The 144,179-nt window shown below is 43.4% G+C and overlaps 3 protein-coding genes across 13 annotated transcripts in view; 1 reads left to right on the top strand and 2 right to left on the bottom strand.

The window, feature by feature from the left end:
* LOC118231892 (collagen alpha-1(XXV) chain) overlaps nt 1–49,615 on the top strand; it is a 196,528-nt gene extending 146,913 nt beyond the window's left edge. The window contains exons 10-37 of one of the 7 annotated variants that reach the window (XM_035426241.1): nt 2,745–2,771; nt 5,212–5,247; nt 9,181–9,207; nt 10,355–10,399; nt 20,649–20,681; nt 21,012–21,047; nt 25,050–25,094; nt 27,086–27,148; nt 27,797–27,865; nt 29,841–29,885; nt 30,677–30,721; nt 31,069–31,146; nt 32,055–32,078; nt 33,157–33,201; nt 33,287–33,331; nt 33,529–33,609; nt 34,162–34,224; nt 34,772–34,822; nt 35,649–35,675; nt 36,473–36,553; nt 36,989–37,024; nt 37,761–37,814; nt 38,548–38,601; nt 38,989–39,015; nt 41,840–41,893; nt 45,079–45,165; nt 48,039–48,077; nt 48,694–49,241. In XM_035426241.1, the coding sequence (XP_035282132.1) occupies nt 2,745–2,771; nt 5,212–5,247; nt 9,181–9,207; nt 10,355–10,399; nt 20,649–20,681; nt 21,012–21,047; nt 25,050–25,094; nt 27,086–27,148; nt 27,797–27,865; nt 29,841–29,885; nt 30,677–30,721; nt 31,069–31,146; nt 32,055–32,078; nt 33,157–33,201; nt 33,287–33,331; nt 33,529–33,609; nt 34,162–34,224; nt 34,772–34,822; nt 35,649–35,675; nt 36,473–36,553; nt 36,989–37,024; nt 37,761–37,814; nt 38,548–38,601; nt 38,989–39,015; nt 41,840–41,893; nt 45,079–45,165; nt 48,039–48,077; nt 48,694–48,696 (1,320 nt within the window). In that variant the 3' untranslated portion in view covers nt 48,697–49,241. Of the gene's footprint in view, nt 1–2,744; nt 2,772–5,211; nt 5,248–9,180; nt 9,208–10,354; nt 10,400–20,648; nt 20,682–21,011; nt 21,048–25,049; nt 25,095–27,085; nt 27,149–27,796; nt 27,866–29,840; nt 29,886–30,676; nt 30,722–31,068; nt 31,147–32,054; nt 32,079–33,156; nt 33,202–33,286; nt 33,332–33,528; nt 33,610–34,161; nt 34,225–34,771; nt 34,823–35,648; nt 35,676–36,472; nt 36,554–36,988; nt 37,025–37,760; nt 37,815–38,547; nt 38,602–38,988; nt 39,016–41,839; nt 41,894–42,433; nt 44,419–45,078; nt 45,166–45,733; nt 45,812–48,038; nt 48,078–48,693; nt 49,242–49,415 lie in introns of those variants that run through there. The other 6 variants (XM_035426242.1, XM_035426243.1, XM_035426244.1 and 3 more) reach the window with 6 other exon arrangements.
* A 7,089-nt stretch (nt 49,616–56,704) lies between these two features.
* On the bottom strand, nt 56,705–60,743 carry rpl34 (ribosomal protein L34). Its single transcript, XM_035426249.1, has 5 exons — nt 60,688–60,743; nt 59,998–60,070; nt 59,579–59,678; nt 57,894–57,997; nt 56,705–56,929 (listed from the first exon to the last, which is right to left on the bottom strand). The coding sequence occupies exons 2-5, from the start codon at nt 60,060–60,062 to the stop codon at nt 56,845–56,847; spliced, it is 354 nt and encodes a 117-aa protein (XP_035282140.1). The 5' UTR covers nt 60,063–60,070; nt 60,688–60,743; the 3' UTR covers nt 56,705–56,844.
* Nucleotides 60,744–68,433: 7,690 nt separating this feature from the next.
* LOC118232403 (sodium/potassium/calcium exchanger 2-like) lies at nt 68,434–138,174 on the bottom strand. Of its 5 annotated transcripts, XM_035427366.1 has the most exons (12): nt 137,796–138,173; nt 134,610–135,713; nt 106,051–106,089; nt 103,876–103,984; nt 96,359–96,373; nt 90,856–90,906; nt 84,490–84,588; nt 82,337–82,419; nt 77,644–77,778; nt 75,945–76,034; nt 73,228–73,394; nt 68,434–72,482 (listed from the first exon to the last, which is right to left on the bottom strand). In XM_035427366.1, exons 2-12 carry the CDS (start codon nt 135,534–135,536, stop codon nt 72,233–72,235), a joined length of 1,965 nt encoding a protein of 654 aa, XP_035283257.1. In that variant the 5' UTR covers nt 135,537–135,713; nt 137,796–138,173; the 3' UTR covers nt 68,434–72,232. The 5 variants fall into 5 exon arrangements, with proteins under 5 accessions (XP_035283257.1, XP_035283259.1, XP_035283258.1 ...); XM_035427368.1 differs by lacking the exon at nt 90,856–90,906 and having other exon boundaries at nt 137,796–138,174; XM_035427367.1 differs by lacking the exon at nt 106,051–106,089.
* Between the last annotated feature and the right edge of the window lie 6,005 nt (nt 138,175–144,179).

Genomic DNA, 144,179 nt, shown 5'->3' with positions numbered 1-144,179 from the left:
TAATAACATTAGTGTATCAAAAGAACGTTAAGTGACTTCTTGCCCCTGATGTCCCGCTCAGTGTGAGGTTTTGCAGTTAAGGCCGTCCCTCAGTGAAGGAGCTGAGCTGCTGTAGGTGGGCCACTCAGGGTAAACAGGGACGGAGTGTAGCACAGTGGGTAAGGAACTAGACTTGTAACCGAAAGGTCGCAGGTTCGATTCCCGGGTAAGGACACTGCCGTTGTACCCTTGAGCAAGGTACTTAACCTGCATTGCTTCAGCATATATCCAGCTGTATAAATGGATACAATGTAAAAATGCTTTGTAAAAAGTTGTGTAAGTCGCTCTGGATAAGAGCGTCTGCTAAATGCCTGTAATGTAATGTAATGTAAACAGAGCCTGTTTGTCCTTGCGCCTGCTCTTCAGATAATTAATCACTGCACGCAAACACAGAAGCACTCGATCACTTAAACTGAGCAAGCGAAGACCCGGTGATCTAAGAGGACGGGTTCTGCTCTGTTTCAGTCAGGCTGACGTGTCAGCTCCATCCGCATCAACTGGTGCAGGAGGGGTGGGGGATAGAGAGAGTTGGAGAGACAGAGAGAGTGGAGGCTGTACCAAGAATTTCAGCAGATAAACAGCAAGCATGTGAAGAAGTGCTGCCCCCGCCATCCTGGCATCCCATCCCACGCTGGTTTCTTACAGGGGTAATGGAGGCTGGGATTGGTTTGGAGGGCCCCACTCAGCCCACTAATGGATTTGTCTATAGATGAGTGGCCCTCGGTTTGCAGGGGGTGGAGTGGGGGGGGGGGCGTTGCCTGAGATTTTCCTGTGCTACACATTCCAAAGCAGGTTCAAACTGGTTTTATCCTTGGTGCAGATTTCTGGGCCGATCTAGTTCCCCGTTACCGCATGCCCCAGTGCATGATGGGATTGACCGCCACAGCTGTAACGGGGGATTGGTGCGGATCTTCACCTAGCCTTTCAGCACATATAGGGCCCTGGCTCACACGCTAGGCCTGGCTGAGCCACAGGGGCTTGGGATGGATACAGCACAGTCTGTTCTTTCAGCACAGCAGGCAGTGGTAGAGCTTTGGTTGTCTTGGTTTCTTTGGACTCTTAAGCCTTATTCCACCCTCTCCCAATTCATTACATTACACTGCAGTCATTCCACAGACACTCTTACCCCGAGTAAAATACAGCAGTGGAGACTGACACTCTTACCCAGAGTTACATACAGTCTTGAAGATTGACACTCTTAACCAGAGTTTTGTACAGTAGTGGAGACTGACACTGTTATCCAGAGTAATGTACGGTAGTGGAGACTGACACTCTTACCTAGAGGAATGTACAGTAGTGGAGACTGACACTCTTACCCAGAGTAACGTACAGTAGTGGAGACTGACACTCTTACCTAGAGTAATGTACAGTAGTGGAGACTGACACTCTTACCCAGAGTAACGTACAGTAGTGGAGACTGACACTCTTACCCAGAGTAAAATACAGCAGTGGAGACTGACACTCTTACCTAGAGTAATGTACAGCAGTGGAGACTGACACTCTTACCCAGAGTAAAATACAGCAGTGGAGACTGACACTCTTACCCAGAGTAAAATATAGCAGTGGAGACTGACACTCTTACCTAGAGTAAAATACAGCAGTGGAGACTGACACTCTTACCTAGAGTAAAATACAGCAGTGGAGACTGACACTCTTACCTAGAGTAAAATACAGTAGTGGAGACTGACACTCATACCTAGAGTAAAATACAGCAGTGGAGACTGACACTCTTACCCAGAGTAAAATACAGCAGTGGAGACTGACACTCTTACCCAGAGTAAAATACAGCAGTGGAGACTGACACTCTTACCCAGAGTAAAATACAGCAGTGGAGACTGACACTCTTACCCAGAGTAAAATACAGCAGTGGAGACTGACACTCTTACCCAGAGTAAAATACAGCAGTGGAGACTGACACTCTTACCCAGAGTAAAATACAGCAGTGGAGACTGACACTCTTACCCAGAGTAAAATACAGCAGTGGAGACTGACACTGTTATCCAGAGTAACGTACAGCAGTGGAGACTGACACTCTTACCCAGAGTAAAATACAGCAGTGGAGACTGACACTCTTACCCAGAGTAAAATACAGCAGTGGAGACTGACACTCTTACCCAGAGTAAAATACAGCAGTGGAGACTGACACTCTTACCCAGAGTAAAATACAGCAGTGGAGACTGACACTCTTACCCAGAGTAAAATACAGCAGTGGAGACTGACACTCTTACCCAGAGTAACGTACAGCAGCGGAGAACATCAGTGTTGATCTCAGGAATGTGGTTCAGCACGTGTCCTGCTACAGTACAACAGCATGATGCCAGGTACGGAAAAACCAGGGAGCTGAACATTTAAAATATTTTAGCGCAAATCCTCCCTCCTCTCTTCTGACCTCATCAAAGCGTCTATTCGAGATTTGGCTGATGGGGCAGGAACCGTACTGTGTAAAATGATGAATCTGGGCTCAATGTATTTTTTTTTGCCCTTGTATCCCAAAAGTTCCTTTCTTTATGTTTCTTTTTCTCCACATAAAACAAAGAAAGCATTATGACTCTGCTTCCAGCCCAAACATCTTTACAGGGATTGCGTTTTGCTACATGAAGCCGAGACTGTTGGGCAGAGCAAGTCATTCTCTTATTAATGAACTGGCTGAAGAAATAGACTAAAATAATGTACTAATATTACATTTCTCTGTGTCTCTTTTTCAGGGACCAGAGGGACCTCCAGGACCCAAGGTAATGTTATAAGGACCTTTTTCTGTGTCTGTGTGTGCTGCCGCATAATAAGAATAATTCTGTCGTATTTCTTAGTGAAAATCATCAAAGCTGTACGGCTGTGTTCCTCCTCAGTGGTACTGCCACTGGCAAAGGAGAGTTCTTGATTAAGTCCTGTGTTCAATCAACGTTTGTCCTTTTCAGTGACTTTTGAGTAAAAGCGTTATACACTTTTTCGTTGCAAACTCTGTTTGGCGAGTTAGTTCTGCTGATTGCAGAACTGATTGTGAAGAAAAAATTTTCATTTAATTGTCAAAGTTAAGGACAAACGTTGATTGAATCAAGGCCGAAGTGTAGGAGGAATTTCGCATTGACAGAGTTACATCACAGAGACATACTGTCGTCTCATTTATTGTGCTTCTGTCTTTCTTCAAATAATAGAGTTTTCTTTCATGGAATAAGTAGTAGGAGTAGATCATGTTAAAATCCTTGTGAAATTACTTTTTCTTGAATCTGAAGTGTTCATTAAGCCACAGGATCATAATATATGCTTATTTCTTTCAAAGTTTTGAGAGGAAAATAATCTAATTTCCTTTTGATGTGAAGTATGTCATTTCTTAACACGAGAGCCACAGGTCTGACATACTGTGTGTGGATATGCACTTCGTTCACTTTTGATTGGCTGCCAAAAAAAAACTCACACTGCTGATTGGTTTGAAGGCCACATTATTTACATCATAAGAATGATCTTCAAATGACTAATACTAAATTAGTATTTGGTACTGTATTTGTCAGCTTTGTTTCTTTGTAATATAAATATAAAAAATGATGCTTTTGATGACACGAAACATTTCAAGTTTTAAATGGTAAACACTCTTGAGAGGTCTCACTGTTGTAGCCCAGATTTTGGCTGGACCGCAACAGCGGGGCCAGCCCTACACACGCGAATATCTGTGACTGAGTGACTGAGTGAGTTATGAAGTCACACCATTGGTTGGCCGGTCCAGCCATATACTAGGTTTTGACCTGGTCTTGTTTCATAAGGCTTGTTTGTCATCAGCACTGAAGTAAGCTAGAGCCAGATTAGTGCTGCAGTGCCCAAACTCTGGGGCAAGACCCACTAAAGGGCCTTGAGTGGCATTAAAGTGGGTTCCAGAATACCCGAGTATGCCAATGTTATACCCACCGACAATCAGGCTAGTCGAGCTGAACACTGCACTGGTTAGTACGCGTTTACTCTCCATGTTTCACCGTGATGTTAGACTGCACATTCACAAGGGACAGCTCACAGAAAACATACTCAGTCATTAAAAGGGTTTCTTGAGTGATTTATTTGCCCCTGTATCACTCAACACGCGTGCCTGGATTCAATCAACGCTGTTCCTTAATATCGACGGTCGCATAAGTATGAGAGAGAAAGAAGCTTTGTGCTTTCATGAACACAGTTTGGAGAGTTAAGTTTGGCGTTGGCCAAACTTGCCAAACTGGACGCGGTTTGGCAATTGAGGATAAGGCCAAACTGTTTGTTTGATTGAATGCAGGCCAGAGACTTTCAACAGCACACATGAGATCTGGCCCCAGCTATCGAAGTGTACGCAATGTGTACAGATGCTGCTCTATCACCACCTCACACACGCGACTGAGCTCTGGCAGTCTGAGTTCTATCATCACCTTCACTGTATGCCTTGGACTGGATGTGTTGGACACAGAATTGGACATATTGGTCATACCCCTTACTTCAAGCTATGATGAATTCTGGGACTCTCTCTCTCCCCCTCTCTCTTCTGACCCCTATCTCATCTCTCTTGCCCCTATTCTCTCTCTCTCTTTATCTCGTCTACAGTATCATCAATTTCCCCCCTTTATCTGTCTTCCACTTGTCTCTATTTCTTTGCATCTCTATGTCTCCATCCCCCCTCCATCACACACACACACACACACACACCAGTGAGTATGCAGTCTGAGTTCAGTAGCCAGCAGATGTGGGCTTGGTGGTCACGTGACTACCAGTGTTTTATGAAGAAACCCAATCAGACACTTCCTGTCTGTGCTGTCATCTGTCGACAGGGCTCAGGCCTCCCATGGGACACCCCCCCCCCCCCCTCTTTTTTGCTTTATTGTGAAAGCCGAGAGGGTTACCGATAGCAATGGGATAGGCCAAACACCAGTGTCCAAAATGTCCAAAATGCTGTGTATTGACTAACATTGGCATGTAGAGCAGCCCCAAATCTACACAACCCCTCCCACCTCGATTAGAGCCCCAAAACTCCAAGTCATGATAATGCTGCACAAGTAGTTCCTCCCTAATTATGACATCATAAAGCTGCATCAGTACCTGCTCCAAAATTAATGCCTTGAACATTCCCATAAAACAATGCATATTACAATAAGACTATGACTATGTGACTAAGACATTGTGCACCTGACACATTCTTCTCCCAAAACCTTTTCTTTTTTTCAGGGTCCACCTGGGATTCCAGGTGCTGATGGACTGAAGGTAAGAGTCAAGATGGCGGAGGACGCTGTGAACTGAATTCACTCACACACGCTCAAAACGGTGACCATATGTGGAGTGACCAGGTTTAGTCCCTGCATTTAACAGACATTGTAGTATTATTGTGCATTTAAGATATGCCTCACCTTCTTGGCTTTATTAAGCTTTATTTCGAAGTCGATCTTATAGGTGTAACTAAATTTGAAATTGTGGACATATTAGGGATTATGCATGTTTTTGTTGAGGATTATACACCTGATACCCACCTGCTATAGATATAGATAATTAAAACTAGATATGTTCTTTCATGACTCCCTGTCTGTTACTGAGACTGACTATTTTCAGGAACTCCCCTTCTTAGTAACTCTTCAGATCAGTAACAGAGTTGGGAAGGGGGGTGGGGGTGGGCAGTGTTATTTGCACTGTTGTTCAGGGGCTGGATTTCATCAGATTGTACCCGCAGACAGATGGATCGCACGGTGCCATGATCCATCTGTCTGATTAGCCCCACTTCAGGCGCCCCCACGCCCCAGGAGAAGTGGCCTGTCATTTCCTATTTGAAATCTAACTCCCCTTATCGTTTTTCTAATCATTTTTATAAGAAAAGCTCCACGGTCCTATTCTAATGCATTAACCATGTGTGCCCAAGTTAGACTCAGCCTGCCACCTTTCCAGTTAGTCACACACTCATGCCAGGTGAAACTCTAAACATTTTTTTTTTTACATGAATATATCTATTAATTCAAGTAGTAAATAGGTCAGATAAAAGAAACGGGTATGTTAAAAAGTTATCTCACTGTCAGCATCAACCGAGTATGAAAATAACGGTGGTAGAAGCTCATTCTCTCTCGCTGCTATCTTTAAATTCAGAAAGAGATGGCGGTACACAAGAGAAAGGCTTTTTTTGGTTGATGAAAAACAGAGACTGGTCTTTAGTCAAGAGCCATTTCCTCACTTTTGGAAATACCAAAAAAACAAAAAAAAATAGCCACCCCCCACCCAGCCCCGGTCTGTGCTTGTGTCGGGACGGATAGGTGCCAGCTCTTTGTGAAACTTAACCGGGATGCAGCGCGTTCCTGCTATAAAACAGATCGGTTATGGTATTTAGACCTCATTCACGTGGAACGTGCAGCCCTGGAAGCTGCTCGTTTGGTTGCAGAGGACTCTTCTGTGAAGTGGGTGCGTGTCTCCCGCCAGAAGCTCAGTTGTGTAACGTGCCGTTCCCTTAATTTCACGCGACTGGCCACTGGCCAACTCTATGCTATACAGTAACTTCAGCTCTTCTGAACTGCCTGCCACTATCGGCCATTTGCTTTCTTTTTTATATGCTGTTTCAAATTTTTTAAAAACTGTAAATAATAATCTGATCCATTATATTTTACAGCTGCTCAAATAATGACCACTTAACCAGGGTGACTGACAGTGGACAGAGATGCAATTTGCACATTGAATTATTATTTTTTATGGCTATAGCTTTCCAAGAGCCTCTGTGGTAAAGCACTGGGCTCCTTTGTCCTTCACCAGGTTGGATGGGCACTGCGCTTGTGCTAAAAGGGGGAAAAGCCATAGCGCATCACATGCGGCCGCATTACCTGCATTCATGTTACCTGCAGCCGCATTTCATGATGCTGTATTACCTGCGGGGCGGCATGGTGGTGCAGTAGGTAGCACTGTTGCCTCACAGCAAGGAAGTCCTGGGTTGAATCCGGTCTGGGCCTTTCTGGGTGGAGTTTGAATGTTCTCCCTGTGTCTGCGTGGGTTTCCTCCGGGTACTCCTTCCCACAGTCCAAAGACATACAGGTAGGCCCTGCCAGATAGATTGGCGGCCTGTCCAGCATGTATTCCTGCCTGTCGCCCAATGCACGCTGGGATAGGCTCCAGCTTCTCCATTGACCCTGCTCAGGATAAGGATAATGTATTACCTGCTGTTGCATTACTTGCAGCTGCATTACATCATGCTATATTACCTGTCGTTACTTTATGTGCAGCTGCATTACAATATGCTATATTACCTGCTGTTGCATTACTTGCAGCTGCATTACATTATGCTATATTACCTGTCGTTGCATTACTTGCAGCTGCATTACACCATGCTATATTACCTGCTGTTGCATTACTTGCAGCTGCATTACATCATGCTATATTACCTGCTGTTGCATTACTTGCAGCTGCATTACATCGTGCTATATTACCTGCTGTTGCATTACTTGCAGCTGCATTACACCATGCTATATTACCTGCTGTTGCATTATTGCAGCTGCATTACATCGTGCTATATTACCTGCTGTTGCATTACTTGCAGCTGCATTACATCATGCTATATTACCTGCTGTTGCATTACTTGCAGCTGCATTACATCATGCGATATTACCTGCTGTTGCATTACTTGCAGCTGCATTACATCATGCGATATTACCTGCTGTTGCATTACTTGCAGCTGTATTACATCATGCTATATTACCTGCTGTTGCATTACTTGCAGCTCCATTACATCATGCTATGCTGTTTCGTGACCTGCTACTTAAGATTACGCCATCTGGGAACGTTTCCTCTCTGGAATATTGATACACACATTTATGAGCCATACAGGCTGTCTGGAGATCAGGGCAAATTTGCTGAAGGATGAACCTTCATGTGGAATATCTGCAGATTATGAGCTAGCCTTGCTTCTCATTTTTTGTGCCGATGTTTGTGCATCATGGCTGGGGTGGTGCAGGCTTTTTAGAGGCAGTTCTGACAGGCACGTGCCTTTGTGGTGTTGTGAGGATTGCCTTGGTGTTACTGGGAGTTCAAGCAGCAGGAGACCAAGGCTTCACAAACCTGCAGAAATGACGATGGCTTTTGCACTAAATGCAAATGTTAAGGATTTTTTGGTCCTTTGCAAAAAATATATATATAACAATTTAGCAAGATTACCAAGTGGAGGCTTTCCACTTAGAAAGGTGATCACAGGTGATACTTAGTACTTTTGAGATCCCATATATATATATATATATATATATATATATATAAATATTTTTATGGAGACTGCTGATTGGCCACCGTTTGCCAGGAGTAGATGGCCTCCCTGGCTCCAAGGTTTGTGCCACGTTGTCATGGCCAAATGAGTTTTTTCACCTCTCAAAAACCCCATGACATTCCATTTCTGACTCACTTGCTTTTTTATTTTTTCATCTCTTGAATCGGCTTTTACATTTTACTGTTCTTATTGCATTTTTCGTCGAGCCATCAAAGACATTCGATTGTTTGATTGTCAGTCGTGAACATCTGTGACCCCGTTCGTGGTTTTTTTCCTCAGGAATTCAGCTCCACCCTTACAAAGAGAGTGTAACCCCCCCAAAAAAGAACAAACGCACACAATCCATCTGTCAGTTATGAGGCGATTTTTTGCCAACAATTCCAATGCGAGACATCGTATGCTGACAGGCAAATGTCTCACTCTGGCACGGTTTTCAGAAGGGAAATGAATTCATTTCCGAGCCGTGGTGTGGATATTATGTGCATTAAAACATGCGCAGCCATGCGTTGTTTTCCATTAAGAGGCAGCACTGTGAACCTGACGTGTTTCCCAGTGTTTAATGATGCTCTGGTGCCATGTTCCGGCCTTGTTTAATAACAGCGTAATCGGCCTCTAACCCCGCCATGACTTTCCCCGCGCATCGCCTGGGCCGGAGTAAAACACGCTGTCCGGATTTCTGAAGAGCTTCTTTTTTTAAATAAAAACAAAACTAATTTTCTAAAAATGGTGTTTAAGAACAGCTTAGGAGTAGAATCCCAAGGGGTCGTCTAAGGGGGGAGAAAGAGAACCCAAAACGCCCGACACCCGTTTTCGCTTAATGTGATTTTTTCACCAACAGATAGGATCAAGCCCCCCCCCCCCCCGCCCTTTCTGCAGCAGCTTGCTGTGTAACTCACCTTTGCTTTCTTTCTCAACAGGGCGAAATTGGAGAGCGAGGTGAAAAGGTAAGGTCCCCCCCCCCCCGCTTAAGAAGATCAAACTTCTGCTTTGCTACTTCTGGTTGCTAGATCAACCCCTGCACAACCTTCCCGAACCATTTGGAGCCACCCTCCCTCCCTCGCCGCCTCTCATCCAGCTTAATGCTGTTTCTCTCAGCTGGGAAATCAGCTGTGTAACAGAGGCAATCTCCTCAAAGCAATAAGCTTAGAGTTCAGACAGCACAGGAGGAGAAATAAAGGTTATCTGATATTATATTATTTTTATATTTTAACTTTATTTATCCAGCCAGGGCAACTGAGAACCCAGTTCTCTGTCACGGTGACGACCTGGGGAATCAAAATGGGTAGGAATGCAAGGCACCGTGAATTCCAGACCCAGTTTTCAATGGGGAGGTGTCTAGTTTGCTAAATGGTGAGAGATGGTTTTTTGTGGGATTTTGGTCTGGACACCAGGGTTAACACCCCTGCTTCTTTTGAAAAGTGCCATGGGATCTTGAATGACCACAGTGAGTCAGGACCTGACTTTACAGACAACACCTTCTACATCCCTGTCTCCTTGTTATGGCCATTTGGCCCCCAAAAGGATGAGTGTCCTTCACTGGCCCACACTCACCTCTTCCATCAGAAACGTAGTTTTCCCATGAGGTCTCCTGTCGAAATACTAACCCAGCACACGCCTGCCTTACTTTTATTTTCTTAAAATGAGAAGTAGGCTTTTGGAAAGCCGTGATAAACCTACTTTAGAACTCATACCTGTTGCCAGGCAACCAAAAGCAGTAAGCTTTTTGACCGGGTTGACACACACGAAAAAAAGAACAGTTGTAACTGTCTGAAGTGCTTATACTATGTCTGGCATATAATAATTCACTCAATGTACTTTGTTTTATAAGTACCTGTGGATGAAATAGTCTGCTAAATAATCAATGTTTCAATGGATCAGATATAATGGTAAAAAAATTATATAACACTTTTTGGACAAGTAGGGGACATCCTATTTGGTCTGGAGGCCATCTTGGTGTCGTTTGTGTGGGGTTTGTTTAAACTACACATTCCACACTTGGTGAAGGGCATATAGGGGTGTTGAGTGCTTCACTCTGTTTGACGAGGTGATCAGACTTATGGAATGTTAAAATGAAAATATTCTCTCTCACAGGGTGACATGGGAGATGATGGCCAGAAGGGTGAAGTTGGTCAGAAGGTAAGGCGTTTTGTTCATAGTGACCAATTGCGAATTAAAAGTAATTATTTTACTCCTCTTCTGGATCCTGAAACCGTGTTGTACGGGTAACCAGGCAATTGGTCCGGGAGTGGCTTTGCTTAATCTTGGCCACCTGGGCAAATGCAAACGTGAACCTGGTGAAAAAACCTGCCATGAACCTACGGTTAAACCGAGTTCAAGCGGCAGCAGAGCTCGTCTGGCGCACCGCACCGGTTTTGATTGGTTATCTGCTCTCTTTCCCCAGCCGGGCTCCACCTCGTTAGGTTAATAATAGGAGACAGAGGGTTTATCGTGGGGACATCTTGGGCTCTACCTGTGTTTTCACAAGGGGAAGGGCTGGCTGTTTCTCCGGTTACTGGGACAGAAGGCCTGGGTTTAGCCCAACCTCCTGTGCAAGGTTTCTTGCTCTTGGTCCATCCAGATCAACTAAATTTCAGTCTCCACAAAGAGGTTACATGAGACCCGGAGACCTCCGTCTCCTCTGAACATTACCGCGTAATATGGTACCTTGGCGACCTTTCAGTTTGGCCTGGTGGGCCATTTGTAAATCCAAGCTTGTGGATCACACCTGGATCAAATACGAATTTGAAACAATTTAACTGTCCAAGGTGCTGGTGACATTTGAAAACCTACTGACCTGATCCCTGAGAATTTTCAAGGAAACCGGTTACTGACCAAAACATGCAATGTACAGTATGAAAAAATTTTGTCCTGTGAATGTTGGTGAAAACTGATGTTCCTTTTAAATAGACACTTGTAACAGAAGCAGGGTGGAGACAGCAGGATTAGCGGGGTAAAATAAGATACAAATAATGTTTTGCCATTCTGATCAAAATGAATTTTTGAATACAAACGAATATTGAAAACCCTAGGAGCAATGCTTCCAACTGCTGTGTAGCCGAACATTATGATCAAGAAACACACAGACGCCGAAAGACAGTTGGCTCAAATAAGTATGATTATTTTGTTGTGGTTCAGGTCTGGGACATTGCCTATTTTAACCTTAAACAAATATCTGCATTTACAGATCGCAGTGCATTTTTTACTGCGTTTTGTCTCTTTTTTTGCGTAAATAACACAGAATTTCATGTTAACACGACCACTGTCAACTTTGCAGATGTGGCCCATAGAATAGCCATTTTGTTTCAGAAAGAGAGGTCGCAAGGTGAATGGGCTACTATTATCATCTGATCATTATTGGCCACTAAAAAATATAATTCACTGGAGTGTCACGTGGCATAGCCTGTAGAGCGCTGTCCACATGCTCATTACAAGCCACGACGTCAGCGGTTTGAGTCATACGTCTCTCCCTCTCTCTCTTCCCCCATTCTTCCTGTGTCTCTGTACTATCCTGTCCAATAAAGCTGAAAAGCCCACAAAAATATTAATACATATGTATATTATTTACATTACTAACAAGATGTGGTAAATTTGATCACGTGATCACGATTGGAGTACCACATCTGCCTCATTTCGAGCCAGCAAAAGCCTTATTGAGGTATTTCAAAATAAAAGCGTGCTGAAGGTGAGGAGAGGAATATTATTTTCCGGATATAGCCCTAAAATCGAAGTGAGAGCAACCTGAGATAGATTTTGTATTATCTCTGGGAGCGGAGGAGCCGAGTCATAAATTTTGGAGACTCTCAGAACTCCCAGGAGACCCCTGAGATAGGAGCCCAGTTTCCTAACCACTACGCTAGCGGTGATACGAGACACGGAACCGCCAAGGAGAAAAGCGTAATCTGTGGCGCTCCCGGCAAAGGAGCGCGTCCAGTGCGTCTTCGGCAATTAACTGCAGGTCTGCAGGGAGTGGCTTTGATGTGTTTTCACTGCACAGATTACCTTGTTCAGAGCGCTGCCAGAAAATGGCCGCCAGAACAGCCGCGGTAATGCAGGAAACAGATGTAAGATCTATTTCCGTTAATGGAAACCTGACAAAAGGAGAAAGGTAATACTTATTTTACTACTCCATTACTTTATTGTAAGGACCATTTGCGTGTTCTTTTTCCTCACCGTTATACATCTCAGGAGCTGACGTAGATTAATTTAAAAATGTTGAATCGTGGGAAGTGAAAAGCCTTTTTGGTGATTGGGATTTTGTGACTTCCTGTACAATGGCAAAAAATGCTCTCACTCAAAGAATAATAAAAGTGCAGGGAGAACACTGTCATAAAAAGTAATAATTAAACATATTGCAATCAAGTGAGTCATCATTTACAACAATTTATTATCCTTTAAAAAAATAATATATGATGAAACCTATTAAAAAAAAAACTTTTTTCCCCATGTGCAATAATGATTGGGTTTAAGTGCTTTTAAATTATTGTGTTCTTAATTCACTATATATTTGTGTTCCCTATATATTTAAAAATACTTCATTTTTAAAAATCGGATGTATAAGACTGACTGACAGGAAGAGAAGAATGTCTTAAGACGAGAACGAGCCATTTGGCCATTTTACATACGCCTACAGTCTAGAGCACATCTAGCACTGTGTCAAGCCTGGCCATAAAAGCCAAGCGTCTTTGTTTCTTTAAAAACATTTTCCCTGTATTAATAGTGCATGTGGCAACAATTTAGTATAATGGTTATGGAATAGGGGTTGGAACTCAAAGGTTGTGGGTTTGTTTCCCAGGTGTGGTGCAGCTGTTAAGTAAGGTGCTTAACCTGAATTGGTTCTGTAAAAAACATACAGCTGTATAAAGATTTTTGGTTAAAAAAAATTGTCACTGTGGGTATGGGTGTCTGGTAAATGCCATGGTGTAGTATTAATACTGTATCATTGGACATTCAGCTACATCTGCCATTAACAATATGTGATAAAAGTAGTCTGATTAAAGTAGTCATGATTAAAGTATTGTTATTCCAATAACTATTCGATAATGTGGATGTAATTAAGGAGTAAGATTGCCACACAATAAAACAAACTTAACATTCTTTTCAGATGGTAAGATGAAAAAACAGAGGGCCAAGTTACATTAAATAGTTTAGGAAACACTGGGTTGGATTGGTTTGGAATCGTGCTTGTTTAATTTGTATGAGTGAAGATAGCCAATATTGTTTATTATAACTTGGCTTCATTTTGATATCATTACTTCTGACTGCAGTTTTATAGGTTGAGAGTGTTTTTTTGTTGAGGTATTAGTATGCATAAAAGATCATGCAGATTACACATGTAGCTAAATCAAAGTTGTGGTAGTGTCGTTTTGGGATTGAGCAAATCAGTAGGGTATCCCCTGCCTCAACAGCACCCTCTCTGGTGGATGAGGCATCTACAGGTCAGCTGTGGCTGCTGCCCTGTCCTCTAGCACAGTAACTGCAGCTCGGATGGTGAATGGGAAAGAGTATACAAGCAGATGTTGGAAGGGTACAAAATTTACTGTGTCCTAGAATGCCCGTAGGATGTCTCTATGATCACAATTTGGCATTCTGAATGTGGAATAGACCTGTTCCAAAAAAGCAATTTAGGATTTTAGCTTTTTCTACCATTTGCTCGTTTTCAACCCTGACATGCCGTTTGTCAGCGTGGGACTGTGGATACCGTGTGTCGTCGAAGGTTAGCGATTTACTGATTGAAAGAGACATTTGTGTGTGATCCAGCGATACACAGGTCCAGCATAGCATGGAATTGTAGACACCGCTGTGTAATTGAAGTAATGATTTAGATAAATGTCTGGTCTCAGGGCTTTTACAAATTTTTTACGAAGGAGTATTTAAAATGTACGGGAGCTTGGCCGCCTCACGTGGGACACCCTGGCAGAATCCGTGTGAGAACCATGGAAGAGCAGGCTTCAGGGTAGGGCAAGGTTTGCAGAGTGAGAAAGCGTGAAGGGGAAAAAAAGGCAAAGGTCTGTGGACATGTGCCCCGGGTTGGGCGAATTTGAAGGGAAATCATTTGACAAACTGTCTGGAAAGCAAAGCGGGGTGTTGTCCCCTCTGCTCCCCAGTTAGGTGTCAATTGCATCCAGAGATCTTGTCAAAGCCTTTGGCCGGTTTTCCAGCCGCCTGATCTTATCGTGTGGCGTGCTTCTGCAGTAGCCAGTTCAAAATTAAGTCATGGTACCATCTCTCTCTCTCTCTCTCTCTTTCGCTCTCTCTCTCTCTCTCTCTGTCTGTCTCTCTCTGTGTCTCTCTGTCTCTCCCCTTCTGTCACAATGCATAAAATTGTTAGATTGGAAAGACAGTCTGCCCTGAATTACTGCAGTTTGAGACACAACACAGGAGATCGCTGAAAATTACTGCATTGTTGAACCCCAAAATGTGCTCGTTTTATTAATAAAAGGATTTTGCATTTAGAGTGAGAAATTTATTGCACAAGCATGCCCATAGCCAAAGCCGGAGGTAAACCGAATCCAATAAAACTTCAGATATCTCTCCTGAGTCTCCTGATGCTGGCTCTCGTTTCTTTCTTTAACCAGGCTTGTGTTCCCATGGCATCTTTAGAGCAATTACTTTCCTCTGATGTGTAAATATTTAGCAGGGTGTGAAATCTGCTGTGATGTTAATAATCAGTTGATAATCCGGCTGTGCTTACATTTCTAATTTAGAGGTGGAAAGATGTATTTATGGGGTCAGAATGTACCGAAAATGAAGGCTTTAATGGAATACTGAGTCATCCGAGGTTCTGAGACCTTGGTCTTGCTTGGCTCATTCTTTTTTTACATTGCTCTCTCATGATGCTGAAGTCACAGTCTCGCCTGAGTCATCTGGCTACAGATCAACAACCAGCATTGCCCCTGTGTAGTCTAAATGGCGTTACAACTATGGTCTCTCCGAACGTTAAATTTACCAGCGTTTGCTAGTGTAATGCTGATGGTGAGGAGAACCTGCAAGAACGGTTCTGGAACACCATATGGCTGCACCTTCGCTGACATTGGTACGGTGAAAATTCACTTCCCGAACATCCATCCAGCTTAGTGTTCTTTGTCCATGTCATTTGTAGGAAAGAAAACAGGGTAGAGGGAGGAGAGTAGGGGGTAACAGGTAGAGCAAGGATCACAGCTCAGAAGGTGCCATGGCGGGGAATTCGAACCTTCAGCCACACTGGGGCACTCGCATGTGGCTTGAGAGTCAGCCTCTAAGAGACTGCAGTGCAAGATTCCCCCTTTGCCCCGTGGTTTTAATGCCTCCCAGGCTGGTCCTCTCTGGCCTGGCATGTCTTCTGAGAGATGTCCTCCATCTTTTGGATGTCCTGCCTGAACCATCTGAAGGTTCTCCCCCTTTTCTGTAACCCTCCTAAAACCAGGTCCTGTGATTGGGTGGCGCTATGACAACAGTCCCGTTCCCATCGAGATCTGGCGGTGACATCATATGCATTACGGTGTCCAGCCTGTTTCTGTCGTGGGACAGATCTCATCTCTCAGTCTGTTCTCGGTGTCAGATTTGTTTTTTAAAATTTAAAAAGTTGAATTAGTCAGTCTGCACTGTCTGGATTGATTTAGCATGTGTTGAAGCTTGGTGGCTGTTAATGTCAGCAGTCTTTAATCCACTGGCTCAGTTTAAGTGTGGTTAGCTGTGTAACTTACACTAATGTGAGTTTTCATTCAGTTCTCAGTCAAGGTTTGCAATGCCTTGGGGGTCATAAGACATCAGCTACGACAGAGAAGCAAAATCAGTACGGGACGATCTAAATCCCCTACCACTCTTTCAGGCTGCATGACACTATACATCAGTGGGCTTCTGTCATTTTGAAAGTTTGTTTATTTTGGCAAGACTTGTTAGCGGGTAGTGCAGCCTTGTGTGTAGCTTGAGGCAGAAAATTGATGTCCAGATGTGATGAGCTGGTAAACCGTGGTGTCTCTACCAAAGGTTCTGTGACCTGCTTGCAGAATCCAGCAGGGGAACACCTTTGCTTTCAAGTCTTGAGTATCAAAAATTTACAACGTTCCGCATAAAACTTTGGGGGCTTGTGATTAATAAGCCCACTGGTTTTTATATGATTGCTACACATTGCAGTCTATTAAGATTACTGATTACCACTTAAAGTATATGATCTGTCTAGGAAGACTGGGCTTGGTTTTACTGAAACACTGAAAGCATTACTTATTTTATGGATCGATTACTTGAGAGGATATTTTACGCTCCAGTTGAGGAAGATTGGATTTTAAAAATGTTTCTCAAAAAAAAAAAAAGCTGGAAGCATTAAAGTTGACCACTTGAAACTTTCAAAATCTGCTCATCTCTAGAGTTCCCATGGTAAATCATCTGCCAGTACCTCCTGCAGTTAAAAGTACCTGAAGACAAAGATCTGACGTCAGGAAAAACCGAAGTATGTATTCCTCTTGTGTGTAAATTCCCACGGGGTGAGAAATCCGAGCGAGAAAGCACTTATTAATCACGAAACAAGCTAGCGACAAGTTGTGAAAACATCTGTATAAAAATGTAAACGACAGGGGAAAAAGAAAGTGGGGTCCACCGAATCCCAGCTGTGACCGTTAAGGCAGTTTATTGGCGTCAGAAATGAAAGGTGCAATTAAACATGGCTTGTGTCTGTGCATGCTAATGACTCCCATTAAAGCCGGGGAGCACATTCCTCCACAGCTTCTGAGCATGGGGCACATGTGAGGTGCAACCGCAAAATCAGAAGCAGGCGTGCAAGCTGCTTCTGACCGCCCCCCCCCCTTAATATGGCTCTGTTACCCCCCAACACCCCCTGCGGCACACCATGCCCCAAATTTCCAGCTGTAATAGACCTAACCACCCTGTCCATCCTGACTCTCACATGGTTGTGGTACTGTCCAATACCACCTTATGCCCTCAAACCCAATAACCTCCTGCTGAACGTTACAACACCACCCTGATGGGAAGGCACTTACTGCCATGACTGAAAGCAGCAATGCAGCAATAATTTTGTATGTTTGCACGTTTGCGAAGTTCTGCATTGTCTTACTTGATCAGGACAATGCATTTTATTTCAGTTTATTCCATTTGTTTAAGGTCCTGCCCACCACAACCCAAACTTTCAGCTGAATGTTATAGGCCTAAACCCCCCCCCCCCCCAATATCTCTGTGGTGGGCATTATGGTTCCTTTCAGGGACACAAATCACTTGATTCAGTTCCGTAAAAGGACTTGTCACAGATTCATTGACTGGTTCCTTCATGGCTCTCCTTCAGACTCCCGCAACCGAGAACAAGAGTCATGTGACTTGTTAAGATGTTTTTGCAACATTTAACCTGCATTTAAAAATAAATTTATCTGGGCCTGTTTTTGTGCAATTCACTAATGTAGGATTTACTCACAAATAGTTGCCGCAAGTTACAAAATCATTTGCAAAAGAACAAAGGGTTCATTATGGCAATATAATCTAATAGACTATTTTATGAGAAGAGCACATTATTTTGCAGTGTCTGGCAATTTATATTAAATATTTTGCTTTAATGGTACAGAATCTGTTTAGAAATGTGTACTGAAAATATACCCTTTCGTTCATGTTTTATTTAGGCTACCTTATTTCACACATTATATCACAGAGCTGGGCTATGCTGTGAACCAATTGCTTTAAATTTCACTCAAGCTGTGTCTGTCACTGTAATATGGAGACATTAGGAAGAGGGAGCGTAGGAGCTTTATTGGTACAGAATCCATTGGGTAATGCATTCTGAAAACATACTCTCATTCACATTTTATTTAGACTGCTGTAAGCCAATTGCTTTTAGTTTGACTCTGGCAAGTGTTTGTCATTGCAATGCGAAGACATTAGGCGGAGGGAGAGTGGTAGAGCGGCAACAAGTGCAGAACTCATTGTGGACCCACTTCCTTCCCGGACCCAGTTCCTTCCTGGAGTCGTTCCACCTCCGCTTTCAGTTCAGGAACTGTTGCGTTTGGTCACAATGACGGAAGAGGCTCGGAGGGCACGTCCTGCTCATGCGGATCAGTGCTGTCGTTGGCTAATGGCTTCTGCAGAGCCCAATGGTGGAAGCTGTTCAATAGGAGTAGCTACAGCTTCAGCGAATGGCAAGTTCACAACTTACTGAGAGCTGAATCAAAGGAACAAATCCTTACATGGAGGTGAGTCAGTTCCTTTCATTCACTAAAAAGATCAAATCATTCATGAACGACACGCCACTATTATTGATGACTCAGATATGGCCCCCACAACCCACCCCCATAGCACCAAACGTCTGCCTAAAAGGCACTTTTACAGCTGATTCACCCTCCTGCCTAAAGCGTCTGTGGTTTGGGCAGTTTTTACTAGCGGGGATAAAGTTGTACCACAGTATAACTTTCCATAGAAAGCTACAGTTTTTCTTGATCATGATGAGCCTTTTTTATTTTAGTACTGCAGTATGGGCCCCCCACCTCAAACCAAACTTTGGGCTGAGTGTTATAGCCTTGACCCCCCTCCCCCCCACAAGCCCCTCTTTTTAGGTATGACCTCTACCCCATTCACCCATATTACTAAACCTCTAGCTGAATATCACAGGCTCTTTTACATCCCTCCTATCTAAGGCTGCTGTGGTTTTGGCAGTTTTTTTCTCAGCTGGGGGTGAAGTGGTACCACAGTATTACTTTCCACAGAAAGCTTTGGAACCCGCTGACTGCGTGCCCAAGGCATTTCCACATCATGGTGATGCACAGACAATGAGACAGATGGATCAGTATAAAAAGGCCCCTAGAGCCTCACTTTAACTGCTTGAGGTTTAAAACTTATAGGTGTTAAATGGTTTCATCTGCGGTGCTATTTGACTGTATTTATTTGTTATTGCTGCGTAATGTCCTTTTAGGAGTCTGCTTCGAGCTCTTTCATTCTTCTTGAGCGTTTATGCTTTTATGCCTCCTTCTGGTGTTGTTAGAAGAAAGTCCAAATGAATTTTCCCTTTTGTATAGAGTAACGTCAAATTCAATCGAATCCAGTCACATCGAATTGAACTAAATCTAAGGGAATCAAATGAAATCAAACTGAGTCGAATCAAATCGAATTGAAATTAATTGAATTTGCATCCTCACGAAACCCGGTCTCTGCCAGGCTGTCCGTCTGAAAGCTGTCTGCGTGCAGCGTACAGGGGGGAGTGCTCGGGGCATGTGAGGTACATTGTGCTCGATGACAGGGGTCTGCTGAACGGAGGCCCGTTTTCGGTGCCGGCTGACCGAACTGTCACGGATCTGACATGTTCCAGAGCATTCCGGAATGGAGCGCCTTCGCCATAGCAACGGGGCGACTCCGAGTGTGTCTCGCGCGGCCTTCTCGCGGCTCGGGCGAGCTTGTTCAGCGTCAGCGCGCTCGCCGCCGGCTCTTTGGCCGGGACAACGCGGTTTCAGAGTCTGCTTTGTGTTGCACACAGAATATTTACCGAGCTCCACGTTTGGCGTCCATGATTGTGTGTTTTTGGCTTGCCTTATATTCTTTCATTATGAAAGATGGCTTCAGTTTAGTTTCTTAACAGCTTGTATTTTCATGCGTTACAGGCCTACTTTTCATTGAGTGACAGTTATCAGTTCCTTAGACTGTATGGATGTGTACAAATTACTTTTCTCTGTCTTGATTTATTACTGGTTTAAATGCTCTGCATATATGCATGACCTTAAAATTTATTGGGGTCTACCATCTTTAAGGACATTCCAATCTGTTAAATGCTTCTTGGAGGAGCGAAGGTGCTCCCTGAGGATGCTTCAGCAAGCATACGCAGGTGCAGCCTTTGTGGAAGTCTTTTTTTGGAACATGTAACGTATAAATGATTCACATGTAGATCCACGTCTGCACACCTGTCTGTAACGGATGTGGCTTCAAACTGACTCGTGTCTGAGCAAGGACCATTTCCATTTGCCTAATGCACATTTCCTTGATTCCCCCATCCTCGTATCTCGCATTGGAACCTTTCCTTGTGTCCTCTGCTGGGTGGAGTTTCAGTAAGGAGCAAAGAAAGGACGAGAGGACGAGATGCAAGGTGTGAAAATATGTGATTGGGGTGAACCCCAGTTAATCCAGAGCACCTGTATGGAGCCTATTTAAGAAGTTCTGGTTGGCTTCTTTGTGGCTCTCCCTCACACCTGGACAGGTGCACTCACATCTATCATTTGACCTGACAGAGAAGTCAATAGATGTGGGCTTAAATTTCTGTTCACGCCACGTTTGCTATGAAATCACTGTGCAGGTGTTTCCTTTTATTCGCTTAGTTATTGATTTTGTGTAATCTGGCTCTGGGAGAGAAATGGGTATTGGTGCAGTGTGTGTTCTGTGCTGTTCTGCTGAGGAGATGCCCTAAAGATGTTATTTCTTTATTGGACAGGGAGATGCAGGATCATCTGCAGCTGGCATCAAGGTAGGTTACCCAGGACGTTTCTGGAAAGTTCTCATTTCTAGAAGTTTTTATATCTTCACAGACCACGTTGCTGAAATCATGAAACGGAGTTTGTGAAGACAAAATAACACCTGAACAAATGTATATACAGTACAATTGCATATAAGTGTTGAGTAAAAATGTTTAGGTTAAACAAATTCTTTGAACGCTGGACAACATTTTGATTCTTCCCTTTGGCACTATTTGTTGTGCTTTCTTTCTGTCATTCTCTCTCACGGCATTGCTCTCTCCCTTACTCTCTTGCTCTATCTCTTTCACTCTCTCACTCTCTCACTTCCCCCCCCCCAACAGGGTGAGCCGGGCGAGCCAGGAAGAGGAGGCCATAAGGTAAAGCTACAGTCCTGGACCAGAACTTCAGTTGCACCCCCTGCTAGCTGCTCAGTGGAGCTTTACTGTAGCTCAGCATTTTGAGCCTGACGGCGTTCACAGTGACAGTATCTGTCTGCAGCCAGAGACAGATATCAGCTTTTAGATCTCTCTAAAATAGGTGCAACTGGGGCTACTGGGATATGGTAAAAGCATACAGACGGGCCCCTCAGTATGGTGTGAAATCATTGCTAGGGCCAGCAGCGTATTTGGCGGACGTGGCTTGCAGGCCGGGAGACACGGAGTCAGCCATGTAGGACCATGTCTCATCGCTCAACAGCAAACCCCAGGTGTCATTCAGGCACCTGCGGTCTGCTTCCTAATGCTGCACATGAAGTGTCCTCCTCTAGCTCATGTCTGCGCCACCTCGACTTGGCGACTGCGCTCTGTAAAGCAGCAGAGGCTTCACGCCACGCGTTTCAGAGGAGATTGAATGTTTGTCTCTACGCTCTCTTAAATTGGTAAGCGTTTGCAATGATGAGCGCACCTGGTGAATATGACTGGGGATTCCAAACTGGAAGAGAAAGCTATGATGATATGAAAACTTAAAGCTTATTGGCTGTATTTACTCAGTGCAGACCAATCAGATGGACCTTACAGGAGTGTCTGAGAAAAAACTTGGCATGTCCAGCCAGATACTTTCCTTCAACTTAAGTTTTTTCAGAACTAGTCAAGGTCATATGTAACCAATTATGTAGGTTCCAAAAGCCAAAGAAGTGCTCAGTGATAGATCCTCTTATGGAAATGGAAAATATTATATATTATATATTGCAATATATTCAATTTTCATAAGGGTTCTTTGAGTGACTGTGGGGAGTGGTGACACCTTCACAGCAGAAGCGTGGAAAGCTTACTAACATGATTTTTTATTTCCAGACTGTCTGGTTTTGCTTAACCTTGCTTGAATTGTCTCCAAAAAAAAAAGTTATTTTTATATACCCAAGCCCCAGTGATGAGATTAGTCATATGCAGTGTTCGTCACTGGGCCCTATTAAGTCACAGGCTGCGTAAGAATTCACATACTACATACTACATACTATATATGTATACTATCATGTATGATGGCTTTTTGGACATACTACGTCATCATCGAAATGTGCCACTTTCTTTCAGCTCTTGTGCTCTTGATGATGGCCATAGACCTGTTGATGTCATGCGAGGGGCACCTACAAGCATCATGCCATGTCCTGAAATTAGCGTTATATAAATGAATATGTTCGTGAAACCCTTTCTCATTCAACTAAGATACCAGTGTTATCAACAGATTTAATCTGGCAGCTAGTTAGCTGACAAAGTAGGCTACATCACATAACAGTAATTCTGCTTACATTGCAATAAAAACTAGCTAGTTGATGTGACTTTGTGTTAGGTAAACCAAAAAAGATCTTGAACGTGCATATAACCATTGGTTTTAACTAATCTCTGCTAAGCATAGTGAAAGGTAATACATTTTTCATTTTGCCGCTTTGTCTTGAACCACCATTATTAGTTGATGTCTGGTTGCTTGGGTTGGGAACTATCTTAGTGCATTTTGGGATATTTATGTCAGCATAGTTTCCAATGTTTGCATACTACCATATTTCACAGAATTTACTATGATTATTTGATGCATGCTATATTGTTTTGGACATACTAAAAACGTTCACATGGATAGGCTTTCTGGAAGCAGTTCTAAGAGTGAGTGTTCAAGGTTGGTTGGCTAGTGATGCGTTCTCACAGTGTTATTGGTTTTTTCTGGCATCTAGGGAAGGGCTACTGTCCAAAGCCAAGCTCCTGTAATCACATTTTATACCAGAGAGCCACACACCATTAAAAATCATTTTCTCCCTTTTATATAGGGGGAGCACAACTCCAGTCCTGCAGGGACCGGCGTATATGCTCGCTTTAGTTCTAACCAATTATTCTTGCTTCATTTACTGAACAGTGCTGGTTCACTCCAATATCAGCCTACCAGACATGTGTGCAGTTTCCAGCTATAACTCATGGCTTTAACCAAAATGCTAGAACAAAATGGATCCATATCATAATTGAGAGCAGAATTTGGCATTAATACCTACTCTTTAAATGGTTAAAGGATAAGGGTATTGCACCACTGGTCTGTCGTTCCATATTTTGTCTCATACTATTTTCTTTTTTGTTTGTTGGTTTTTCCTGAATCCCATTAAAGAGCTATCATCCTCCAAGTTATTTGTTAATTTAGCGTACGGTTTCAGCCAGCTTTGCTTTCCAGAAGCCAATCTTTTTGATTTCTGCGATAGGCTTAGTTCATTGCAGTTCAGAGTTTGACTCTGTGCTCTCTAAAATGCTGGTAGAATCTCAGGAATATCAAATGCACTCAGAAATGGCTGTTTAGCTCCATTTATTTATTTATATTTAATCTTTTATAGTAATTTTGTTTTTTTCTCCCCCTAACTCTCAGATAATGATGTAAGAGTCATTCACCCATTCCTTTTTAAGAGATTCCATTGTGTGTGGTATTACTTTGTCTTCTCTTGTCTTTGTCAGTTTAATTTTTTTTTTATTTTAAAAAATTAAATAAAAGTACTCGGGTTTTAGAGTTCACATGTTCTCATTCTGAAAACTGAAATCCAATTCAGTTTCCTCCAGACTGTGGAGTCAGAAGGTCATTTGTCTGTGCTAAAATAGAGTCTTATTGTTAGTACATTAAGTACAGCACCTCGGCAGAGGCCACAGCTGTAAAAGCATTATTATTATGATGTTCTGAAATACCAAATCATTCTTCATGCTTCATAATGCATACTGCACTCACCCTACTGCTACTTAGTTTTTTTTATTAATGACTGCCTAACCTTTTTTAAAATGCTTATTAAAAAAACATGCAAACACCATCACTGCTTATAACAGCTTCACAGCATCTTGGTCATTATTTAATGAATGTTTGTGTTTGTTTTTCATCATCGTTATCACGATTACCGTCACCATCGCAGCTGCACAACTAAACTTCATCCTAGAACAATAGCAAGGGAAGGTACCTCCAGTTCAGTGAATATTCCAATGAAACACATTCCATGTAAGCTCTGGGTACAGACCCTAACGTCGTTCTGCTGGTTTCCATTTTAGGAGGTGCTGAGTCCCCCTGTTTATATTTGGGGAGTGCGTGTCACCCTTTGGTTAGGGCACCTTCCCCCTGTCCGGTTCTGATGATGAGCGAGTGTAGCTTCGTGCGCCAGCTTGGATCTTGAGAAGAAGGCATGTGGATACTTTCACATAGAAACCAGAGAAGACATCCACCTATCACAGGGTACATTAGTGACTGGTGAATACTTTATTGGAGCCCTATAATGTTTAATGGAGCATAGGAAAAGTAATCCACCAAAAACCACTGACTTTGCTCTGTTTGCTGTAACAAAGTGATTGGTGGAGAGCTCCTTTCTGGTTTCTATGGGAAAAGGGACACCAATGTGCTATCCCTATTTTAGTATCCCTGAAAATGGAGGGACTAATTATCCAGGACTAGAGTTTGAGATCCCTGCTCTAAAACTCCCTGCAATTTGACCTCTCCAGGACTGGAGTTTGAGATCCCTGCTCTAAAACTCCCTGCAATTTGACCTCTCCAGGACTGGAGTTTGAGATCCCTGCTCTAAAACTCCCTGCAATTTGACCTCTCCAGGACTGGAGTTTGAGATCCCTGCTCTAAAAGTCCCTGCAATTTGACCTCTCCAGGACTGGAGTTTGAGATCCCTGCTCTAAACTCCCTGCAATTTGACCTCTCCAGGACTGGAGTTTGAGATCCCTGCTCTAAACTCCCTGCAATTTGACCTCTCCAGGACTGGAGTTTGAGATCCCTGCTCTAAACTCCCTGCAATTTGACCTCTCCAGGACTGGAGTTTGAGATCCCTGCTCTAAACTCCCTGCAATTTGACCTCTCCAGGACTGGAGTTTGAGATCCCTGCTCTAGAGCATCCTGGTAATATGTCCCTCTGTGGTGCTTTTCTTGTGTAGGGAGAGCCAGGACTTCCAGGGCTGCCTGGACTTCCCGGGATAAAGGTAAACATGACTGTGTCTTTACCCCCTTCCCCTCTCCATTACCCCCCCCCCCCCCCCCCCATGCTCAGCCTCCCTCTATCTCTTCTGTCTCTCACTTCTCCATTTCTTCTCTGTCTCTCGACATCTGTTCTTGCCTGTCTCTCCCCCCCCCCCCCTTCCTCTAATCTCTCTCTTCCCTTCCCTCCGTCCATCTTTCCCCCTTTCCCCATCTTTCCTTCTCTCCATCTCTCCCATCCTCTCTCTCTCCATCTCTGCTCTCTCCCTGATATCTCCATCTTGCTCTCCCTCCATCTCTCCTTCTCCCTTGCCTTTCTTCCTCTCCTGCCCCCACGTTACTCCTTCCCCAGAGCAGGCACAGCTCCCCAGAGCTTCTCTGAGGCAGTGCATCAGCTGGTCGTTAGATGTGACAGGTCCAGGTGCTGTTAGCTGTGATGGGAATGGGCGCCATAACTGACCCTTACCTGAGCCAGTGTTGCAAAGGGCTCATGGGTAGAGGGAGAGGACATGGTGGCTCGATGGCCTGCGTTTTGGGAGAGAGCGGGGTCTCTCTTTTCTGCTGGTTGGTGTCAAATGGCTCAAGTCTGGATGTGAACAGTATTACAGATCCATGTATCTTTTGAAAGAATAGGACTTTCTGGATAAATGTGGAAAATCCAATAGGATTTAGGAACAGCTGTTGTGTGCATTTTCCCGCTCATTAAACAACATGGAGGTTAACACTTTGCTAAACAGAAAATGAAGCTCTGAAAACTCATAAACTCCGTAATACGTGCCCCTATTGAGTGAAACGGGCAGCATTTTGATCCCTTAGGCTCTTTATCAGTTTTATCGCTTGGCTAAACACATTCACGCAAGTGTGCGATGCTGTGTTCACGAGGTGCTCACCTGCGCTGCTGTTTCTAACAGGCATGAGATAGCGCTGCTGCCGTTTGGTTTGTTTCTCTGCTCCTTCTGCTCGCTTGCAACCTGTTGGCCTTGTAAAAAAAATAATAATAATAAAAGAATGCTTTGTGTTTCATAACCCTGGTTTTTATTTTAAAGACCACAATGCATTTGGACTCCCATAATACTGAACTAATCTGGCGCTCACATGGTATCACTCAACTGAAGTCTGGTGCAAATTCCTTGCGGTCACCAGCACTTGAGAGGCAGCGTCTCTCTCCTCCTTCTGTGTGTGTGTGTGTGTGTGCGCATGCGTGCGTGCGTGCGTGTGTGCGTGCGTGTGTGCGTGCGTGTTCGTGTGTGTGTGCGTGCATGCATGTTTGCGTGTGTGTGTATGTGCGTCTTGATTTCACCGTTGTGCCTAGGAATTTAATCTTTTATAGTGTGGATACAGTCTGGTCAAGTTGCAAGTGTTCAGCCAGTTAGTTAGCTTTTTTAAGTAACACTGTGAAAGTACAAGTCTGGCCAATGAGATCTTTTCTAATGACAGTAACATTGTTGGGCATCTGCTGGTCCTACATGTCAGTTCTTGGATGTGAAAAAGCACTTTTTCTACGATGTGTCCCTGCAGTTAAACCACAAGCCCACAACGTTCAGTCAGCTGAAATCATAAAGTCGCTGCTTCACAGACCAAGAACATAGCAGACCTCACCAAACACAATTAAGCAAGCATTCAGAAGGCCACCATAAGCTCCTGTTAGAGTCTTCAGTTTTGAGACCAGCTATGCGATGAGCGGTGATTAAAGCGTGCCTTACTGACACAAATCTGTCCTGCTCAGTCCGAGAACACTAGGATCCCTTTGTGGCTTAAAGGAGTTTCCTTTCCCGTTCTTCTAAAAGTATTGCCACCTTAGAAACTGGAATCATCTGAGAGACTGGAAAAAGAATGAAACAATGAAAATGTCAGTGCAATACTCAAAAATGGCCACAAGGGGAGTAGGTTGGGACATTTAGTCCAGATTGGGTTAGTGCTGTGACAGAGGTGTGAGAGAGGAGAGTGGGTTCTTTTGTGTCTCTTGATTCAAGTTGGACTAAACGTCTCGTTTTAGGGTGAACCTGGATTTCTAGGCCCCCAGGGAGAGCCAGGATTGCCAGGGCTCCCAGGAACCAAGGTAGGGCTTCTTCCATGGGATTTTTGCGTTTCTGTCTGAGGTTCCCTGTCCTGTCTGTGCTGTGGGTCTCTTTCCAGGCTATCTGTGCTACACTCTCACTGTGATCTGTGACAAAGCAACAGGGCCGCTGGAGTCACAGAGACTCCAGTTCGCCCCTCATAACATTCACACACACACACACACACACACACACACTTATGCACACTTATGCCTACACAAATAAAACATGCAATTACACACCCACAGATGCTTATGTATACCCACACACACACACACACACACACACACAAACACAACAAACATGCATACAAAAACACATTGCAGGGCTTGCTGATTGATCTTGGTGGAAGCGTAATGGTTTGCTTGCTCTGTCGAGCTGGTATCACACTAGTCTGGATATGGGGGGTGGGAGGGGTCAACATTTGGGAGGAGCCTGGGTGTGAAAGGGGCCAAAATGTAGGAGGTGCCAAGGTATAAGAGGACTCTGGGTATGGGAGGGGCCAAGATGTAGGAGGAGGAACCTGGGTGCATGAGGGGCCAGGATGGGGGAGGGGCTTGTGTATGGGAGGGGCCATTATGTTTGAAGGTGGGGGAGCGGCCTGCAACTTGTTCGTCATCATTCCTCTGACCTCCTGTCTCTTTCGGCAGGGCGAGCGCGGGGAGATGGGGCCGCCAGGGAAAGGAGAGCGAGGGCTGATGGGGCCTGTGGGACAGAAGGTCAGATCCTCCTGCCGCTTAGCGCCTTCTGCCTTGGGAGCCACGGGCGATAGACACCCAAGCAGGGAGAGATCCGTAATCAAACACTGCAACGCTTTGCAAGGGGGTGGTTTCCTCTCAAAAAAGCATCTAACAAAAACGTAAAAAACAGATATTATCTTTCTCAACCACTCCTGGGATCTTCCGTGTACAGCACCTCTGAACATTCAACAGCTCCTTCTGTCACATGTTCTCCATCAGAGAGTAATGCTGCCCCCTAGTGGCATTTAGATTTATAGCACATACCAAACTGACATAATTTCTGTGAAGCGCAAGTGCTAAAAAATAGGAATTATTAGTTGTGGCAGTTTGGACAGCTTTTAGTTTCCCACACATCAGACTAACACAGTACTGCTGAAGCAGCTCAGTTTTAAGAAACTTTGTAAGTAGAACAGCAGCTCCCAACCTGGGACTGAAACCTGCAACCATCTGGTATTTTCCTTGGTTACACAGCAGGGATGACCTCATCATGTTTGGCATGTATTGCTTTCAGTTGGGTCTGATATTTGGGCGAAACAGAAAAGGTAGCAGGTCCTAGTCCCTGGTTTAGGAACTGCCCCTCACTGCTACTGTTTGTGGATCACTGTGTCCTCTGTATGTGGAGTTTAAACCTACTTTGTGTGCACAATGAGCTCCCATTGCAGTGTTACTCCATTGTGTAATGTATTGAGGTTGAAAGACTGTACTCTGCAGAAAATCGCATAATGCCAGAAAGGGCGGTGATTGATTTGGCACCTCATCAGTAATGATGGAGCCAGTGGGGGATCTCAAGGCTTCTACTTTCCCTGCTGTAGTCTCTCTCTCAGCCTGCTACTCTCCCCATCAGCAGCCTTCTCAACCAACTCACAAGCTGTGTGTGAAAGCACACCACGAAAGCAAAAGTATTCATTAAGTGTGAATTTCACTGCCTTTCAGAGAGCGATTGTGATGCCAGCATTCCAGAACAATAGCTGAACTGTCCAGAACTATATTATATCATTCAGCATTCCAGAACAATAACATACTAGAACAATGTGATGTCATTCTGCATCAGGGAACACAAAAGAATACTGTACAATTTTCAATAATAATAATAATAATAATAATAATAATAATAATATAGTTTAATACTATGCTCTGTGCATCTCTAGTAGCCAGAGAGTGTTTTTGTCTTGCTGTAAAGACAGCCTGGCATTTGTGAAGCAGACCTTTATACGGCTGTCTTTGTTTATGCAGGGGGATTGATTTTACAGGTGGCTTGTGTCCCAGTCTAAACATAGACAGGACCCCACAGAGCCCAGGGCTCCTTTCACATCCTATCAGGGAGCCCCAGGGAGTCTCTCCCCTCCAATTAAAATGACAGACACACCAAAGGAGGCGGAGTTAAAATAAACAGCTGTTCATAACTTCTCAATGATTCAACCAGGAGTATGCTGTTGGCTCTAGCCACTGTTCTCATAAAATGAATGCTATGACATCGCTGTCACAGCACTGTAAATATTTACTTCACAAATGAGCTGTTGGATAGCTGAGGCAATTTAAAAAGAAAGGCACGCTAAAACATCTCAGAGAATGAACGCCAACAGGCTTTGTCTCATTGGGGTGTGAGCCATAATGCTACTCTGTTCTCTCTCTGTTATACGGTGATGTGACACATCATGGAATGGCACAGAACTGAACGGAACATTAGTGTAGCCTGGAGGCTAAACACTGCCTACTGCAGACATATTCTCTGTCCTTTGATCTTTCATAGCAAAAAAAGAATAAATTAGCATCATTCAGATAAATCAGAAATAGCGACTACATGCAGGTCTACATCTCCACATTGTCAGCATACCACCCACTAGTCACAAGTAATAATAAATTACAAGCTCTTGTGCTTTTCTCATTTCTTCTCTTCCCCTTCTCGTCTTTTCCTCTCTCTTGTTCTGTGGCTACCCCTTCTCGCCGTTGCCAGGGAACACAAGGGGAGCCTGGAACCCCTGGTTACAAAGGAGTAAAGGTCAGTGTCTGATGCCCTGCAGTTACCAGGGGTTACTGGGTTCACCAGGGTAATGCAAACTGCACCTTTTCTGGAAGCACTGCATTAAGAGTGCCCATTTCCTGGTTAATTTTCCCAAACATGAGCTTCTTAAATGTGTGCGCAGGATTAGATTTTTTTTTATTCGTAAGCTTGGATACAGGATTGATTTCGCTTTTTAAATTTGTGGGCAGGATTAATTGCTGTCTTATATTAAGCGTAAAATGACATGGATAACACAGAAATTCACTCTGCCGGTAAGTGTTTTAAAGCGGTGCAGGAGCAATGAAAGCTGCAAAGAACTATAAGGCGATGACTGGTGTCATAATTTGTACAGGAAGTGACCTCCCATGTCAGGAGAGGCAAATATGATCTCCTGACTGATCTTGTGGGTCCCCAGTGTTTATAGGGCTGTTATATAGATATGGCTGTCTGCCGTGCACAGGTCTTCAGCACGACCTTGACCAAACTGAAAGGAGAGATGCTCATATCTCTCTCTCTCTCTCTCTCACTCACTCACTCACTCTCTCTCTTTCTCTTTCTCTTTCTCTTTCTCTCTCTCTCTCTCCCTCTCCCTCTCCCTCCCTTTCTCTCTCTCTCTCTCTCTCTCTCTCTGTAGATATTTTTAGGCTCATTAGATATTATTTGTGTGTGGCTGTCTTGGCATTCCCCACAGCTCCCTGCTGGAGACTGTAGAAAAAACACCTGGAGACTGATGTGTGTCTGCCTGATGCATCGGGGTGCCTTGTGATGATGTCACTCATGTGTTTCAGGGCGAAACGGGGGAGAAAGGGGAACGAGGATTCTTGGGGCTGAGAGTAAGTGTTCACTGCATTGTGACATCACTGTATTATTGCATCAGTGCATTATTGCAGTATATTATTTTTCCAAACCCACCTCACATTGTGCTCGTGTGCTGTAAATGTGCTTCTAAATATGTGACTGAATTGCAATGTGAATAGGCCCAAACCCAATGTGAACCGGATAATTCTGAACTTTAACCCTAATTACATTTGCACTGTACATGTTTCCAGCTCATTAGTTCATTGGTGACATCACCATTGATCTATTTTCTGTCTGTCAGCAGTAGCTTTGATCTTTGTGCTCTGTTCACACAAGCTCTCCTCCAGTCATCTCCCCTCACAGCGGTGTGCCTTCCCTGCAGGGCCCCCCCGGACTGAAGGGTGACCAGGGGGCGACCGAGATCATCGACTACAACGGAAACATCCAGGAGGCCCTGCAGGTCAGAGGTCACACAACTCCTGGGGACGTGACTCAGAAACAGCCTCCGGCACTGCTGCTCACTTCCTGAGTCGAGCCTTCAGGCACTGCTGTCCCTTCACATGGGCCAGGTCTTGGTAGCACAGCTGATCTAGGATCAGTTTTCCCCTTTCTGTGTCCCCACCTTATCCATTATGAGGACATAGGCAATTACAAAATTGGGAATATGGATGGACAATAAACCAAACAAATCACACTCTCCCAAGTCAATTTCCCAGGCTTCATTTACAGATACATACCTGTGCTATATAAATATTTCCATTTTTAATTCTTACCCTTTATCACTGACTTACAGTACCCAATTATGATAATTAAGTAATAATTATTACAGATCATTTAACTGTACGGTATAATCTTACAAGACATGTTTTAATTATTTAAAAGATGTTCAGTGTTATGTAATGTAATCAGTACATTTTCATAGTGTGTCGCATTAGCGTAGTGTTTTAGCATAATGCATAATGTATTTATACTGTCTGCTAATGTGTACTTTCTGTCAGTTAAACGTGGCATTATGAGCAAAGAGCTGTTTGTTCTGAACTGAGGTTTCTCTCATCACGACACAGTGAAGTACAGGAAGACAGAGAAGCTTATAAGTGGTATACATGTTTTTATTTGGACATCTGATGACAACTGAGTCACAGCTTTCCCGCATTTGGCTGTTGGCTGAGAACCAATGAGAACTGCTGTTAGTCAGTCTGGTAACAGAGGTCAAAGGTCAACAGACAGAGGTCCCGTCAGCAGTTTAATAGAGGTCATTTTGCCTTAGCGAGTTCAGAGGTGAGCGGTGTTGATGCACGCAGCATGCTGCCGCGCAGATTTCCTCCGTGTGTAACCGTTGATCTCTTTTACTCTTTCGGCTGCCAACAGAAGATTACCACATTTACAGTGACGGTAATTCGCCCCCAAACCTGTTTGTTTTTTTTTTTTACGAGTTCTGCCCCTTTGACCAGCATGGATCCCAGCGCTTTTCCCCACCTAACATGTAATGTTCTCCCCTTTAAATAGAAAAAGCATCGCATCGATTTCATGAAATCTCAGCCTCGTGGAAGTAATGTTACGTTCTAGCTCAGTTCTGATGTGTGTGTCTCTGTGACTTGCTGCTAATGACAGGGGTCCCAGACTCAATCTGATATGTTGTTTTTCTCCATCAAGGAAATGTATCTCGGTGATACATTGTGTTACATATGGTATCATGCATTTCATTGGTTGGGGTGATTGCAGTGGCAAGCATTTTTGAAAGTAAAATTAGCCTGCCCTTTAATAACTGTGAAGGGGTCCATTGATTATTGAAGATCTTTGGTAATGAGCTAGAGGTGTGTGTCATTCTTATGGCGTAGACACACACCTGTCCACATTTACATTTTAGAGCTTGGACCAGATGGAAGAATCGCTGATGTGCATTCACATCAGAAATACTCCTTCCAAACAATGACAGGAGCAGTTTTGGTACTGAAACTGAATTTGAGATGTCAGCCTATAATGACAAAGGGCACTGTAGTCTGGGCACAGAGGACAAGGATCAGTCCCAAGGTGACATTGTTATTGTGACTCTGAACCTTGTTCTTTTCAAATCCTGCTATTGATATGTCGCATCCTCCCCAGCTTTTCCATAACACCTGCGTGTGTGTGCGAGTGTGTGTGTGTCTATGCACACACACGTCTGCTTGTTTGCGTGTACCTGTTTGTGCATGCATGCATGTTTGTGTACATGCGTGTATGTTTGTTTATCGTTGTGTGTGTGTTTGTGAGAGAAAGAGGGACAGAGTTTGTATGAGCTTCTGGTGTGTGTGTGTATGTGCACGTTTTTGTGCATGTGCGGTTGCATGTTTATGTATGTGTGTGTGTGTGTGTGTGTGTGTGTGTAAACGTGTGTGTGTGATTCTGTGTGTATCTGTATGTGTGTGGGAGATTTTTGGAAACAGGTTTATGAGGAATTCCATCAGCAGGATGTTTCTCTCACTGTTTACAGGGTCCTCCAGGGCCACCCGGACCTCTTGGACCACCAGGACTGAAGGTGAGTCACCTTTACCTTCTGAGAGAGCTGGCTGGTCAGCTGCTGTTCTCAAGCGATGCTCTCAAAACCGTGCCTCTTGTTTCAGGGGGAGCGCGGGGCACCTGGTCTCCCAGGCCTGGACGGGGAGAGGGTGAGTAGCAGAGATTTGGTCAATTCCATTTCATCTGGCTTCGCTTGATTCAAGAAATTCATTGAAATTCTATCATTTCCTTGAAAAGGCCTCATTGAACATTATGGGTGTTTTAATGGAATTGATCCCCCATGCTGGCGCGTGGACTGAAGCAGTGGTATACAACCCACTTGACCTTGACCTTGTCCTCTGCGCAGGGTCTGAAGGGCTCTAAAGGAGATGCAGGGGTCCCTGGTTTTTCCGGAGAGAAGGGGAGTCTGGGATTGCCTGGTCTGCCTGTAAGCTGCTCTACTCAAATCTGCCCTGGAGTTCCATTTACATTCTGTCCTGATTAACCCATGTGTTGAATATCTTCCTGCTAGTCCCGTTCCTCTCATTATTTATTTGTTGGAGCTGTCCAGGAGAGGTAATACCCAAACTCGAAAGGTTTACAAATAAATTGGAAAAATCAGGCGGTAGCTTGTGTAGACTTTGATGTTCTCCGCATGTCCATGTAGGTATCGTGATGGTCCAAAGACATGGTTAGGTTAATTGGAGACTCTAAATTGCCTTTTGGCATGAGTCTGTGAGTGAATGCTGTGTATGCCCTGTGGTGGATTGGTGACCTATCCAGTGTCAAGAATGCCAAGAGTGTATTCTTGCCTTTGGCCACAATGCATGCTGGGATAGGCTGCAGCCCCCCCTCGTTACCCTGACCAGGAATAAGTATGTTAGATAAATGGCTGAGAGAAAAAAGGGGACAACACTGTTACAGTAATTTCTGATGTTGATTATATTATTTATTATGTTGTCTAAGTGTGGTGCTCAGTACCAGTACTGCTGCTTTTCAGGGCGTTAACGGGCTGAAGGGCGATAAAGGGGACACAGGACTGCCTGGGTCTCAGGGACCTTCGGTGAGTACAGCCAAAACTCCCCTCTGCGATGGGGGGAGCCCTATGTTACCCCCCCCCCCCCCCATGGCACCTCATACAGTAATACCAATAGCTTGTCCACACCTGTTTTTTTGAGTCCAATATCATGGAATGTTCCTGTGGGTTCAGAGACACAGTTGAGTATCTGATAGTTAAGTTCACATCTCGCACACATGCATGCACACACACACAGACACACACACACAGTGTGCATTCCCCACTCAAATTTCAACCACAGTGAAGTAAATTTCCTGCGGTTGGCTGACTGACTTACACCTGCAGCAGACTTACCCAGCATTCGCCCTACCACCATCCAGTGCCTCAAACCACAGAAACCTACCGCGTTGAGCAAACACAGTAGTGACACTGCTCATCCTGATGAGGACTGCCCCCTGTGTACGGAGGTCAGAGGCGCATTGCAGCACTGCCGTGATCTCCCTATGCCATGCAGTAGGGTACACCAGCTCCAGGTGATCATGATTCTGGTGATCATAGGGGTCATGTGACTCACTGTTTTTCACCCATGCAGATCATCGGCCCCCCTGGATCTCCCGGCCCCCACGGCCCCCCAGGGCCCATGGTGAGTACTTCAGCGCTGGCCTGTCCTCTGCTCCAGCCTGATATTTTACCTTGTTTTCTTCTTTTCCCAATTGGGAGCAAACTTGTTGAAAACTCCCAGTTATTCGAGACTTAATTTGCCCAGAATTCCCTTGGTCTAGTTAAGCTCGAGGGAATTCTGTCAAATTGAGTGTCTAAAAATAACAGGTAGCTTTCAACAACACCTCTAGAGTTACTGCTGCACCACCTGCATTCAGACAAAATGTGTGCACTCCTACTGTACACTATTATGCAAGCCCAGTTTTTATGTTACAGTAAAACTATGATCAGAATTTATGAAATTACTGCTATGTGATTTATTTATGAATCATTTTTTGGGGATCAACCAGTAACCAGATACAGCTTTGTATCTATGACACAGCAGTGATTTAGGAAAAAATATTCTCAATTAAGGGGAATAAAAGAACAGTAGATTAGTTTTGTATTTGTTGCATATTTGCTATTTTTCCCTGTTGTTCAAAGAGTCTCATTGAGCAGGAGCATGCTGATTGTTGGTGTTATTTTATGGAGAATCTTGCGTAACCAGATGGTGGAGGTATGCAAGTGTTCACAGAGCTGTAAATCAGCCTTAAATTTTCCCAGCCAGTTTCATAGCGGGTGTGACCTTGAGTGTTGCTCAGAGAAAGGGGCCACCAGGTTTCTTAATCACCCTGTTTTCTTGCATGCCCTATCCCCTTATGAAACCCATTTACTTCTTGTCCTTTGGCTGTTTGCGTCGGGGGGGGAGGTTGGAGAAGTAATTTTTTTAACCAGAAGAAACAATTTTTTTTTCTGTATGTGTTTTGCAGGGACCCCATGGTTTTCCAGGTCCTAAGGTAAGCCTCTCTCCATGATAATGTGATTTAAGAGTTATTCACTTTTACACCACCGCTGTGAATAATCATGCATGCATATGTCCACATGTCCATAAACTGTTGGCCCAGCAGCATAGCTGTACATTTTTAATGATAGACAGACTTATATTCCATAATCCATAATAAGTGTGTACTCTGATGAAGTATACACCACAAATGAAGTGTGCTCTGGCTTCCAGTGGTCTTGAGGCTATCTGGAGATTATTGATCTAATCTGGACAGCTGCAGTTGTTATGGAACTGGGTTTGCAACTCCGATTTTGTACGTTCGATTCCTATTCAGAGGCACGGTCATTGAATTCTTGAGCAAGGTGTTTAACCAAAATTATTTAATTACAGGCATTTAGCAGACACTCTTATCCAGAGCGACTTACACAATTTTTTACATTGTATCCATTTATACAGCTGGATATATACTGAAGCAATTTCGGTTAAGTACCTTGCTCAAGGGTACAACGGCAGTGTCCTTACCCGGGAATCGAACCTGCGACCTTTCGGGCCCAGTTCCTTACCTACACTCCGTCCTATATCCTATTTCAATAATATCTGGCAATATAAATGGATTTAAAAATTTTTTAAGTGGCTCTAAAGTCCTACCTATTTTCATGGAAAGGTTTTAGGTAATTGAGACTGAAGTCCCGCAGCTCACCGTATATTGACATTGTGTTCACATTGGTCTTTTACCCAACTGCTTGTGTAGCTGGCCCTGATGCATCTCTCTCTCTCTCGTGCTCTCTCTCTGTCTCTCTCTCTCTATAGGGAGAATCAGGGCTGAATGGTCTAAAAGGGGTTCGAGGGGAGCCTGGCCACAAGGGCGATCGAGGGCCCCTGGGCCTCCCTGTAAGTACAGCAGGGCATCCTGGGTAATCCACCACCCAAGACAAGTCATCTCTCTCTTGCTTTCTCTCTGTCTCCATCTCCCTTTCTGTCATCCTCCCTATGTCTCTCCTCTCTCTTTTTCTCTCTCTATGCCTCCCTCCCTTTCATTCCCTGTCTGTTTCTCCCCCATCTCCCCATCTCTATTCACCTCTCTTTCTGTCCAACTCTCTTTTTTTTAATCTCCCCCCCTTACCAGTCAGCCATACCAGTGCATGTGCGTGTGTGTACATGTGCGTGTCTGCGTGTGTCCTTTACAGTAGTGGGTCAGCCGGTTCTTCCCTGTGTGTGGTTGCTCTGTCAGTAACTTTGTCAGTAGTGTCAGTAGCGACTGTTTCAGTGTGTTCCACCATGAACTAATCCCCTGTACATCTAACCCATACCTCCGTAACCATGCAGGGGGCGTCTGGCTTGGACGGCAAGCCTGGAATTAGGGTGAGTTTCACACCCCCCCTAGCCTTACTGCACATGCCCCACCCCCAACCTCACCGTGCACTTTCTGCTTCCTGTTGGTGCATATCTGCTCCACCCTCCCACCCCGCCCCACTCTCTTTGGGGGGGGCGTGTAAACTCATCCTCAGAACTTATTCCAGAAGGAGTTGCAAAGATGCACTTGACGATTTAACTAGTTCTTTTCTTTTTTTCGTAAAAGTTTAATAATTCAGAGGGGGAAAATAAATTAATTCATTCATAAATGCAATCATGATATCCCAGGCACTGCCTCTGGACCCTGGTCTCTTGTTTGTTTACCGGTGTGAAATTAATTAACACAGTATTAACCCTCACTCATACATTAACTGTGAATTGTGTGTTAAAGTGTGTTACGTTTGTGTACGTGTCTGTACATTCCATTGAGAGTCTTGTGGGACTGCCATAGTCTGTTTACAGTGCTACCTTCAGCTGCACAGAGAAATCTAAATCTGTTCAGAGAATCCAAGTTAGAGCATCTTTTGAGCATCTCCAGAGAAGTGAATGCAACTTGGATCTCCCGCATCAGTGGAGCAGAGTGCCTCTGCTTCCTCCCTCTGTAACCGGGTTAGCGGAAGGGGGAGTGGCCTGTCTTCGTGGGGCAGGCCGAGGTTCTGGCTGCTTAGTTTCGCTGTAATGTCTGCACTCCTGTGTGTGGTGTAGAGTTCTGTTGTGCTAACCCAACGTGTCCCCCCCTCTGCAGGGAATGGATGGACCTGCAGGTCCAGCTGGCCCAGCCGGACCCAAAGGTGACATAGTAAGTCCATCGTAGCCGTCCTGCTACACCTATGCGTTTGTACTGAGGGCAGCTTTCCATACCTGTGTGTGTGTAATAACTGCAGCATTCCACATCTGTGTGTCTGTACTAATTTTAGCATTCCACACCTGTTTGTCTGTACTAACTTTAGCATTCCACACCTGTGTGTCTGTACTAACTGCAGCATTCCACACTTGTGTGTCTGTACTACCTGCAGCTTTCCATGCCTGTGTGCGTACTAAGAACTCCATACCTCTGTGCCTGTACTAACTGCTGCTTTCCATACCTCTGTGCCTGTACTAACTGCTGCTTTCCACACCAGTGTCTGTACTAACTGCTGCTTTCCATACCTCTGTGCCTGTACTAACTGCTGCTTTCCATACCTCTGTGCCTGTACTAACTGCTGCTTTCCATACCTCTGTCCCTGTACTAACTGCTGCTTTCCATACCTCTGTGCCTGTACTAACTGCTGCTTTCCATACCTCTGTGCCTGTACTAACTGCTGCTTTCCACACCAGTGTCTGTACTAACTGCAGCTTTCGACACCAGTGTCTGTACTAATCATTTCACATCTGTGTGTCAATACTGACTACTTTTGTTGTCAGTGAAAAAAATTTTCATACACATTTTTTAGAGGATTAAATTAAATCACTCTTATCACCTGAGGAAAGGGCACACCCTGCTATGGACTAAATTAGTACAGGCTGAGCTGATCAAAGTTTGTCTGTCTCAGGGTGAGCGAGGATCAGCTGGTGAACCTGGGCCAAGAGGACCGTACGGATTACCTGTGAGCGTTGCTACCTGTTCCCTAAAACATTCCAAACGCAAACAGAACGCTCTGATTTGAATACTTGCACTAGTTCTAATTGCATGCCCCACAATTACCATGATCAGCTCTTTCCTTTTTTGAAATGTAACTTAGTTAATTATATTTAATTCTTTATATTTAATTAGGTAATAGATGTTTTTCTTCAAAATGTGTTATTTTAGTAGTTCCTCACTGTAAAGAGGGCTACGTGTATGCTGCTATTTCAGTATGACTGCTAGTTTTAGTTTTCTTGGTCACTTAGATTTACATACACTGTTTACATTTGGACATGGTTAAAAATGGATGTGCATCCCCCCTCCCTCTCAGTTTAATAAAATTTTACTTTAATGTATTTTGTTTTTCCAGGGAGCAGTGGGGACACCCGGATTGGATGTGAGTACTCAGCGTGTGCAGTTGTCGTGTTCAGGTCACATGTAGCGGTACACCAGTCTCAGGTTCTGGAGTGTGTGGAGCAGAAAGGTTTTCTCTCTCGTAAATGTTTTAGACTCTGTATTCTAGACAAGCATCAGAGGGGGCAGCAGGCACAGTCTGTCAGCCATTCCTCATTCACTCACCTTTTACATCCAAACTTCATTTCCAGATTTTTCTTTTTTATTTATTTTAAAGTCTTGGCAGTTGACTTTTTGCAGCATGCAACGGATCAAAGATTATGAGTTTAGAAAAGTGTATTGCTGCCATTCAAAAAAAATAATAATCCAGAAAATTATATCATTATTAACTGATAAAATAATCACACACTTTTGCAAATGATTGCCTTATCATGTGATAAAAGATGATGGTGTAGTTACATGATTAAGCAATGACTAAGCAAAATGTTAGATTTGTATTTTGTATGATGTGATAATTATTACCTTTTTATAATGATGTGATGACTGCCAGTCACAAAAAACTTGATCACTTAATCATTTAATGATTTGTTAATTTTCTGTCATGTCACTACCTGATAATTTTTCTTCACATAATAATGTCAGAATTGTGTTATTTTATCATGGCATAACCTTTCTTTAAAGATTGCAAATGTTTTTCCTTATTTGCTTTTCTATGGCAGCAGTATGCTTCCCCATGAAAGGGATAATGAAATGCTAAACATATAGTGTTTATAGGTTAGAATGTGTTTTATAATGAGCATAAATGCCTTGCTTTAGTTCTTAGTTTCTCCCTGTATAAAGGGCTAAATGTACAGTGAGCACCATAACAACATAGTTTTTTTCTTGACTTAGCTCTGTACTCCACAATTTTACATTTGTGATTGAACTATGCACATGTAGTTAAAGCGCACGTTCTCAGCTTTTTTTTAAGTGCATTTTTATACAATTTGATTGCACTATGTAGAACTGACAGCACTTTTTATACATAGACCCCCATTTCAGGGCACCAAATGGCTTTCTGATGAGTCTGGTGTGTTCAGTTGCTTCCTTAGTGCAGGTATAAGAAAGCTTTCACTATCTAGTCTTGATTCTAGGCCATGTGATTGCCTTTGGAGTCTGTTACTGACATGCGCCAATACAAGGGCCAGAGTTGTGCCAACGAACGTCAAGGAGGCCATTTTGAGGCTGAAAATAAGGGAAAAAAACAGTCAGAGATATAGGCCACACCTTAGGCTAACTGAAATGAACTGTTTGGAACATCCTTAATAAGAAAGAGATCACTGGTGAGCTCAATAATCACAAACGGCCTAGATGGATATGGAAGACCTCTACAGTCGATGACTGAAGAATTCACCATAATGAAGCAAATAATCCATCCTACAGACCAGAAACAATTTTTCAGGAGGCAGGCCTGGATGTGTCAGTGACTACTGTCCACAGAAGACTTCACAGACATAACTACAGAGGCTACACTGCAAAATGCAAACTAATTCTTAGCTGTAAAAAAAAGAATGGCCAGATTACAGTTTTCTAAAAAGTGTCTAAAAGAGCCTACAGAGTTCTAGAAAATTGTCTTGTGAACAGATGAGACCAAGGTTCACTGGTATCAGAGTAATGGCAAGATCAAAGTGTGGAAGCCAAAAGGAACTACCCAAGAGCCAAAGCACCTACCTCAACTGTGAAACGTGGTAGGGGTGTTATGATTGGGGCATGTATGGCTGCCACAGATACTGGCTCACTTGTCTTCATTGATGATGTAACTGCGGATAGCAGCAACTGAATGAATTCTGAAGCGTAAAGAAGCATCTTATCTGCTTAAGTTCAACCAACTGCCTCCAAATCCCATTGGACAGTGCTTCCTCATACAGCAAGACAATGATCCTAAACATACTGCTAAAAGCAACAAAGGAGTTTTTCAAAGCCAAAAACTGGAAAATTCTTGACTGCCTAAGTCATTCATTCAAAGTGAATTCAATTGAACACGTTTTTCCTATGCTGAAGAGAAACCCTAAGGCACTGAAAACTAGCCCCCGAAACAAGCAGGAGCTGAAGATGGCTGCATACAGGCCTGGCAGAGCACTACCTGAGGAGATACTCAGCATCTGGTGGTGTCTGTGGGTCACAAAGTTCAAGCATTCATTACATGCAAAGGACATGCAGGACTAAATATGACTAATTTAATTTAAATAACATCAATATATCCCAAACATTGTGGTGCGCTGAAATGGGGGGACTATGCATAAAAAGTGCTATAATTTCTACTTGGTGAAACCAAAGTGTAAAACAATATTCTGAAATAAATTCTATGAATGTGCACGTTAACCACATGTGAGTTGCTTAATTACACATCTAAAAGTGTTGAGTACAGAGCCCAGTCAAGAAAAATATGTCTTTGGCACAAACACTCACTGTTTGCTGCTATTTTAGTATCAATGGTAGTTTTCTTGGTCACTTACATTTGTATACATTTGGATATTTAGAAAAATGGACACCCCCCCCCCCCCCCCCCCCCCCCCCCACTGCTGGTCTGCCTTCCTCTTTTTCTTTTTCACTCTTTCTCTTTCTTGCTCTTACTTTTACTGTCTAAATGGCTCTCACTCTCTCTCACTCTCCCCCTTTCTCTCTCTCTTCCTCACTCCTGCTTTTTCACTCTAAATCTCTCTCACTCTCCCTCTGTTCCTTTACATTTGAACATTTACTTTAAATTTACTTGCCATTTTTACAACATATTCAGGCTTTCTGGGAGCTGAAAAAGCGGGTACACGAGAGCGAAAGAGAGCGAGAGAGAGCGAAAGGGGTGTGTAATAAGCGGCAGTTGTATTTTCCAGGGGTTACCAGGATTAAGGGGCGAGAAAGGTGACACTGGAGAGAGAGGAGAAAAGGTGATATGACCACAGATTCAGTAAACGAGTCTTTCGCAGACAAATAACACACAATGGCTGGTGTCAATGGACAGTGAGTTTGTAGAGAGAAAAATGCTGATTCATTTTACATCGACATATTTTATTTTTCTCTCAAAGTCAATGGGCCTGAATTGAAAGGCTGCATTTGATCTTTCAATTTCAATTTCAATTTTGAACTGCCCGTCCTTAAAAGAGAAATTGTATGTCATTAATTGTTATGCCATTCATTATTCAGACTTTAAGTTTTTCATGCCATAAATCAAAATCCCTTCTGATGCTCCTAACAGAAAAAATATATATATTTATTGAATTATTCTGCTAAATCCAGACCAGGTTAAGACATTCTAATACTTTCACAGCAGCATATGACAAATGAAATAATAAAGAGTGTTCAGAGGTAGTCCATTGACAACAGGCACAGTCAGTTTTTCTTAACGTTTCTTAACTTCTCTTGTGTTTTCTTAACCTCTCTTGTGTTTTCTTATCTTTCTTTTTTGTTTTGTTTTTATGCATGTGCAGCAGGATACTACTATGTACTAATTAAATAGTCAGCACATTTCGATGTACACTGTTGTACACATATACCGTATACGTGTACAGTATACTGTATGTATATATGCATATAGTAACAATGTAATACTATATATGTATATTGTATGTATATATATATATATATATATATATATATATATATATAGTGACAGTGAAATATCTTACCTAAACTATTGATCGTTATTGAGGCCATGTGTGTTTTGTATTTATTGGGGCCATCTTCACATGCACTTAACACCTCCCACCACAAGATGCCGGCCACATCACATGCCCAATATCACAATTAAGCGACCATATGCAATTGTGTCATCCCATGTTCCTTTAATGCGCTATAAAAGGTCACACCAAACTCCAGACCTACGGAGTAACACTGCTGTCAGAATCCACAAAAGACATTAATAATGTGCATCAATTTTTTTCACATCTGAAAATGCATGCAGTTAGTGTTATGAACAGATAAAACCTAAAAATTAGGGCTTTTGAGCAGTGTTGCTGTAAAAAAATGGAGTGTGGTACCTATTTAAAATGTTGAATATTCTGTTTCATTTTAAAGCTCTGTCCCTTTTCTGCCGGTTATGCTCCCACCCGTTTGGTTTAGCTTGCATCATAATGACTGTGTCAGTCATTCATTTTCTGCATCGCATGTTTTCTTGTGCTCTAACTCTACTGAACGAAACATAAAACGTTATTTGCATCCACAGTTGCTGTCTGAATCCATGTTCGCACCACACCAATCCTTTGAATGTTTCCATGGCTAATGGTGTTATGAAGCATGCTAACTGTGAAACAATTTGGTCTCTGTCAGAAATGCAATTGCAACCACGGTGTAGGTAATGTGTATTACCTGGCGGTGGTTAGGAATTTGATTGATGTGTCCTGTCTTTTCAGAGAAGGGCTAGTGTGGGTGCAGGCTTTTCTGAAAAAAAAATGAAAAGATTTTTTTTTGAAGAGGACGATCCAGTCTAAAAGTGTCTGGACCAGTCCTTACTTGGATGAGACTGGACACCCTTTTTAAGGGTTTGGGGTCAGTTCCATGTCAATTAATTTGATTTGGGAAATTAATTTAAATTCAGAACATGAATTAGAAAAATTGCCATAACATTCTATACTGATGTTTTTCAGTTAATGGACTAAATTTTAATTTGCTTAATTGACTGGATTGACATGGAATTGACCCCAAAATTGACCCCCTGTGTTATATATTTTTCTGCTATATTTTCCAATGAAGGTTGAAAAGGGACACAGTTTTTAAAAATTGGGTGTGCTTTGTACTAGCGATGGGAGAATGAGGTTTTCACAAAACCCATGATGGGTGGTGCTACCATGACCTGCCAATCACTGATGCATTTGAACCAATGAGAAAGGTTTTGTTCTCCACTGCAGTGGTTTCAAATCAGTGAGTGACCGATCGCCTATGGTGGCTCTGCCCACTGAAAGCCTCATTCTCCTCTGGCTATTCCGTGTCTCGGAGGCGTTTTCCCTCTTCTGCTTTTTCTCCTCCCTCCCGCCCTGTGAGTTCCTTCCGTTACACTTTCCCTCCTTCCCCTCTTCCCTCGGCATCACGAGGAACTTTCCGGACTCCGTGCGGTGCCTTTCTCCTATCTGTTGCTTTGTAGTGTCCTCTCACCCCACCCCCCGTGTGAGGTAATATCTCTCCCGTTAATCTCCTCCCTTTACTGCGGTGTCATCTAATATTTCTGATTCAGCGAGGGCAACCATTGCAGGTCTTCCCATTCCTCTCATCCAGGTTCCTTCTCTCATATGTGCATTCCTGGGAATAAGTGCATCTCATCAAAAGCTAGAGATCATTATTTTGGCTAGTCTTCGTTTTCACCAGCTCTTGAATCGTGATGTAGGATATTAAAGAGGGTTATAGACTAGCATAATGCGTAGGGCTCTGAACAACTTATAAGTTTATTGGTTTGATTCCCAGGTGGGGTTGCTGCCATTATGCTCCTCTTACAGTTTCTGTGCCACACTTGAAGAAGAAAGTTATTTAAATCAGATATTTGATTTAAAATGATCTTCTGGGATCAGAGGACATGGTCAGAATGCATTTTTGGGGGTAATGGGCAAGTTTGTGACTTCATATGTATTCTCATAGAAATTCCAGAACAAATGTTTGCATTCTGTGATGATATAAGTATATAATAGATCGCAACATGTAGGTTTTAGGAGAGTGGTCTGCAATTCTAGACCCCGGGAGCCACATGGTGGTGCTGGTTTTTGTATTCCACAACCAATGAATTCAGATCCAATAAGTCAGCTGACTTTGAAATCTGCTTTATCAATTAACGGATGAGTACCCATGAAAAACAGCAGATACAGTAGCTCTTTAGAGCCAGTATTATTGTGTTAGGAATATACAGTTTATGTGACTAAAATAGCCAGTATTGGCAGAAATACATAGTTAAAAACTCAACTGTAGTTTGTAGGCTCTCTGGTAATTTGATTGCTAGTTGTGAGACATCACGCTCTAGTGTAGATCTGGCAGTGAGTTGCTGAAACAGTCATCCTTAAATGGTCGTCCTCATTGGATCCAAGTAATCTGAACCTCTGCTCTGTAAAAAAATAAGAGATAATTGTTCCTGACCGTACCATTGTGTCCACAGGGGGAGAAGGGAAAGAAGGGGAAAAAAGGGCCTAAGGGGGAGAAAGGAGAACAGGGTGCCCCTGGATTAGATGCCCCCTGCCCATTGGTATGTCCCAGCTGAAAGCTGGAGGTCGCCTCTCAGTGAAGTAAGACAAAGGAAACCCAAAGAGGAGGAGGAGCCACACATGTGTGGGTGTGGCCAAGCCCCTACCCCCACCTCAGCCCAGAAACAGCCCATACTCTCACCCCAACCCTCCCGCCCCAGTACATGCTCAAACACATGCATGTCGACCTGTTTACCATGGTCAACAAAATGAAAATAACCAAATGTACCCTTGTTCCTCTGTCAATCAAAATTCCACTGAAACAGCCAACGATCATGGCAGCATTCACACCACAAATGGTGCCGAACATGTAGTCTAAACAGACGGCTGCATCCCCTGTCCATACTCTGTGGAGGTTCACAGAGATGCCAGAAGGGCTGGCTGGGTGCTGGGTGCTGGGTGCTGGGTGCTGGGCTGAGCTGGTGGTAGGACCTGGTCACACACAGGGCTGCCCCCCTCCCGGAGCGTGAATGAACCACCCCCAAACCCCCAAACCCCACCCCACCCCCCCACCCCAAGCCCCACCCACCTTCTCTCCCAGTAACACTCCCAGTTAATCTCCACAAACAGGGTTTCCGGGGATTAAAGGGTGAAAAGGGGGAGCCGGGCCAGCCTGGGCTGGACGGGCTGGACGCCCCGTGCCAATTGGTACAGTATTCTCTTTCCTTCCTACCCCCTGCGCATGCTTACCCCTTACCCCCCCTGACCGCCCCCCACCCCCACCCCCTACCCCCCGAATCACCCCCCGGCCGAAGAAGGGGCCGGTTTGCCTTGCGCCCTGATTCTTGTATGGCTTCCGCATGGGTAACATGACGCTGTTCCTTTAAATGCCCCCCCCCCCTCCACCTCCTCTCCATCCCGCATGCCCTTCAGCCTGAGTCTTTATCAGTGGCATGTCAAATCAATCACTTAATCTATCTATCTTTATTTCCTTATAGCGCCGTTTACATTAACCTTGCAGTCGGCCTGTTGACTGGCTAGAAGTTATTTTCACTACGTAGTTTTAACAAAATATGACTTGGTTAGGGAATATATTAGACACCTCACACAGATGAGAAACATTTTTGCAAATCTAATCAGCAGGTTATTTACTAATGACAGTAATCATTAGTGCCTATTCTATTGATATACCCTACTGACACACTAGGTACTGTACCAAAAAGAGAATTTATCATGTAATTATTTTAGTTATGTGCAACTGAAGAAAAGCTATATTATTCGCAATTATTTATTCTGTAAGAAGTACTGTTTCAATAGCCTCTTCATTTGGTTTCTGGTATAACATGTTGAGATTTAAATACATGAGTATAGTGAATGTATATCTCAACTTAAATGTTTTCAATGTACAAAAAAGTCAAGTTACTCGCATATGCAAAGCATACACTCTATACATCTCTAAAAAAAAATTACAACTAAACTTTAAACAACATATTTCACAGAATCTAAACAAGCTATATCCACGAGCAGTGCTACCCATGTTTTCCCACGTCTGAGTAACTTGTCCCTGCTATTCTGTAAAAAAAAACGTCCCTAGTGATGGACCGATTTTTCCCCCTCCATTAGATTTCTCCCCTTTTCTTTTCCTACTTCCTATTTAACTGGCTCTAACTCCTGTTCCCAAAACGTCTCCCACAATCTCAGCCTCACTGACTGTCTCCTCTATCCTCTAATCACCTCCTGTCCCACCCCCTGCTGACTGTACCAATTCGGCACACTCTGGAGATGACAGCACAAACATATGGGGGGGGGGGACTACAGGCAAATACAACCCCCCCTCAGTCAGTCCAATCCAATCAGTCCCCAGTCAGTGTACTCAATTCCATTACAGCACACATCCTGGATATGTTTGATATTTCTGTTTAATCTGAGAGAAACACTGATGGCTTCGTGTGTGACAACAATTGTGTTCGACAAAAAGCCAGAGAATCTGATGTAATGCATGTGGCTGATATCACTCTGTGTTCATTGGGGCGTTCATAACCAGTTCATTTTAGTGCACATGTAAGTATTGCTGGTTATGCACTATAGCATGCAATTGAAGGTCTCTGACTTCATGCAGTTATATATATTTGGCGGTAATTCTTCATGTTTTTATGCTTATTTTAGTTCATTTTTGTTTAAGATATATACATATATTGAACACAGGAACGTATGGTTTGTGATACACTGCAACAGTGCACAGTGCATGATGGTCCATTTGAATGTTATTTTTTCCATACTGAGTTTGCATGAGACATGAATAGAACATAAGGGGGAAACATAAACTTGTGGTGAATGTACGAAGCTTCAACTCATGGCTTCAACTCACGGCTACCTTCTTGAAAAGTGTTTTTACTGTTACAAAGATCCTTTTTGGGAAGTTATTTGGACTGTTTCATTATTTGCTATTTCTAATATCTATACTGCATAATATTTGAACAGAAGTAGTTAATTGTGAAATGCATATTTTGCTACTTAATCGATGAATTCATAAATGATAATGCTAGATTATATTTTTTCCACATTATCCGGTTTGCATTAAGCAAAAAGAGAAATTACAGTGGCTTGCTCCTGTCCTGAGTTCTAAAGAACGTAGCTCCCAAACAATGGCAGTCTGTGATAGCACTTTTTGAGATGTTCTTCACTTTCTCTAAAAGGCCTATTTTTTAGATCATTTTAAGGGGTCTGTTCGACTGCCCTGTGTGTACAGCACACTCGTACAGGCACCAAACCTAACTGTGCGCCTAGGGGAGGTTAAATTGGGTACTGCAGTATTCATTCAGGTACTCAGCGACTTCAATGGCAGTTCATGATGAAATTTGAATTGACTTTCTGGGAATCTTTATGAAGTGGTGCCTAACATATTACATTTCTGCTCTTTTGCTTATTATACCAGGGCCCTGATGGTCTACCAATGCCTGGCTGTTGGCAGAAGGTATGTCATCTGACATTATGCATGCAGAGCAGGGACTCACAACAGTAGGGCACACATATGCCTACACTTCCATGGAATACCACAGCATTTTTTTGAGGGGGGGGGGGGGGGGGCGGGGGGTTACTCACAATAGTCAGTGATGTCATACTTAATCACACTTGAGAATGGTGGGTTGTTTCATGTAAAGTACATTTTGCGTGAATTTCAATGGTATCCATTTTCCTAAAAGCACATTATTAATAGACTAGTTCTTCAGCATTTCCTAAACATCCAACTGTGTTAAAATAATGGTCAAGTCTGGTGTTGACCAAGGTTATCATTTTCTTTCCACCATGCTTGTTTACAATAAACTGAAAATTTACAACACCAAGTACCATAAATTAATGTTTTATATTGAGTATAGTGATAAATAGTACAACAAGGTGCACTGCATTGAAGTTAAAATTGATGTGATGCATGGTGATGTTATACGTTGCATTTGACATAAGCATTTTGTGACTGCTTTTACTGGATAAGTAATTGAGACTGGTTCTAACCTGACACCTGACTTACAAGACCTGTATGTCATTGCCTTAACAGCCCTACCTTGTGTTTCTCTCTCTTTGTTTCCTTGCAGTGATCAATCTAACCCAAAAGCATGGAGTTTGTAAATAACGCTTCATTTTACATTCTTTTATTTTTATTTATATATATTTTTTAAATGGAAGATATGAATATATAAATATATTGCAAGAGTGCCCATGAAGTTCAGAAGTAGCTGCTTCTACTTATTTGCGGTTGACAGAAGTGTGTAAAATAAATCTCACGTCAGAATTGCAGAGGTCAGGTGTGTGACTGTACACGGGGCCTGCACTGGGAGCTTATGTCCATCTTGCTGCTTTGTTCACATGGACAATGTCCAAGGATGAGAACTGGACAGCCTGACCTATAGGGGGCGCACTGCACAGGCTGTGCAGATGAGTCCTTGGAAGGGACCTGATTGGATTGAAGAAAACGGGAGATGACGGACATTGATGTTTGTGTTCATCTCAAGCTTGTCATCATTCCATGTCATTACTACCACTACCACCAGCTGAAATGACTAAAACCTTCTGTGTTAACAGCAAAACAAAACAAAAACAAGAACAAAAGAGCATGAATACTGTGCTGAATTAGGAATACCAATGTGTGCATAATAAATATTGTTTGTGTAGTGCGATCCGGTTTATGGCTTCTTCATAAATTAACGTGGCTGATGGATCATGGCAACTAATGTACAACAAAAAGAATTGCAAAGCTCTGAATATGTTTTCTGTTGTTGTTGTGGTTGTTGTCTTTTTTCCACATCATCTTCAAAAGGGAGTCACCCCGTGGCTGGTGGCTTGAAAACAGTAGATTCCCCGAGGAGGCGAAGATGAGTTGTTCTCTTTTCTTTATTGCGGTGAGGCCTACGGACTGGTCGTTGAAGTCTGTGGTCCCTCACAAGGAACTTACCGGGGCCCCTACGTTGAAGCCCACGCTTTCAAACAGCACTTACCACTGATTGGGGGGGGGGGGGGGGGGGGTCTAGGAGGAGAAATGGAGCGGGGGGGCCCCTCTGAGGAGCTATGTCCCGCTTAGCCGCTGGTTCAGTTGGGTTTAGGCGAGGACTTTGGACAGGATTCGTGCGGTGCTACAGAGGCCTGGCCTCTGTGGGCCTACTTGGATCCTAGGGAACGAGGAAGGCACACCCATCAAAATGCCTACATCATCTCTATAGCAACCAAAGGAGTCTCTGCAGCTGAGATTCCATAAAGTGAGATTACAGGGAGGATTAACTAACAGGATATGCTACGGTAGGGAGGGAGTGTTGATGGATGTTATGATTTATTATTGTTTGTTCTTTTTAAATATTGTAATTTCTTGTTGTTTTTGTGTATAGCCTTTGGTGCCTCAAGATTTTTGTTATTCATTCCCATTGTTGGAAATATGGACGTTTTTTTTCATACTTTAAGTGATAGGAATGGTTTGTTTATTGTAGAATGATATCCTTGTAATGTACAATTCTACAGCATTAAAAACCAACAGTACTTACTATTTGTATTATCTTATGAAGCTCTCCCTGACTATGTCAAATGAAGGGGTTTCTTCCTCATTCTTTTTCATGTATATTGTGGCTTCAACAAAATTATTTATATTGTGTAAGAGGAATTTTAAATAGTTATACAAACCATTGCTTGATAATCATATAGAGAATTTTGCATTGGAACCCCTGATAAAGCTGCAGGCCTTTTCTGCTTGAGTTCAGATGGGTCGTGGCAGGAAAACTGGTTCATGACTGGTGCTTCATTTGAAATGTATCTTCAATTTTTGATGTTCCCCTGAACGGGAACATCAAAATCAGTCGAAGTGAGTTATCTTTTTTTATTATTTTTATTTCTGGGGACAATATTTTACAGAAAATCATTTTCACTGTAATTTCATAAGATCACCTCAGTTAAGGACCAGATACTGAAATATGAGCTTACAAAATTTCAATAGCATAAGCTTTATGGCAAAGCTATCAAATTCCTGGGAGAGTTTTTAAAAATGACATGATGACAAAACAAAATTTGACTCATTTTGTTTCCTCTGTTGCCTGCATTTTTGTGATAACATTTCTCTAGAGAACTTGGTTCTAAACAAGAAAAAGTTGTTGGTGAATATTTGTGGTTAGAGTAAGCTGAGTTGGATTCACACTTGAAACCCAATGAACTCTGGTTTCGCCTGTCTGAATTTAGAAGCTATGGTTTTCTAAATTCACATCACTAATTATACTTTCATAGTAGGAGTGTTTGTGAGGGGTTTGTGCTAGACATATATTTGTAATTTAATTGATTCATTCAATTATTCCATTCTTTATACAGTTTTGAACAATTTAATCCTGCATGCAAACAAAATGGAAATATGGTACAACAAGTATGATTTAATGGAGTTTCTATCGTAATTTCAACTGAAGGGCATGTATTGAAATCCATGTGCGTTGCTGTTTGTCCGGCTGTGTCAGATGTACATTACATTCCAACACCAGCATAAAATTAACAGCCTCTCCTGCCACTGAAATTGTTCAGAATTGTTAAACTAGAAGGCGTTTTTTTCATCTGTAGCAACCTTAATACACACCAATAATTTTGCATTTAGAAGTATCACAGAAAAGGTCAATTAACAGAGAGCCCATTTATGTCATACCATAAATATTTTTGACTTAAGATTTTAAAATATTGTATTTGTACTAGTTATTAATTACAATATTTCCAAATACAAGCTTTTTCTTTTTGAAATGCAATCCCAGCATTTATATGCATGGAGGTACTGAGAATTGGCCCCTAGTTATTATGACGAGTTTTTCTTGATGTTATGATCGTTTGATATTCCTGAAAGTTTCCTTCTATGTCTTTGATGGTGCTATCAGCTGGGCACTGAAGGAAGTTCACTGTACACACCAACCAGACTATTTTTATTTTTTGTTACATTTAAGTTTTGTGTATTGTGTATACTTTTATATTTTAATTGCTGTTTTAAATGGTATTTTATTTATTTTGCTTATTGGTTACATGAAGGCATTCCTTTGACATGGGCTCACTTCTTCCAGTTCTCATGCCATTTTTCTCTGCTTATTTCCTTCCCTATTTCTTAGCAGACACAGCAAAATTCTGAGTGTTAAATCAACTCTACCAGTGTTACATCAACTACGGCAGTGTTAAGTCAACTCTATCAGTGTTACATCAACTACGCCAGTGTTAAGTCAACTCTACCAGTGTTACATCAACTACGGCAGTGTTAAATCAACTATACCAGGGTTGTATTAACTCTACCAGTGTTCAACTCTACCGGTTTTAAACACAATAGGGACATTATTTACTTTTTAAATGTTAGAAGTACTCTGTCAGAATTGATTTTACACAGAAAGTGTTTCTGTGGTCGCTGTCAGGTGCAGTGCTGAAACATGTTACTTTGGGGAAGGGAATCCTGTATGGAATGTACGTGTTCGTAAATACGCAAATCTTTCTGTCCCACAGTGGCTTGTGATGCTGGCACCTGAGCGGCTCTTTAGTCGAGTAGCTACAGTTTGCTTGTATGGTACATACAGTAACAAAGAAGCACAGTCCATATGCATCACATTCATTTAAAAATGTTTTTTTTAATTTTTTTATTCCGGGTCTGGCTCTATAATGCTGCTTTGATTTATTTTCTGGTATGACCAGAAACTGCAAAGGGACACACAGTGAGTAAGTGTAGCATAACTCAAACCTACTGGGTTGGGTGCATTCTTTATTTGGAGGTGTGTCTCATAGTATCACAACATTACTGTCCTTGCATTTGCTTTTGTTTCTCCGTTGCCATCATTATGAAATTGATATTGCTGTGGCATGCTTTTTCTTATATGCACTATGTGTTTGGTGTAGTCCAGAGAACCACATAATGCCAGTGTTTAAATTGTTAACAGCTACTGGGAAGTAATAATGATTTGAATACCCAGGCAAATTTATTCAATTGAGCATTGAATGTAGATCTATAATATATGTATAGTGGAATATAAATGTGGCATTCGTCATCTCATTATAGTTTTTATTTACAATCATTTTCTATTGTAATTTCTATTGTATTGTATTAGTGTACTACAATTCATTTGGTTTAAATGTTAAAAGTTTTTCTAAAATGCAACAAAACCATAACTGATTTATCATGAAGATACCCTTTTTTGGATGATGATTCATTTGACAGTTATGCCAAGGAGAGGTTTTTATCCATCTTGTTGTACTGCTTGTCTTAATTCTTCTGTTCTGCCTAAACAAACATTTGCGCTACAAAATCTGGTTGTCCAGAAATGTAAGGCCAACTGTTAAAGTTCTTAACTCTGGTGTGCATACCTGTACAAGTACTGTATGTACCAAATCAAAGCAGACCTCAGTCTAACAGCTTTCAAATTCAGTCCAGTACAGTTTTTTTTTTTTTAAACTGAGCAACATGAATCCTCATCTGAACATTTCTTTGATTATTTTCATTTTGTTTTCCAGAGAATATAGTCTCAGACACTGTCATTCATATTTCCCTTGTTTTTTTTTTGTTACAATTATGGTTGTCTTGTTTTGTTTGTATTTTCTATTTCTTTGTAAGCGTTTGTATTGTAACTTTTTTGGTACACATTTGCTACTCTTTGATGTTTTTTTATTTCCTGTTTCAGGTTTCAGACTTTACCTTTTCCAGTATACATTTCAAAACCGTTTCATGAGGCTGTACTATTTGAGCCAAATAAAATGCTTTACCTCTTTCTGAGTTTCACTTGTTTTGGTATTTAGGAATTTTTTACAAATTAAAGAAAGAAGATTATGAATTAAAAGCCGAGCACCCCACCACCACCACCATCATCTTCTAAAATAAATGATAAATGAATTCATTTGAGACACCTATTGATGGAAATGATATAGTTTTTAAATGATTACTGCAGATGGATATTTTTAACAGGTTTTGGATCTGGTCAGTTTTGTGAGGGGTTTGTTGTTTGTTTTATTTTATTTGTTAAACATCTTACTGTCAATATAAATTTGGTATAATAAATGTGTAGTAACTGCTGAACATTTGTGTTTCTGTGGTCATTCAGTCTCACCCAGTATGGCAGATACTTCCTGGCCCATTACTAAGGCCACCAGTTTGTCTCCATCATATGACCTGCAAGGATTTAAACTTGCAGGTCACTGGTTATCCTCCAGGGGTCGCCATAGGCACTCCAACAGCACTGTCAAGTGACTAAAATCAATTGAGTGTCCTGTTGAAATGGTCATAAAAAACAATTAGTTGATCTAATATGGGGGGAGTCAGCAAGGAATGTGAACATGGATGGAAGAAGTTCAAATGCTACGAGAAGCATGTCTTTGAGCCAGTCGTCAAACTGGTGGCCCTACCCATGACATGAACTAGGCCCTTGTTCCCATCTTGGCCAAGGGATGTTGGTAGGAGGATAAAGGTCCCGAGACTGTCCCGTGGTCTGAAGGTTGCTGTGGTCACGTTATGTCTTTCCAGCGGCTGTTTACAGCCGGTGATATTTATGACTGCACCAGTGTGCGGGCGATGGAATCCAGAGTGAAAAGACAAACGTGCTGTGTGGGTGTTAGAACAGTAAAATTTGCAGTCGGGTTCGTGCACTTGAAGGTCTGCATCATTCTGAAAAGCTCTGGGGAGGTTTTATCTGCACCAGCAGCCAAACGGGCTCATTCTGATTGCAGTCGCCGCGGGCGTGTGCAGATCGGCTGTGCTAAATTCCCATCGCTCCACAGGAAAACACACACTAGCTTGTGCTCACGACTGTTTCTGAGTAGATGGAGATGCAATGGGCCCTCCTGCCTTTTGGCAGAGACAGGGCCGAACAGAGGGGGGCGCTCTCTCATTTTGAAGTGCTCAGTCTTTCAGCACTCGGTCTAATAAATGACTGAAGCCGTTTGGCGCAGTAAAGCAGAACTCGGTGAAGCTGGCAAATGTTTCTACATTTCCATTTTTACATTTCGGGCATTCAGCAGATGCTCTTATTCAGAGAGGCTAACAGTTTACATTCTTTACACACAAATCCATTTATACAGCTGGATATTTACCAAAGCTATTCAGGCTAAGCACCTCAAGGGTACAACAGCAGTGCTCCCACTGGGAATCAAATCGGAGACATCTCGCTTTCGGAGGTGGCTCAACGAGATGGTCACAGTTGTACAAATGGAGAGAATACGCTTCCTCAAGCCCAAAACAACTAATAGATTAATGAAAATATGGGGTCCATTCATGAACTATCTTAAAGAGAACTAACTTAATTGTAATGCAATTCCTGTAAAGGCTTAATTTATATACTGTCTGACAGCTATGTGTGTCTGATTTTCGTTGTTTTTTCTTGTTTTATAGTTTTTTTTGTCTCTATTTGTGTTGAATTGTATGTGCACTTTATAAAATTAGAAAACAAATAAAATAAAATAAAATATTTAAAAAAATAATAAATTCTGAGACCTCTTTGCAGCAAGGCCAGTTCCATAGCTGCTACACTGCCACCCACAGGCGTAAAAAAGCAACAGTTCATTAGCTGACAAGAGACCTCGAAATTTAAAAGGTAAAATAAGACATAAAAAGGCATTGCGCTGTGGAACCTGAAATTTACTACATTGAATGGAAAAAGCAAAAATGCATTATGTGCAGTGGAGATTGAAACATACAGAACTACATTGAATAGTGTGTGAAATGCACTGTGCTCGGCGCAGACTGAAACCTACTGCATTGAATGGAGAAGGAAATGCACGGCAATCACTGGAGACTGAAACACACTACAGGGAATAGTGTGTGAAATGGATTGTGCTCAGTGGAGACTGAAATGTACTGTATTGCATGGATCGAGTGAAATGCATTGTGCCCAATTCACACTTAAATGTACTACATTGAATGGGGAGTGAAAAGCACTGGGCTCAATTGAGACTGAAATGTACTATAATGAATCAAAAGAGCGATGTCCGCTGCACGGACCGGAGACTGAAATGAAAGCGTGCGTCCTCCCTCCGGTCCACAGACAGTCCGTGATTTATACGGTCATCTCTCTCCTGGTTCTGCGGGCATTAGACCTCTCCTCAGCCAGCTGCCACATTTAACACATTCCTACAGCAGCCATCAGGACTGAGGGAGAAGCCCACGGAGAGCTCGTCACTTCCAGAGCCTCAACGAGGAGGGAGCCGTTAGGAGCAGGCAGAAAAACACACTGACGTAAACGGAGCTGGCACAGGGAGCAAGGGGGAATCAGACTCGGACGTACAAGTCCATATTCTCATTCATCTCACGGCCGCGTTTGGTTTTACAGATTAGACCCTTGTGTTCCAAAACCCCTCATCAGCAAGATGAACTTGAGGCAGTTTTGTTTTTTTCAAACATTTACATTTTAAGCTTCTTACTACAATACTCCCATATAGTTCCCACTGAACGCAATCATATAACAAGCTACAAGTGTTTAAAATGCATCAACATTTCTTGAAACACTGAATTTATACTTAAAAGTAAATAAGACACACTAAAATCAGCTTATTTCAATTGGTCTGATGGTTTTTTAAATGAACACACAGTCACTGAAACACTTCAGAGATGTATTATATGAAGATGGTGTTCACAGCACACCAGCAAGTGCAAGCTTGCGCTTGTACGCTGTACCTGCCATCTTGTGGACAATTAAAATATTAACACTGGAGTAGGTTCAGTGCCACCTTGTGGACATTCTGAAAATACACTCAAAATAATATTAAAGGATTCGATGTCTCAAAATGGCACTATTCTTTTGAAACATTTAAAACAATCTCTATTTACTTTGTTATCAATGCACACTTCAAGTATCAGACCACAGAGATGACAAAAGATGCCTATCTATTTAGATTTTTATAGCTGTGTGAATGAATGACATTCCCACACCAAATGTACAGGAGTTTCATTACGCAGCAAAATGCTTGGCTCAAGATTGGCTTTTTTATGAGATTCTAAATCAACAGCTTATAACAAGTCTGTTACAAGTGGATTTTGACTAATACAGACAGAACAGGTTTGAAATTGCTGCGGCTTCAATTATGGAGTTATTAATCTGCAGGGTCAACCTTTCACACAATGATTCCCATGAACATAAATCTGGTCAACTGGGTTTTATTTTTACAAAATGGTGGCAAGACCATTTATGCAGACATTACAGAATTCCATATAGAGAACTGTCAATCACTTTCAAGCACAATGTCCCAATGTTTTATTGTGGCACGCAAAATAAAGGAGTTTACTTCGATTTCTGACTCTGAGCCTGGGCCTTCAGCACCTTGACAACAATCTTCTGCTCCTCAATAAGGAAAGCCCGCTTGATTCTTCACGTGGGAGAAAGAGAGTGAGAGAGAGAGGAGGGAAAGGGGGGAGAGACGGTCAATTAAGCAGTGCACTTAATTAGTCCAATAACCAGCTTACAGACGTAAAGCCATCATGTTGACTATCAGAAGAAAAAAAAGCCTGGAACAGTGAAGCAATATTCTACAAAACCTGAAATGACTCAGGGGAAGGATGAAAAACCAACCCAGTTCAATGGTGCATTCAGTATGCTGGAGTATTCTCTGGCTACTAATCTCATTTACAAAATCAGACCTGGAAGTTTGGCCAACTGAAAGTTTAGTTCCTTTCTGCATAGAGCGAATGCAGAGAGACCTGCACTCGCTCGTACTTTCAGGCACTAAAATCCACATAGGAATTTTTATTTTTTATAATCATTGTACGTTTGTACATAATTATCATGGATCACCATCTTCAATGCTGATGCAAACAAAAGTTTGTAAACTTGAATGTTAATGCAATTGCAATTAATTAGTGAACAAATGGCAGGAGAGGCAGGCAATCAAATCTTCGGTCTTATGGCCAATTTATAGGTCATGTACTTTTGGGGGCAATGAAAGTAAAAACTTACAAACAGAAGAAAACACAAAATTTGTATTAAACAGGATGGCAGAACTAATAGTTGTCACTCAAATTTTCTGACCTCTGTTAATTACATTCATTCAGCAGATGCTCTTATCCATAACAACTTAGAGTGGAGAACATGAGTGTCACATTCTCGCTCAGAGGCATTCAAAAGTGAAATATCACCACGGTACAGAAAGGCTGCTTTTAATCACTGAGCGTAAAGTTAACCAAAAAACCACTGATCAATACTGTAAAGCCCATTACACAGCTAAACCTATCCTAAAACCGCCAGACCTAGGCTATAACATAACAATCACAGGTTTCAGTTCTCTCCCTCTCTCGCTCACACGTCAGCACGAGAATGGCGACAGCGCCTCCTACCTGTCACGCACACACTTGGCGCACATAGAGCCGCCATAGGCTCTGCTGACGTGCTTCTTGGTCTTTGAGAGCCTCATCAGGACCTGGGGTCTGACAGCACGGACCTGTAGAGAGATAAATGATTACAAACACAGCAAGGACTCCAAAAGATATTAATGCAGCTAGCAACCAACCTGCCAGGCACACTGAATTAACATTACTGAGATTACAACAGTGTGTAGTGGCTGATGGGAGGTGCCAGGTGTATGGTGGTAAATGAAGTCTTTACTGAAGGGGTGCATTTCAACAGAATGACAACAAGTCCGACATGCAGTGACAGTTGAACAGTGATGAAAACCAGAACCACAATAACTTTTAGGAAACGTCTGGTAATCGTGCGATACTGGTCTACTGAACTCAATACAAAACCCTGCTAAACCTGCGCCTACTGAACTCAATACAAAACCCTGCTAAACCTGCGCCTACTGAACTCAATAACAACCCTGTTCAGCATGGCCCTACTCAACTCAATGCAAAACCCTGTTCAACATGGGCCTACTCAACTCAATACAAAACCCTGCTCAACCTGCGCCTACTGAACTCAATAACAACCCTGCTCAACCTGGGCCTACTGAACTCAATACAAAACCCTGCTAAACCTGCACCTACTGAACTCAATAACAACCCTGTTCAACATGGGCCTACTCAACTCAATACAAAACCCTGCTAAACCTGCGCCTAATGAATTCAATACAAAACCCTGCTCAACCAGGCCCTACTGAACTCAGAATGAACTCAATAGCGGGAGCATTTCACATCACCGTCAACCATTTCCCTAAAGAGAGCAGCATAATGATTTAAACCCTCTGCAGTAATGACTCTGCCTACATTGTGTGAACATACAGTATTGCATGCACATTTCTAAGCTTCAAAGCACAGTTTAGCACCACAGCAATAAAGCCACCTTCACTAACCAAAATCTATGCACACACCTCAGTAAATGTCACTGAAGGTTCACAGGACTTGAAAAGGGCCCTCGTGAAGAAAGCCCATGCACATTTAGTAGACACTCTTACCCAGACCTTCATACACAGCACACTTACCTATTGCCCATTTTTACAGCTGGATACTGACTGGAGATGTTTAAGTCAAGAGCCTAAAGCAGTGCTCAAGCCGGGAATTAAAGCTCAAGCAGTGCACCAGCTAGGAAACAAACCAGGAACCTGATTTACAGGCCCAGTTTCCTAGAACACCAGACACTTCTGACTACCCACATGGTTGATTCTTGAAAAATTCTTGCTTGCACAACTTAAGGGACCTTTGTTTGCAAGCAAGCTTTGTTATCTACAAGAGGCTCTGGTCAGTATCAGGAATTAAACGCCAAATTAAAACTGCACAGCATTTTTCTGATGATGCATCAAATTGGTGCCAAAATCTATATCAGCAGGGCCACAGAGTTTCAGAACCAGCAATTCATTTAAGTCAGTGATTGCCTTAAGTCACACACTTAACAGGCTGCTGACTGAAAGGAAACCACAAACACCTGAAGCCCTCCAGGACTCGAGTCTGAGATCCCTGGTCTAGTAAAATCTGTGTTAGCACTACACTGCCATCCATGTTGCTGTGAAAGCGAACATGAAATGGCAGGCGTGGATTACAGGTGAATGTGGAAGAGGTTATGAGTGAGCAGACGCTGGCATACTTACACCACGCAGCCTTCCTGGGCAGATGCCACATGCAGACTTGGGCGCTTTGCCAACCTTCTTAGTGTAGAGGTAGACAATCCGGTTACCAGGGGTTCGGGAGCTGAAATGAAACAGAGCAATTCACTATCTCTGAATTCTGAGGTGTACCCATGCACATTTGCCAATTGTGCAGTGGCATAGACACTGATCGTCATTTCAAAGTGATAAAAGTTTAAAGTTTCGATGGCAGAACACCGTAGACTACTCCATAAAGAGGACAGAAGAGCATACCATCAAATTTTATCTAAACAGTTACATTTCAAATGAGGATGTTCGGCAAAATTATTTCGATTCTTTTCACAACTTTATCAAAGTTTAACGCCATCACAGGGACGACAACTGAACGTATCATACCAAGGAGAAAAATTAAATTCACTTACAGTCTGGTTTTGTTTGAGGCGGTGTTGTAGGACAACCTACGACGGTAAGTCAGGCGCTGAACCATGTTTATACCTACAGGGGAGAGATTGTGCATCACTTTAATTTCATAACGTTAAGCACGATTAGCAAATATCTCAATATTCTACAAATAGCAACGTGGACATGTTTTAAGGAAGAAAATACGAAACACCTTTTAGCACCTCCGGATAGACAGCTGAGCAAATTGTACGGATAACGGTAGCTATATGTTACTCTAACAGGCTCAAATCAACCAACGTTAACTAGCTATCTTGCCAACTAGCAAGCTTCACATTTCACTGGTACCAATGAACACCTTTCGTCATAAGATATACAAGGTTTACAAAGGCCGGCGAATGATTTTTTGCAGTGTAGCTGACTATAATACCAGAAACGACAACACGCATCAATAGCGAGTCAGATTAAAATGGTCAAAATGATCTAGCTAATGTAGCAAACAGGGCTTCAGAGGCATTTATAACGTGAAACAGAGCAACGGTTACAAATCAGACAGAAACAGTAAAAATCACTCAAATATTAACACGATCACATTTCGTTTGTTATAAGCAAACGTTTTTATTAAACACCAGACGTAATAACAGAACTTTGAACGGCAGATTAAAACAGATTATACAATCTCTTAAAGCAAGAAGAAATATTGGCCGCCATACCTGATGGTTCTTTAACCGGAAGAGGAAGACTGTAGCGGGGGCCGGAAGTTCAATCTCTTTTGCCACCGGAAAAGAAACACACGTGGAGAAGCACATAATTAATGAATAGCTAGCTAACATTATCTTTTGCTAACTAATACAACTCTAGACAATAAAATATTTTAATCTATGGGTATTACTTAGCTAACATTGACCTTTCTAACAGAGAGATCTGACCAATAGGCTCAATGTAACCCGGAAAAGAAAAGTGAAATTTTCAAGGGGATGAAAGTTGTTGTGACAGCTCCGTGAAGCCATCAACCTTACATTTATTACATTTAGCGAGATGGAAACAATACATTGAACAGTTACAGTCACTGAGCCCTATATACGCTCTATGGTTACAGTTAATTGCAACCACTGAACTGTATAAGAACTTATAAGTTCTTATGCTCTTCATTGATTGAAACGATCACTAGTTGTCAGCAAATTTGAGCTTCGTGAAGCTAGCAACAATTAGACTTCCTGTATAACTTCCGGTCAAATGTTACGGTGAGTTCTCGCCATTTTTCTACCAAAATAAAAGCATCGAATTAACGTCAGTAGCGTTCTATGGTCCCGAAGAATAACCTCACAGTAACCACGTTTTCTGCACCTTCATGGAGATTTATCAGCATTTCAGATACAATTTGTACACAATCGCTAGCTACTAGCATTGCTATTTATCTGGTTTAAATTAAGCCTGGAATTTTACTTTGTATGTTTTTTTAAATTATGACACAAAGCAAAAATAATCTTTTGTGTAGGTTGTTATGTATCATGTATGGGTGCAAACAACCATATTTGAATGTTCCCATATACTGTACAGCAATTTTTAAAAGATCATCCCCAGTTTACCTCATACCTCATGTCACTGCTGCAGTGAAATAGGAGTGAACATTACATTACATTACATTACAGGCATTTGGCAGACGCTCTTATCCAGAGCGACGTACAACAAAGTGTATAACCATAACCAGGAACAAGTATGACGAAACCCCTAGAGAGAAGTACCGGTCCAAGTACAGGGAACAACCGCATAGTTCAACTTGGACCCTGATGGTTAAACTGATTAACACTAACAACGAGAACGGCAACAACGCAATCTATGGAAAAATAAAAATAAATAAAAATACAAGTAGTCGTTAAGACAGTTGATGTGCCTAAGTCACCTATGAAACAGCTGCCTAGTTACAACCCTAAGTTTAGTCATTTACAGGGGGGAAGGGAGGGATGGGGAGAGGTGCAGCCTGAAGAGGTGGGTCTTCAGTCGTCGTTTGAAATGGGTCACAGTCTCAGCTGTTCTGACCTCCACAGGGAGGTCATTCCACCATCGTGGGGCCAGAACAGACAGGAGACGTGTTCTGGAAGTGCAGGTGCGAAGAGGGGGAGGTGCTAGGCGTCCTGAGGTAGCAGAACGGAGGGATCTGGCTGGCATGTAGGGTTTGAATATCTTGTGAAGGTATTAATGTGTCCTCCGATCTTCCCACTTTCAATTCATGTTCATTCCAGCTCCACCCTTCTGATGTCTATTTCTATTTCAGTATATTGCAAGAAAGCAAAGAGAACTCACTCTGGAATGTGTTCAGGATTTTAATAGATCTGTTGGCCAAATGAAAGGAGGTATACATTTACTCTATAGACCTATATCTTTGACATTATGTTGTGTTGTTTCTGCAAAATCACATTCCCAGCCATTGTTGCTGGTGTTTTAGAGTGTCTCAGGCATGCATTGTTATACATTCCCAGTTCAGTACTGGCTCATTTACTGCAAAAACTAAAAATTGTTACCACATGAAAGGGGGTATGCATTTAAAGTATAGACCCAGGATTCAACCAAATACAAATAAAAATTCTTGCAATTCCAGAATGAATTTAAAAACAAATGTTTATTTTTGTAGTGCATTTCACAGGACATTTGTCACAGTACGCTTTACATTTTGCAGGTGCTGTGCTGGTTAAAAATGAGGTGTGTCTATATTTGAATCTTTTAGCCAATCTTGTCGTTTAAGGACTACATCCAGTGATTCTTAAGTTAATAGATAAATTTATTTTTGAGTTAATACATTGATTTGGTTAAGGAGGCTTAAAACACCCATCAAGCAGAACACGAGTGAGCAACCTCTAATTTACATTGTTCTGTTTGATCTATTAAAGATATGCAATCAAAGGCGTATGTGATAAAATTACTTTAATTTCTCTCTTTATTAAATCAAAAATGTACTCAATTTGCTCAGAAACCCAGTGTTGTTTCCATTTTTTCTCCTTTTTATATATAATCAAATATGGATAAGAATAATCCAATTAGTCTAGTAAATACAAGATAACCGTTAGTGCGCGACAGAAACATGGGGAGGTTGGGGCAGATTTTGTGGTCACAGGAACCTACAGGGAGGGTGGGGCAGATTCTGAAGCTTCAGAAATACAGGTAGCGTATTCTGAGGTCACAAGAACACACTGGCAGGGTGGGGAAGATTTGGTGGAAGCAGATGCACGTGGTGAGAGTGAGGACAAAATGACTAGTTGTGTGGGATGGGGCAGTTTGTAATCCATAAGGAACCAGATTTTCTGATTCTATACATTTAGTAAGATGGTGCTGATCTGCTGGATCAGATTGCTGCTGGATTTAACTGACTGCAGATCGGCACTTTTGCCTTGCAAACTTAAAATTCTAAAAGGCCCCAGTCTGTCATTTGCCAGCTTGTCTCCTTAAATTTTTTTTTTTTTTACATTTCATGTTCTTGAAGACAAGCTCTCCCAGTTAAAAATCCTCACTCACTTGTTCAGCCCTTCCCTTTTTTGTTTTTCACTGGCCTCTTCAACATTTTCTGAAACAACTTTAAAAGATGTTCTTGTAGCTTCAGACACTGAAAGAACCTCCTCAGCCACAATGTCCTCGATATAGTCAGGTACCTTGAATGAAGAGAAAGTCCTATTAGATACACGTTAGAGAAGGAAACTCACCCCAAATGTCTCAGGGACCTCATAATACCTGGCGTCTCTGCCAAGCATAAAGTACTCCGTGGTGATCTATATCTTTGTGCGTAAACCAAAACATGGCTGCACTGAGGCACAGATCCCAGTTTCATGGCTTCTCCCTCCACCAATTTGGCGAGGGTTCTGAAACATTAACATTGTATGAAATACGGTTTTAAATTATAAAGCATGGCTTATTGCCATGTCTGGCCCACATCCTGAATGACTTAGAAAATGACTGAGGTTAATTATCGCCAGCAACACCACTTAATGCAAAACAATACCACAGTAGAATATTTAACAATTAATAATAAATACAAGGTAACCAAGTTACCTTGTCACTGTCCCATTTGTCCTTTCAACCAGTCCATTGGTCTGTGGATGATATGGTGCACAAAAACTCCTCTGAATTTCAAGCCTTTGGCAGAGAGCCATATTCACCTGCATTTTAATAGACGAGTCAGAAATCTGAAGCGAGCCTCAGCCATGTCATTGGGTTAATGAAACGGACTGCACAGGTAAAGATGTGATTGATAAAGCATTGAAAATGCATGACAACAGAACAGCACCTTAATCCTGAACTTGTGGTCAGTGGGAATTTGTTTAGGAGGTCCAAGCCTACAGAAAAATTCCACAATGCATTGTGGTACGTCCTCAGCTTGCTTATTCTTTAGCGGTTATGCTTCTGCCCACTTAGTTTTGCAGCCAATCATGATGCATATATTGCCTCTTGGAGTTGGCATCGGTTTCCCCACAAGGTCCATCCCAACCAGCTCAAATGGTTCAGAACCTGAGAAGTTCCAAAAGATTTAAGTGTGGACAATGACATATGGATTGGTAACTTTATATGCAAAGAGGTATGTGAGGTATGAAGCTTACTTGAACTGGGATGTATCCTTTGTGTTTGATGTTCTTTTGGCACCGAGTACATGCTGCAATTCAAAAGTTATATCTTTCACATACATACACACACATGTGTATATATATATATATATATATATATATATATATGAACCATTTGAGTGGCCATAGATTCAAGAGGAGAAGATTGTGGCACCTACCCATTTTCTGATGTCAATACACATCCCAGGCCAGTAAAACCTGCTAATGGCATCATTATTGAATCCCATGTGTGCCCCAATTGCACTGACATGAAAATCTTTGAAGATTGTGTTGACCTCCACAGCAGATTTTACAACCTTTACCACTTGAGTTTCCTTGTTCTTTTTTGAGGAAATGCAGCTCTCCATCTATAGGTCAACATCATACATTTAAGATCTGTAAATTTTAACATATCACTCTGGAATATATGAAGTAAAATCTTGTGCATCAACCTCACCTTTGATTGTGTAATTAAAGCTCTTCTGCTTCCGATCCTATTCTGCTTCTGCTTCGATAGAGCTGCAGGCTAAATACTATTTTTGGCATTTACAATGTCCCTGTATGATACTCGTTCTGTTGCTGTCCAGAAACAATATGTAAAGATAGCGGTTTATTCTCGTTCACAACTGATGAGGCAGCATTCAACTGTATGCGTTTTGGAGAGTTTCCATGCTCATGAAAATACATGAGTTAATAAAATTATTAATGATTTGTATGCCCTCTGCTGTTCACATTGTGTTTTACAAGAAAAGGGGGAAACTGATCCCATTTGCCCGCAAGACAAAGGGCTCCAAATGTTTATCATTATAATTCATTTAGTAGACGCTTTTAACCAATGCAACTTGGAAATGTGCATTACACACTTTAAAAATATCCCATATCGCTACATTAATTAAGCTACATTATTAAAATCGAATAAGAACACACATAAGTAATCTGCTGAACGGACTATCATGCATTTTGTTGAGTATTGTATCAAAACCTGGCAACCATACCAAATATCAGAGCAACCTGTATCTAGCCATTCAAAAGCATTGTGTGCTGTGCAAGTGGTAGCCAATTGTATTTCAGGAAATCCAGAAGTCTCTGGATTTTGTGTCATACCAGATTGATCGTGCAATTTCATAGATTATCATTTGCCTATTGTCTCTCTAGAGATTGCACGAATCCAGCAACTGAGAAATGTCATGAATGGGCAAAAAAAATCTGTTGTTTAAATAGTTATTGATTATTTTGTTTCCAGTGCAGGCATACCCCAGTTTAAACATTTCCGAGCTTGAATAGAGGTGACCTGCAAATTAGAACACACACACACACAGACACACACACAGATACAAACACTTGTGCAAGCACATACACGCATCCTGGCACTTGTGTTTCGAAAAGAGTTCTGGAAGCGGCCACCTGCGATCAGTCACGTGGCCTTTGTCAGTTGCTGTGACAACGCACTTCCTCAAACCCAGGGAGCCCGGCACAGCAGTTGTCTCTCTGCAGACGCATCTCCGCCATCTGGCTCACCTGTCAAAGGGAAATGAGAAATCAAGTGCAAGGCCTTCTTTTGCCAACTCTCTCTGTGCTACAGCCCCTGATAAATAGACTGCATACTGTTCCAATAAGGTGGAATCTTACCTAAAATAGCACAAGGGGAGTGTTCCTGTGATTGACGAGTCGGTGTGTGTAGGAGAGAACGCAGAACCCCTGACAGAACCCTGCAAGGTCATCTACGACAAATCTGGGTCACCACATCAAAATCGCAAAGCAGTCCTGTGCTGTGGTTGGTTTGGATTCAAAAGAAATGGTGAACTTATACCTCAGTGACGTGACTTCACCTGGAATGTATGGGGATTCAGTAGAGGCTCTGAATAAAACAATCAGGACAAATGTAATAATAATAATAATAATAATAAGAATAAATCTAATATTCAGTAGCTCATTCTTTCATTTTTATTATTTTCCTTCAGAAAGTGGCAGAGTTCATATCCAGTTAAATGCAGCCCGCGGGGGAAAGCTAGCATGATGCGACTTGGATGTGACGATGACTCACCCGAGCCCCCCTTCCGTGGTGTGTTCCTGGAAGCGCTGGGAGTCGCAGCCAGACATCCGGCAAGCCGCACCGTGCTGCGCTCACAGACGGCGGGCGATCTGCTGCCTTAAGCCAAGCATCCGTTGAACAGCACTTTAATTTAATGGCAGGACACCCTCTATCATAATATTGACATCGCGAGGTGTCAATTAAGTGGAGTGAGCTTCCAAGCTGCTCTATCGAGTGGGGAACGCTAATGGATGAGCCGGGCAGGAGTCCATGTGGCGCATTCGTGCATCCGCGTATTCTTTCAATTTCCCTGTAAAATCAGGCTCATGATGTACCCTGTGTGTTACAGAATATGACAGTTTTATAGTTTTTACATTTGTATTGTTTCTTTTGATGTTCAACTAATTTTAGCCTGCTGCCACCAACACTTTCTACAGACCAAATGATTCAAGGTCACAGAAAGGCGATAACGGCAATGTATCTGACAGAATATGCGTAGTCAAGTAATTTGAATCGCATTTAATGCATTTAAGACGTAGGCCTACACAATGCTTGCAGATACCTCCAACTCAGATTACATGACTCAACACAATACAGAATGTTAAGTAGCCGACTACACGAAGGGAGCAAGTAACCGAACGCACACTCATTCTCCTGCTGCAACCTGGGCATGTGGTGACGTGCTGGTGTGAGTGTGTTGCTGTGTCCACAAGATGTGTGAAATTGCAGTCGTGATCTGGTGCTCATTAAATACAGCACACTCTCCCGTAATATGCCCTTGGAAATAAAACCTTCTGAGAAGGTACGTCAACTTTTAATATGCCTGAAAATGTAACCACCTCATTAATTACAAAAACATTTCCTAGGCAAAAGAAGTAGTAGTTATATATATATATATATAAACTTACACAACAGTTTTACATAAATTATTTCTATTTTGGTTTTAATAATTTAGCATTTGCTCCCCCTACAAGGGATTAGCATCTGTAAATTCCTACATGTTCCATGCTACCAGATTAGCACCATGAATCATGCAGGGAAAATTGCTTTTCTGTGTGAAATGACAAGGTCTCTGTCCTTCAGTCCCTCTCTCTCTTCCTTTTTTGTTCTCTCTCCAACCACCCCCACCACCTCTCTTCTCTCTGTTCCTCCCCCCTCTCTATCTCCTTTATTCTTCTCCAGCAGCAATCTCCTGTACTCCCCAGGGATGAGAGAAATATGAGAGGGCACTAAGGTGTAAAAAAAGCGCACTCATCAGCATTTTCTGCTGAAGAAACCCAGCCCTCCCTCACCTGTCCCATTAAATTGCAGGACATGAACTTTGGTCTCTGAGCCTCAGAATTTGCTGTCACACTCAGCTGATAAACTCAGGATAGCGTAATGACATCACCACTTTTTGCATAGAAGCCAAGCTCAGAACATGCCACAAATCATGAAGCATGTTCGAAGCAATAAATTGAACAAAGCTAGTTGCAATTGGCATATACCTTCAATGTCCCCTTGATCCCAAAGGCATCCTGGAAGTATAACCAGAAATTAGACACCAATCACCAGCATTCTGTGTCTTTTTCACCGATGTACTCCATGATTGATGGAGAGCTGCCCTCTCATTTCAACAGAAAGAGCCATTACACCAATATCCCATTAATTTTCTTATCACTGGTCGGACTCAGTCAATCTATCACAATTGCTATTGGCTGAAATGACAACGACGCTGAGAGAGGAAAGTGTTTTGATAGGTTGATAGTATCACAATGGTAAACTGGAAGCTGAGGTTAGGATGTAAATAAATAAAAAAAAAAAATGCATAAATAAATAAAATCAAGACTCCAATCATCTCATTTCTCAGTTACCTTTATTTTAATATAGTATTACACACTTTATGTGTTCTTACATAAAGAAATGCCATTTAATTAGAATCATGTATACAAGAGATTACATGGTTAATCTGTGCAATATATATATATATATATATATATATATATATATATATAAATGTATGTATAAACAAAAAACAGTGACAGTGCAAGAATGTATATTAGGAGTCAAGCCACATAATTCCTGTAGCCCTATTTGTGGTTAATGATTTACACAGTGTATCATACATGCTTAACCAGTCTGCCAGCTGTAATGCATTTTATTTAGCTCAGCATCAATGTTTACACATGACTGCAGAGCAGGATGCTTTGAAACAGGGCTTCTGCATGTCATGTGCTCTCTTGACAGCAGCAATCTGAACGTATCATTGCATCTTTCACACAGCTAAACACAGCAAGAGTGACAGAATACCAGGGAACAACTCACCGTGGCAACATCAGTAAAAGGGTGGGCAAAGCAGTGGGCATGGCTGAGGTCAGTGGTGTCCACATTCAACAGGACAGCCTCCCACAATCGGAGGCAGACAGTTCTAAAATGTAGATGCACCCCTCCACAGAAATGGGGAGGGGCCAAACACATTTCGCACTATTGCCAGTGGGGGGGTTTCTGTAATCCTGCTTCTGAAAGTTAACAGGAGTAGGACCCCAGCTGCCCTATGACTGGTTCCTGTGCTATAAGGGGACCATCAACAGCAGGGGTCCTCCATCTTATCCAAGAAACGGCCGGCGTGGATGCAGGCTTTTGTTCTAACCAAACAGTTACACCTGATTATACAAAACAACCACTAGAGTCTTTGCTAAGGACCTTGATTGAAAAGAGGCTGAGCAGACTCTACCCAACAGAAGCAGTGTGTAAGGTAAGAGATTAAGTTATATTTATATGTTAACATACATTTTCAAGTGGGCTTCCATGGAACTGTGTACTTTGCTCATATATTTTCTGTAACACCCAAAAAATGCAAGGGAGAACATTTTTGTACTGTGGCGATTGTGAAGTCAGTGATTTGCCCTTGTTTTGTTTTTGTATTTTGTTTTTTTGTGGCATAGCATATCAAGGTGCATTTTTTTGTTGATGCTCAAAGTAATTGATATTTTAAAAGACATATGAGAGAGAAGGAATAAATTGCATTTATAATAACCTTTGAATACAGAATTTTACCTTCCATTGAAAAAATAAAGAATTAAAAATAGATAAACAAAATCAAGACATTGCCACAGGTGGGGAACCACACTTGACTTATTCAAGGACCTGTTCCCCATCTGTTCAATTTTTTAAAATCTTATTTTTTATATATGTATATATATTTATGTATATATAATTCACTATTTACAAAATCAAATCAATTTAGCATGAATAAATACATAAATTATACAAACATAGTTGGTCTAGCTCCTCTGTGGCATATGTGGGTAACCAGCCCAGTGTAATTATAAACATCCTCCTCAAACATTTACACTTATCAAAAAGTCCTATGTTAATTAATAATTTACAGTTCATTTGCACAAAGCTACTGGGATCTATATATATATCTATATATCTATATATGGTGTGTGTATATATCCGTGGTGCTTTGAATGACATCACGGGAGAGACTGCTCTCCTATGAAAACTCGACAGGTGATCAGATGCTTACCTATGGGGTTTTTTTTTTTGCAAAATGTGAAAAGTATAAAACAAAGAAATTATATGAAGTCATGAAATGATTAAATGTCCTGAAATGAGGACCGACCCCTCGGTGACCACACGCAGATACTGGGGTTGGTGAAGCTGCATGTGTGCATGCATTCCATGTGCGGTAGCATGTGGTAGCCTGATGGTGGCAGTAGTGAGAACTCAGGATTGTCAAGCTGCATGGTGCATACTGAATGGAAAAAAAAAGCCCAGCCTACTCCAATAGGACTACTGCTGTGTATGTGGACATTAAAAACATGATAGGAGATGCTTATTTTAGTTCTTTGTGTTAGTACGGTTCTCTATTATCTGTTTAACTTATCCTGTACTATATGTCCTCTATGAAGCCATTAATATTTGTATTGTGAAAGTATATACGTATAAGTATCCATGCAGACAACAGCACCCTTCATTTGAAAACAATTTCACAAGTTTGATACATATTGCTATTTTTATATATTAGTTGACATAGTCTATGTATTGAGGATGACTGCATCTAGAAGACAAGGGAAAAATATGCCGTTGGACCAAAGGGAGGTGTGGCCAGAAATGCAAATATATGTATCTAATTTTAATATTAGAGACGAAAATACCAGCACCTCTTTCCACACATAAGATATTTAACATGCATTCTCTTGTTTTTCATTATTTTTCTTTTAATAAATAAACATGTGTCCAATATTTCAAAAAAAGATCAAAATTATTATATATAGGAGTGCTCTAATTACTAACAAATTTTTGTAAATTGCTGAATAGCATTCTTACAAATGACAAAGTGGAATCTCCTTCATCTATCACTGTATATTGACAATGAAATATTGGTTATTATGACAACACATGCTTGTCTTAATTTAGTGTGAGTAATATATTTGGAAAGCTAGTCATATTTCACATGGTTACAATTCTAATTTAACATGTTTCACATATAATGTACTTTCCCCAATCAAAGTGAATACTTTGCAAGCTCTATGAGATATAAAGACTTGTACCTGGTGGAATTTAACAGTGTGTGGTGCGGATGGAGCAAGAAAAAAAATGACAAAAATGAAGGAGAATCAACATAATACATGCCATGTACGCAGCAAGTACTGCTGCTACAAATAATAATTTAAATAAATAAATAAATAAATAAATAAATAAATAATGGCAATCCTCAAAGTCTAGATGGAGATAGGATAGCAATTTTGTGTGAGATGTGACCTCTAAAGGGAAAGGTCACCTTTTAACAGAAGGTGTAATACACAGCACAAAAACCGTTGACAATTTCCCTCTTGTCCAAAAATTCCTTTCCATACGAAAATGATCTGAAACAGCATTATCCTTGCTACTGGGTCACTGAATACGTGAGCAAGACATTAACTGCAAGATTTCAAGTTCTACTGTATATCATATTTATTCGTTATACTGCATGCTGACTGTATCACTTCTGAAGGGAGTATCTTCACCAGTCCACCGGTATTTCTGCAGTGTGGAGCGCTGAGCAGCAGGGCCGTCTTTTCCAGGTGAGGTTTGGGTGAGTTTGTGTACCTCGCTCAGAAGGCAACGGTGACGCCGTGCTCGTCCTTCCCAGCCGCGCTCCGTCTGAATCGCTCGCGGGCCTTCTCGCCGACGTCAGACCGGACCCTGCGCGTCGAGGCCGTCGTTTCTGTCCTACCTTGTTTTGGCGACCACTGAAATCACGACTTCCTGTCCCACCGTTTCTTTCACACCCGCAGATTCACTTTTGCCTCACTCACTTTTTGCTGTTTTTTTTTTTTACTGGATCAAACCAAAAAGTAAATAAATAAATAAATAAATAAACAAATAAAATGTTCCGGAACCTTCCAGTCAGAATAAATGTATGACATGCATAGCATGGTTGCCAGTCAGAATGACTGCATCCCTCCCTCCCACCACCCTCCCTACCATAACCCTAACCCTATTATGAGTCCTGGTGTTCCAAAGCCTCCCAGGTTCCACAGCGACGTCATGTCCCTACACGCTTTCAGTCCAAAATAAAAACAAAAACAAAGAAAACAGGAATGTTCCTCCCAGGCCCCCTTCCCCAGAGGTCAGAGCTGGAGACGGGGGGGTGGGGTGGGGGGTGTCTCAGACGGACACAGGGCACACCAGGACCTTGTCCTCCAGCAGCACGCTGACCACCAGGAAGACGAAGTAGAGCAGGAACATGATGAACCCCAGGAGCTTGCTCATCCTCCACTTGCAGGCCGCGATGGAGATGATGACGAAGAGGAGCATGAGGAAGAGGAGCACGATGGCGCAGAAGAGCCCGTTGCTGCTCACCGTCACCGGCTTCATGTTATTGAGGAATGAGTACAGTAGCCATGGAAACGGCAAGCTGGAGGAAGGGGGGGGTGTAAAAGCAGGCCTTAACATTCAGGCTTCGCTCTGGGACCATGTTTGTGTGCTGTTACACCCCTAATATACACGAACAGCCTATACTTTGCTGTATGAATAGGACTGAGAATGTATACATGATATAGATCTCAGGCCTAGTACACACCAGCGGTTTTAGTCTGGAACCTTTTCAGAAACGCTTTAGTTGAGAGGAGGTGGATCGGATTTGATCTTTGGCGTTATTTGCCAACCATAGCGACCTTTACAGCTGACAAAAGAAAAGAAATAAACGACACGGGCCGCTGTCCAAGTGTTTACGGTGATGCAATGCATCTCATCTGACGACCAAGTTGAACTGTGATCAGCATCCATAATATAGAGATAGGATGATATTATTTTAATAAAATAAAAACGTTCAACTGTTAACTTAACTATGAAGTCACGGAACTCCATGCCATTTGTTTATGATGCAAGAAAAATGATTCCGCAGGTAGGTTTCAATAGGAACCATGTGTACTCTGTAAGAGTTGATTTAACACTGAACATTTTACTGTCCAAAATGTTTCTGGTCCAACTCCTGGTACTGTGGATTTGTCAGTTTTAAGGAACTGAAAGGGTTTTCATAATAGGTTTTAATGCTAGTGTGTACGAGGCCTAATTATTTACCCCAGTTTAGCCCATTGCGATGTCATAAATACTGCCCGCCCATCACCCTACTGTGATGTAATAGAAATTCCCTTGCTTACCCAACTGTGATGTCAAAGATGTTGGAGCCAACAGAACTGGACACTGCCATGTCTCCAAGCCCCTTCCTGGCCACAATGACGCTGGTGATCAGGTCAGGGATGGAAGTCCCAGCTGCTAACATGGTCAATCCCATAACCTCTTCAGTAATCCCTATGGTCTCTCCAACCTGCACGTCAAAGGGCACATCAAAAAATAAAAGATAAAATAACAATAATACACTAGAAAAAAAGCTGTTTTCTCAAGATGCATCATAATTTCTTCCTTATGGAACACTCCCCTTCCTTAGCAATGCAAAGTTGCAGAAAGCTGGCTGCTCCCGTCGGGAATGGTCTCCGAGGTCCTGCTTTAAATGACACTCGTAATCCTGGGTTCACGTGGAAAAATCTTAGCCTGAATGGATTTCGCGAAACTCACGGGCAGTTTGCTAAAATTATAAGTGGTGCCAAGGCCAATGAACTAGTTCACGGAGCCTGCTGGTGATGTTTTGAACGTACAGGAATACATGTGATTCTTTATGCCATATGCAGTCTTTGCATGTCATGGCAAATGGCCCAGCCCTCACACAGTATTTTTATCCACACTAAGTCTGTGGATGCTAATATCAGACAGTGTGACTTCTGTGATGGGTTGAACTGACCAGTGGGAAAAAAAAGTCACAAAACCTACAAAACAAAATGACATCACTCTCCCCTGAAAGTTCAGAAAATCCGCATTATGTATTTGTCTGCCGGTGTGCGAGGTGTGTACATCACACGGCTCTTCTGTGTATTCACAGAAAGAGTCATTACCTAACTTCACATCTGTAATCTAATTTAGCGGGATGCCTCAGAAGTCAACCATGAAATTTAATTTCTCACACTGTTGTAGTAAGACATTCTAACAGCCTTCTCAGAGAGCAATGAACATTGGATACAAAGCAAAAGAGTAGAACAAAATTTTACTTAATAAAAATATACTGACAATGGTTATAGGTGTCATGTAAAATACTAATCTGAAAACGTTTTTTAAACATACAAAAATGCCAAATTAATCACACATGCAAAGCACTGTCTATAAGTCATTAATTCAAACAGGCAAAATCAAGGCTTGCCATTAAAAATATTGGTATCAAAATTATTCCAAGTTATGAGAAACAACATTGGCTATTTTACCTCACACAAATTAAGCAAGCTGTATTCCAAAGCAATACTACCCGATGTTTCCAAAATTATTTCAAGTAACTTGGCCCTGTGTTTTTTAATTTTACCATCTGACAATATTGTTTCCATAACTTGGTGGAATTTTGATATCATTAATTTTGTTATACACTCTGTCTGTCATCTCGTTAACAAGGTAGCTAACGTTAAACACGGTGAAAATGCCGAAAGTGTCCAATGGGGGAGATGTATTCTTTGTGGGCCTGGAGCATTTGTGATGATGTAATCAGGCAGCAAAAAGAAGAAGAAGGAAATCCCTTTCTTTCCTCTGGGGCTTTAATGTGTGAATGTACAAAGTTGAAATGGGGTCAAACTGTACAGAAATGAATGTTTTTAAGGGCCAAGAGTCTGTAGGCCTTCTGGTTATTTCTGTAGGGAACCCTGAAAAGCTGTAAACTGGTGAGATGGCATACCTACCATCCCAATATGATTCATGCCTCAAAAATGACAAGTAGAACAAATACTTAATTAAAAAAAGAAAACACCACAGGTTTCTTAAATTCCAGTAATTTTTTCTTTTTTCATTTAATAGTGCATCAGTCATCCTGGTTCCACATCCTACTGTCCAGCAAATATTTAGAATATTATATAATATTTAATACACAATCAGCAACCAGTTTTGACCTTAGAAACAAGGTGTGGGGACTGCAGCCAATTAGTGAGGTTCATTAATGACTGATAAATAAAGCATTTCCAGTAAATGGGTTTGTGTCCCTGAGACTAAAGATGCCCCCCCCCCCCCCCGCCCACCCCCCTTCATATTATGCATGTCAGTGGGGACTAGGGACTGACCCGTGCCACTTTCTGAGAGCAAAGCGTCTTTAAAAAGACCTGAGCTCCTTACACACTATTTCTAGAGCCCACTGATAATCTCACCTTCTCAGAACAATTACCACGGCAATCTCGCAGGCATGAGAACATGCCTCCCCACCTTTTATTTTCTTTTCATTAAAATTGGGGGGTTTTTTTGCCAGACCCGGTTGTTTTGCTGAACCTGCCCTGTAAGGTTGATCACCGAGCATCGTCTACAGGGTTGACTGTATAAATCTGGCACTTAACTTTTATCACATTAGCATTGAGCTTTAGCAGCTGAGTAAAGCATCCCTCTGTAGTTATTATGCTATGGTAACTATGGTCATGTGTGCACACCTGGTACAAACCATCTACATAAACCTATGCATAATTATTAAACAAAAAAGAAAAAATATATATTTGGATCAGCTTTTTAGCTAATAAAAATAATCAAGATACAAAGCTTATCAGCTTTTAGAACTGACTTTTAATTGACACCTATATGTGGGTAACACATATACAAACAAGCATGGTTCTGAAAGAAACCTGGATGTGTGCTATTTAGAAATCACACTGAAAGACCAACCGTGCATCTGAATCCTGATTTAACTGATCAAAATCACACCAAATTCCTCCAAAAACAAAAGCCCTAGTAGTACATGAGGCCAGCACAACACACATCATGCCCTCCTCCCCCCTCCCGAGCCAATTTACAGAAGAACAGTCACCTGATGTGCCCACCAGACCATCAGATAGGAGAAACCTGCAATCCAGCAGATGGCGCCAAAGAAGGTAACGGGGAAAAACTTCTGAGAGGTCTGCAATACAGGAGAACCACAGCATCGAACAGGTTATTCATTTCTAAATCTTACATACAGAGCAGAGCCACAGCATCGAACAGGTTATTCATTTCTAAATCTTACATACAGAGCAGAGCCACAGCACTGAACAGGTTATTCATTTCTAAATCTTACATACAGAGCAAAGCCACAGCACTGAACAGGTTATTCATTTCTAAATCATACATACAGAGCAGAGCTACAGCTCGGAACAGATTATTCATTTCAATATCTTAAATACTCAGAAGAACCACAGCATTGAACAGGTTCTATATTTCAATATCTTAAATACAGAGCAGGACCACAGCATGGATTAATTACATCTGAAAGACAGCAGGGCCATACAGTCACACTGGTAGAACCAGATTATTTATAATGACGTCTTAAAGACAGAGAACACCTCTGTCAAGTTGGGGGGAAAAAAATTATCAAAAAAAAAAAAAAAACTGGCTGCTATCGAAACCTTTCACCGTGACATAATCACAAAGTCATTCTTAAGCATGTCATGCAAACGAATGCAAGCTTTGTGTTCAATCATTAGACAATGCTAAGTGACAAGTGTTTACTGAGTCTGCAAACGCCCCTGTCACAATGCAATTCCCTGGTGCTGTGATAAGCCGGCACACAATGCATTCTGGGTAGCAGACCAGCTCCGAGGCGAGTGGCTCGCATGCAGATGAGGTGCGCTTCCTGTTTTGCATTCCGCCGTGAGCCTCCGTCTCACCTCCGCAGAATCGCAATCGCTAAAGAGCCCTCGCTCAGATTAGGAAGTGAATATCGCGGTTCACGTTAGATCGGCGTAGTTCATTGGCTGCTCGGATTCAACCGCTGTGGCTATCAAGCCAGCCTTCAAGCTGGTTTTAAAAAATAGAGTTCTGGTGCTGAAATCGAATAATGTATTACACATCATACCGTTGCTCAGAACATTTCTAATCTGTGCATGTTTGCCATCACACGAACAGGCATGTTGATGAAGCAGAGAAAAAGGCATCTACTGAACCACTTAAAGGTCAAGGGTCATCACTATATTCTCACTTACATTCGTACAATGCCAAATTGTGAGAAATACCACAGCTGTGAAACGTAACTGGAAGACTGCAGCCACCTAAGATTAGCTGACATGGCACAACGAAGACCATAAACGGTCAAATGGTCAAACCCTGAAACTGAGCAATAGTCGGAGCCAACGTACGGAGAACAGGTGGGACGTCCGTCACAGAGGGCAAACGGATTAGCCTTCTCCAGGTGAGAGATCAAACCCATCCTGCTAACGCCGTATAAAGTTTTATACTACTCACACAGGCCCAAGGCTCTAAAGCAAGAAACTGCAGGTTCTGATCATCTCCAGGTCTGATGATTAGCAGTTCCCTTTGAATCGGCAGCCATTTTAGGAATCCAGAAAACAAAGTGTGAGGATTCTACCGCCAATCGGGGAGTTAAAGTAGGCCGTTTGAGTACTGAAACACAGCGAGCAGCAGAAGACACAGTGGCCCTCCTTGAATGGAGTTTGAAATCGGTGCCGTAGAGTACGTTTCGGGTGATGGGGTCCTGGGGTATGTATTCATGTTCTGGGGTGGAGGGCACTCACGGGTTTGCGGACGTCAGGCAGGGTAAGCCACAGAGGCAAAACGATGGGCAGGATGAGGAGGTATGTGCAACGTTTGCGGTTGGACTCCGGCCAGGCCAGGCTCAGCGGCTGATCCTCTTCCTCCTCCTCATCAGCCTGAAAGAGAAAAAGAGAGAGAGAGAAAGGGGGGGGGGGGAGAGAGGACATTAGTCCCACATCTCAACTTTGGACACTCAGACTATCTGTTCAATCCAGCCAAGAGAGGGTGCTCTCATTAACCAGCCTAGGAGCCTGTTCACCTTAAAGGTTAGTTAATCTCAAAGTTCTTCCTTTTGTGATTTGATGTCCTTTTCCTCTGCAAGAGATACGGTGCTTAGACAAGTGGCGTTTAAACAAGCGGTGCCTAAACAAGGGGTATCTAAACAAGGGGTATCTAAACGAGGGGTGCCTAAACAAGGGGTATCTAAACGAGGGGTGCCTAAACAAGCGGTGCCTAAACAAGGGGTATCTAAACAAGGGGTCCCTAAACGAGGGGAGCCTAAACGAGCAGCCGGATGATGTCATACAGCCCAGCGCTCTCAGCTGAAGAGGTGTGAAAACAACATGCCGCTGCGTCCCAGTAGACCCATAGAGTGAGGGAACGAAGGAGGAGGAGGAGGAGAAGACTTATTGCACTGCACACCACACACAAAGGCAGGGTTCCCACAGGCTCCATGCACACACACACACACACACACACAGGAAAGAGTTTGTATCATTTTACATCCATAGACAGGCCAATTCTTTCAGCACCTGTCTTGGTTCTTTTCCTGATGCCTAGCCCATCACTCAAACCCAGGCTCCTGTGATCAACAGTCACTGGTGGAACCAGATGAGCAAACGCCCTGTGACTGCGCCCCTCCCTGTGACTGTGCACCTCCCTGTGACCGTGCACCTCCCTGTGACCGAGCACCTCTCTGTGACCGAGCACCTCCCTGTGACTGCGCCCCTCCCTGTGAGTGTGCTCCTCCCAGTGACTGTGTGCCTCCCTGTGACCATGCATCTCCCAGTGACTGTGCACCTCCCTGTGACTGTGCTCCTTCTTACAACTGTGCCCCTCCCAGTGACTGTGCCCCTTCCTGTGACTGCGCTCCTTCCTACAACTGTGCCCCTCCCTATGACTGTGCCCCTCCCTGTGACTGTGCCCCTTCCTGTGACTGCACACCTCCCTGTGACTGTGCCCCTCCCTGTGACTCCCTGATGTCATTTCATGAGTGCACAACATCGGGATTCACCTGAGCACAAATGGCTCTCCTAACAGGCACTGTCATTTCTGCTGTGGAGAGTCCAGCTTTGGAGAAAAAAGCCCTCACACCCAAAACACGTTCTAATCTTGGGTTAGTCCAGGGGGGAAAAAAAAGCATCTGGGAGCAGGCGAGAGTTCCCTTTTCTTACTGCAGATGTTTTTTTTTTCGGATTGGGGAGCGGTTCCTCATAACGAGCTGCGTATCGAGGCTGCGTGCGCTAGCAGCCTCGTGCGGCACAAGCCGCGCTGATTTTCACGCGCCTCCTGATTGCTCTTCTGTGCCACGCGGCAATGGGGAGGCTCACCGCACGGCAGGGCTTCCAAAAACAAGACCCGCCACGCCCGGCCCGGCCCGGCCGAGCGTTGCACACTCGCTGTTCAAACTCTGCTTCGACACACACTTCCAAATATGTACTCGGAACGACGTGCGATACTGTAGAAAGTGTCACGTGCGAGTCATCGGACATTACTTACCTTTCTCCTCAGAGAAATGTTTCTGTGGTCACATGAATACTTCACGTTAACGGAAAGGAAAATATGTTTGGTAAAATCTCATTTTAAGAGCAAAACGGAGAGGAGAGCGTTTGTGTAATTTTTTCTCCTACCGAGGGGAATTATTTATGGCTGATGGAACATCAAGGACCACGATGGAAATAAGTCGAGGACTTTTTCGTGTTATCCTTGACAATTTCTTCACACGCAAGCCTTTTGATACATGTGTTTTAATTTTGTCAAATAAACTAAACTAAACTAAACTAAACTAAACTAAACTATTCTGTTCAGCGTGTCACTGATTATGGTGGGAATTTATACAAATACCAAAAAAAAAACAAGTATCTTAAAAGAATTCATGCGTAAGAGTGTACGAATGCATGATGAAGAACAGGCCTTTCAGCCCATCGACCTGCCTTTGGGTGACTCAGCTACCAGGGAAAGCAAGGGATCGAGCACAGTCAGTCATACTCGGGGGAGGGAGGCAGCTAGGAAGGCGGAATCAGAGACGCTTTTAGTGGGGATTCCATCACAACGCTGGAGTTAACTCCCAGCTAGGGTTGCAAAATTCCGGGAATATTCAAGTATGGAAACTTTCCATGGGAATTAACGGGAATTTATGGGAATTAATGTGAAATAACTGGAATAAAATGGAAAAATGGAGCTCTATTTGCTCAGGCTGCATTTACCATGTCATATGCAGATAGAAACAAACCTTTTACCATATCATAAGCAGACATAATTGCATACATTCTCTATGACCCCCCTCCAAAAAAAAAAAGATTTTTCTCTTAACACCTAAAAACCCCCCCCTTCCGAGTGTTGTTTTAGAATTCTATTTACATAGATAGTTGAAGCGCGATTTTTTAGAAAAAGTCAAGGAATGACAGACATATGGAATAAACATTAACAAAATACATCCCATTTTCCTGCGCCAGGGGTCAGGGGTCAGACCCCATGGTTCTAGTGACGAGCAGTATACCGTGAATAGTGCCAAGTGACGTCGGCAGCACACTACGTGACCAAAGACGGAAAGTTTTGAAGAGAAGCTAACTGTTTGTCCAAAATTACCAATATTTATACGACGTCTGCATGCCGCTTCACAGCGATAAAAATATCCTAGTTATCAGACGGCGTTAATTTCATCAACGAAAAATATTTGTTACGACCCCTTTTTCCATGACGAAAACAAAACATAACGAAACAACAATTCAGAATAGACCTTAGGGTTTAAAGTGAGCAACTCATTTATAAAAGAATGAATGGAAATAGATTAATTAAACCTCCTCAATTAGCATGCTCAATCAAGCTACATCACATGGTAACAGCTAGCTAGCAGAAGGCGTTAACAAGGTATAAACCTGTAGGTTCCAAAAATGATGCCATCGTCTACGACAGCATCGAGTAGCCATGTGTCAAGTGATGAGGTTCCTTGATAGATTTATAAATTGTATTTAGTTATTTAGTCTGTAAAACTATAGGTCATAGCTTAGCTCATAGCAAGTAAGACAGCGATTATGATTGTTAGTTGTTCCGCATTGTGGTAGTGTTTTATTGCTAACGTTAGCTGCTTTGCATAGTAACTCATAGAAAGACATGATGTGTCACAAAAATTATTACACTACTAACTAACGCTTACATTACAGTGTGAAATATCCTCATCATAAAATACCACTAACCTATTTAAAGACACTCTATTTCAAAAATAACGTATATAACCGAAATATTTTGAGCAGTAGACCTAATACTTACATAGCAATGATGAAATCTAATCTGTTTTCAATAGACAGAGACAGAGTAAATCAATGATATATTTCTATCTGCTTCTGTCTTACACCAGAAAACGATGTCAGCTAGGTCAATCAGCAAACATATGGCTTAGCTATGCCCAGAAGTCCTCAATAATAATAGTATTTTACAAGAAATTACGAAAAATCGTCAACAAAATTTTGTTAGGTGCAGCGTATTTTACTGCTACCACAGAGTGAATGCGTAAGTTGATGCGATGATAACAAACCAATGAAACACTATTCCAAAAGCAAAATTAGGATTGTCAATCAAGCCAGACTGTACTAAAAAGGGCAACAACGCCGTAAACCACACATGTGATATTGCCCACAGCTATTTTTGAAGGTACCCAGGCAAATGTGCCCCCTCTAGAGCCGTTTGTCCGTTCTGTAGAAACATGGCAGTGCAACATGGCGGTGCAACATGGCGGCCTCCGTGGAAGAGGACCCGCTCCCTATGTAGACATAAAGGGCTCATTCTAAGGTAACAAAAACACAACAAGTCTTATTTTCATGGGATTATACACTAATTAAAACATACTTATGAATATCATATTCCATTTCTGCCAAGTTCGCTCCGCTAGATGCCACTAAATTCTACACACTGCACCTTTAACAGGATGCTGGCAAATTATCACTACATGTGATGGAAGAGTGCGCTGCTGAATGCAGTGCATGGTTACAATTCAATTAAATGGATAGCCTTTTAACCAAAATATGCCATAAGACCTAGTATTGCTTTTTTGTGTGTATTCTCCCCTAAATGAGTTCACTATTAAAAGGTAAGATTTTAATATTGAAATTGTGCAAAATTCCCTAAATTCCCGAGCTTAACTTCCCGACCCTTTGCAACCCTACCCCCAGCTCATTCTAAGTGAAAGTACAAGCCAGGTGATTTTTAAATGCTTTAAATGCGTGAGATTTATGCAGAACACCCCCTAATAATGTGCCACTGAATCAGACACAATGAGCCTGTGAGGAACTTTAAGGCTAACTCTCCACTACCAGCCTGGTCACACAATGGCATAGTTTCCCTTGCCTTCATGGAGGGGCTGACTGGGTTCCTACATCTTTCAGGAAGAAATAATAAAATAAAATAAAATAAAATAAAATAAAATAAAATAAAATAAAATAAAATAAAGCGCCTTACCGCATCCCCTTCCTGTCCCACACTGCCATTCATGGGCGGGGTGACCTCCACCTCCACGTTTGAGCTGTTGGGCAGATTCTTATCTGTGGGAGGAGGAGAGGACAGGCTGAGTGATCACAGTTACAGCGTCATCGCTACTCAACCAATCGCAATCTGAGCTGCGGGCTAGGAGCCAATCGGAAGAGTCTGGTCTCCAGAGAACAGGCTGTGTGCGCGCGTGTGCTTGCATGTGTGTGTACATTCAGTTGTTTTTTCGGTGTGTTCGCACGTACGTGTGTGTGCACATATGCGGTTATATATATTATATATATGCGTGCGTGTGTGAGTGCAAGTGCGGTTATGTACTGTAGGTACAAATGTGTACGTGTGTGAGTGTGTTTGCACATGTGTGCAAAAATACAGAACAGAGTCACCTCTGTAAAAGGTCAGCATGAGGGATCCCATCTCTTCCCCCCACCTCTGTCTGTCTCTCTCTCTCTCTCTCTGTCTCTCTCTCCCTTTCACACACATACCAAAGCAGGGTGCAGAGCATGCAGTATGTGAAATGCATGACAGACATGTAACAGACATACTGTGAATCATCTCTTTCTCCCTTTCCCTCCCCCTCTCCCTTCCCGTCCCTCTCGTTCTCTCCATACTAACTGAGTCCACAGGTGAGATGGACTCTGTGTGCGTGTGTGTGTGTGTGTGTGTGTGTGCGCGCACGTGTGGGGGGTAACCTTTTACTCCCGTCAACTCTCTCTGCATTCATAATCTTTTAATCTGCTGGGGTATATTTCCTTCTCTTCCACAGCCAACTCTTTATTGTTAAAAAAATTTCATTTTGTTCTGTGACCTCACTCTCTCCAGCAGCGCGCGTAAGCTCAAACGGTCCGGGAACCTCGAGGACTCACAGCAGTGCAGCGATACGCCGTCCGTCTGAACGGTAAAATGTGACCTACTCTGACATTTGTATTCACTCCGCATTTTAAAAATGCACGGGGAGCAAGGTAATCAATAGACCAGCGGGCCATAATGACAAAGCGGAGGACTGTCGAAGGGATACGCTCATGTAAGAGACGGTGTTCTGGTGATGTTTGCTGCTTTCCCGTTCTAAACATGGATTGAATGCCAACATTTTTGTGATGTATAGTAAGGACCAAGCAACACCTGTCCCTGCACCAGCACACATCAGAATGAGTGGTCATATACCCAAATGCCATTTTTATAGATGCATTTTTGCACTTATTTCAATTCCTAATTTAATGAAGAACAAATGCATCACTGCACAGACTGTTTAAGTTTGCCCTTATGCAATTAAAATATATTTTTCCCAGAGGGAAATTCTGTTGATATTTTCAACATTTAACTGCACATTCATTTAACTGCACATTCATTTTGATTTGATAAATTTGTATAGACAAATTTATTACATAATATAAATATATATATAACTATAGCCCCTTTGGTCCTGTTGAGATGAGGTATATATGGATACAACCATCAGAATGTACTATCTACAAATGACAATGCATTTGTATTTATTGAAAAGATATTTGGACTGTCTCCATATATTCAACTGTTTTATTCAACATATTACAGTATTACATTTTTCAATATGGCAATAAAGGCAATACATTGACTCCAGCTGGTGTAAGGAATTATTATTCTGTCATATTATTCTGTGTTATGTAGGAGGGGGACAGAATGTGGGTCTAATGCGGTGTTCTATGAATTCTGAATGAGACACATCTAGGCTAAAACCTGCGTTAGCTGCTACGCCGAATGTCAGCTGCGGTCTTACAAGAAAGGCAATGAGACAAGATCAAAGCAGCCGGGGGTTTCAATAACAACCACGCATCCGGATTCTTTTAAGATGATAATATGGTAAAGTGGGACTGTTAGCATAATTAGCCTGCCTTCTCTCGCTCTCTTCCTCCCTCTCTGAACACTGTGTCCGTGTGTCCACCTCCCCGGCTTGCCACAACTGTCTCTTTGAAGTGAAAACTCGCACAAACGAACTGGTCCCTGAATAATGACACTGGCCCTGATCTGAGGGCTGGGAGACCCATTTAAACTGATGCAATCTATTCAGCTGAAGTACACAGAAGCACACGCCATTTATTACAACGCGCTATTAACCGTACACCGAATGGCCGCGAAGCGAATCTCACCAGAGCGGCTGGCAACTCCGTTGGCCTTCTCGCTGTCCTCCACCTGGCACTTCTTTTTGGCGATCTTGTGCAGGATGGACGCCTTTTCCCGGAACTTCCCTAAAAACACAAAAGCATAAGGAAAGGAGTGAGGTCCTGGGGAGGATTCCCAAGATAGGCCACACCCCTCAGGAGGCCACGCCCCCTAAGGAGTCTGCTCTCTCACCTTTCCCCGCACTGTTCACTTGCAAACGAACAGTGAGGAGTTCCCGTTATTTCTTCTGCCGCAGACAGGCCACACATTCCGCACATCACGCACCGTCACATCCGGGACTCAGGAAAAGCTCACAGAACACTAACTGCCCAAACAGAGAGCGGTTTCCTTTATCTTTTCTGCCACAAATGGGCATAAAATTCCACATTTCGCATACCGTCACACTCAGCACTCGGGAAAAGCTTGCCGAATACTACTTTATTCCTTTATTTTTTTCCACCACAGGCAGGCTCCATATACCACATTTCACATGCTGTCAGGTTCAGTACGCAGCTGGGTATTTGCTAGAGCAATTCAAGTTAATTGGCAAAAAAAGTTCTCTCCCTCTCCACCTTAGCTAATGTGAAGTGAGTGTTCTGGTGCAAAATGGCTGCAGTGCATCACCCAGGTGGGTGCTACACATTGGTGGTGAGTGAGGTGAGTTCCCACTCATCACTGTAACTCATGCACTTTGAGCGTTCGGAAAAGTGCTATATAAATGCAATGATTTATTCATTCATTCAATTGCATTGCTAGAGAGTAAAACTGCAGCACCTGACTGGGAATGAAACCTGCAACCCCTGAGGTACAAGCACAAAGCTGTGATCATACTACCATACCAACAAATGAAAATAAACAAAAAATAGCTAAGTCCATAACCAAATTAACTTCTAACCCTTAGAGGCTATTTAGTATGATTCACACAGATAATTTATCCTTCAAACACATCTTTCATAACTTAAATGTATTTCATAAACAGAGTCTTAATGTTTAAAAAATGAAAGTATTATTGATCAGTGGCAGCTGAGCCAGAACTGCACTGTATTGTTAGAATGGCGATGAAATAGCGGACTGTGCTTTATGCAGTCATTAAACTGCCAGAGAGAGCAAGGTCTTTAACATTTCTACAGACTTATCAGTACCTTCAGTGGAAACACCAACAGTGGCCATAGCTCAGTTGAACTGTCAACCTAGTTCTTGGGCCTGAGTTATGAGACAATGGATCTAAGTGTTTATGTGATTAAACAAATACAAAAATCAATAAAGATGCTTGCTTGGACAGAACAAGCACTTGGAAATCTGTTTTTAGCAATGGCTATGCCTTTAGCATGTGTTCTCTCTGCACATTCAGCATACTAAATCCTTCTGCTGGCGTCCCAGTTTTACCTGAAAGAATTTAGATTTCAAATCCAACTTGTGCCTTTTCTGCGATGATTGCCAGGGAAGCTAATGATCATATAGTGAGCCCAGGACACTTTTGCAGGAAGCCATCAGAATGATTACAACAACTTTATGGCACTATGAGCCAGATCAGACTGCTCTTAACCTTACAGAACTTTGAGCCAGTGCACGTTGCTCAGAATCTTATAGAACTAGGAGTCTGCCCACATTTCTCAAAACCTTACAGAACTATGAACCTGTCCATGTTGCTCACAACCTTACAGAACTATGAACCTGTCCATGTTACTCATAACCTTACAGAACTATGAACCTGTCCATGTTGCTCATAAACCTTACAGAACTATGAACCTGTCCATGTTGCTCATAACCTTACAGAACTAGGAATCTGCCCACATTTCTCATAACCTTACAGAACTATGAACCTGTCCATGTTGCTCATAACCTTACAGAACTAGGAATCTGCCCACATTTCTCATAACCTTACAGAACTATGAACCTGTCCATGTTGCTCATAGCCTTACAGAACTATGAACCTGTCCATGTTGCTCATAGCCTTACAGAACTATGAACCTGTCCATGTTGCTCATAACCTTACAGAACTAGGAATCTGCCCACATTTCTCATAACCTTACAGAACTATGAACCTGTCCATGTTGCTCATAGCCTTACAGAACTATGAACCTGTCCATGTTGCTCATAGCCTTACAGAACTATGAACCTGTCCATGTTGCTCATAACCTTACAGAACTATGAACCTGTCCATGTTGCTCATAACCTTACAGAACTATGAACCTGTCCATGTTGCTCATAACCTTACAGAACTATGAACCTGTCCAGGACTCTTATAACATTACAGTACCATGAGCCTGATCAAAACCCTATGACACTATGAGCTAGACCAGGTTCCTCATATCCTCAACCTATAAAAGAGCCTGACCAGGCTGCTTTATAACCTTATGGTTATAAGACTGCAGAGAATCAAATCTACAAACTGTAGCATCTGTTTCCAGAAACTTTAGAGAAAGTCTGGAATTGAGACTAAGACAGACAGGCAGTATTGAAAAGACATGTATCTGAAATATGCTCTTGTAAGCATGCATTTCATATTCCATACCTCTGTTCCTGCAAAGCAAGCTATAGTTCCTCCATGAATGCATTTTGTTGCAGGTATTCTGCAACAAAATGCATTTTAGTGTATTTTAGTCCATGACATTTAGCAGAAAATCCAGAGCAACATACACAGCTTACATTCTTTAAATACATAGCTGGACATTAACTGAAGAGATTCAGCGTAGGAATGTTGCTTCATGGTATGAGAGCAGCTCCTAGCCTGGGAATCGAGCCTATGACCTTGGAGTCACAAACCCAGCTCCCTAACCTTCATGGTACACAGCCATCCCAGCTGCAGGACCGGTGGGAGGTGGAGATGTAGGATTTGCGTGGGAGTGTCGCCGGGCCGTGATCTATAGCCAGAGATTATAAATAGTGCCGGCTGTCAGTCCCCGCTCAGGGATAATGGTGTGTTAATCCTGCCCAGTGGCCGACTGGGGAATGACACCCGTGCTGTCACATCCTCTGGCAGGCGTAGGGGACTTCTAGCGCGATCATCTCATTAGCTTCCCCCTCCACTGCCACCTACGAGGACACGCCTGGCACACAACCCTGCTCAGGGACAACACAAAGCACACTGGCACTGGCTCTGCAAGTGTGTATGTGAGTGTGTGCGTGTGTGTGTGTGTGAATGTGTGTGTGTGTGTACGTGTGTGTGTGTGTGCGCATGTGTTTGTCTGTGTTTTTTGAGCCTTAAAGCAATCATTTAAATCTGATTCAGAATGCAGCACACAGATAGTAACAAAACAAAATCAACTCGGCTGCCTCTGTCTTCTCACTACCTGTGTTTGCTCCCGTCAGCAAAATCTCCACCCTCCCCCTGCAGCGCAAACACACTCAGCAAAGCTGATCTAAGATCAGTTTTGCATTTACACTCATACTGGGTAAGGTCAGGACATGGGCATGGAGAAAACTGAACCTAGATCAGCACTAGACTCAGATGCTCCATGAGTACGGATGTCTATAAGACAACCTTAGCGGTAGGCCTCAAGGTCACAGAGGTGTGCATAACCAGCAGCTCCGGTCACTTTCCCACCAATATGTTCTCCTGGCGGGGTGGGTGGGTCTCAGACCCTGTTGACTCAGGCCCGCGGGTTTTTCTTGTAACTGTGCGTGCCGTCTTTCCTCCACTATGAGGAGGACGGTCCCTCTGTCTTCCGTGAGAGCTGAGCCCTGACCCTCTTTTGCGACAGAAAAATCGAAGGCCATTAAGTGGAAAAGGGGAATGGATAGACGGGGGGGGGGGGAGTGGGCACTGCCGGTTGGACGGTGCGATGATGCCTATTACTCCTTGTGCAATTTCAACATGTCAGATTGGACACAGTGACCTCCCACTACTAAACCCCTTTAAAGCAACCCACCCTACCCCACCTGCAATAAACAACCACTGCAGAGCTTGTGGGTGCATAGCAGCTACGCTACATCCAGGGACTGACCTCTTTCCTCTCAATCAGCTACCAGAATGTTCCAAAGATCAGCTCAGGAAAATCCATTCAGATGTGATTTTCACACTCACGAGACACATATAGGGTTCCAACATGTTATTCTACAGCAGCAGTCTCTAATGTGGCCAAGTTTACACACTGCAGAAACTGGGGATTTTCAAGATTAGGCTTGATACTGTGTTTGATACTGTAGGTAATCAGAGCACTAATTTAGTCAGGAAAATGGTGAGCATTTTTGGGCTGAATGGCCTGTTCTCATCATTATGTCATGTTATGTCATGTTATGTTATTCAAATTCACTGGCAGAGTGTAAAATTAGTGCCAAAGGTCCAGTCCTGTTGTAAATTTAATTCCAGAAAAAGATGAGTTTCAACATATTGAACATCATGTAAAAAGAAATCACTCTTGTGTACATGTACGTGCGTGTGCATAGAGTGTGTACGCGCGCGTGTGTGAGCATGTCTGATATGACTGCCGCTCAGCATTTTCCTGTAATTACCATTGTGTTAGGGGCTTCACCTGACTGTGGTCTGCTATTCCTGACTGATACTGAACATTACGTAACTCTGGAGATGAGTCACCCCGGCTTTTTTTTTCCTTGACAAACTCCTGGAGTGAAATCTCCGCTCTCGCCCCTCGCCGGCGTCTCTCTCTCTCTCTTTTTCAGAAAGGAAGACGTGTCATTCAGAGAACCACCACTGGAACAAAGATCCCTCATGGGGACAGAGAACCATCACAGGTACAAAGAAGCAGGGAGAAATAGTGAAAAATAAAAACATTTTTTTTAAATCTAAATAATTTCTTTTGTGGACTTTATTGGATTTTGAGTTTTACGCTCTATCGGGTCTTTCCACAGGCCCACTCTGTGTGAGCCATTTCCACTCCTGTGAAAACCGAGCTGTGTAACATAAACAGCTCTGCAAGTGGGCTACTGTTTACTGAGGGCACGTTATGCCAGCTGTCTTGGCTCGGAGAACTGAATTTTTCCACAAGATCTCTGTCCAGAAATGGCACTGCATGAGCTGGACAGACAGGCAGACACCGGCCTTAGAAGTCAAAGGAAGAGACCATTACGGAGGTTATTTCAGGCACCCCATGAAAGTTTCATTATCTAAAGAGGACTTAAGCTCATTTCACTCTCTCCGGCCAAGTTTTGCTCAAATAACCTTGCCGCATGTGCCAACAAAACAGAACAAACCCGACAGTCAGGTATATAGCCTATATATAGCCTATATAATGACACAATTTTAGAACAACAGTTAAAACACGTGAAAACATTGTTTGGTTAGTAATTTGCACATGGAAGGGTAGGGGCGGGTGGCTACGGACTGTATACCAGCACATAATGACTGAGAGGGATCTGCTTAATGTATAATGAAACCATCAAGTTGGCTACTTTGTTTGAAACATCAGCACACTGGGATTGCTAGACATGGCCATAAATGTAATCAATCCAGTGAGATGAAAGAAAGATGTATTTACCTCACAGTTAGAGGTAGTAACAATACCCCTTTTTCAATGATATTTCAAGGACAGTGGGATATTTTGTCATCCCTTTTGTCATGGATTATGAGCACTTGGACCAGGCCTTGCATTTATACAGGGAACACACCTTTCATCACCGCCATTATATGACCAGTACAATTTATACGTTTAGGTTATTATTTACTGAATTGTCTTCCATAAGGGAAGATTAAAAAGATGGAGTTTTCAACACTTCCTGTTGTCACAGGCTTTGCCAGATACCTATGATTTTCTGCCCCCAAAACTATTATTAAAAATCGTTCAATTTATACTGACCCCCATACATTTTAACTCCAAAACTTTTCCAACATTTAGGGAAACATCACACAACCTGGCAACCACGGCTGCTGCCTGTCAATCATGTTTTTGTTTTTTTTTTGTTTTTTTTGTCAAATCGCAGGCGATGTTCCATCATGATTGGTCAAGTCTTCCAAAGTTTAGTAAGGAACAGGCATCCCACATAACAGTGTCCTCCACTCAAAACAATAGTAAGGTTGAAGGGTTTCTCTAGAGCAATCACAAACCCACACAGAACAAATAATCCTCTTATCCACAGTGCATTCATACAATATTAATGACAGTGCAAATAAATAGATAGACAATAAGTTCAAAAGAGTAGCAAACATAACCAAAAAAAATAAACTAGTTAAAAAACATTGCAACTGAGAAAACAATTTTTTTGAAAGCAACGCCAGCAAAGACAAAGGCCATGATTTGCACTTATGTTTGTGAAATCGTGTAGCGAGAACTCAACAACAAAGAAACAAACAAAAGGCCCAAACAAACAAGGAAAGGAAAAAAGGAAGACACAAGCGTGACAGAGCTGGAAAAAAGGATGAATTTGTGGTGCAAATAATCCAGGAAAATTCTTACCTTCTTCAGTCATTGTGTGATAATATTTTAGCTTTCCATATGTCCCAAGTTCTACAACATCACAGCAAGAGACAAGAGTAAGGTAGCAAGACACAGAAAAGGACAAAAGGTGAACATGAAAGAAGACACATTGAGATCATAGCACAACATAGTTAACAGGGAAAAGGCTTCTCTTCTCTCGCTCTCTCGCTCTCACATTCTCTCTTTCTCTCACTCTGTCTCTACAAGGTCAGCAACATAAGTGCAAACTTAACATTGGAAATACACGCATTAATTCCCCCCCCAAAAATTTTCAACCCCTCTACCTGTTATTCAAAAAGACTAAAACAGGAAGCAGTTGTCTTGAATATCACACTCTCACACGCATGAAATAAATCCTGAATATAGGCACACTTCACACAAGTGTTGAATGGTTGGCAAGCAATCAAGTAGACTGCAGTGTGATGAATACTCTCCTTTCGGAGTTTGCAAGAAAAAAAGAAAATCGTAGTTTCATGAATAATCTAAATTCATCCGTAATGCTGGTCACACTTGATGAATCGTGCGGTTCATTCAAGTTCAGGCATCAGCCAGCGAAACGCTGAGATGAATTCAGAAGAAAGTGAACACCAGTTACGCTAGCCGAGCAAGGCTCACAGCCACTCAAAGTGAGCTTACAGCAACTGAACGTCCGGCGCTACAAAGCAGCTTCATTGCTGTCTCCACACACCGTCGCACGACTGTTTCGGTTTCACGGAGGGCGAGTCAGCATCGCGGTGCGGGTTGAGCACAGGTGGGATATACTTCAACAGCGGTCAAAATGTGAAAACATCAATCGTTACGGATAAAAGAATTCCATTCTCAATACTGGAGAAAACATATTCATTTAAAAAAAAATCTGCAGGAACTTGGGTTGAGAGCAATGAAGTATTTCAAATATTTGCAATATCAAGAACAAAAAGGCACACACACACACACCCTGTTGCGTGAGAGGGAGAATATGCTGTTGAGTGAGAGGGAGAATGCCTCGTTGAGTTAGAGGGAGAATGCAATGCTCTGTAGAGTGAGAGGGTGAATGCCCTGTTGAGTGAGAGGGAGAGAATGCCCTGTAGAGTGAGAGGGAGAGAATGCCCTGTAGAGTGAGAGGGTGAATGCCCTGTTGAGTGAGAGGGAGAATGCCCTGTGGAGTGAGAGGGAGAATGCCCTGTTGAGTGAGAGGGAGCATGCCCTGTAGAGTGAGAGGGAGAGAATGCCCTGTTGAGTGAGAAGGAGAATGCCCTATTGAGTGTGCTCTGTGCCTTCACAGGTGAGTAGGGGTTTCCAGCACGAACCGCTATCACAAGGAGACACGCAGCAAGACCACAGAGAGCCCCACTGAGTGCGCTGTTCCTCAGGAAGTGTCAAGGAGACAAACGCATGCACTCACACTAGCGCACACACATGTAGGGACACACACACACACATGCACGCGCGCACACACACACAGACACACACTCACTCACACACACACACTAGCAAAGTCTTGCTCTGTTTACTGAGGGGGCTATGACCTTGCCAGCTGACCACTGAGGTTTGTTTGTGAACTTTGTGCAAATTCCGGTCACAGGGCAGAAAGCTTTTAGCATTGATTCTCCCATAAATCACGGGGAGGGGGAAGGCCCACTCATACGAGCCAAACATTTTATCAAACGATTTTTCTTTTTTTTCTGCACTCAGTAGTGAAGTGCCCTAGGTGGAGCACAGGCCCAGGCCGCGACTATCCGGAAAGTTCTGGACAAACACGGCGGCGGCCCCGCGCGGGATCGATGGGAGCGTCAGGGTCACGGCGCGGCCCGCTCGCCAGAGCGAGTGCCAGTCCTGAACCCGATCGGACACCGTCGGCTGGAGGGGGGCGACCGCGTGGCGGTGCCGTCCGCCTGGCTTTTCACAGCAGCCCGTGGTGAGAGAAAGCTCCGCCCCTTTCTGCTCACTGCCGCCTAATTTTCGACCTTCCCCGATTGGTCAGGAAGAGGAATTCAGTGACAGTTCTCCACAAATGTCTCAGACCTCACCTTTTTGGACTACGTCTCAATGTTTCTAATAAAAAAACAAACCCCTCTCTCCCTTTATCCCTTGGACAGGAAAAAATGCACCTTCACAGGGGCATTCATTTGATTGTAACTTTGCATTCTGGGTAGGTTTGGGCACTACTAAAGAAATGATGAAATGGCTAAACGATCCTAAGCACATCTGATTGGCTGCCTGGTGCCTCTCCCCCACAGGCAGACAGCAGGCCTCTCTCCCTTCAGGCAGTGTCTGTCAGCAGGCATGACGGCAGACGGCCAGATTGACAGGCAAAGGCTGAAGGTCGGGGCCTCGCGGCCATGGAAACAATTACCCAGATGACCTTGCCGTGTCCGAGCGGCGCTCAGAGAGGGCGGGGCCACGCGCCGCCAGCAGTAACGACCGCATCATCGCCAGCCGCATTTGCATCGTTTCGCCCTTTACCACTCGCCTACACCACCCCGTATTCCCACCAGCAGGGGGCAGTCTTTCAGTCCATTTTTACGTTTACTTATGACCGAAATCAGCCCAGGATTTTATTTTTATTTTATTTATTTATTTATTTTTTGGGGGGAAGGGGTACTCCTGTAAAAGGCAGCAGAACAGATGAGTCAAAAATGTTCTATTTTCTTTACAGATAATACTTCATAGTGAGTGGTTACAAATTCAAAAAAATTTGTTCTTCACAGTCCTTCCATCAGTATCCAAGGTGAAAGCAGAACAGACCTGGCCATTTACAATGTTTCTACAACATTGTTAAAACCTTCCCCAGACGAAAGGTTGATGAAAATTTGCCCTCTGTGCTAACTGGTGCAATAACACTGGACTGTGCAAATGTAACACCTGTGTTGTAAGCCATACAACTGCGCATTTAATTAAAAATTTGGAGCTCATCAGCACATTAATAACAACCCCCCTCCCTGTGACCTTCCCCACCCACCAGTCATGATTTCTGAGCCCCATTTGAATCCAGCACAGCTTGGCTCAGCTGTAAACAAAGGAGAAAGGAGATAATCAAAGCCACGGTGGAGCTGTGCACACCTGCCTGTCACCTGAGCCAAACAACCAGCCAACTGCCTAAGCCCTGTATCCAGTCAGCCAACCAACCAGTAAGCCAACCGAGCCCTCTCTCTGGTCAGCAAAACAGCCAGCCAACCACCCAGTCAGCCAGCCATGCCTTGTCTCCAGTCAGCTGACCAACCAATCAGCCAATCAAACAGTCTGCAAACCAAGCAGTCAGTAAACCAGCCAACTCAAACCCTGTCTCCCTTCAGACAAATAACCAGTCCACCAACCAACCATACAACCAGTCAGCCAACCAAACAGTCAGCCAATCAAACAGTCCGCCAACCAAGCAGTGAGCCTAGCCTCATCTCCAGCAGCTCAATATTTGATGCGGCTCCTAAGTAATCTTCTTTTAGCTCCGCTGTGCCGTTTGATGGAAGCAGAGATGCATCGTAGTGACAGCTAAGGAGAGCATGGGCAAAATGAGCACTGCCCTGCTCTGGTGAATAAATGAAACCCAGCATAAGGTGCTATTTTAATGGGACTAGTGTGTGTGTGTGTGTGTGTTTTAGATTACATTGGATCATAAGGGGCTGGTGATGTTACCTTCAAAGTTTACAACATTGGAAGTCCTGGATTTGTATTAAGTGGACAGAGTCTGTGACACAGAGCAGGGACATACATTTGGGTTATGCCTCTCATACATAATGTGAGTTTCAGATGACTAAAGTAATCTCACAATTAACTACAGTCTTTTCTAAATCACTGGTCTTTCAGCACTGGAATTGAGCTAAAACCCATATGAAAAATTTGTCTGTGATGGATGCCAAAATCACAGTAGAAATCCTGTAGTGTACGGTGGGCTTCAGGCAAGGTAGACAGAGGGCAGTCATATGACACATCACTCATTCCACTGCACAGAAAATATTAATGCATATGTACCGGACGGGGGCAAACGGTGTAAAATGCACAGAGCTTCTCCATCTATTAGGAACTTGTCCTAACCATGTGACTTCCAAACCGCATGCTGCATCTCCCTGAATGCGACTAGCAGTCATGCGACCAATGAACTTTTTCACTGCACCTACCCTGACCACACGTACCTGCAACAGACAGTCATACAAGCTGGCCACCTCGACGATTCATCCCCGTACAGTAAAGCCAAACCATACCAAATGGCCGGTGGCCATTTCCTGGAACCTGCCCTGGCATGTCCTGTCAAAACACCGCAACCCCCGTGTAACTGACCAGATGTTTCCCCCCCACAGCTCTGCAGTATTGTCATTGTCTTCATGTCTTTCAGCACGGCATGGCTGCATTGCCACGGCGCTCTCTGGTGTGAACCTCACGCCTTCTCCTCAGGTCTCAGAGTTCTCAGAAAACGAGATGTCATTAAGATGAAAAATGGGCAGAGGTACCAGCAAGCTATCAGTTTCATACTGATTAGAACCAATCATTGCATTTCTTTGGAGAGCACAATCTTTTAGTTGGCTTTAACAGTTCAGTGATTGGAATTATGGAATTTATGAAAGCTCATTCTTTCATCACTACCTCATTGGTCAGCTGTGTTAACAGAACCACTTCTGCCCTCATCTATTGGCTCAGCCCTCTACAGCAAGACTGCAAAGGTTGAGATCAACAGTAGCATGAAGTCCCCCTCCCATACTGTGACGACCACACCCTGCTAAAAATGCTCTAACAAATCAGTGCCTGCAGGCCACGCCCATGCTATGTGAAAGGTACCAAAACCACACCCCTTGTTGTAAACCTCAAGGTCACCTGTCAAGGTCCCCTCTACGAACTGTGAGAATGAGCGGGAGGAAAGTATGGATGACATTGCTTCTCTATTTTCCCTTCCAAACGCAGAGGATTAAAAAAGAAATGCATTAATGTTTCCAAAACACCGGTGCCAAGTCACAGAGAGCGCTTCTGATAAATTGATCATGTGGCTGCAAGTTTAAAAAAAGAAAGAAAAAAAAAACACCCAGTCTAAAAATGTTGGTCAATTAATTGGGGCATTCACTGTTCTCCTCTTTGAGTTTGAGACAAAGGTTCTGTAAACAGCCGAATCACTGCTTCAGGCCCAGAGCTTAAACACAACTCAACAAACCGTGGAGAGTTCTGCAAGAGCGGGGGGGGGGGGGGAGGGTTGACCCAAAACAAAAAAAAACAAGAAAGTCTGTTAGTAGAGTGGCAGATGAAAGCGGGGGGGGGGGGTGTCCAGTGGACTCATGGGGTTACGGTGAGGGTAGAGCGACGCTAAAATTATAAAGGGAGAGTGCAATGATGCCATATGCACAAACTCAAAACATGGCATTCTGGGAAAATGCCCATCATCCTGTCCGACAGCGACAGGGGCTCTTATTTGAGGAAAGGTAAAAGAAACTCAAGGGGGAAGAATTGGGGGTAAAAAGCCATGTCCAAGCTGAGATGAGGATGGTCACCTTTCAGCAAAAAGATAAATATATTCACTCACCAGAATCGGCAAACTCTGAGGAGACAGAGAGAAAGAAAGAGGGAGAGAGAAAGAAAGCAAAGAACAAAGAGTGGGGTAAAGACAAAGAAAGAAGGAAGAGAAAGTAAACAGTTTGCTAGTAAACAGCATTTCACAGAAAATTTGAGGAGAAACAGAAATCCAAAATGGCTGTTGGTTCACAGTACTTTGTGCTCCATAAACCAGTTAACTCATTTTCTCCAAGCAACTTTCACAAATTCAAGCAGAATGCAACACCTTGTTATTCCATTGACAATAATAATTCAGACAACAGTTATGCTTTACATATGCTTTATGTACACAACTGGCTGATGAATGAGAAGTATTTTGCTGGCTAATTCTTCATTAAAAGCTCAACCTCTGCAAGGTTAAATGCCGCAGTTCATTCTGACAACAGTGGTGCGTCTTACTTGCTGAATCATTTTTTACCCAATGCATCTCAATGGCCTGGATTCAATTATCAATTTTGTCCCTCAGCTGAACTCACGGTTAAATGCAAAGTGTCAATTTTCTTTCAAACTTAGCAAATAGCGTGTCAAATTAATTCTGGTGATCACTAAACTCTGCCAATTGTGTTTGGTGTGTTTGGTGAGTTTAGCAAGAAAAACTGAAATAAAACCTTGAATTCAACAACATTTGCAAAAGCCAGTTGAGTGCTGGACATGAAACTTCAAAAAGAAGACAAAAGCAAATGACTTATGTGACCTTGCTAATGCTCAACATACTCTTGGATGTGCCGCTGCACTGTGAAGCTGGTCTTTTTTGTAGCATTCTCTTACACATTTCCGTGCTCTTTGAGGAAAGGCGGAAGTACACTGCTTCAGATCCAGCTCTACAGCTCAACATCATAACCTTCACAACCTGACATAACCTGACATAATAAATCCCATCGTCCCTCTGTCGTGGTTGTGTTTGCTTCATACCGAGTGGGCCTGGGCTCCAAAAGGCAGCCAGACTCAGGGAAAAGAATCATCCGCTGCATGTAATTAAGAGTGCTAAACAAACGGACGGCTATAATTATAGTGGCTGTGCTGTGGGTTGAGGCACCATGCTGGGCTGGAGTCACAGCACTGCTGCAGGGTTGTGGTAATGCTCTTATACACAGCCATATGGCCCACTGACCTTGAGGAAAGAGCATCGTGCCAAGGAGGCTCAGAAATCAGTCACAACAATACGCAGCCATTTGTCAGTTTTCCTTCTTCACACCCTGTAACAGGATCTCTCAGGACTAGAACAGATTCTGGGCTTTTAAGAAATTATTTGGCTGCTGGTTTAGATTTTTTTTTTTTTTAAAGACACAGATCCCAGTGATGGAATGAGTTCCCCCGGATACAATCCAGTACAACCCAACCTTCAACTGTAGTCTGAAATCACACTTATTTAAACAGTACCTTGGCACACAAAATGCTGAACCCATTCATGGTTCTTACTAGCTGTACCTATGCTAAATGTAAAACTATATCCCCTTACCCATTTGCTTCCTAATAATTCTCGTGTTCTCTATTTCACTCTCGGACCTACTATAGCAGCTAAGATTATGTTTTAAGGTTATGTACTGACAACTACCAACAGTTTTGACTCCGATGACTTCACTCTGCATCACTGCTTGTTGCTAAAACGTGTGAATCTGTACGCCTTTATGCAAGTTGCCCAGGATAAGAGCCTGAGTCTGCTAAATACCGGAATGTAAATTTCCAACCTGGACCGGCGCCTTCCTTTGACTGTGAAGTGAAGACGGCACAGATGCATGGCGTGCTCTAAATAAAGACAAGCCCTAAGCCAGCCGGATAAAAGTCTTTAAATATGCATAAACTCAGGGGCCCCGCAGTCACCATCCTAAGTGCCTGCTCCGGGATGGGCTCCAGAGCTTCTTCTTCCACTGCTCTACCTGCCCGGTGTTCTGTAGTCCTCATCCCGATAAGGCCATGCACTCTGTCCACATGGAACGTGAGGGGACTGCATTTCCCAGTTTAGCCGCTACAGATCCCCGCTCGCCCCCCCCCCACCCACCACCCACCACCCCCGCCACCTGCCTCTTGCAAGAGTGCACTTAAGGAGTATTTTTTCAAATGGACTGCACAAATTGACCAGTCTCTCCAATTCCTTGTAATCCTCTCAAGAAAACATAGCGTGCACCACTCTAAACTGAACTGTTTACTGTCTGGTGGATTGGCAGAGACTCGAAGGGTGCTTTTAAAAAAATCTTACATGGCATTAGTAATATACGTATCTCACAGAAAACAAGCCATTCATATTATCTGCAATTTGGCTTGTAATAGGGGTTGTTCTGTTCCGTAAAACAGTGTGTTTGTGTCAGTCTTTGTGTGTGTGTGTGTGTGTGTGTGTGTGTCAGTGTGTGTGTAAGCGTGTGGGCATGTGTATTTAAGTAGGTTTATCCTTTGCAGGGTAATATCTGTTTATACCAACACCAGTGACTCATAATTGAGTCAGTACACCAGGGTGGATAACATACAGTAAAGTGGAGAAAATCAGCTTTTACATACATTACAGGCCATTCTCAGGTGATTAGATATGAAAATGAAAATCCTGGGCACACTATCCCGCCTCTGCACATTCCCAATATAGTAGTTCCAGGAAACTCAGCTCATCAATCTTTTAAAGTGTCACGCTGTACCTTCAGCAGATTCATGCTGGCTTTGCCCGACACGCAGCCTCCACAATGAGTCCAAGTTTCTAAATTTAATCCGCCCCTCCCCAAACTCCCCAAATTCTGACGCTGTCAGGGCCTGTGGGCGTTTTAGGGTGATTTCCACCGTGTTCGTTATTCCAGGACAAAGGTTGTTCCCGTCCGTCAGAAATGCAGGAAGCTGTGGGGACCAGGATTATCACCAAACAGTGGAAACAGTGGAAACCGTGGAAACGCATCCTTCTGCCTCGGCACACCCAAACGCTTTGTCTCACCACAGACATTCTGTATTCCCTCGTTCGCACTTTGTTGCTTATAAAATGTTATCTGCCGTTACTGCAGAGGAAGCAGAAGAAGGCCATTCTCACCCACTATGCCCTCTTGTGTATTTACTGAATACTGGACAGCCAGTGCAACACGGCTGAGGCCATTACATTAATAAAGCCCTCTCCAGATCCCTTTTGTTATTTCTCTCCCCTTTTCTCTGTCTCCCTCACTCCCTTTCCTCTTTATCTCGTTTCTTTCTTCTTCTCTCTCCTACCTCCTCTCTCTTCTCCCTCCTCCCTCTCTCTCTCCATCCTTCTCTCTCCCCTTCTCTCACACCTCCCTCTCCATTCTTCTTTCTCCTGCTCCTCTCCCTCTCTCTACTCTTGCTCTCTCTCCCCCCTCCTCCCTCTCTCTCTCCCTCCTTCTCTCACACCTCCCTCTCCATTCTTCTTTCTCCTGCTCCTCTCCCTCTCTCTACTCTTGCTCTCTCTCCCCCCTCCTCCTTTCCCACCTCTCTCTCTCTCTCTCTCTCTCTCTGGGCTGCAGGTGTTGTTCGTGGCAGATGGAAGTGGTCGTGAGATCCCTGTGTACTCTGCAGTGCTTTAGTGTGGAGAGGGGGGCGGGCGGCGGGGGTGGTGGGGGGGACCCCAGGGAGGCTTTTTTTTGCAGACTCGTGAGCGTGGCAGGTGCGGGCACGCCTCACCGCCCCATTTTTCTCATCCTGAGTCGGCCCACACATGCTCGCCGCACCTGTCCAGCCCCCCCCTTCCCCCAAACTGCCCCCCACCCCCTCCCCCAAATTTATGCTGAAGAGAAGAAATCACAGTACAAAAAGTGTGTTTAGCTTACTAGGTCTTTGTTTACACTCAGCCTGGAGTTGTTTTGCTTAATTGCTTGATTAAAGTTAAAGTTTGATTGCTTAAAGTTAATGGATCGCTAAGAGATAACTCAAAACGGACACTAATGATCATGTGCGGCTTGTGATGTGCTGCAGAACTGTTGCCCCAGATCTCTGCTGAAGACTGGTCTGAAAACCACACAATGCCCTGAGGCTGTCTATGCCCAACTAAATGGCCTTCGCTCTCTCTTTCCCATTTCATCTCCTTCCCTCTTTCCCTGAAATTGAAGTACACCATCAACATGGCAAAGAAAATCTCTTGGAATGGCTATGGAACTGAAAAAAAAAAACAACAGGAAAAAACCAAGCAATCTTTCTCCATTTCATAAGCTTTCCTCTGCGATGGTTTGAGATTTACCCGCATGCTTTCCACGAGCAGGCTCGTGAAATTTGGGGGAGCTCTCTCTAACTGGCACGTGCGGGGAAAGTGGCGCGGTTCAAAAGCCGCCGTGGCCCCTACACTTCACAGTACCAGTGCGCCCCCCCCCCCCCCGATGAACTCCAGTACAGCGCTAATGGAGACTTCAGCTGGGATTACTGGGTATCAGCACCCTTTTGCACGCAGCCTCCTGACAGATCACTGAATTAGAATCTTCTAGAAAAAGGTGTGACACCAGCAGGCCCACACGCAAGGATAAACAAACATGCCAACAGCAGTCTGGGCTGCCCTGCTGGACATGACCAGATTGAACTGGTTTGTCAGTTAGGACCTAAAACTGGCTTATTTGGGACCCGCCTATTTAGTTCTGGACCCGTAGCAAAATGCAGATATGTGGGGATGAGTGGGTCCAGATATCAGACTGAGCAATGCATGTGTTCCTGATTTCATCAGACTTGTGTTAAACCACAAAGAGAACACTAATAAAGTACAAATGTTCAAGTGGCAATCTTTAATTTTTCAGTTTCGGTGGATTTGGCGACATCTGTTGTGACTGGTGATCACATAAGTTTGTTTTCACAATCAAAATACCAGACTTCCATTCAAAACAGAGCACAGCTAGGAGCACATCCAATGCTTATTTTTCTTAGAAGATAATCCAGCAGTAGCGTATTTTGGAGAAACCAAACAATGTCGTTTGGCATTGTAATATTGAGCAACATATCAGACCTCATTTTAAAGACGCCTTTTGTATTTCAAACATTTGCTTTTCGTCAAGCAAGTTCCTGTGAGCGTGTCATATATTTGAATACTTGGCGGGGTTTTCGCACCCAACAACACCAGTGGAAAATAGCATATAGAGGAGAAATTCCAGAACGCAAACACATTGGATCGATATTGCTACAAATATGCCAGCGTGAAATGTTACCAAATCTGACATTGAAAATATTAAAAAATTAAGGATTGCCAATTTAATCAAGCCACTCTCAGCTATCAGTCTGATGAAACAAGCTGGAGATCAGACAGGAGACCTGGGATTAGTGATTAATGAACGTCCCCAATTAGCATCAATTAATGATTGCATTAGCCACAGCCACAACAAACAGGAGTCTTCCACGGGGACGATATTCTCCCTTGCTCCCTGCCCCATGATGCTGCATTCCCATGAAAGGGCCTGGATGTGGCTGGTAACCATGTCGTGCATTTCTGCTAAGTGTCTTCCTTTTGCTAAGCATCGGGCAAGACGTCTCCCGGTCACCTTCATCAGCCTGTATGCTGCAGACCGGGGGCGGTCCAGTCTTATTCGAAAAGGTGGGTGCAGGTTTTTTTTTGTTTTAGTCCAGCACTGACACCTGATTCAACTACTTAACTAATGACGGCCTTCGGTGGAGACAATGGAGAAAAGGAGAATCAGGTGCGGTAGTGCAGGGCTCACACCGGCCCCTTTTTTCAGGTAAGACCGCACACCCCATGCGCTAGACGGAGCAGGAGGCTCGGGGGGCACCTTCAATGCCCCGGTAAATAAGAGGCGACGCCCGTGAGTTACGCGGTGCCAAGTGCAATCTCGCTCCCTCCCAGAGGAACCTGCAAACAACCATTAAACCTAACCGCCAAAACTCTGATTTTATCTGAAACAGGAAACTCAGATGCCCTCCGTTCTTTCATTGCCCTGAGGCGCAATAAAAAGAGGCACTCCCACGCATCCTCGCGTCTCTTTATCTTTTTAATGAAATGCATTTCCGTGCAATGTGTTTACATCACATGAAGCGCTCTCAGATTGCCTGCAGATGAATCCATAATGGGGAAATCAGTTCATTAAAGTACAATGAAGAGTCTTGAAGCTGCGACACAGAGTTCAGTGTTAAACCAACTCTTACATGCAGTAAGAGCACCATAATGTTTAGGACAAAGCCTTTTTTTTCTTGATTTTGCTCTGTACTCCACGATTTGTAATTGAACATTTCATATGCAGTAAAAATGCAGATTCTCAGGTGTTAGTAATGTGTATTTTTATACACTTCGGTTTCACTGTGTAGAAATTACAGCAGTTCTTATACATAATCCCCCCCCCCCCCCCTACATTTCAGGGCATCATAATATTTGGGAAATATTAATGTCACGTAAATGGAAGCTCTCTTATAGCTGCATGAAAGTACATGAACGCACTTGACTTATCACACTTGACTTCTCACAAACACCCATGAAGCTATTTGTCCCAAAAATAATGGTGCCCTGAAATGGGGGGGACTGTATAAAAAGTGCTGCATTTTCTACCTGGTCAAACCAGAATGTCTACAATCCTCATTAATAAAAGCTGAGAATCTTTATTTTACCTAACTGTTTGATTAAAAATCTAAAATGGTGGAGTAATAGAGCCAAATCAAACCACACACTATTTATTTATGAACCTTTCTTTACATAGGGTAGGCTGACTGAGCACACATGGTCTTTCTGTGAATACCCCCACAAGTAGCCCAACCTGCATGTATTTGGGAGGAAAGTGAAGACCCCGGAGGAAAACCACGCAGGCACTGCTCACAGAAAGGCCGGGCCAGGATTCAAACCCACGGCCTTCTTGCTGTGAGGTGTCAGCGCTATCCACTGCACAACAGTGTGCCTTAATCATGTTAATCCTTACAAGCCAAACCAGCGCTAGCTGGGGTGTCATTTAGCATGTACTGTGTGACCTCCAGTTATTTCTTTCCTAGAGAGCTGTGCATGTGCGTGTGTGTGTGTGTGTGTGCGAGTGTGCATATGTGTGTGCGTGTGCATGTCCAACCAGGGATGAAATCATTATTTTCTATTGAAAACGGACATATATAAAAACCTGAAACCTACGGGTTGCTTCAGCTGAACTCGTAAAATACACTCAAGGTGTGTTCTGACTAATGAGCCCTTTTGCTAGGGATTACGCATTGGGATGTCTCTACTTCCGACACCACAGCAGAGCGGGGGCCATAATGCTCAAACTGCAGGTATTCCAGACATGGCTCGCACCGCTGTCCCGTGTTAAGGACTATCTGTCTTTAATAATCTATAATAACTTTGGGGAGGTGGGGGGGGGGGGGGGCAGAGCTTCATCTGATCCAGCAGCGATAAGCTTTCGACCACACAGCAGTTCATAAAACTCCTTCATCAGCAGGGTTCTTTTGGACATGAAAAAGGACAGTGGGAATACTGTATGGATGGTAGGGGCTTGTAGACGGGATCAGAGGGGCTTGTTGCTAGGCGGGCTGTAGTGATGGAGGTTGGGGGTGTGTCAGTGGGCGGAGCTTTGTGTGTGGGGGGGCGGTACGGCAGCGCTATACCTTCGCTCAGTGGGTCCAGCGTATGGATCATCAGCTGGAAGATGCTGTTCCTCATCAGGCTGTTGTGCAAGGAGGCGGAGCTTCCGCCCCTCTGAAGGCGGGGCTTGGCCTACAGGAGGAGGGAGACAGTGATGTCAAAGCCCCGGACGCGTCTGCGGACGTCCTTTCCCCGGATCGTAACGATGAATCCCCCGCTCTCCTTTTCATTTTTTCCCTCCCCTTCCACCCACGCCTACGGCTTCAGTTATTTATAGTTCTGCTGAAATAACCTCTCTGGCTATAGCAGCCCCCTCGTCCCCCCCCCACCCTCTCCGCTGCTACCCAGACTCCAGCGACGAGCCTTCTTCTTTTTTTTTTTTTTTAAGTCCCATGATTTTTTTTTGTTGTTGTTTATTCGGTGAGTGTTGCGGAGCAGCACAAGAGCGGTGCACGAACTCATCCGAAACGACCAGGAATAAACATCACAAATCCCTGAATATGCAAATGAACGTACTCTGAAGCTTTTTTAGCTTTATTTTGCCATGCTAAGCGGCGCGGGGGGGGGGGGGGGGGGGGGGGGGAGAAAGGAGAGAGAGAGAGAGAGAGAGAGAGAGAGAGAGACTATCCTTGAGACGCGGCCAAGGTGAGTCATCGTGCTCGAGTGTGCGGAGAAGAGGGAAGCTGGAGAAAAGGAAGGGGGGGATGAGGAGGGAAAGGAGGATGGTCACGAAATCTTATGATGAACGAGGGCGACGCAACTTAATTACGAAAGGCACACTCCTGGCTTTCTCCTCAGCCTGAGTACGTCTTGACCTTTAATTAGCTCCATGCACCGCTGACATCATGATGTCGTGGAAACAGTGGGGGGGGAGGGGGCGGGGGTATGGGGGGTTAAAACCACTCCTGATAAACAACAATAAAGTTAATTATTACACAATTTAAACTAAAATATAATCCAATGAAACGGGACCAAAATAAGGCATGTTCTCCTGTGACCCCCGCCCCCCCCCCCCCAGACTGTGGTTTCTAAGGTGACCCTGCCAGCCTTAGGGGGTGCCAGGAGCTGTGGCAAATCGCCACCAAAAGCCTCACACCTCAGAAGGGGCTGGGTGGAGGGAGGGGGGGGGGGGGGGGGGCAAGGGGTGTTAGCTCACAGACGGGAGGCAGCTGCTCTAAACACTTCCGCCACGTGTCGCCCGCTGGGTTTTGGCGGCTCAATCTGGAGCTGGAGGGGCCCCTGACTGATGATGCTGATTCACACGCCTCTCAGGTGGGTGGGGGGCGGGGGGGCGGGGGGGGAGGGGCGTCACTGGGCGAGGCTGCACAATAAAAAATCTCTCTCTGTCTCTCAGCTCTCTCTCTCACTCTTTCCCTCTCTTTCTCTCTGTCTCTCAGCTCTCTCTTTGTCTCTCTCAGCTCTCTCTTTCTGTCTCTCTTTCTGTCTTTCTCTCCCTGCTTCTCAGCTTTCTTGCTCTCTCCCTCTCTCTTTCTTGACTGATAACAAGCATCCCGTTCTACTTTGCAGTTTAATACAGTGTTTCTACAGTCTGAACTATGCTGGGCTGCAAACATTTCCTCTGAAAATGTGCATCGCCTCCCAAAACAAGCCTGACTCCCTGCTCCAGCTCAATAATAACCTGACATACAAAATATTCATTTTTTGTTAGCCCTGTTCCCCCCGGCGTATTGGCGTACTTCTTACATAAACATTGTTGTAAAACTATCCATGTCAAAACCACTGTATCCTTAATAGGTCACAGCCAGGAGAACACAAAGACTACAGTAAGTAATAGCATATTTCATAATGGCATCTGCTTTGCTCCCATGTACAATACATATTATTTATACGTTTCATAATCAGTTCTGTCTGCGGAAAACATTTTTAAAAAGTCCTGGTCCCCAGGAACAGAAAGCTGAATGTATCTTGTTTGAAGTTTTTGCTTCATAGGTTACACTGCGTCTGTGGTATCTCGGTAACAAGAGAACAAATATGAACTACAATCTAGGACACGATTCTACAAAAGGAAAACAAGCCATTTTAATTCCTTGGCTACATTGATTGGATTGGATCTGACTCAGGCACACGGAGATGAGGACTGGACTGATGAGTGTTTTGGGGGGTGGTTAGGGAGAGACTGTTCACATGAAACACGCAGACACGGGTATCCAGGTAGAAGGAAAGCCACAGAAACCTACCGACAGCTTGTTCTCATCCTCCACAGGCTCGGGAGTCGTCTTCGCAGAGAAAGAAAGGAAGGGAAAAGAAAAAAAAGACAAAAAGACAACAGATGTGAAGCATGCTGTACTATCGGAGGCAGATGAGAAGACAACAACAGACAGATACGTTATCGTGATGCGGTGCAGACAGACGCCACAGGCAATAACAGAGAAACAAAAGACTAAAAAATTAAAACAGTAACAACATCGTCGACAACGAGGATCGCTGCAAACGGGGCTGGATTGGCGTGAGATTTCTAGAGAGCCTCGTCTGTGGGTTGAGAGGTTGAGACCAGCGCAGAAACGTCCTTCTCAGGGTCAGGATAGCTCAGCTCAGCCCAGCAGGACAAGGGACGAGTGACGTTTAAATCCAAGGCGTCTGCTTCTAAGGTTTACTCAAATGCGCAGTAATGCTGTTGCTTGTGGAAATGCCCAGGCCTATGCGCACCATGTTTATAAAGAATCAGGGCCCGGGGTAATAAATAATTGAAGCGCCCTAATTTAACCTACTCCATGCAGGCAACTTCCTGATTACATGTCCAGGAAACAAAAGTCTGAGTGTCACCACTGACGCGAGGATGGAATCATGTACCGTATTCGAACACTTTCAACCGAATTCTAGTCAACATTGCGAAAGTGCACATCATCAAGTACTGTAATAGTTTGCAGCTGTGTAGCAGTTACACATTAAAACTCTAAAACCGGGAATCATCCAGCGCATCTCAGTTTGTGAACGCTAACAGTGGCATAAGCTCGGAATCAGCCGTTTGCTTTGATCAGCACTTTTTTCGACAACTCGCAATAGCAATCACTGCCATAAAATCTGCTCATCAGATGGGGAGACGGCAAACTCTGATTCCGTATTTCTGTTCCATTTTTGGAGTAACGGCAGCAGGCACGTCAGCTTGGAATGCATGGGCACCTGCCATATTTAACCATCCTCAGTAGAGACCCTTCGCCTCACATGAGCGCGCTGGGGAAATGCGTTTTGAGTCCCTCCCTTCACTGAGATGCCTAAAATATCTGATGTATGATAGCTGCCTGCTGCTACAAGCAGGTGTTAACTAGTGTCAGAGAGACAGCTCACAAGTACAAAGACAGCTCCTTGTTAACAAAAAAAAAATTCAAAGAGTGGTATTTTTCATATCACAACCAAAAAAAACCTAATTCATCTAAAACAGCCTCATCTTCAGACTCCAAAAAGACAAAACAAACAAAAACAACTATAATTACAGAATTAAGAATGGTTAATAAGAATGAATAAATAAATGTGTTATTACTGATTTTTTTTAAAACAAAATGGTCGCCATTGCCCATCTCATACGCAGGAGAGCCCAAGCTATGAGCACCAGACCCGCGCTCCGCAGAAGGCCTCTCAGATTGACAGCCTACCTGACAGTGCGCGGAGACGGCGTTTAGCTTAGCTTAGCTGAGCCCTGCGCACACCTCACATGGCCGGGATACAGCCCGGTCAAATGCCACGGGCTACATTTGGCGGTAATTGAGCCTTATTAGCGCTATAAACGGCACGGCTTATGCGCTAGCAATGTCTTCGAAGTTCACCGCTCGCGGTTTAGAGTCTAAAGCCATCACCTCGGCCCCAGCATAACCTGCATTCTTTCCCTCTCTTTCCTCTGTATTCTCTCATTCTCTTTCTACCTCTCTCTCTCTTCTCACTCTCCCGCCCCCTCAAGCAGTTATTCTCTTTCCATCCCTATCACAGTATCATTCTCTCTCCTTTTCTTCAGCTCCTACAGCTGCCCTACCACTCTTCTACTCCATCCCACTCTCTTTATCTCTCCCCTTCTATCTTTATCTCTCCTCTGTTCTCTCCCCCTCTCAGTCTAATAAAGACGAGCCCCTGACCTCTGGAGGGGGCTAGGGAAGGTGAGTGGGTGGGGTGGATTTATGACAGACCTGCCCCTTATCCTCTTGCTGGAGGAGGCTATGAGCAGGAGGCCAGTTATGAGCAGGGGGAGGCTATGAGCAGGAGGCCAGTTATGAGCAGGGGGAGGCTATGAGCAGGACCTGACCTGGACCTCCTGCTACCCCCAACTTGTATAACTAGGCTGGATCCAGCATGCAGAGCAGCAGATTAATTCCCTGCTTTTCCTCCACCTCCTCCTTCCCCTCCTCCTCTCACCCCCTCCTTCCTTTCACCCTCTCCACGCCCTTTCCTCTTTCCTGGAATGAGTGATGCCACGCATATCTCTAGGAAAATCATCCTGAGTTAAAGTCCAGAATATGCTTTAGCAGCTGCAGACAGGATTTCCACGGTTCCACTTCCTTCAACAGAAAAACGGCTCGCAGAAAATAAATGTTAAAAAAAGGAAAAAAAAAACCCTGAAATGTCCAGCTGCCTCCAGTTAAGCTCTAAGCACATTTATAATGATTAAAAATCCTTTCCATACTGTGTTGTCATGACTCCATCTGTCTCCCACTACAACCGCACATTTACCTCGTATGGCTACGGAACAGCCACACAGGGGTTTAAGCCCGAGTCCCATCTTTCATTATTTTTTATGGATGGCCGACTTAACGCACCAGTTTATCCACACGGAGTGGGCAACACCCTGAATAGCGTGTGACACGCGTGGAGTCTAATAGCATGAACTAGAACCTAATGCTGAACAGTGGAAATGGCCACGTGGAGACTATCAGCACGCATATTCTCTTTGCAAAATCATTCAGAAATTATTCAAGTGGAGACGGAAATTATCCATCTGAAAAATTATCCATCTGTCTCGCCACGTTTCTCTAAATTAGTTGATTGACGAGTTCTCTGTATTCATAAAACATTGCTTCTGTTACCCCTAACGACTGCTTCACCTGAGCGGGTTGCTGTTCTGCTGCCCAACCCTGTTACTGGAGATCTACTGTCCTGTAGATTAGCATTCCAACCCTAATTTGGCACACCTGATTATGATAATTAGCAGCTCAATGACAAGTATAGCTGTTCAATGCGGTGCGCTACGTTATGGTTGAAATGAAAACTTACAGGACGGTAGATCTCCAGGAACAGGGTTTGGGCAGCCCTGTTCAAGGGAGATGACTGCTTCCTCTTAAGAATGAATGCGGCCAAACATGAGGTAACTGTCCAATCTTATCACATCAGATGAGAAGGACCGGCCCACAAAGGTAAAATCAGCTTGGCTCACTAACCATTACATTACAGAACCAAAAACAACTTCCTTCAAATGTATTACTAATGTGAAATAGAAATAATGACGACTTGAAGTTGTGAGACTGTGGGTCTGGCCACACAAACTCTGATCTGATCCACACTTCTTGTGCAGGACTCGCAAGTGTATTTTGGTGATGCCGTGGATGTTAATCTCACCACTAAGTCAGCAGTTATATAAGGTCACATTAGCATAGGTCTTAGCGCTGGCTAACACTTAGGGCAGGCAGCATGTGTGTCCACCACTGCCACCTAACTTCACAAGACTTTTACTTTTTTTATTTTATTTTACACCAGAACAGGCATTAGTACTCAGATTCTGTTACGCTGTGAAGAAATGTGGTCAGCAAAAGCAATCGCGGTCACAAGAGCACTGTCACCTCTAGATGACCAACAAGGTCATCACAGGTTCCCATAGGCCAGCGCAACTAGAAGAGCAAAAGAAAGGGTCTTATAGGCTGAAATATAATTGTCCAGGCTGCGATGACATGATGCTAACATTCCTTCCAAAGATGAAAGGGCCACCTAATTCCATAGGTACCATCATTCACAAATTCAGGCTCTATTCAACCCTTCATCAGCATAGTTACTGTCACTCGGGTTACCACTGTTTCCCATGGGATGGGGCTACTATAAGAATAGGAGGTTCTTTCATAAGGGACTCCATATTACAATAAAGCTCTCAAATTGAAAGATGGGATTGGTTACTTTTTTCTGGCTTTTCCCCACGAAGGCCCTGATCAGCAGTGTCATCATTCATCCTTGTGTTTCATAAAGTTTCACACAACGTATGAGCGAAATAAAGCCTTAAAGGGCTGCCAATCATCCCTCATCTTCCTTCTGGACAGACAGCCCTGACTTGACAGATGGTGCAACTGTTTGCAAGGCTTATGCAACCAAGCAGAACGATGCTTTGCCTCGCTCTCTGCTCTGGACTATGCAAGGGTGGCGCGCCTCCCAGGTGACACTGCGACTGACCAATCGGACCACCGAACTTAAGTACACCTTGGCCTTATTAGACTTCAGCTGCTGCCCCACCTTCTGAACTCATACTCAGGGACAGCTTGGATCTTTGCTCAGGCCTGCTGTGGAACAGGAGGTAGGTACAGGAATACATCTCTCTTAGTGCTCTGACAAGGTGATTTAAGCTTCGATGGGAATTTCATGAAGAAGTGATGAAGAAGCTCATAACTCCCTGTTACACAAACAGTCATTCGTTACCCATTGTTTCGTACCGTGCAGACTTTACTCGGTAACAGATTTTTTTTCTTGGCAAGTTTATTTGTTTTCTTTTTTTTCACCAGTCTTGTCTCTCCTGCCTCCTTCCTTTGTTCGGATCTGAGCTAGTTTGCAGGATTCTTGCAAAAAAATCAGCGGAATAGTGTCGGAGGCTGTTCCAGAGTCTTTAGGCCATTTTTGTCACTGAGAGATAATGATGCAGAAACACTGCAACCTCCCAGAGAAAGAGACATTCATAAACTCATAATAGCAAGGCTGCTCTTGTAAAATTGTGCAGAAAGGATGTTGCACATTACAAATAACCCTACTCATGTCTGACATTGCACACTTAAAAGAGAAATCATTATGCACAAGTTTCATGTGGTCTGATTAGCACTGCCACTACATTATCATCCAGGGACAAACAGAACTGAATGTGCCTATAAACATTCACAGTTCCCTTTAAAAATCCTAGGTCAGATAAACCCTAAGGCTACTAGTAAATCATATGTACTAATGCATCTTGTGGACCAACAACAGTTAAGCGAAGGAAAAACAAAAGTTGCCAAGACCAGAGGACAAATTACATATTTCATAGCACTTTCATGGATTCCAAAAGTTTACTCATTTTGATGTTTAGAGATTCTGAAATGTTGATTTAAAAACATACATAAATAGACACAGGCACACATACACACCTATATTCAGATATAACATTTAATTTTACATGCCAGGCATATCCACAGCTTACTCTACAGGGTTGGAGTCCTGATCGATGTGGTCACTTCTGGCACTACAATCCTTACTTCACTCTAGTGTTTCTTTTGCACCTCTACATCGTGAACCAATGCACTTGTTGTATGTCGCTCTGGATAAGAGCGTCTGCTAAATGCCTGTAATGTAATAATGTAATCCAAAGTATTCTAGCACAATAGCTTTGAGTTTGATAAGACAAATGAGACCACCCCAGTTAAAAATAATGATTAAAAAAGTACAGTTCCAGTTATCTGGAACACGATAGTATTCATAGACAATTAATTATAGGCTATACAGTCTTCTTAGACGTTACAAGTTTGTTTTGTATCTCAGCAACAGAGAGACCATGGGGTACCGAAAGACTCTTCTTGAGCAAATTTTTTTTTTTTTTTAAAAGGTACATTAAATTGTACCTATGAGGTCACAGGTGCTGTAGCTACACAAGAGTCACCGCATGTCTACAAAGCACCGCTATTATGTTGTTGACCTGATTTCAGTCTCCAGAAATGCTGCGGTTAAATTGGAGGTGACGTGGTAAATTGCGGCTATTGCCACTTCGGCGCCTCCTGATCGATAAATAAGTTGTGTCCCCTGAAAGGCCGTGAGCCACTTTCGGTGATTATAACGCTCCGCGTCGCGACCTCCGGCTCCTCAGCTTGCGCTCGGCTGCCGCTAATTGGTTCGCTTTCTTTTGTCCGGGAACAGCGTGAAAACGCCTCTTCCCGAGGGATCAAAGTGGCGGGGAGCACCATTTTGGCGAGGCCCCATTTGATGTAGGTGATAGACTGGTCACAAACTGAAATGGAGCACGATAACCCTGAACCCCATAGTGCTGTTTTTGTTTCAGTTTTTTTTGCCCTTTTGTAGGATGGTGAAGTAGAGGCTGGTTACACAATCACATTTAACTGACCCACTACGATCATTTAAAATGAAAATAATGTATGGATTGGGAAATTTAGCTAGCCATAGCGTGATCTGTAATGGTCTCTGGTGATTGGTTCTCATTGGTATGATGCTCTGGGTGCCTCTCTGATAGAACTGACAATACTTACTTGTTTCATTGCTTTGTTGGTTTGTCAAGACTTTACGCACAGGTGTCAAACTCCAGCCCTGGAGGGTTGAAGTGTCTGCTGGTTTTTGTGGTGTTCTCAGCACCAGTGGTTCATTTAAGTAATTGATTGGCTAAGGAATTCACACAACTTGTTCTCAAAGCCTTAAATAGCAGCTGATTGAAAGGAAACCACAAAAACCAGCAGACACTGCAGCCCCATTGGAATTCAGTTTGACACCTCTGCTTTACAGTATTCCGTGAGGCACATATTTGCCTGATAGGGCTGCCAGATTGGCGGGAATCTGCACTCTGCCATCTCCGAGATGTTTGACAAGCAAGCAAGTGCCATCCCATGACTGCAACCACACACTCCAGTTTTAGCCGTTACCATCCCAATCCAGGTTCAGACTTCCTGGCCCTCATGGAAATATGTGGAGTCACAGAACTTATATAACATCGAACCATGCACATATTTCATAGCAGTTTATATTTTTTAAAAATATAATATAACATCATAAAGTGGCAATCTGTACCTTTTCCCACATATCTGGTAGTGTTGCCTCATCTTGACAATATGTATTACAATACAAGTTCATTATATTCAATTTCACTGAGGGAGGACAAAAAGTGCTATACTCTTTCATTCCCACCCCCTCATCTCCAGGACAGCCAGTGGAGGATGGGCTCCCCATCTATAGCCGAGTTCCTCCCGAGATGTCTTTGCATCAGGGAGTTTTTTTTCTCATCACCATTTAAACATCCTCTGTGCTTGCTTATTCTGGAGTTCAGGTCTGGTTTTTTTTGCTCTTTTGCTCTGTTTCTTGCTCTTTTTCTGCTATTCTGTAAAGAATCTTTGTGAGAGTTCACCGTAAAAAGCTCTAGACAAATAAAATTGACTGGAGTTAATCTCTCCCACAAACCTACATTGCTAAAGGAAAGATTCAAAAATCCCTTTAAATATGAACAGTGCACTGCACTCATATTTATCATTGAAGCTTGTTTATTATATTCTATCCATGCAACTATTTTTAGCCTGCACACTTCACTTTAGTAGAACTGACCTCAGTTCTGTGCGGTATATAACCACGGAGGTTTTATGTGCCCAGTGGGCCTCTTAAATAATGGATGCTCTTTTTTAAACTGTATATATATTATATTCAATAAATATATATAAATATATATACTCCTGCGAGCTTGTGTTGTTGGTCTGTCTGCAAATCCAAATTTCCAGTGACGGTGTCCGACTGACTGACTGATGAGGCTAGCCTGTTCTGACAACAGAGCACAGCAGTTTTCTTGGGGGGGGTTGAGAGCGCCCCCCCACCCCTCCCCCCCCGCCCGATCGCACAGGCTGTCGCCCTGCGTCTGAACGCGAGAGGCGTCCTGGGACGGATCTAAGACACGAGCCGCAGCGTCTGCTGCCACGCGCCTCCGCCGCTCCCATCACCGCCTGACTGACTCTGCTGTCAGAAAAGCAGGGCTGCCAGATGCCAGGGAATACCGCTCCCCTTACAAAAATCCCCCCATTTGCACTTCATTCCAATTCAAGTTTAAGACTTCACACTGCATCTCAAACTTTCTTTATAAATTACCCGTATATCCTTGGCTGATATAATATGGGGAATGTTTTCACTTTTACTTCCTCCATGAATATTTCAAACCTTCAATATTTGGAAAGGATCTGCCAGCCTGGCAACGCCGTCTGAATGCTGACTTCAGCAGGACGATAAACAAAAAAAAAAACCCCGTCTTTTTTCTCCTTTTTGTTCCACGGGCCCGACAGAACAGTCATGAGAAATACAGATTTTTTTCCCCCCCTTTTTCTTCGTCCCGTCGCTAATTAGTAGCCCCTCCGTTTGATAGCAGGCAGAACTAATTACAGGAGCTGCCAGGAAGCTGATTTCCCACCAGAGCCCTGAGAATCGGTGTGCCTACGACAGCCACGGCACTCCCCATCCCACCCTCACTTTCCTCCAGTTGCTAAGACAGAAAGACAAACCCGTCCATCTCTCGGTCTTAGCTGTGTCTCCTCCCTACGGCCAAACGCACTTACAGACATTAGGCCAACACTTTGGACCGTAGTTCAGTGTGCCCTGAAATCCTTTTTTTTTTTTTTTAAAGAAAAAAAACCTAAATAGAAAAGAAATATGGCATCGCTGATCAATGTTGACAAGTAAAACTGCCTTCACATAAATAAATAAAAATATTTTAAATGACTTCTCGCAAGCCGCTCTCCTAAATCGGTTCCTGATGTCCCTTCTTTTAAATTTATTTCCCTTATCAGTGCCAACAAAACCTTCGGTCGACCTTCAGCCACCTTAAACATAACTAAAGTTTAAGGTGCACTGTGCCCTCCATAACAGCAAAACCAAAGCGGGAGCTCTAACTCTAATACATGGCAGACTGAAATTCGGCAGGGTGGTTGTCACGCCTCTTGAACACACTTCCCACCAGGACCTTGATCATGGACTTATGAAGAGGCCGCTGGCTTAACCGAGCTCAGCTCAGGGGTAAAGAAATGAATCCACAGACAGGCTTGCTGCAGACATTCCAAAATCACCCCCGGCTACGAGGATTAACACAACAATATATTAATTACAGCGAACCCCGGGGCGAGCCCCAATCTCGTGCCACGCTTTATGGTCTTACGCAGGCTCTGGAGGAGACAGCGTGATTGCTTTTCGACCTCGCCCTTCCCTTAAGATTGCTGTTTTTTTTCATGCAAAGTCTAAAAATGGCCTAATTTATAATGGATATACGAGGACCGAGGAGTCTGTACTTCAAGCCTGTACAAAGCCAGTGGAAAAACACTGAAGCTGTTAGCGGGATCCCAAGCCGTTCTCCGCACCGCTCCCGGTTATGAAATCTTTCGGATATCGTGATGGCAAATGTTTGTTTATCACCCGCAACTGAAGCGTGCGTTCCTACGAGAAATCGACAGGCTGTCCCCCCCCCCCCCTCCCCTCCCCCCCGGATATCTGATCTCCCGTCTTCAATGCTGGGCGGCTGTCGGCGCGTTCCGTCAAGGAAGGTCCGCTGAGGAAGGTCGTTTTCAAGGTCGCTTTTCCGAGAGGGAGCTGCACTGTCGAGTCTTCCACCTGGTTCTGATGAGGAAGCGCGTAAATTTCCAAAACATAGACCGAAAACCCACCAGGGGCTGGCAGGGGTGTTGGGGGGGGGGGGTTCATGGGCAGCGTTAGAACCACCTGAAATGCATCAACAGAATGGGAAAAAAAAAAACTCCTTTCATCTCATAAACACAGCGGCCCGATTTTTAAGGAGGGAGGTTGCTTGGGGAAGGGTATATGTAAGCGTGAGAAGGCTCAGTGAACAGGGGAGAACGAGAGCGGGGGGGGGGGGGAAATGGACTCGCTTTCACATTACGCTCGGTCACGACGGATTTATTTCCTCCGACAGCTCACTGTCAGCCCGTTCCCTGTCGTTTCATCTCCGGTGTCGCTTTGTGCTCCTTTGCTTTTTCGGGCTGTCGGGGGGGCCCCGCGCCTCGCCCTAGTGGCCAGAGGCAGTGCGTCTCATCGCAGCCGGACCCGCGCCGCGGCCACAGAGCCTTCGCACCTGCCCTCAAAGCACGGCCATCACCGTGACATCAGCACGCGCATAGGCTCAGGAAAGTCCCAAAACACAAAACCTTCACCAAGCTGACCGGACAGCACACACGGTGCAATGCAACAGAGACAGAGAGGGGAAGCGTGTGAGACAGAGAGAGACAGAGAGAGAGAGAGAGAGCAAGAGAGAGAGGAGAAATCTAGAATATTCTCTTTGTAGTATAATGATGTCCTGACTAACAGAGAGAGAGAGGGGGGGGGGGGGAGAGCTCTAGAACATTCTCTTTGTAATGTAATGATGTCCTGACTAACAGAGAAAGAGAGAGAGAGAGAGAGGAGATTTCTAGAACCTTCTCTTCATAGTGTAATGATGTCCTGACTAACACAGAGTGAGAGAGAGAGAGAGAGTGCGAGAGAAAGAGTGAGAGTTCTAGAACCTTCCCTTTGTAATGTAATGATGTCCTGACTAACAGAGAAAGAGAGAGTGCAAGAGAGGAGAGTTCAAGAAAAAAATTTTCTTTGTAATGTAATAGACATCCTGGCCAATATGACAAAGAGAGCAAGGGAGAGAAAGTGAAAGAAGGAAAGAAAGAGAGAGAGAGAGAGAGAGTGAGAGCAATGGCCTCACATTGGCCCTAATGACATGCCAAAAGTGGGTCTAAAGCAGCTGAACCTTGTCATTCTCATAATTAGCTGTTCCAGACCTCGTCAGGGTCACTTGATTGCAATCAGGCGACAACAGCAGCTCATGCTCTTATGTTTTTTTTTGTCCTTGAGACCCAGTGACAGATACCAAGTCCAATCCCCCGAGCCCTGCCAGTGAAGAACAAAACTTGGGAGGGGCAAATTTCAGACTGTCTTTTAAACTGGATTTGCAGGAAGGACAAAAAAGAAAAAGGAAGATGTTCTGATCAGTAGACTTTCAGTTCTATATCGTAGTTACAACTCGTTTGCTCAGTAAACCACACGGCATCACCAAGCAGTTTGCACACTCCGTCCTCTGCTTACTTTACAATTTACACACTCTGCGCTCTGCTTATTTTAGTCTACACACTCTACCCTCTGCTTATTTTACAGTTTACACACTCTACCCTCTGCTTATTTTACAGTCTACACACTCTACCCTCTGCTTATTTTACAGTCTACACACTCTACCCTCTGCTTATTTTACAGTCTACACACTCTACCCTCTGCTTATTTTACAGTCTACACACTCTACCCTCTGCTTATTTTACAGTTTACACACTCTACCCTCTGCTTATTTTACAGTTTACATACTCTACCCTCTCCTTATTTTACAGTCTACACACTCTACCCTCTGCTTATTTTACAGCCTACACACTCTACCCTCTGCTTATTTTACAGTCTACACACTCTACCCTCTGCTTATTTTACAGTTTACACACTCTACCCTCTCCTTATTTTACAGTCTACACACTCTACCCTCTGCTTATTTTACAGTCTACACACTCTACCCTCTGCTTATTTTACAGTTTACACATTCTACCTTCTGCTAATTTCAAAGTTTACACACTCTACCCTCTGTTAATTTTTAAGTTTACACACTCTACCCTTTGCTAATGTTTAAGTTTACACATTAATATGTCCAGATTATAACCAGATCAGCATGACAAAGTCTCTAGCAGCCTTTGATTTTTTTTTTGTTTCCTCCAGCAGCCTCATACATTAGCTATTAACAAAGCTTTAAAATAGCCCCCAGATCAATAGTGTTTCATATTTCACCTTCCCTCCAGCCTTTCACCTTGAAGCTCCATTTTCTGCAGAAGCCCTCGGGGCTATAAAAGTGTCCAGGGGAACAGGATTGCCTTACAGACCTCTGACAAAGCTCACAGTGCAGGTGGGTGGGGGGGAGGGGGGGTGCAGTGTGAGAGATGGGGGTGGGGCTTGACCTGATGACCTTCACATCCAGCCCAATAATAAATAAATAAAAAACAGAACAGAACAGCAGCAGACGCTCATTCAGCAAGGCCGGCGTTGGCTAACGTTCGCCAACTTAAAGCATTTTTCTCTTTGCCGCCAACATTTGCTGATGTTGGCTAACAGTTTGAAGAGGCAGATGCTTAGCAAACAAATATGGCTGCCAAAGGAGAAGATGCTTAGAGACCAAGTAAACTGACAATAATTTGGCAATTCGTTTTATAAATGTTTTAATTCACAGCGAAAACTGTTCTCATCGACACATCAATATGCTCATCTCTGTCTAGTTTTCCATTAGCAAGGCGTCATCATAGCTGTCCTGTTTTATTAGTCCAGATTCTGAGCTGAGCCTTGGAATTCAACTGGAATTCGAAACTGCCAGGAAAGCCGCATTTAAAAAAAAATGTTTAAAAAAATAAAACAAAAGCAATGTTCAGGATGCAATACACAACCAGTTTGGGATACCCTGAACACACACAGGCACATGCAAATGCACACATACACACACACACTACAGTTTTATTTATATAGCACTTTTTACAGAGACACTGTCTCAAAAACACTGTACAGAGAAAACAGAAAAAGAAAAATTAGGCCAAAACCAGGCCTGAGCCCCCAAAAGGTGAGGTAAAAAAAAACTCCCCAATGGGAAGAAAAACACCAGTGTGTGTCTGGATACGAAAACAACAGGGCATCGGCTCAAGAAAAGTAACAGCGATGCCGTGTCACAATTTCCCTTCCCTAGTGCCAAAGGGATTTTAATCCAACATTATTCCCATGCATAAAAATTCCTTTACAACACAGCACTATTATTTAAGGGAACTTATTAGATTTAATTGAATTGATTGCAGGTAATATTCTTTTGAGGTCCTAAAACATTAGACTAGCAGTTTCAGTAGATTCATTAGGTACCTCGCAGGGTTATTCCAATGCGGCTGCAGCACATGTAGAAGGTCTGGGCACGCCCCTTCCCTCCCTGTGCTAGCTTTCAACTGATGTTCTTCTGCAGGCTTGCGCACATCAGATAAGAACAAGCTGCAAGAGCCAACATGCCCTCTACGCCACGGAGCTAATTATTTCTGAGGTCCCACAAGAGGAAGCCGGTCTCGGGGGTGGGGGGGGGGGGCTGGGGGGGCTTCCGCTGCACGCCGAGCATCCTGCAGGATGTGCAGAGAAACCCCCACCTGCCCTCACCTGCGCGCCGCGCCCGTCTGCAATGCCTGCACCGCAATACACTGCCGCTCGCCTCCCCGTTCAAAAACCAGCAGTGTAATCTGCAGGATCTGGTATTCATGAAGGCGTTTCATTACCAGCCCACTTCGTTACACACGTACGCACGAACATGCGCCAACACACACACACACGTACACACACAGACACAGATGCGCCAGCACACAGATGTGCCAGTACACACTTCAATCACACTCGCACACACACAGACAAACACTTCACCAAACACACACACACACACACATACACATACACACATGCGGCAGCACACACACACACACATATGCGCTAGTACACACACACACACACAACACTTGACCCGACACACACACACACACACACACACGCATCAGGACTTCAAAGGAAGAGGTTACCCAATGTCACACTCTCTTGCTCTCTCTTACAGAGAACTTTTGGGACAGGAGTGGAGGCAGCTCAAAAGACAGACATGCCTGCTCAAGCTGATGCAGCTGTCCATGGTGCTGAAACCATATACATTCACAGCAGAACAGCAATAGACCTCAGGAGACTGAACTCCTTCTGGGGTAACTGGTTCTTTTTTCAAACAGGGAGGGAGGCTACACGCAGTCTCTTTCCACCTTCCTGAAGCAGAGTCTTTGTCCTGTCATACTGGATGCGTGTTCATTTAAACCTGGCTTGTTCTGTGGCCAGATTATAACCAGATCAGCACCGTTGGTCTGTATGGAGCCTAACACAGCGCACTGACTTCGATAGGGCCTCTCTACTAGGTGATCTACAAAAAAGAAGCAAAGCAAAAAAGATTCATTTTGATTTCGTTTTTCATTTCATAGCCTACATGATGGAATTATTGAGTTTCGTTATATCCTTTTCCCCCAACCTATGGGCTTCTGGTTGTGATTAAATAGTCAAAAATATTTGGGAAGCACATTCTATGGTTTTCAGATACAATAAGAGCAGGAAGCCTCAGAAGGAATCGTTGATACAGTACGGAGACCGCTTTTGTCACGCCTCTTTTATTCCTAATCTTCTTTGTAAAAATCAATGGAATATGCAAAAAAAAACAAAAAACATCACAATCACTTAAAATGCAAATGAGGAACGCACTCGATGTTTCCTGTTTTTTATTATGATTATTATTATTATTTAATGAAATCGAGCCTGGAGGCAGGCGCTGGGCCCTGTTGGAGCAGGGGGGACAGGCTGCGGCTGGGGGGGGGGGGAGCGACGAGCACATTTTAACAGCAGGTCGCTGCAGCTGCGGGTTTGGCTGCCCGTCAATAATTCAGGCGGCTCTGAGATCAATGCGCAGAAAATAAAAAGACAAAAAATAAAATAAAAGCGCTTCTCTCCTCCTGAATCTCCATCTGTACCTCCAGCCCGCACCAGGTGCACTCTGCTCCAAAAGTTCTGAGGATGCAGCGCGGTTCCAGTGCTTAAAGCTACGTTTGCGATGCGCGGCCAAAAAGGTGATTAGGTAAAAACTCGCTGCGTGGGTAAAACTGGCAGATTAGGTAAAGACTTGCTGCGTTGCAGGTATAGCGTGCGTGACTCCTGCTTACGGGCTGGAGCTACGCAAGTGCGTGCGAGTGTGCACGTGCGGATATGCGCATGTGTGCAGGCGAGTGTTTGCACGTGTATGCGTTGAGTTTAAGACCGCTGGAACCTGCTTGGCACAGGACACACGCGTTGCCCCCACCCAAAGGGAGGTAGTTGGTTGGGGAAGCAAAAAGAAAATAATTCAAGGGGTCCAGTTGGGAGATCTGCTAAATTTGGTAACATCCTGGGGACACAGAGTCTCAAAATCTACCATCAGGTGCCATATCCATGCCCAAAAAGCCTTGAGAGAAAAATTGCAGGTGCTATCCAAATAAGTGCAATACAATAAGTGTATACGGAACAACTACAGAACACAGCTTCGATACAATTCTCATCAAGTCTCCATAGCCAGTAAAGTAGTTATCCATAGCCATGTCTAGTTCACACAGTTAGCACAGGCTAAGTCAGTTATGGCAAGAAGTGAGGCATGATTACAAGAGACATGATGAAGTGCTACAACATCATGATGATAGTACAAGTGCAACAGAGAAGTGGTCGGGACGAGTGGACTGGGAGTCTGGACTCAGGTACTGTCAGCGTATTCATCTGACACCGGGCGTTACAGTCACGCGCACCAGCGGTGGGTTCGCCATCAGAAGACATCCTCCAATGATCAGAGGATCTCCTCCCCATCTACCGGTAGTAACGCATCACGTGGCCATCTTTCATTATCCTGCTAAGGGATGGTAACGATGATGTCCGTCTGCTCTACGCCTCATCGCTGCATTATTCAGTCAATCAGGCCTGAAGTTCCTCCTCATCATCATCATCATCATAATTTACATACAGCAAGTGGTGATAGTTACGTGCTCAAAATGGGGAGCTAGGAACCATTTCGCAATCAATCGCATGATGGATTGATACAAAAACACAAGAGAATATCCACAAACAAGGAAACATAAAAACATCGGTATTGCAAGTACCAGGGACAAAGTAGTGCTATTTTAAAAAGACAATCAATCAAATCTCGAAAGTCTTGTCAGTAATTATGCAGCTTCCAACAACCACCCCTCCTAATATCCTACTAAACTTAGCGCAAATATCAGATGAAGGTATTCGTACGCACGCACACACACACACACACACACACACACACTCAGCTCATACACATTCTTTCACACACTCTTTCTGCTTTTATTTTGTCATTATTATTGTTATTATTGTTGTTGTTGTTATCATATATTTTTGTTACTATTAGTTTGCCATCACTTTTATGTAGTTATATTATTTTCTGTATTTTAAATTTGTGTTCTCTATAACATTGTGAAATTTGAACATTTTTTAGGTGGAGGCTTCAAATAAGCCCACTGGGTTTCCTGCCTCTCCCTGCACTGCATATTATTTGTTATCTTTGTCATTTTTGTGTATTTTTTAAATTGTGCAAAACTAAAACTAAACTAAACTAAACGTAGTCATTCAATGGCACTCATACACATGGCCTGTTTTTATCTGGACAATATTTTCATCAGAACACATTTCCTGCTGCAAGGAGAAATACTAGTAAATGTGATAACGTGTGCAGAAGCCAAGAGTGCAGAGGCGTAAGCTCCACATGGGGACTCAAAGGACAGATTCGGGTACACATCCTGCCCCGTAAACGTTCTAAACCGATCCGCAATCTTCCCTTCTCCCAGCTCCTTCAGCGATGGGGCAGGGCGGGGTGCGAGAGGTTTTCCACGTGCGTGAAGTACAAGCACAGATTTTACAAACTAACCAGATATCCTGCTCATGCATTCCTTCCATCCTCTCTGTTGTTTGGGTTCAGGAAATTCTGGTGCTGTCTTACGAAAGGTGGTTCTGCTTGGTATCTGACCTTGTATTTTAATATTCAAACGGTGTATTTTAAAGTACTCAAATTAAGTGAAATAAAGCAATGGAGTTCTAGAACACTTCTGAATTTTGAAAAACATTCCAAAAATCTACACTTCAAAGGGTCCATAATTTGCATAGGGGCCTTTTTATCCATGTCTTCTGTTTATTATGGTGCAGTTTTGAATTTGTTGAATGGGCTGCCAGCATTTGTCTGTTCCGTGATTCACTGACCTGTCCTTGTGGCTAAATTGGCCATTGTTGGTGTAACTGCTCGCTCTTGGCTCGATTAAAATCGATCCGGCACCAGAAATGAAATTGGGCCTTTTCTGTATCAGGTCTCGCCAGCGTGGGTCAAATTTGGAAAAAGTGCAGGCGCAGGTCCGGCTCAGCTAGAGTTTGCAAATATCACACGGACGTGTGCATTCAACCGAGTCATGACCCTACATGACTCATAAGATTCATCAGATGGTCAGACTGTGATGTTTCTGCTTTAGCAGTAGGGAAACAGAGGTTGGAACGTTAATAAAACATCTGTGTATCTACTGAGTGTAAAGAATGGGTTCTATAATGTGGTGCAGTGCTGTTAAACTAGCGACGTGTGTTCTGTGAAAGGTGGTGCTGTTAGACTAGCGAACATGTGCGCAGTGAAAGGTGGAGCTGTTAGACTAGTGAACGTGTGCGTTGTAAAAGGCGGTGCTGTTAGACTAGCGAACATGTGCGCAGTGAAAGGTGGAGCTGTTAGACTAGCGAACGTGTGCGTTGTAAAAGGCGGTGCTGTTAGCCTAGTGTACATGTGCTCTGTGAAGGGTGGTGCTGTGAACCTAGCATACGTGTGTGCTGTGAAAGGCGGTGTGGTTAGCCTAGCGTATGTGTGCTCTGTGAAAGGTGGTGCTGTTAACCAAGCGTACGTGTGTGCTGTGAAAGGCGGTGCTGTTAGACTAGCGTACATGTGCTCTGCGAAAGGCGAAGCTGTTAGCTTAGCAGACATGTGCGCTGTGAAAGGGGGTGCTGTTAGCCTAGCGTACGGTGTGCGCTGTGAACGGCAATGCTGTTAACCTAGCATACGTGTGCGCTGTGAAAGGTGGTGTTGTTAGCCTAACGTACATGAGCACTGTGAAAGGCGCTGCTGTTAGACTAGCGTACATGTGCGTTGTAAAAGGCAGTGCTGTTAGACTAGCGTACATGTTCGCTGTGAAAGCCAGTGCTGTAAAACTAGCAGATGCGTGTTGTGAAAGGCGGTGCTGTTAGCCTAGCGAACGTGTGCTCAGCCAGCAGTCTGCCTGTTCTGCAGTTTCCCCACACGCTCATGCAGTGGGATCAGAAGGACGCGGACGTGAGCAGACTGCTTTAAAGGAAGCCACACTGGAGCAGCACAGATACACACGCACAACACACTTCAGAATCACGACTACAACTCCACCGCAAAGATCAGGCACTTACACACAACACACAGACCCTGATCACACACAGACACACACTCACACACACATATGCAAACACAAGCAAACACACTGAGATATAAGCATATTATACATATGTGCTTGCATGCACTCATCCAAGGTTTCACACACATAAACATACACACATTTGCAATAAATAAGCTTGAACACACAAATTAAAAAACGCACACAAAAGCAAACACGTGTACACAAAAGTGCCCTCTCTCTCCCCCACAGACACACACACACACACACACAAAATGTCAAAAAATACACAGGCTCTGAAAAGGGAGGCTGACAGACTGAGGAGTAATCAATCAATCAAGTATTTTTTGTGACAGCACAGTATGCATATTCAGTTATACAGTTTCATCCAAGTCAGGAGGCAAAACCAGCACAATCACTACAGTCATGATGGCTGCCCTCAAATTTGATTCCTTATTGTCTTTTTGCTTCCATATCTGACACTGTGTAACAGTCTGGTGGGCTGAGGTTGCACACAATATATGTAAACAGTGTGATTACCCACAATCCTCTGTGTAACTGATCTTTCATGTACATTGTGATGCAAAAAACGTTTTTTTTTTTTTTTAAAGATGATCGTGCCTGGATACCTCTATTTTTAGTCTTGCAATGCATCATGGGCCACACATCCCGTTTCGACACACCAGCATCTGCTTCACCGCCCTGATAAATCCAACGTGGGGGGTGACGGGGGGGCACCGTGGCTGAGCAGGGAATCCTATTTAGTACCTTCTCCGCAAATAGAGCTATCCGTGTCTTCCTTTTACAAGGGTGCTTCTCCCCCCGCAGAGGCCAGTTTTACTACAGCATCTTGCGTTCGGACAGAAACATGCTCACGCCCCCAGTGGGGGGGCGGAGCCTTCAGCCGGGCCACATAAATTTCCCATTAAACACGTCGGGTGGCAGGGATAGGACAGTTGCAACTTTTTTGATTTGCGCAGAAAATGGAGAGGAGCTCCATCAATCACAGAGTATGTTAGGGACCATCGATAGAGCAAGGCCAGTGGTGATTGGTGGATACCTTCAGCTGGTACTTCAACATTCTGTTGATCTTTTCCATTGCACTCTGTGATTGGTGGAAGGCCTCTCTGTTTTCTTCCACTACGGTGATGTCACAATGGTCTTATCCCTCCCCTGTTATCCCGGCCTTGCGTGCGCCAGGCAGGCTAAGGATCAGCATGTGTCTTTTCCTTCCTCGCATGCAAAAAACAACCTGCAGTCACGTCTACTGCACAACCATCATGTCCGCTGAGCCACGTAATCCAACTCCCATTGCAGCCTCACAAGACCTCATGGAGAACACATGAAGTCACACTCGTGCCTGGTAGCCTGGGGGATTCTGGGTAATTATCCCATCTGGAAGAGCCACAATGCTTTGGCTTTGTTGTCCAAACAGAAGAAAAGGAGGACACCTGCACAGACACACCTGACAAATCCAAGAGTGAGAGTAAAAGTTCATCTCCGGCGAGGACAGTTCAACGAGCCATCGGTGTGCAAACGCATCAGAACTTGTCAAAGAAGTGCCATATCTTGAACACAAACGTAAGGCCAATGGGAATGGCCAATTCAGGGGCACATTTTCACATCCAATCAAGCCGGCCGGATTAAGCCCGTATAGCTGGCAACTTTCATATGGCACACAAACGACAGTACAACATGCCTGTATGGCACAGAGAGGCAATGCTAGCCTACTTCAACTGAAAATCACATTTGCTAAGTAGAGGTATGAGGCATGATACTATCAGAAGCAGAAAATAAACATCAGAGTTGGGCACCATGATAGATTTTCAGGTTTGCAGGATTCATAGGTGTCTAATAAGGGTTACGTGGTCTGCACCCAACGTTTGCGAAGGGAATGGCAGACCAGATGAGAGGCCAGGAAGTTTTGTACAGTTATAGAGTTTAAAGAGCTGAATCTGAGCACATGGGGTTGCCAGTTTCATGCTCAGACTCGGTACTGCAACTGTGCACCCTGCGCACTGCACCTAACCTTAAATATCTGCAGTAAATAATGCCCAAATGAGAAAATGGGAAATACAAAACAATAGGAACGCAAGATGGGCAAGAGCTACTGATTTGTTGAGAAAATGCGCATTCTGTCATTTACAGAAGAAATGCTCTTTGCCATGGCAATGGTCCGGATCACCTTTCAAACAAATGGTGGTTGAATTTACAGAACATATGAGGGTGCATGTGTACGTCCCACGGGGTGGGAACTGTGCTCACAGAAAACCTTCCGGAAATGTTGATCAATCAAGAACCAGGTTTTAAAAAATAAAAAATAACTCCTTACAAAATGGCCACAGGAAAAGGCTGTTTTATACTTCTGCGTAGTACACGTAAAAATGGGTCTGCGTAGGGGATGTGCGGAATGTGCAGCATGTGCGACGGTACCTCCTCAAGAATTTAAAAGCGCGTAGTTAGCAACCGGTGCCCCCATACGCCTTAAAGAAGATGATTGGTTGACTGCTGACATGAGGTCACGGGCATACGGCTCTGGCTAACAGGTTATAAATGTTGATTCACAAAACCGATGGGCAACGTTAAATATGCGGCTAAAAACGCTTTTGTCAGGTGAATGTCTTCGTTGCAACAAGTTACATCGAGCTAAGCATTTTCGTGGTCATTGGTGCTGTATTTAGTAGGTTTGGAAATATGAATGAAAGTATTTTCTTTAGAATTATAATGGTAGGTAACAAAATCTAATTACGTGGCCTGCGCAACCTGTGCAACATGCTGCACAAGTATAAATAATTTTCCCGTTCGCGAGTGCCGCACACAATGCAAACTACGCGAACTATGCAGACTACGAAGAAGTATAAAACAGCCTTCACTCTCTCTATCCCTTTCATTCAAATGTGGTTTCCCCCAATGGAGATACCTATATTTCAGTAGGGTTTTGGCTTTTGTCAAAGGGAATCACAGTTGCAGAATCACAGCACTGAGGATGCAGTTCTATGTAGAAGACAGACTTTAAAGAAATGAATAAATAAATGAATTCATAAGTAAATGATTAAATACTTCCTCTTGACCTCTCCCTGTTTGTTTTCTTAGGAATGGATCATAAACACAGCCTACACACATATGCTCAGCCTGTGGTCTGGCCAATGGGATTACCGAGCCTTCTATCGAGCCAATCTATCCAACTGGATTGCAGAGCCTGCTATCTGGCCAATGAGATCGCAGATGAGAGTGACAGCGAGAGAGAGCAAGGGGCAAGTAATACAAGCCAAATGGCAGGAAACACAAGGACAAATTTACAGTTGCATATTTAGAACATTTAATAAGCTCAGGTAACGCTTGCAATACTGCTCAAACTCCCTCTCTGATTCAATATTACTTTGAAGTACACAGAAATACATTACTATTACCATTTTACTATTATATTTAACTATAATAATAATAATAATAATAATAATTTTGGCAAAGGCACCATATCCAGAGAGATAAAAAAGGAAATATTTACAAATAACTAATTCTGGATAAAACTATAGAGTGAAGCAACTGAAAGGCATTTGGGTTTTCAAATTTAGCATTTTTAATTCTTTACTCTCTAGAAAGCAGATGGCCTGCAGCCAAATGAGCCCCAGCAGGATTTTCACAAGGGCAAGCGTCTCAGCTCACGCTCTCCCAGCTAGCGAGCAGACCCATAAGCAGATTAATTGACAGAGATAAACGCATTTAGACCTGTAACCAACTCCGCCAGCCCCCCCCCCCCCCCCCCCCCATATCACTCCCTTGCAGGCCAAAGAGTCACATTTTACAACCCAGAGAGCTTACGTGCTTTTACTGCCAAATTATACAGCGGGCGCGGTAGTGTCACTGAATGGGGCTCCGCTAAGCTAGGAATGCTAGCGCCAGGTGGGCGTGCGGAGCTGGCAGTTTACTGGAACCTCACTACAGGACGCTGAAGGTTATCTGCAAAAGTGCTGAACCTGCATTTTGTGTGGGTTTCAATTGCTTTGGAGGACTCTTTTTTCAAATTATGTGTCACTGTGTTTAATTTCATTGCAACTTCACTTTGTTCACACCAGTTGAGGGGGGCAAACCGATGCCGAAAAACTCTCAACCAAGGCCAAAAACTGCCTACATACACTGTAGTTCAAACGTTTTGTGGAACAGGGAGGCTAAGATGTCTGCAGCTGCTAGTTGCAAAGACTGTATTTTACACTTGAAAATAAGGGGCCGTCATCCTATCAATGTGAAGTCAACAAAGGGGGTATCCCTACACAAATCTAATGATTAATGCACATCTGAACACTGTCCAGTTGAACACTGTATTTGGAGGGAAATAATGAGAAACCAATCTCTGAGTAACTCCCCAACTCTCAAACTCTTTCTGCTGATAAAGTGATGGTCAATCCAAACCATCAAATTCTAACCAACACACAGTCCAAATCTATCAATATGAACCACGCTTCCCACCGTGCGACATACCGTATATTACAGTATATATTTCTTAATATATGGAAGCACATATATATTTTATCATGCGTGTGCATATATCCACTGCACCCGGTTGTGTTAGTGAGCTGATGGGGCCCAGCGGGGCAGTGCAAGCGTAGAGGGACACACACTTGGGAGACTTTCACCTTTTATTTTTCTTCAATAGCAGATGTCAGTTCCCTGCTTAGCAAGTCACCAGCAGCAAGAGGTTATAAGAGACACGTCAAACCTAAGAGCCTTTGTATTAGGTCGGCGTCACCATTGGTAAGCGCTTAATAAGGGATTGTACGGGGATTGGAGCCTTAGAATAATCAAGAGTGCTTACTGCAGCTAGGGGCCGGCTGGATTCGCGGCACCGCGGGCTCCAAAGGCGTTCCCGTTTGTCCTTCCAGGGAAAGATCCGGGAAGCTCGAGGCGAAGCACGCCATCGCCAGAAAATGGGCATTTTAAAATAAAAACTCACCGCAAGAGAAACCGCGAAGGCCTTCTGTTTATAAACTGTACACGGACGCGATACATGCGTCTATGTATAGTCACGCTAACGGGATTTAAGGCTTTGGGGGGGGGGATTACTTTTGGCCCTTGCAGGCAAACCTGGTGCTTGTGCGGAGAGATGCTGCCAGCCCGGCGGCTGAAAGGGCACCACAACACCGCGGGTGCAAGGGCCACCTATTACATGAGAAGCACATGACGGCCCGCATCGTGTGAGGCACCTCTTGCATTTCGGGCCCCTTTGTTAGACCTCCCAAAATGACAGGCAGCGCCCCGCATTTTTGAATCAAATCTTTATTGATTCAAATTTGATTAGAAGATTACACGTTAGCGTCAGCAGCTGACTTGGGTTCAAACAGTGTTTCCATTTAGCCACCAGTTTAATCCCTGCAGATTTATGATAATTGTGAGAGATACTATTACAATCCACAGACACCAACAATCAGAAGAACATTGTTTTTTTTTTTTGTTTTTTTTTCATACGACTGTACATTTTGGTTAACGATGCATTTTGTTTAAATTTCTCATGGATCGCTCAGGGACGCAGCCCTGAAGTCTACAGAGTACGTAAAGTTATTTTTCAAACGTACAAGTGTTACTCAGTGGTGGGCCACAAACATTATTTAATGCCTTTTAACCCTTTGCCAGCAATACCAAATGAAATTATTAAATTCCTACAGCTCCAGTTCTAGGTATCAGAGCACATTTTGTGTACAACTGTCATTTATCTTTATGACATGCAGATCGTAATCGATCTTCCTTTCAACGACACTTCGTTTCCGCGCCAAGTCGGACAGCACGTTGGAAGGAGGTTCGCTTCCCTAAAATAGCCAGCCCACAGTGTGATTACCCGATTAACTGGCATATCTTTACACCGCCTCTCTTGCCAGAAAGGGGGAAGTGACCGTGATCGCGACCGCATACCCTGACATTCTACGTCGGGCATGAGCGGGGTTATTCTATATAAGGGAGACACGCGATTCAGGCGCATCAAAAACAAACATTTGTTTCGCCAAGCAACTTGATCGGCCTTTCGCAATAATACATGTTTTTAGTCACCTCGTTTTCAAAGGTTATAGGTTCACACTCGATATGGGGATATCATTGCCTAATAAATGAATTAACAGTATGAACCTAAAACAAATAAAATGAGATTCACAAATGTTTTTCAAAACTTATAAACAAAAAAACTGGTTCACAAATAAAAATAAATGGTTGAAGAGAATGTGAAGAAACCATTATGCGTTGTGCTAGTTAACAGATTTATTTTTTTATCTGAAAAGAAAGATATGATTTGTTGCCTGAAGCCAACTATGTAATGTAGCTCAAAACAACTATTCTGGTACCTACCCTGATACTTCTGCTGCATACCATGGTATGTACTATAGTTAAGAATCGTATACCATGACACATACCATGGTGAAATTTCTTATGGGAGGGAAGCTAAATCAGATAAATAAACAAATAAATTAAAAACCCATTGATTGTAGCAGTACATCAGCATAGCCTCCTGAAGAGGATCCAGCAGATCTCTGCTTAAAGGTTTCACAAGCAAATACCCAGAATGCATTTTTACTCAAGGCTACTAAAATGCCCTCTGTGTTCCAGCAATCTCTGTACTCTGTCAGAGGTGATTTACCACCGGACATTTTGATGTGCCTGCCACGCATTAGATTTGCAGCATGGAGGGGAGATTATGTCTCCTGTTCAGCTCAGATTCGTCTCTTTCTTCAGAACACTTCCTTTAGCTCGGATTCTGAGCCAATTCCTTCGTTTTATCAATTCCAACCATCTCACATCTGACCGTAGTTGTTTGGTTTCGGATTGACCTTTATCCGGTATCTCCGATCAATACAATGACACACGACAATGAGACTGACAGATGAAGTGAATCCATGGTTGACTCACAGTACTGAAAAAAAAATAATGTATAAATATTTTTTTTTTCATATTTCAAATTTTTTATAAACATTCAAATAGGAGTTATCTACGGAGCATGCTTGCCTGTACACACTGTACAATGTTAGCTACTTGCAGGGTTGGGACTTTGCTAACATTAGGCTGTGTCACAGCTGACTGCAAAAAGAGACAGGCAGTTCTGAGGAAACTCGCTGCTACAACATGGTCACGGCAATGGAGGCTATTAGGTCGTCTAAATTCAATTGTTAAGCTGCGTACGCACAGCCAAGCAGGAGACATAATATGTAAGCCTGTATAACTGACAGGCTCTATTAAGTACAACTAAGCAAAGCTAACAAACAAATAAATATATAATCCTGTGTTCAACACTGCCGGAACCCAAATGCATGTGAATAATCCATTCCTTCGTTGTGTCAAAGCCCATTAAGTTCAACTAACGCACTTCCAAAAATCTGGGATTCTGAGCAAATTTCCCATACTTCATCAAGTCTGGACTGAAACTGATCTTGACTGGCTAATTCTATGTCAGCTCAACCCTCATCAGCACTGTAGAAATTGGGCACTAAGCTTTTTTTTTATTACCCTGAGAGCCTTAAAATGATAACACGTGGGTGGGATCATTTGACATTTAAGAAGGAATACCGAACAGTCGCCGTCAAATCATGTCAAAACGAGCCTTTGCTTGAGCAAATACTGAAAAGTATTTGATTGATCATTTGATTCGATCGTTATTCTGTATACTTAAAATAAACCTTGACTCGGTTAAAGCTTGTTCCTGCTGTTCCCCTGCTCATGGGAGGAATCATATTACTGAAACACACTTCCGTCTCATTTCACAAAGAAACCCAAATCCATCCCGAATAATCAGACAGGTGATGCAGGGGAGTTCAGGAGCGCCTCCCAGCCCCCAAGACGCCCCCCCCCCCAGCTGTCAGTGGCCACTGGCTGGGTGTTCGGTGTAATCCATCAAACCGCATGCTTGTTCTACCAACAGCCTCCTTCTGGGAACCCAACATTGAGATGCTCTTCCAGGAAAACCTAAATTTTACTCATGCACCAAGCATGGCCAACATTTTCAACTGTGCCTCTTTTAGAGTCAGAGAGACAGAGGCCTTCTACAATTCAGAAACACAGACACAGGCTACAGGAAGGCTACAGACAAAGGCTATAGGAAGACCACAGACTGATGCTACAGGAAAAGACTACAGACTGAGGCTACAGGAAGTGGTGACAAACAGGGGTGACAGAGGCTACAGCCAGAGGTGAACTAGGCAAAATGACAGGAGTGATAAAGTAGTCTGGATCCAGTGTCTTTTACACTATTTTCACATGCCTTTGATTCTCCCAATACTGCAAGCCAACAGATGCAGATTAACCTTGAATAGTACCAGCAGTGGACCTTGGGCCAGATAACTGTGTGTAATTAATCCCACTAATAAATCCTGAGGCAAACAAACAAACGTCTGACCATGCAAAATCACACGCGGTTTGCTTGACATGGCTCAGATTTCAATTGCTTAGAAAGCTGGTAAGCTCAGAATGTGACTATATACATATATATTCTTGTCTTAATAAAACAGGGTTTTAAGGTTCACTCAAAATCACATTCAAGGAAATTAGTCATGATATAAAAAAGAAAGTCATCAAAGAGAGTGCTGGTTAACTCAGTAATCACAAGGGCCTGGTAGGCCAAGGAAGATGTCTACAGTTGATGACCAAATAATTCTGACCATGATAAAGAATAACCCTCAAACATCTGTCCAACAGAACAGAAACACTCTTTAGGAGGGAGATGTGGATGAGTCAGTGCGTACTTTCCGCAGAAGACCTACAGAGGCTACGCTGCAAGATGCAAACCGCCAGCTAAACGAAGAAAGCGGATTCCCAGGTTACAGTTTGCTAAGAAGTACCTAAATGAGCCTGCAGACCAGACCAAGATGTATCAGAGTGATGGCAAGAGCAAAGTGTGAAGGCCAAAAGGAACTGCCCAAGATCCAAAGCACCCCTCCCCCCCATGAAACATGTTGGTGGTGGTGTTATGGTTTGGGCATGTATGGTTGCCACAGGTACTGACTCGTTTGTCTTCATCGATGATGTCACTGCTGATAGCTGCAGCAGAATGAAATCTTAAGTGTACAGAAACATTTTATCTGCTCACGTTCAACCAAATGCCTCCAAACCCATTGGATACCAACGCATACTGTAAGACAAATATCCAAAACCTACTGCTAAAGCAACAAAGGAGTTATTCAAAGCCAAAAACTGAAAAAGCCTCAACTGGCCAAGTCATTCACCTGAACTGAATCCAAATGAACATGCACTTATGTTGAAGAGAAAACATAAGGCAATAAGCAGGTGCTAAAGAGGGCTGCAGTACAAAGGATATGCGACAAAGTATTAAGCATGACTAATTTCAAGATTAATATGTCCCAAACATTATGGAGCCCAGGTGTTTGAAACCACACCCCAACACAAATGACTTTGAAGGTCAGCTCCTGGGTAGTCCCACCATCAGAATGGCAGACGACGAGCAAGCGATTTCTTCCATGATGCCACTGTTGCTACCACACTAACGTCACTTCTGAGATGTTTTGCACACTTGGTAGAAAAGAGAGGACTCTGTACAGTTAAGAATGCTGAGGAAGCTTGTATATAAAGTAGCAAACCAAAAGTGCAGTAGGACATTTTTTTCAAATGTCCCACATACTGATATCACCTAATGTTTTGTATATTTTACTACTATTGCAAAACTAAGTAACCTTACTAAGTAACTAAGTAACATTACTGACGATGCTGAAAGTACCCAAATAACTTTTAAAAATCTAAAAATCTTCTGGTTGCCAGCCTGAAACAGTGGGAGTCATCTCATGTATATGTCATTTTACCTGAATACAAAAAAACGGAAATTGTCTGATGATACAACCATGGAAGTGACATCATTTAAGGGACCCATTACCACCAACACCAAGCATTTCAGACCCTGGTGGTACAAACCTGGAAGCAATAATATTTCAAAAAACAAATCCTGGAACACTGGCTAAGAACTGGGACATTGACTAAGTACTGGGACACTGTACGTGTAATAAATCTAAAAACAAAATCATTTCACAGAAATCGGCGTGTGCAGCCTTATGCTTTCATGTACATTTTACCCGCTGTTCTGAGAGCGTTTGGCTCTCCTGGTTCAGGTGAATGTTTGCGTGAAGTCAGTACCTCAGCATCCCCTAGGCATCGGCCCACCATCTTGCAGACTGCCAAGTCGGCACAAGCATCCTCTCACGCATCCATTTTGACATCGCAAGTACGTTCAGGAACACCGCTGTCAGGTATTTTCAAGGGCGCCGGACACCAGGTGAATACTTTAAAGATCTGATTTTGCATTGAATAGCAGAATCAGAATAAACAAAATACTATTTAAATCTAGTTGTTCATATGTGCAAAAATGTATTACTGTATTAAATCTTCTGCTGCTAAATGCATTTGTGCTGGCTCAAATATGATCTTTTTGTTTATTTTTTTTTTGGCAACAACCATCCCAGCCAAAATCCACACTGGCTTTGGAAGAAAACTTCAGTATGTGTTGGGCAGTAAGAGGTCCTGGGGATCTGTCAGCATAAAGATAAACAGCCGGACACAACTGTGGAGATACCAGGCCACATGGTACACGTCTGCCACCACAAAGATGGCTAATCCACAAACAGCAGCTGCCGACCTGTTATTCTTCTTTTCCACTCCACTTAAAGCTTTTTTAAGATGAAAACCACCTAATGTGCTAATGTGCTTGGCCGCTTGTAAAACAGGCTATTTACGTAGTTGCGGAGCAACAGCAGATTGAGTAGTATGCGCTCCAAAAATAAAATGATAATGATAATAATAAAAATGCTCACCTGCTTCGGAGGCTGGACCTCCACCTCCACGACTTGATTCCGGTTTACAACCCTCTTAACAAAACCTTCTACTTTGGAATTGCACTTCATGAATATTACATAGGTGGTGTAGGACCCGAGCAGGGCCAAACTCTCCCAGTAGGTGATCATGTTATCCAGGAAGAAGACGATCAGCATGATCAAGTCGATGATGTAGAAGGACACGTCCCGGAAGAGCGGCCACCAGGTGAGGTTGAGGATCTCCCGGGAGAAGATGGCGCACATGCCGATGACGAAGAGGATGTTGAAGACGGCCGAGCCCACGATGGTGCCGATGCCCACGTTGCTGTGGGAGATGAAGACGCCGATGACGGAGGTGAAGAGCTCCGGGGCCGAGCCGCCGGCCGCCATGAAGGTGGCGCCCGCCACGTCGTCCGAGATGGTCAGCTTCTCCGTGATGACGGTGAGGGCGGGGACGAAGAACTCGTCGCACACGATGGCCAGGGCGATGAACATGTAGAGCATGCCGAACATGTGCAGCACCACCGCGCCTTGCCTCCGCTCCTCCAGGGTGAACAGGTCCGGGGGGTAGTCCCCCTGCGACTCGTGGCTGCCGTTGCCGTCCTGCGACGACGGCATGGCGACCGGGGAGTCGTCCGAGACGTTCCAGTCGCGCCGGTGCACGGCGGTGAGGAGAGTCCTCCGGGGCAGCAGTTCCAGGGCGGACGGGTCCGCGCCGCGCCAGGGCGCCCACGTGAAGGTGCTGAAGGACAAGGCGGAGACGGCACTGACGGCGGCCAGGCAGAGCACCAGGCCCAGGACGCGCGCGGGCCTCAGTTTCCTCTGGATCCGCCCGCAACGGTGCCTCTTCATCGCCGACGTCCAAGAAGAACCGTACTCCACCATGCCGGAGCAGGGACTGCTCAAATCCGTCTCCGAATGTGCCATTGCTTCAGCGCTCAATTGATAGAGATAGAAGCTTTGTTGTTCGTTTTTTTTTTGTTTCTTTCTTTCTTTTTTACCGGATGCAGTGCATGTTGGTCCCTTGTGCGCTTTAAAAGAAATTACCCAATCCCAGATGCTTTCCAGGGTCTGGAGAGCCCAAGTCTTTCTTCATAATAACCTCTGAGGAAGCATCAAGAGAAGAAGGGCAATGGCGTGAAATGATTGTGCCAACGCATCAAAACATTGTGAATAAATAACTAAATTTGCATAGTAACATGTGTGAATATACATACTTGCATACATGCACAAATAAATAACAAGCTATCCATGTACTTCCTTTTGCATTTCAGAAATTTCTTTTTATTTTTTTTTCAATAAATGGTGTTTAAAAGCATTTCAGTACTGTAGGAAACATTGGCCCCAGGTGGACTGTCAATCATAATAATAATCATAATAATAATAATAATAATCAGTATCATCAGCATTAAATATCTCTTTACCACCAACACTAACCATATAATCATTAGGATCATCATTACATCTACATCTACAAGATTCCATTTCGGTATCTAGGAGATTGTTTAAAATGTACGCTGCATGGTAACTACAATAGTCTACTCTTTACACACCGGGCCATTTATGAAGCTGGTCATTCGAGATGTTTCACAGGGCAATTTTCACAATTTCAGCTCTAGCGATGACCTTCAGATGTACAGTCCATCCTTCTTTCAAAGACAGTGCATATTATCCTCAAACACTTCGATTCGTCAACTACAGCCTATTACCTCTGCGTCTGACATCACCTTCACATTTTCATATGCATAAAGGTAAAAAAGGGCAATAATAATAATAATAATAATAATAATAATAATAATAACTTCAGCGGTTCAGTGTGCATCCGATAATAAAAAAAAAAAAGGTTGCGAAGAAACTGTAATAAAACGCCTGAACATTAAAAACGGTACACTGCATTCGCAAGTAGATATTGAGTGCTCTAAGCACCTTAGTACATCTCATGTAATGTTAAATCGAATCACCGTCCTAAACACTTCACAACCGTAGCCGATAAAACTGTAACAAGTCCGCCTCTGACGATACGATTCTTTTATCTTCTATAAACGCTACAGTTAAATTAAAAATGCTGGGTCACTTCCGAACCATCGGAAACAAATCGTTTGGTTAGTCGGGCTACACCAACGCTTAATAAATTCTCTACATTACCCTGGATCTACAGAGACCATGGTAAACTTTCAAAAACAACGTTGCATGCCCGAAGCTCATAGTGCTCATTGATCATCAAACTGCAAATAATAATTACTAAATGTAGCTATTTATCCAAACTAGCCTACTGATTTTTATTGAAATTACGTAATTGGACGAACATTCACGTGTCTTTCGCACACCATACCTGCGAAAGATCAGTTTAACTGCGTTAAACATATTTATGTACAATAAATAGCCTGAGGAAAATGCTTTTAGGATAGCAATAAATTGCGCCTAGGTGTGCAATCGGCAAAAGCAAATACTACACAGAAAATGAGCTAGATTGAGTAGGCTACTGTCAATAATGCATGTTTTTTTAGAATGTTTATGCCAAGAAACGCGGCTTAAACGACACCTCTAATACGAATCTAACTTCTGTGCCACCTTTAGTCTTTAATGAGATTAAGGAGTCCAAAATAGATCAGCTGTACTTTCGCCTTAAATCGTGTGGTCGCGCGATGTGTTATTTGTCATTTATGACATTTTGTACTCGTAACTTTGTTTCCTGCAAAGTGTTTTGGTGCAATTGTGTTTGTTCTTCCAGAGAAATAAATTATTTGGTTGCACAAACAGAAGCCATTTAAACTAATTGAGCTGGCTGCCGTTTTAGAGAAAACGTTTTTTCACGTTTTCCTTTTAAAAAACAAAAATACTAAATAATATCTGACATAGCTACGTCACATGATAAAGCATTCATAATGTCTAAACGGAAAACAAAGCTCTGATCCAATGTCATGTTTTCAGCTTTAATCGGCCATGTGGACAGCCTGAGCCTTGCGCTGTGCTAAATTTGTTTGTAAAATAGCCACAAAATAATAGGCGAACAGGTGATGCTCGCCGGCGACGGTGTGCTCCAAACTGTTTCACGGGAGTATTAAGAGGCATGTTATCTATCTCAATTTCTGATACATTAAAATGCTACATTACGCGAATGCTAGGCTAAATATCACGAGAATAACGCTTTAAAATATTCGTAGAAATAGCCAGGAAATATCTTACCTTGGAAGAGGCGAGAAATAGCGATGGTGGAGCAGTTGGTTGAAATGGAGTGCGCAATCCTCTCTCGTGTCCTCCCGCTCTCATTGAACAAAATGTGATTGTCCTTATTCTCTCTGGCCAGAGAGGAGGAGCTCCAAGCGACGGACTGCAAACTGCATTCAGTTCACCAGTCAGGACCTCGTCCGTCCTCGTCTCACAGCGCAAAATCCCACCAGTCAAAAATACCCTGCTAATCTAACGCAAAAACCTGAACGCTGAAAGGGCTGGGCTGGGCACACCACGTGAAGGGGAGTATGTTATTTATACAGGTGGGTGGCGGACGGAGCGAGCACCATTCCGCAGTTGTCTTCTGAAATCGTTTCGTGTGGGAAGACAAAAATTCTAAGCTATAACGGTTAACAGTTTGATTTAAGATAGTTGCCTTGGTTACGGCGGCGGCTACAGCCGGTGTTCTGATATTATTTGGCTGATGTGTAAAAGGATGATGTTTTGGCTGTTCTCGGACGACTCCTTTAGAGGATCACAAGATTCATATTTCGGAAATAATACAGACTGTTTACAAGAATTAAAATTAATGATACATTACGCTAAAGGGTTAGTGCTCAGTGTTTATTTTCCGTATACTAACGTTTATTGAAATCATAGGTGTGTGGCTAGCCTACAGCTTGGAAACGTATTGCAAAGTACACCGTGGTAAATTTGACATTGAGTTTCTGTCTAACGTAGCCTATATGGCAGAATGTAAGTTTTAGCACAAGAGCGGACACAATGTAGCAGCCGTCATTAAATTTACACGCGAACTAATCCTATAATTGTATCGAGCGGTGCAGACACCGTCGTGCCCCCCTCACTGTTAATAAATGTTGCAAAAATTGCAAATTCATCATTCAGATCTGAATATGTACATTTGCCTACATTAAATAGTGATTGGCTTTGACGGTGTCTGACTATTTATGGATTCCTAAAATTAGATTTTTACAGGCATCTCAGTCCCTTTAAAAACGGACTTCAGTACAAGCCAATTTGTTATAACATAATCAGCAGTCAGCAGGGAGACCATAGGGGTTAATTGAATTATACTCTGGAAACCATTATAAAAGAATGTGTGTGTGTGTGGGGGGGGGGGGGGGGGGGGGGGTGTTTGTCTGTGTCTGCATGAATGTGTGTGCCTGCCTGTTTGTCTGTATGTCTGCATGAATGTGTGTGTCTGCATCTCTATATGTCTGCCTGAATGTGTGTATGTGTGTGTGTTTCCACGCTCTGCTGGTTTGGGGTCTGGTCCGATTAGCCTGACCTGAATGACCTCTGTGTTCAGACAGGAGTTACTCTGGAGTGGGCACAAGCTGACTCTGGGACTGTTGTGGTTACAGCGGACATTGTAACTGACCGGTTCACTAGTGTAAGAGTGAACAGTTGAGTACAGTTGGAGCACCAGTTAACATCTACTGATGCCCAGAGGCTCCTTATGGAAAACAACAACACTGGAATGGTTTACATTTACAGGGAAAATGAGCATGTCTTCTCTCTGCTGGACATTTCGTATCACATTCTGTAATATTACAATTGATGAGGATATTGCCATTTTCACCGTTAAAGCAAAATGTCAGGTCCTTCCATCTAGACTAATCTCTCTATCTGGTTTTTCTCTTTTTTCTTGTAAATCTGTCACCTCACTGTTTGCATCATGATCAGGAACAAGTTACTGAATCCCAGTCACATACTCTAAATGGCTGCTATGCATGCACAGGGTTGTATAAAGCATGGCATGACAGAATTGTGGAACTGTTAGTTAAGGACCTATATCCATTATATCCATCTGCTTTGAAAATGTACAAGCATTCCCATGTCATTTCTACCATGTTCAACCTTTGTAACAATGATACTGGTAAATTCTACAGTATGTCAGCTAATTCTCCAGATGTTGCTGTTGTTGATGAGGAAAGCAGAGCACTTTATACGAGGTAGGCTGTGCTTTTGATTCCACTCTCGAAGAGGCCTTCCTCACTAAAATACTGAAGTATCAGCCTCTGGTGTCAGCCCTTGTACATCTTGACTATAGATGTATATTTGCAGTATTTATATTTGGTAGCCTTGGCAATGTCCACAGATTAGTGGTGAGGGGTGTGCAATTGGCTGGAATGTCAAAACTGTGGACAAAGCTGCTGGCAAGATACTGTTCCATGTCAGCAGTAATAGGTAGCCACCATATTTGGAGAAAGTGCTGCTGCCTATACCCCATAGTGAACCTGCAAGTTTCCATGTCATCATTATGTACTGTGTGTCTACTGTTAATGTTCTTTGATATTACTTTTATATGCGGACATGAATAAAAGCATTAGAATGAGTCGATTTGCTTACTTGTTTTAATATGACATCTGTCATCAGAACTCATCAGTCACTGGGCAGTGAAGTGTGCCTTTGTCCTGTTGGTCAGCAATGCACTTCACAATGTGTCTTGGGCCTTGCAAAAGTAGCAGTTCAAAGCAGCCCTGACCACTGAACTAAAAACATCCTGGAAAGCCGTACACTGATCCTTGTCATAACATGTCATGATGAGTCATGTAAAAAAAAAAAAAAAAAGAACTGATTTGAGGGGGACCATTGCAAACAGGTAATCTATCCTGAATAAATCCACAGGCCCTGTGCCTCTAGACCAGTGAATGGAAACAAATGCCATGGGCAGCTGCAGGTTTGGTATTAAAATAAATAATAAATTCAGCATTTAGCAGGCACCTTTGTCCAGAGTGACTTAGACATTTTAAGTGCAATCCATTTATACAGCTGGAAATGTTTACTGAAGCAATTCCAGTTTAAATTGTGAAATCAGCAGAAAAAATTGGTGAAGTAACAAAAATCAACAGCCAATTAAGAGCTTGGAAAACAAGGCGGGTGGACTGACTGAGTGACTTAAAGCCCTTAAATGCTGAAACGCACTGAAAAGCAGCAGATACTGCGACCCTCCAGGACAGGACGCCAGTGCTGTAAAAGTTGCTCCTCCTAACATCATAACTGCAGACGGAGCCAGACTCACATAATCCAGCAGGCAGCGATTTTGGTTGGACATGCGATCTCTGCCGGGCGTGACAAAGTCCCTTTGACACTAATGTCTCCTCGCTGGATAGTACATTCTGCCTCGGCGAACCGATTGATTTTGTCTCTTTTTTGCCGCCCTGGCTCCAAAAATCAAAACGAGGCATGCTGACAGCTAGGGGATGTGTCCGAGCTCCCATTATCAGCTGTCCGCTCTCCCAAGAGGCCATTACGAGGAATTAATGGGGGAAACGGTGCTACAATCAGCAGGCCTGCCCCATTTCCCACTATCTGACGATGTGCATTATTTCAGAGCACAGGCTACTCCGCTTATAAATTGCACAGCGCAAATGACTAAAGGCTACTTTTTTAAAGTATGAAAATAGACTGTGGGGGGAGTCTCTTCTTTCATCTTCTGCTCTCATGCGTCGGATGCCAGGGGCATCTCACATGCTTACATAGCCTTGCTCAAAAAAAAAAAAAAAGTACATTTCAGCGACAGTGATCGTGCTTGCTTTTTTTGTGGCACAGTAAGGACAAATTGCTAACTTGAAAGGAAAGTCGGGAAAATGGGGAAGTTATGTAAAAAAAATATGTAAATGTGTCCTACAACCAATCCCTTCCTGCCTTTTCCACTATTTCTGCTAAACTCTGGGCGAGGACCCACTGGTATGCTCTAAGAAGGACTCAGATGAGTTGCAAGATACACATAGATATAGCTAAATCATACAATATAATTTCCCAAACTGCATCGACTTGAGTCAGATGGAACAGTGGACTACGTTATATATCAACTGTAATATCTAGGGGAAGAGGCTGAAGTGGGTCAGAAAGGTGCTACTCTCTAATTCACTGAGTTGCAGAAAGTTTGGGGACTCCTGCCCTGTACTGCTTGGGCCCACCTGCAGAGCATCCACACTCTGGTTGCTGTGACAAAAGGTTGTGATTCGTTTACTTTTCTATCTGTGTTTTTTCAATGATGTCACTGTGATTCCAGGACTCAGTCCCATTCTCAAGCTTGTCATTTACTATGAATCAGGGGGCAGGGGTTTTCAACCTTTTCTGATCCAGGGACTCCACTTAAGTGATTCGTGGAATCACATTATACATTAAAAAGGGTTATATTTTCAAGCGTTTTCATAAAGATCGAAGACCAGGGGGGCAGGTGGGATTCAGATTGGCATCACAGACCGTGGGGGGGTGTGGTGGTTATAATGAGATCGTAGACTGTGGGGGAGGGGGCACGGGAGATTTTATCTGTCCACGTGCAAATTGGCCAGAGGCCCCCTTCAAGGACAATCCCAGGTCTTAAGGTGTCCCTAATAATAAATTCAAACTTGACATCTCCGATCATCCGGAAACCCATGGGCAATTTCCATGGTCCGCAATGTCAGTAGCATTCTCTGGCTCCAAATGAGCATCCTGAAAATGAAATCTCGGATTTCTCTTCGGTCAAATGGAGGATGGCATGCCAGTTTTCACTTGATATTTTCACGCTGGAAAACATGGCGCGCACGAGTGAAGTCTCGAGGGACGACAGAGCGCCACAACTCGTGCGCTAACGGAAAGCTGTCCGATCTGAAAAGCCCGGATGGAGTTGGGTTTAGCGGCTAACGTGTTTTCGCTAGTTTAAATGGTGTCGCTCGCTCGCTGCGTTATGCATCGGCGTGCACTCCGTGACGCGTGCGGCAGCTCGAAGGCAATCTCGTGCTGGGGGGCGGTGCCTGAGCGCTTTCACCGCTGGCCGCCGCGGTTCTCCGTTCCCCAGTGTAAATGAAAAGAAGCGAAGCGGTTGATTGATAGGCCCGTAATGAGCCATCTGGCTGGTGTCATAGGACCGGCTGCTCCGAAGCGCATAATAGGAAGTTCACAGCTCCTCAGAATGAAACACTCGCACTTAGAAATGGTACGCGCAGAAAATTATTTACTTTCCATAGAAACCAATAAAATGCGCTTATAAAGTATATATATATATATTTATTTAAACACCCAATCTCAGAAACCAATCAAATTATCCATTTTCTCAACCGCCCCCCCCCCCCCCCCCCCCCCCCCCCCCCCCCCCCCAAACAGCAGGTACCGTGTTTTCCATGTTTTAACTCCAAAACCTGTGGTCAGGAATGTTCTGGCAAATGGCTTAATCACACTTGAATAACGATACCATTACAGACGGTGCATTTATATACGTCCAGAAGGGCCATATGCAGCGCTTTTCCAAACCCATGGATCAATTTAAAACAGATCACAGCGTTTTCGCTTGATTTTCTGAAGAGGCAGAGTCAGCAGTCGGGCGAACTGCTGGTGAGGCAGAGGTTCATGGGCATGGTTTTTTTGGCCTACGTAGCAGTTTTATTTTCAGCCTGCGCACCTGTGAGTCAATGTGGTTTATCGAGATTATCATTTACACATGGTCCTGATGGTCGAGGGTTGTTGGTTTTACTAGTCTCTCAGTGCGCAGTCAGATCTCGCATCATCTTTCGTCCCGTGTATCCGAGGTCACCAATCCTGGTCCTGGAGAACTATGAAAGCCTGGTGGCTTCTGTCTTTTACCTTCAGAAAATTGAGACCCAAGAAACAAGAAAACGTTCAACAAGGAGAATGTGCCAAGTGAACCAATTGAACTCCCTTGTAGCAGTTCATGCTGAACGGTTTCAAACCGAAGGGGTCTCTTTAAATAAAATGGGCACTGTAACAAGAAGAGAAATGATTATCACCGCATATTGCAAGTGGATTGCTTCCTGAATTTCAGATGTCCTAGGGCTGGGTTGGACTGGACTGGACTGGACTAAACCAATAACCTGCACCTACATCAGCCCTTTTCAGATAAGATTCAACTCCCCTGCCCTCCAGAACTGGAGACCCTGTGATACAGTATACCGAGTAACAGGTAAACTTAAATCTGCCCAATTAATTAGTTAATTAGTTGAGCAGTTAATTTATGAATGTCACGGATTGGTCAGAGATCCCACTCACCTGGGCTCCCTGGTCTAAATAAGTCCCTGATTAGAGGGTTAGAGTGGTAACCAGCAGTACTATGGTCTGTGATCAAACAGCACGTGTTCTTAACTTACAAGTAGACGCAGGCATTACACTTTTTCTTCACAAACTCACTTTGGCAAGCTGGTGTTAATGATTGTTCAACTCGCCACGCCATTTTAGTGAAGAATAAAAAATAATTTCAGCTGTTAGTCAAAGTTCCTGTAAGGGCAAACATTGATTGAATTCTGGCCTAAGCCCTGGAGGGCTAGATCTGCATAATCCTGCTGTATGCTTTCAGACCCAACCCCTTTCCCTTTCTCCATGGCCATGCTTGTTCAATCGTCCACTAAATACTGTGATTTCTACCCTTTTTTG

The sequence above is a fragment of the Anguilla anguilla genome, chromosome 7 (genome assembly GCF_013347855.1).
Source record: "Anguilla anguilla isolate fAngAng1 chromosome 7, fAngAng1.pri, whole genome shotgun sequence".
NCBI classification, from domain to species: Eukaryota; Metazoa; Chordata; class Actinopteri; order Anguilliformes; family Anguillidae; genus Anguilla; species Anguilla anguilla.
Note: the sequence above shows the minus strand (reverse complement) of the source record. Positions and strands in the feature narration are given on the sequence as shown.

Coding starts and splice junctions, on each gene's coding strand:
- rpl34 (XM_035426249.1), bottom strand. CDS start 60,062: ATGGTTCAGCGCCTGACTTACCGTCGTAGGTTGTCCTACAACACCGCC. Junction 59,679..59,997: donor GCCTCAAACAAAACCAGACT/GTAAGTGAATTT, acceptor GTTTCATTTCAG/CTCCCGAACCCCTGGTAACC. Junction 57,998..59,578: donor GCCCAGGAAGGCTGCGTGGT/GTAAGTATGCCA, acceptor ATCTCTCTACAG/GTCCGTGCTGTCAGACCCCA.
- LOC118232403 (XM_035427366.1), bottom strand. CDS start 135,536: ATGGCACATTCGGAGACGGATTTGAGCAGTCCCTGCTCCGGCATGGTG. Junction 106,090..134,609: donor AGGTCCAGCCTCCGAAGCAG/GTGAGCATTTTT, acceptor TTCTCTGCGAAG/ACGACTCCCGAGCCTGTGGA. Junction 73,395..75,944: donor TGGTCTGGTGGGCACATCAG/GTGACTGTTCTT, acceptor TTTGACGTGCAG/GTTGGAGAGACCATAGGGAT.